Genomic DNA, 128,100 nt, shown 5'->3' with positions numbered 1-128,100 from the left:
GGACACACCTCACATGGTGACTGGACACACCTCACATGGTGACTGGACACTTCTCACATGGTGACTGGACACTTCTCACATGGTGACTGGACACACCTCACATGGTGACTGGACACACCTCACATGGTGACTGGACACGTCTCCCATGGTTACTGGACACACCTCACATGGTGACTGGACACACCTCACATGGTGACTGGACACGTCTCCCATGGTTACTGGACACTTCTCACATGGTGACTGGACACACCTCACATGGTGACTGGACACTTCTCACATGGTGACTGGACACACCTCACATGGTGACTGGACACGTCTCCCATGGTTACTGGACAGTTCTCACATGGTGACTGGACACACCTCACATGGTGACTGGACACACCTCACATGGTGACTGGACACGTCTCCCATGGTGACTGGACACTTCTCACATGGTGACTGGACACGCCTCACATGGTGACTGGACATATCTCACATGGTGACTGGACACATCTCACATGGTGACTGGACACGTCTCCCATGGTGACTGGACACTTCTCACATGGTGACTGGACACACCTCACATGGTGACTGGACACTTCTCACATGGTGACTGGACACTTCTCACATGGTGACTGGACACTTCTCACATGGTGACTGGACACTTCTCACATGGTGACTGGACACACCTCACATGGTGACTGGACATATCTCACATGGTGACTGGACACATCTCACATGGTGACTGGACACGTCTCCCATGGTTACTGGACACTTCTCACATGGTGACTGGACACACCTCACATGGTGACTGGACATATCTCACATGGTGACTGGACACATCTCACATGGTGACTGGACACGTCTCCCATGGTGACTGGACACTTCTCACATGGTGACTGGACACACCTCACATGGTGACTGGACACGTCTCCCATGGTTACTGGACACTTCTCACATGGTGACTGGACACACCTCACATGGTGACTGGACATATCTCACATGGTGACTGGACACACCTCACATGGTGACTGGACACACCTCACATGGTGACTGAACACTTCTCACATGGTGACTGGACACACCTCACATGGTGACTGGACACACCTCACATGGTGACTGAACACTTCTCACATGGATGAGTATAGCGATAAGGATAGGATAGGATAGGATAGGATAGGCGATAGGCGGATAGGCGAGGATAAGCGATAAGGATAGGATAGGATAGGATAGGATAAAGTAATCCTTCTAACCCCCCCCCCTCTTAAAAGAGTTAGATGCACTATTGTAAAGTGGTTGTTCCACTGGATATCATAAGGTGAATGCACCAACTTGTAAGTCGCTCTGGATAAGAGCGTCTGCTAAATGACTTAAATGTAAATGTAAGGACTGCATTGTGGAATGGGCACACGGTCGTGTCCAGGTATTGTTGTACAATTAATATTTCATGGTGTTTTTTTAGAGTCCTTAGAATGCAAACAATGTCTTTGGAATACCTCAAATCAGATTGACAATTTAGCAACCAATACATTATCTCTACCCATATCCTAGTTATTATTGATTTAATCTGAATAAAGTAGACAATGGTATCCCAAAATGTTGGTCTGTCTAATGTAAATACACTCATGGGTGGAGCTGTCCGTGGTGCTGAAACCTGGCTTTGAGATACGATCAGGCAGTTTTTAGAGAACTATTTAAAGCCATAAACCAGCTACACATAAATCAGATGTATAAAAAATGATGCACATGACATTTTAATTAGCTCAGATTTTGATTTGACTCTCTCTCTCACCCTCTCTCTCTCTCTCTCTCTCTCTCGTATCCATGCTGTCATCCTCAAAAGGCTAATGCTGGTTATATGAATCACACTGAAACTAGCATATTAGGTTACTACAAAAAAATGCTTCAACAGTTTGAAATGAACATCTTTTTTTCTTTCTGTCTGGTTTTTGTTTGTGTCTGGGGAAACATGTATTTTTGTTTTGTCTGGCATATGCAGATGTAGAAGATTGCTGGTGTTCATCAGTCATTGCTATGCTCTACTCTCCCGTATTTACTTTCATGTGAGAAAGACACGTCAAAACTCAACCCACGAGATTCAAAAGAAGCTTTGAACAAATGCATGAGCCCCGACGAAATGCTTCATCTTCAAATAAAAACAAATTAAAGAAATTCCTTTAAATCAACAGCAGGAAGTCCAACACAATAAGTTAAACTAAACACTGCTTGCGTGAGGACCTCTTCTACCCTCCTCCCTCTCCTCTGGAATGATCTGCCTTTCTCATAATAAGGCTAGTGCTACGAGTCCTTGTATTCAGAGAGATACACAGGGATGCATCTCAGCTGCAGCTGCATCAGACAACAACAGCCCAACTGTGGATTCAGAGATGACGTTTGTGTGTGTGGTGTGCGTGCGTACATTCGTGCATGCTGCATGTGAAAGCGCGCGTGTGCGTGTGTGTGTACTTGCATGTGTCCGGGTAAGTGTGTACATGTCTGCGTACATGTGTGATGTAGAGTATACCTGTACATGTTTAATGAAGTTTGGAATGTCACGTATGTGTTCATGCGTGTGCATGTGAATGTGTACCTCCTACGCACCTGAGTACACAGCATATATATGTTTAACGAGGGATTTAGGAGGGAGTTCGGTCTTTGCAATTCCGTGTATGTGCTCTGTACATTTCAAGACCAAATGTTGCCTTTGAAGTACATCCACACATCTCAGACTCTATTTCTAGTCTTAGAAATGGGTCAGACTAGAGACCATAGAGAAATAGTGGGTGTTTGTGGGCCAAATGTCTGTTCTATGATCATCAATCTTCCTTTAGTCATAAAAGGATGGGAACTGCAGGCCTCCACATCTTTTACATTGACGCTCTATTTGTTTTGCTTCTCAATACCGACATTATGAGAGGGTGTCCAGGTCAAAGAAATACGGATTGTTTGCAAGTTCCAGGTCTGTATGTTGGTCTGTTTGTGTGCCTGTCTGATCTATGTCTGTGTCTGTCTGGGTCTGTCTGGGTTTGTCTGTCTGGGTTGGTCTGTCTGGGTTGGTCTGTCTGTGTCTGTCTGGGTCTGTCTGTCTGGGTCTGTCTGGGTCTGTCGGGTCTGTCTGTCTAGGTCTGTCTGTCTAGGTCTGTATATGTGCCTGTCTGATCTTTGTCTGTGTCTGTCTGGGTCTGTCTGGCTGTGTCTGTATATGTCTGGCTGTGTCTGTATGTGTGCCTGTCTGATCTTTGTCTGTGTCTGTATGTGTCTGTCTGGGTCTGTCTGGCTGTGTCTGTATATGTCTGGCTGTGTCTGTATGTGTGCCTGTCTGATCTATGTCTGTGTCTGTATGTGTCTGGTTGTGTCTGGCTGTCTGTCTGTATGTTTCTGGCTGTGTCTGTCTGTCTGTCTGTCTGTCTGTCTGTCTGTCTGTCTGTCTGTCTGTCTGTCTGTCTGTCTGTCTGTCTGTCTGTCTGTCTGTCTGTCTGTCTGTCTGGCTGGCTGTGTCTGTCTGTCTGTCTGTGTCTGTCTGTGTCTGTGTACTGTGTCTAGTTCTGTAGTCAGTGTGTGTGCCAGTCTGTCTGTGTGTGTGCGGGGGTGTATACAGTGTGTGCATCTATGTAGGATCATTGGTGTTGATTGTTATGATGCGGTATATGTGTGTAGAACTGAATTTTCGTAGCGGTTCAGTTCACAGCCCCTCTCTCCACTGACCATACCATCTGTCTGTGTGATTTACCGGACGCAGAGAAGCCTAGCGGCTCCAATGTAGGCCAGCCATTTACATGTCTGCAGTGCGTGGATTAAATCTGTATCTGGAGACTAATATATCTCCTGCAGCACCAGCTTTGGGAGCAACTAGCCTTTCCCCTGCAGCTAACATGCACTCTGACTGCCAAGTTCCTTTGGCGTCCACATCACTAAGGGCTTATCGTTATCCAGAAAAACTTGCACAGTCAAGATCAAATCAAATCAAAGTTAATTTGTCACGTGCGCCGAATACAACAAGGTGCTGTATTCACCTTACAGTGAAAGGCTTACTAACAATCCCTTCATTTAGGCTGTCTCATTGTTGTCGGTGATCAGGCCTACCACTGTTGTGTCGTCTGCAAACTTAATGTTGTGGTGTTGTAGTCGTGCCTGGCCACGCAGTCGTGGGTGAACAGGGAGTACAGGAGGGGAATGAGCATGCACCCCTGAGGGGCTCCAGTGTTGAGGATCAGCGTGGCAGATGTGTTGCTACCTACCCTCACCACCTGGGGGCGGCCCGTCAGGAAGTCCAAGATCCAGTTGCAGAGGGAGGTGTTGAGTCCCAGGATCCTTAGCTTAGTGATGAGCTTTGAGGGTACTATGGTGTTGAACGCTGAGTTGTAGTCAATGAATAGCATTCTCACGTAGGTGTTCCTTTTGTCCAGGTGGGAAAGGGCAGTGTGGAGTGCAATAGAGATTGCGTCATCTGTGGATCTGTTTGGGCGGTATGCAAATTGGAGTGGGTCTGGGGTTTCTAGGATAATGGTGTTGATGTGAGCCATTACAAGCCTTTCAAAGCACTTCATGGCTACGGACGTGAGTGCTAAGTGTCTGTAGTCATTTAGGCAGGTTGCCTTCGTGTTCTTGGGCAATGGGACTATGGTGGTCTGCTTGAAACATGTTGGTATTACAGACTCAATCAGGGACATGTTGAAAATGTCAGTGAAGACACCTGCCAGTTGGTCAGCACATGCCCGGAGCACACGTCCTGGTAATCCATCTGACGCTTTGCCTGTTGACGCTTTGCCTGTTTGATGGTTCGTTGGAGGGCATAGCAGGATTTCTTATAAGCTTCCGGGTTAGAGTCCCGCACCTTGAAAGCGGCAGCTCTACCCTTTAGCTCAGTGTGAATGTTGCCTGTAATCCATGGCTTCTGGTTCGGGTATGTACGTACAGTCACTGTGGGGACGACGTCCTCAATGCACTTATTGATAAAGCCAGTGACTGATGTGGTGTACTCCTCAATGCCATCGGAAGAATCCCGGAACACTTTCCAGTCTGTGATAGCAAAACAGTCCTGTAGTTTAGCATCTGCTTCATCTGACCACTTTTTATTAGACCGAGTCACTGGTGCTTCCTGCTTTAATTTTAGCTTGAATGCAGGAATCAGGAGGATAGAATTGTGGTCGGATTTACCAAATGGAGGGCGAGGGAAAACTTTGTACGCGTCTCTGTGTGTGGAGTACAGGTAATCTAGATTTTTTTTCCCTCTGGTTGCACATTTAACATGTTGATAGAAATTAGGTAGATCTGATTTACGTTTCCCTGCATTAAAGTCTCCGGCCACTAGGAGCGGTGAGCGGTTTCCTGTTTGCTTATTTCCTTATACAGCTGACAGTGCGGTCTCAGTGCCAGAATCTGTCTGTGGTGGTAAATAAACAGCCACGAAAAGTTTTGCTAAAAACTCTCTTGGCAAATAGTGTGGTCTGCATTTTATCACAAGATACTCTACTTCAGGCGAGCAAAATCTAGAGACTTCCTTAGATTTCGTGCACTAGCTGTTGCTTACAAATATGCTGCTGCCATTTCTTCCGGCGCAATTTTGATAAGGGCACAACAGCGCCTCTTCCCCCTCAGAAAGCTGAAAAGATTTGGCATGGGCACTCACATCCTCAAAAGGTTACACAGCTGCACCATCGAGAGCATCTTGACTGGCTGCATCACTGCTTGGTATGGCAAATGCACCACCCTTGACTGCAAAGCACTACAGAGGGTGTTCCCTACCATCCAGGACCTCAATATCAAGCGGTGCCAGAGGAAGGCCCAAAAAATGGCCAAAGTCTCGAGCCACCCAAGCCATAGACTTTTCACTCTGCAACCGTCTGGCAAATGGTACTGGAGCATCGGCTCTCGGACAAACAAGTTCCGAGACAGAATCTAACCCAAAGACATAAGTCTGCTAAATAGTTCATTAATGGTTACCCAGACTATCTGCACTGACTCTATCTTGCACTGACACTACGCACAATCACAAGAATAGTCTTGTATATACACATTATATACACACTCACACACACACACTACACTGACAGATATGGTCAGATTTGCCAAATGGAGGGCGAGGGAGAGCTTTGTACGCGTCTCTGTGTGTGCAGTAAAGGTGGTCTAGAGTTTGTTTTAATCTGCTTGCACATGTGACAAGCTGGTAGAAATTAGGTCAAACAGATTGAAGTTTTCCTGCATTAAAGTCCCCGGCCACTAGGAGTGCCGCCTCTGGATGAGCATTTTCTTGTTTGCTTACGGCGGTATACAGCTCGTTGAGTGCGGTTTTAGTGCCAGCATTGGTTTGTGGTGGTAAATAGACGGCTACGAATAATATAGATGAGAACTCTCTTGGTAGATAGTGTGGTCTACAGCTTATCATGAGGTATTCTACCTCAGGCGAGCAATACTGCGAGACTTCTTTAATATTAGACATCGAGCACCAGTAGTTATTGACAAATAGACACACACCCCCGCCCCTCGTCTTACCAGACGTAGATGCTCTGTCATGCCGATACACGGAGAAACCAGCCAGCTCTATATTATCCCTGTCGTCGTTCAGCCAAGTCTCAGTGAAACATAAGATATATCCGGTTGTTCCAAACTTCTTCCATTTAAGAATGATGTGTTCTTGGGGACCTTCAATGCTGCAGAAATGTTTAAGTACCCTTCCCCAGATCTGTGCCTCGACACAATCCTGTCTCGGAGCTCTATGGACAATTCCTTCGACCTCATGGCTTGGTTTTTGCTCTGACATGCACTGTCAACTGTGGGACCTTATATAGACAGTTGTGTGCCTTTCCAAATCATGTCAAATCAATTGAATTTACCACAGGTGGACTCCAATCAAGTTGTAGAAACAAGGATGATCAATAGAAACAGGATGCACCTGAGCTCAATGTAGAGTCTCATAGTAAAGGGTCCGAATACTTATGTTAATAAGATATTTCTGTTTTCGCTTTGTCATTTAGGGGGTATTGTGTGTAGATTGATGAGGAAAAACAATAATTTAATCAATTTTAGAATAAGGCTGCATTGTAACAAAATGTGGAAAAAGTCAAGGGGTCTGAATACTTTCCGAATGCACTGTATATACAGGGAGTGTAGCATATCAATGTGTAGAGATACGAGGTATTTGAGGTAGAGATGTACATCAAGGCAGTGTAAAGTGCCTAGGCTATAGCTCAAGGGTATAATGCAGTCTCGAATCATGCAGCTGACCGAGGTTTGATATGTAATTGATCACACAGACATTTTTATAAGGTACCTAACTAACTCTGTTTGCAGGTGTACTGTATAACTGCTATTTGAGAACATAGGGAGAAACAGGCGCCAGTATTGTTCAGTAAAACTCTTTCATTTCACTTCAGGGTGGCAGGCCCATACCCTACCTCAAACCAAAGCCCTCAAAAAAGGAGCTTTAGCGTCTGACTCGTGATCAGTACAGTTGATACTCTACCCATCTATTCTGCAGTTTCCATAGGCTCAGTGAGAAGCATATTAGGCTGATGATTGGCCAAATGGGTGAGTCGGGGGACCTTCTCCTCTCGTGTCTTGACATCTGTGCTAAACTAAGCTCTGATCCAGTGAAAATCAGCCACAGACCAACTCTGTCCTGCTGTAAAACGCCAGCTCCCTGACCCAGAAGAGGTCGATTGAGGGGAGGATAATGTTAGAGATGCCAATACTTTAATACAGTATCTAGCCACCAGCAGTAATTCAAACCGTCAAAGACATGATAAATCCATGGGGAGATAGATATATTTGAACCTTCTGTCTTGATTTAGCTCTAAAGTTTGATGATGAGGAAACCAAATCAATACGTTGCATTCAGCTTTTTGGCCCTGACTTTTAAAGTACAACCCTCTATTGATGCCTTAAGTATCTGATCTCAAATATGATCTTCTGAACATCTCTCAATTGTTTACCCATTACCCCAATCTAAGACCACTAAAGGGAGCTACTGCTAACCAACTGAAGGGGGCTACTGCTAGCCAACTGAAGGAAGCTACTGCTAGCTAACTGAAGGTGGGTACTGCTAGCCACCTGAAGGGAGCTACTGCTAGCCACCTGAAGGGGGCTACTGCTAGCCACCTGAAGGGGGCTACTGCTAACCAACTGAAGGGAGCTACTGCTAGCCACCTGAAGGGAGCTACTGCTAGCCAACTGAAGGGGGCTACTGCTAGCCACCTGAAGGGGGCTACTGCTAGCCAACTGAAGGGAGCTACTGCTAGCCACCTGAAGGGGGCTACTGCTAGCCACCTGAAGGGGGCTACTGCTAACCAACTGAAGGGAGCTACTGCTAGCCACCTGAAGGGAGCTACTGCTAGCCACCTGAAGGGAGCTACTGCTAGCCAACTGAAGGGGGCTACTGCTAGCCACCTGAAGGGGGCTACTGCTAGCCAACTGAAGGGAGCTACTGCTAGCCACCTGAAGGGGGCTACTGCTAACCAACTGAAGGGAGCTACTGCTAGCCAACTGAAGGGAGCTACTGCTTGCCAACTGAAGGGAGCTACTGCTAGCCACCTGAAGGGAGCTACTGCTAGCCACCTGAAGGGAGCTACTGCTTGCCAACTGAAGGGAGCTACTGCTAGCCACCTGAAGGGGGCTACTGCTAGCCAACTGAAGGGGGCTACTGCTAGCCAACTGAAGGGAGCTACTGCTAGCCAACTGAAGGGAGCTACTGCTAGCCAACTGAAGGGAGCTACTGCTAGCCATCTGAAGGGAGCTACTGCTAACCAACTGAAGGGTGTACAGTATTCTAACAAGTATTGTAAGTTATAATGCTTTACATTTATTCGCTTTGTGTGCCAGTATAGGAAAGCAGGCAGACTCCTGGGATTTAAATGCTGTCTCTCTGGTCAAGCTCATTGCGCTACCCATCACAGGCATCCTATCAGTGGGGAGGGATTTAGCCAGCAGTGCATCGCTCCATCCCTGGAGGCCATATGTTTTGGTCTTGCTTCTACACTTAAATTATTTAAGTTAAACAGGATCAATTCTCCAGTTTTCCCAGGCCTTAATCGGGTGATGATTGAAAGCTAACAATGAGAAGCAGCAGACGCATCAACCCCTGAGGACTGGAGGTGTGCTGCATGGGTTATTATGGAGGAGGCTGTCTAGATACTTAGAGCCCAGACTGTCAGTGAAGCATGGGTTATTATGGAGGAGGCTGTCTAGTTACTTAGAGCCCAGGCTGTCAGTGAAGCATGGGTTATTATGGAGGAGGCTGTCTAGTTACTTAGAGCCCAGGCTGTCAGTGAAGCATGGGTTATTATGGAGGAGGCTGTCTAGTTACTTAGAGCCGAGACTGTCAGTGAAGCATGGGTTATTATGGAGGAGGCTGTCTAGTTACTTAGAGCGCAGGCTGTCAGTGAAGCATGGGTTATTATGGAGGAGGCTGTCTAGTTACTTAGAGCCCAGACTGTCAGTGAAGCATGGGTTATTATGGAGGAGGCTGTCTAGTTACTTAGAGCCCAGGCTGTCAGTGAAGCATGGGTTATTATGGAGGAGGCTGTCTAGTTACTTAGAGCTGAGACTGTCAGTGAAGCATGGGTTATTATGGAGGAGGCTGTCTAGTTACTTAGAGCGCAGGCTGTCAGTGAAGCATGAATGGATCTACAGGAGCCCGACCTTTCCTGGCGTGTGATTCTTCACCGGGCTCATAACCAAACAGAGCGTGAGATGAGCAAACGCGGCTTCAAGATCAGGCCAGGAGACGGGGTTTGGAGGCTGGGTTTTCACTGATCCACACAATGGGATCATCCCTAATCTACACGTAAAGTGTTGGAAAGTCAAAATATCTGAAAGATTAGAAAGAAATTCATTACATTTAAGTAAAAGGAAATTAAGTTCTTTACAATCACATTTACAAACAACCATTCTATCATCTTTCTAAGATTATACATAAATAAATGTAATGTCTGCATCTCAGGTGACTGTTGGTAGAGATTTCTATAGACCTACTGTATGTCTAGGTCTGGACAACCTTGAACATGTATAAGTGGCAGGAATGAAAGGAATTTGAATTTCCATTCCATGTTATGGGACAATGAGATGTGGAGGTGTTGATGTTGAACTGCTGTACAACTAAGGACTGAGGTGATATTCTCCCAGAGGACAAAAACACCATCGCTCAGTCAGATTGAATGGCTTGCAAAGTCAAAAATACTTTTGCAGTATCTGCTCTCATGAAAACAAATTTTTCTACAAAAATATGATTTTAAATAATGCTTTATTGATTATATATTTTGGGGTTTTGTTTGTTTAACCTTTATTTAACCTTTATTTAACTAGGCAAGTCAGTTAAGAACAAATTCTTATTTACAATGACGGCCTACCAAAAGGTAAAAGGCCTCCTGCGTGGACGGGGGCTGGGATTAAAAATACAAATAAAGTAAATAAAAATATAGGACAAAACACACAAGAGAGACAACACAACACTACATAAAGAGAGACCTAAGACAACAACATAGCATAGGATATGCCCTGCATGTCCAAATGTAACTCAGTGGCATGTATTGACATCTTTGGATATAGTCCAACTCTCGCCTTTTGAGGAACAAGAAATTACTTATTTTCTCAATTTGTTCAACTATGTTTTTTTTAATTAAGTTTTCATTACAACAATGACTGCTTATCAGCTACTAAAATACAAATAATAATGCTTAATTTGGTTGGTTTGATCTTAAATTAGAATTTTGGTTCAAAGCTATTCCTTTTAGTGACGAGACTGGCAAAAAAAATCAACATCAAACTGAAGTGAACAAATTAATACCATGCCTGAGTTTCGATAACTCTCTGAATGCCTTGCTCGGCATACATAAATCGGTGTGATCTGTCAATTACTTTGATTGTGTCTCCTGGAACACAAAAACAGTTTGGAGAGAACAGGTAAAAACATAACATCAAAACCTCATATTTAACGTGTTGTCAATCGAATATAGTAATTGACTCATCTGCTACAGATACAAGCAGCTCTTTGGATTTCAAATATGATTCAATGTCCCCCCTCTTGACGGCAGAGAGAAAATAATAAAAATATAATTAAAGTCAATTTCCTGCAATTCTACATATTGTGCCAAAAACAACTAAAACTTTACAGTTTTAAAGCAAGTTTTCTGCAGTTGTACACATTTTGCCATTGGGCAGAGAGAAAATTTTACCGTTTTAAAGCAAGTTTTCTACAGTTTTACACATTTTACCATTGGGCAAAGAAAAGTCTGTAAAGTACAGATACCCCAAAAAACTACTTATGAAGTACTTTAAAGTATTTTTACTTAAGTACTTTACGCCACTGCTTATGCCATGTTAATGATATCTGAGTGAGAGTGGCTAACAAAATCAATGGGGCCTCCCTGGAGGTCAGTGCCCCTGGGCTGACATGGCTAATTGAGTGACTGTCAGAGAGTGACATAACAAGATGTCAGTCACTGATGCACAACACAAATGTCGAACTTGCACCTTGTGTACTTTACTATTCTAATTCAACAGGAAGTTGACTGAGTTCCTATTTTTTTTGTTGCCTGGATTTAAATATGCCTGGATTTAAATATGTGTCTTAAAAAATACAGTGCATTTGGAAAGCATTCAGACCCCTTGACTTTTTCCATATTTTGTTACGTTACAGTCTTATTCTAAAATTGATTAAAAAATATATATATACAGTGGGGAGAACAAGTATTTGATACACTGCCGATTTTGCAGGTTTTCCTACTTACAAAGCATGTAGAGGTCTGTAATTTTTTATCATAGGTACACTTCAACTGTGAGAGACGGAATCTAAAACAAAAATCCAGAAAATCACATTGTATGATTTTTAAGGAAATTATTTGCATTTTATTGCATGACATAAGTATTTGATCACCTACCAACCAGTAAGAATTCCGGCTCTCACAGACCTGTTAGTTTTTCTTTAAGAAGCCCTCCTGTTCTCCACTCATTACCTGTATTAACTGCACCTGTTTGAACTCGTTACCTGTATAAAAGACACCTGTCCACACACTCAATCAAACAGACTCCAACCTCTCCACAATGGCCAAGACCAGAGAGCTGTGTAAGGACATCAGGGATAAAATTGTAGACCTGCACAAGGCTGGGATGGGCTACAGGACAATAGGCAAGCAGCTTGGTGAGAAGGCAACAACTGTTGGCGCAATTATTAGAAAATGGAAGAAGTTGAAGTTGACGGTCAATCACCCTCGGTCTGGGGCTCCATGCAAGATCTCACCTCGTGGGGCATCAATGATCATGAGGAAGGTGAGGGATCAGCCCAGAACTACACGGCAGGACCTGGTCAATGACCTGAAGAGAGCTGGGACCACAGTCTCAAAGAAAACCATTAGTAACACACTACGCCGTCATGGATTAAAATCCTGCAGCGCACGCAAGGTCCCCCTGCTCAAGCCAGCGCATGTCCAGGCCCGTCTGAAGTTTGCCAATGACCATCTGGATGATCCAGAGGAGGAATGGGAGAAGGTCATGTGGTCTGATGAGACAAAAATAGAGCTTTTTGGTCTAAACTCCACTCGCCGTGTTTGGAGGAAGAAGAAGGATGAGTACAACTCTAAGAACACCATCCCAACCGTGAAGCATGGAGGTGGAAACATCATTCTTTGGGGATGCTTTTCTGCAAAGGGGACAGGACGACTGCACCGTATTGAGGGGAGGATGGATGGGGCCATGTATCGCGAGATCTTGGCCAACAACCTCCTTCCCTCAGTAAGAGCATTGAAGATGGGTCGTGGCTGGGTCTTCCAGCAAGACAACGACCCGAAACACACAGCCAGGGCAACTAAGGAGTGGCTCTGTAAGAAGCATCTCAAGGTCTTGGAGTGGCCTAGCCAGTCTCCAGACCTGAACCCAATAGAATATCTTTGGAGGGAGCTGAAAGTCCGTATTGCCCAGCGACAGCCCCGAAACCTGAAGGATCTGGAGAAGGTCTGTATGGAGGAGTGGGCCAAAATCCCTGCTGCAGTGTGTGCAAACCTGGTCAAGAACTACAGGAAACGTATGATCTCTGTAATTGCAAACAAAGGTTTCTGTACCAAATATTAAGTTCTGCTTTTCTGATGTATCAAATACTTATGTCATGCAATAAAATGCAAATTAATTACTTAAAAATCATACAATGTGATTTTCTGGATTTTTGTTTTAGATTCCGTCTCTCACAGTTGAAGTGTACCTATGATAAAAAATTACAGACCTCTACATGCTTTGTAAGTAGGACAACCTGAAAAATCGGCAGTGTATCAAATACTTGTTCTCCCCACTGTATATCATCAATCTACACACAATACCCAATGATGACAAAGCAAAAACAGGTTTCTAGAATTGTTTGCAATTGTATTAAAAACAAACAACTGAAATATCACATTTACATAAGCATTCAGACACTTTACTCAGTACTTTGTTGAAGCACCTTTGGCAGCGATTACAGCCTCGAGTCTTCTTGGGTGTGATGCTAGAAGCTTGGCACACCTTGGATGGGGAGTGTTGCCGCACAGCTATTTTCAGGTCTCTCCAGAGATGTTTGATCAGGTTCAAGTCCGGGCTCTGGCTGGGCCACTCAGAGACTTGTTGCAAAGCCACCCCTGTGTTGTCTTGGCTGTGTGCTTAGGCTCGCTTAGGGTCGTATTCCTGTTGGAAGGTGAACCTTCAACCCAGTCTACGGTCCTGAGCATCTGGCGCAGGTTTTCATCAAGGATCCTTCTGTACTTTGCTCCGTTCATCTTTCCTTTGATCCTGACTAGTCTCCCAGTCCCTACCGCTGAAAAACAGCCCCACAGCATGATGCTGCCACCACCATGCTTCACCGTAGGGATGGTGCGTGGTTTCCTCCAGACGTGACGCTTGGCATTCAGGCCAAAGTATTCCGTCTTGGTTTCATCAGACCAAAGAATCTTGTTTCTTATGGTCTGAGTGTCTTTAGGTGCCAAACTCCAAGCGGGTTGTCATGTGCCTTTTACTGAGGATTGGCTTCCATCTGGCCACTCTACCATAAAGCCCTGATTGGTGGAGTCCTGCAGAGATGGTTGTCCTTCTGGAAGGTTCTCCCATCTCTAAAGAGGAACTCTGGAGCTCTGTCAGAGTGACCATCGGGTTATTGGTCACCTCCCTGACCAAGGCCCTTCTCCCTGATTGCTCAGTTTGGCCGAGTGGCCAGCTCTAGGAATAGTCATGGTGTTTCCAAATTTATTCCATTTAAGAATATTGGAGGCCACTGTGTTCTTGGGGACCTTCTATGCTGCATAAATGTTTTAGTACCCTTCCCCAGATCTGTGCCTCGACACAATCCTGTCTTAGAGCTCTATGGTCAATTCCTTTGACGTCATGGCTTAGTTTTTGCTCTGACATGCACTGTCAACTGTGGGACCTTATATAGAAAGATGTGTGCCTTTCCAAATCATGTTCAATCAATTGAATTTACCAGAGGGGGACTTCAATCGTGCCAGAAACATCTCAAGCATGATCAATGGACAACAGGATGCACCTGAGCTCAAACCTGTTTTCACTTTGTCATTATGGGGTATTGTGTGTAGATTGATGAGGAAAAACAATAATTGAATCGATTTTAAAATAAGGCTGTAACATAACAATATGTGGAAAAAGTCAAGGGGTCTGAATACTTTCCAAATGCACTGTATGTCCAGCTGACCTACAATAAACCAGTTGGACCTGAGAGTGGGAGATAAAGGTGAGCAGAACATCAAAACAAGTCTTTGAAGTGACTTCCACCTTGGGGGGAAATGAGCTCCCCCTACCCGGAGCCTGTAACCCTCATACGTCTCTGTCCCTCCTGTTAATCTGTCCTGCCTCTTATCTGCATTACGGCGCCTCAGGTCATCGGACATGCATTGAGATGATCAATCCTCATGATGACGATTGTCCATGGAGACATTTGCAGCCCCGATGTGCTTAAACCACAACTGCTAATCTCTGACAGTGCGACAGCAATTTTAATAACGTCCTGCACAGACGCTGATTTGCTTCTAACACGCTTGTTAAAAACGCCACATGGCGGCCATCATCCCTCTTGGCCCTATGTGATCTGAGCTTAATTGAAAAGAAAAGTAAAATACAGACTTGATCTTTTCGTTGTCACCATTTTAATTAGAGGGTAGAATGACTGTGCATTCGTCTGTGTGGCCAATTGGCCGTAAGGCATGGATTGCTAATAAGATAGCAGTAATTTGTTGTCTGCACCACAAACAATCAGTCAAATAATACGCCATAAAAGTCAAACTAAGAGCTTCCAATGCAACCCTGATTACTGACGTGACCAGTAAAAAAACAATTATTTTTGGTTTAAATTTTGGGGCCTATTAAAATCTCATTAATGATTTGATTTTTTTGTTACTCCAATGAGATTTTAAATATATCTATGCCTATCCATTAATCCCACAGTTTATCCACTCTTCAAGGACATCTATCGCTGGCATATTACTTTAAATAAGTTAGTATTTGTTTTCATCTTTCAGTAATTATAAGTGATACAAGTTTATCTATGTCATCTAATATCCCTCTGTAAACACTAATGCAATCCCGGATAGAAAATAGAAAAGAAGGGGGTAGTTAAATTGCAATACTTCATGGACACACTGACAGGAATCCTTATGGTGGACATATTAATTGTGCATTTTGGTTCAAAATTGAAGAGAATATTGATCAGTGGGAGTTGAGAGCGTCCATTATTTATGATCCTGCAGTAAAGCCAAAGGACCTCCCTCCCCTCGCTTTATAAATCATTTAAATCAATATCTCTGTAATGCCTTTGTTAAATTTAATGCATTTATTAAACCTGTGATATATTCGTTTTCACGTGTATCTCCACTGTGTGCAAAATGAACACAATCTGTCACTATCAAGGTCGAGACAGGGAGTTATAGCAATAAAGTCTTCCAGAAAAAATTGAGGCTGTTGTTTTTCTGTTTTGTTTTTTTACATTGGCGCTAATTTGACAGATTAAGGTGATGTTTTTGTAATGGTCCCCCATGGGAATCGAACCCACAACCCTGGCGTTGCAAGCGCCATGCGCTACCAATTGAGCCTGATCTGGTCTCTTAAGCGAAGCCCTGTCGTTTGACTTGTTTGATCAAGTCCAGTGCAGTAGCGCTAGCACATCTGCTTCTACTGAGCGTGGGTTTAGTGATTAGTTGACTAGTTGAATCAGGCGTGCTATTATTGGAATAAATCAAATAAAGGGAACGGATGGGCGTAACGGGAGATGTTTGGGAAATTCTGATCTAGATGATAATGTCCTGAATTATAGGAAGTACAGTATATCGAAAAAAAATGCTTATGTTTCCAATAGTCAGGACTCAGGACTGCAAAAGTATATTTTACTTTGATCGAAAACCAATTATAGGCCTATGCTTCTTCAGTAAGTAAGAGAGACATTACAATTATTAGATATATGTCAATGCATCTCTGGGCTATATAGCCTATACAGTAGATCGACCCTCTCCGCTGAGGATGGTAGATTCCAACCGTCTTTTAGCTCTATGCGGCTCATGCGGGCTCGCGGTGTAGAATAGGTTGATGCTTAACCTCGCGTGCGTTTGTTTACAAGGGAAGCCCGAATACTGACTGTTCTTCAACCTTAACCGTCCATGTCTAGAAGCCCATTCATCTGAGTGAGTCGTTGGTAGTCATTAATACTTTAAAGATTATTATATGCTTCTCTATCCTTTACTCTCATAAAAAACAAAAGCTGCATTTTACTGAAAGCAACGAAGCGAAATAAACACTCACGACAGGACCGCGTGTTTCCGAGGGGACTAAAGTTCTTCATACTGATGCTGTGACAGAACGACGCAGTGAAACAAAGCACGTATTTGTAAAAAAATTAATAAAAAGAAGGTAAGAAAGACTCTTGCTTATACTTTTAAATATAGCTTGCTGGGACCAAGATGACTTGTAATGTTATTATATATTTTTTTAAATCGTGACTGACAGCGTTCTTAGTGTCTCAAATGTATAGGAATGCGCTTATCAGCCTAGCAGACTTGGACAGTGTGGTGCTGATGGGGCAGGTTATTGTGATGCGGAGAAACCCAATAGCAGTTCAATGTCGCACACCCTGTCAACTTTGTGTACACGTGCCCAAGAAAACCCGAATAAGTGGGTGAAGCCTTTCAGTCGTATATATTTCACCGTACTGTATTGGTTTAATGGGACTAAATCGTGAGTAGCCACACAGGGCCATTGACCAAGCGAACGACTCCCTGTCATGTCTCTGAGCGTTTGTGATTCATGCTGCGTTCTTGCACCATAATCATGAAGACCCAGGTCTATTTACCAAGGTCGCTGTTTTTACTCCCTCTCAACTTCCAATGGAATCTATTCTCACTTTATTTTTATTTTTTTTGCTCCGATATTGATTGCAAACAACCTACAGTCATTTTACGAGTTCAATCGCCATCTATATCCAGAAACATAATCCTCTCTCTCCACAGCCATTCGTGTGTTTACTGTCCAGAGCAGATGGTTCCGTTCCATTGAACGTCAATAGCCCCATCACGTGATGTCTGAATAAGTTTAGTTCTGTGGGAAGGTGCTCTGTCTAGATCATTTGTGTCCAGTCCACTCGTTCTTTTTTTTTTTACATTTCAGGCACATGATATTGTATTTACACAAACTATCCCCAGTGAATCAAGGACACACAAGTCAGCAGAACCTTTCCACTATAAAGGAGTCCAGTATTTAGGAATACATTGGACATTTAATGCATTCGGGTTTTAGATCCAGTCTCCTAAATTTCAGAGATCAATGAAGAGTAGAGTTCAGTTAACCTTTCCAGTTTGTGTTTACTACACGCCGTCTATGGCAATCTGAAATGCCTCTATTACTGTTCATCAGCCTAGTGTCAGCTTTGGGCCAGCGTCATCAAGTAATAGGTTATTTGAGGTTGAATGATACCAGGCAGTTATCACCAGCATAGGGAACATTAATCATAACAGCTGTCCAACTTGCAGTGCTGAAGTCCAGTCAGAGCTCTTAAAGGAGTAATCCAAGCCTAACAACATCTCTATGCTAGGGTAGTGCTTTATCGCCAAGAAAACAAGAGGATTACATAAAGGGAGCTTCCACATTAATCCTACACCCCCCCCCCCCCCACCCACCCCACCTCTTCTTGGCACTTGCTCAGATGAGATTTCACGTCCCCCCTATGGTGATTGAGAGCTGGTGGTCTGTGCTCCTGGGCTGAGCTCCATCATACAGTGTCAGCCCTCTGCCATGGCTCACTGGGCATCCCACCTTGGAAAAGAGCAGCAGCACTCCACACACTCCACTCTAGCCACTGCAAAGCAGATATGTTTATGCACTTCATGGGTTCCCAAGGAGACGGTTGATAACTCAGATTAATGTCACCCTTTAAGCTGTTAGAACACACAATCATAATATGCTGGTCCTGGTCACAAACTAAGCTTGCATAGGAGTGACAACTCCTTTTAAATGTAAACAATATGATTACCACAAATGGTGTTATCTTTCTCTTGACCAAGCGACAAGTCTTTACATCCATAAATTCATATTCAAATTAGTTCTGCATATTTTAATTTTATAAGCTACATAGACCTCTGGAATGAAGTAGTGTAGTGACTCTAGTCCACACTCATATGATACACACAGCAGTTCATTGGTTGATTATTCACTCATGTGATACACACAGCAGTTCATTGGTTGATTAGTCACTCAGGCGATACACACAGCAGTGCATTGGTTGATTAGTCACTCATATGATACACACAGCAGTTCATTGGTTGATTATTCACTCATGTGATACACACAGCAGTTCAGTGGTTGATTAGTCACTCAGGTGATACACACAGCAGTGCATTGGTTGATTAGTCACTCATATGATACACACAGCAGTTCATTGGTTGATTATTCACTCATGTGATACACACAGCAGTTCAGTGGTTGATTAGTCACTCAGGTGATACACACAGCAGTGCATTGGTTGATTAGTCACTCATATGATACACACAGCAGTTCATTGGTTGATTAGTCACTCAGGTGATACATACAGAAGTTCATTGGTTGATTAGTCACTCATATGATACACACAGCAGTGCATTGGTTGATTAGTCACTCAGGTGATACATACAGCAGTTCATTGGTTGATTAGTCACTCATATGATACACACAGCAGTGCATTGGTTGATTAGTCACTCAGGTGATACACACAGCAGTTCATTGGTTGATTAGTTATCCTGCTCTGTCTTCTGCTCACACTGATAACGATGGATACAGTATGTCAGATACTATCGTCCATGCTACACCTGTGCCTCCTCACTCAACCAGCATTTTCCATTGCAGTCACATCAGCATGACAGCTTTCCATAAATCACAGCTGATGATATTGGCATTGTGTGCATGTGGAGATCTCTTTGGGGGGGGGTATGTTGTACATGTGATGTACATGTGTTATCAGTGTGGCCTTTGAATCCCCAGCCTGACAAATGCAGGCATCAAATTCCCTGGTTTGTACAGATTAGAGGATTAAGAGATATAGGGTTTGTTCAATATCCTTAATGCATTAGTACAGACGGTAGTGCCAGAATGAGTTCACAGTGCAGTAGTGTTCCGCTCGCTCCCATTTGTTGATAGACATGGTGACCTGGTGTTTTCCTGTGTGTGAGATCTAAAGGCCCGCCTTGTCTCCGTCTGACCTCTCTCCATTTACATGTCTACACGGCTGACCCATTTATCTACTGTACATACAGTGCATTACTGAATCTTTCTCCCTTATGCTGCTGTTTAATTCATGTGTTAATTTGTTTGGATCGAGTCGACCAGCTCTGCCCTTGGCTTCAGTAGAATATATTGCCTTATTAGTACTTGGGAGGAGGTGGATCAGCTTCTCCTGCTCTTATGAATATTTAGATATTTTGAGTAGTGTTCAACGCCCGTGTTCCCTTCAACGCCCTATCTGTGTCGCTTTGGTAAAGCACGAAGGAGAGGTCTTGACGCAACAGAGCACATATAAAATACAGCCTGAATCGATTTCACTGCTGATAACAGTCCTTGCAAAGAAAGAAATCAAATCTTCAATGCTCAACAAACTATTTTTTTTCTCCAGATAGTATCTCATTAAGTAATTGCAGTATTCATGCTATTAAAATATATGTTTTTAGCCACACACCTTGTTAGACAGTACATTTTAGGCCTGTCAATTTAGCCTGTTTTGGCAATGGAATATTGTCTCAGACATTTTGAACTCAGACATTACCTAAAGAGGCCTTTTAGCTAAGTTATTATATAAACCAGGGGTCTCCAACATGTAGATCGCAAGTTACCAGTAGCTCGCAGCCCACTTATGAGTATCTTGCCAATCAATTCTGAAAGGCTACATTAATTGTTTCATGTGTTCCATTGCAACTGTCAAACATAAAGCTCCCGGGTACTATCCAATCAAAGCCACATTGACATTATCCCACCGCTGGTTAGCCACTATTGGCTTAAAAAGCCAAGCGTAACACAATATGTGCCGGTTAATTTCCAGCAATATTGCCCGTATGTCTGTTTGGTGCGCGCGTTTGTCTATCACCCTGTATGTAGCCAGTTAGTGAGTACGGTCACATGCAAACAATAATGCGATTAAAGTGTACAGTATAGTCGGATTAATATAAATGACTTTCTTCCACAACCTTATCAATTAAATATTAACTGCAAAGTAGGCTTTCTCTGACTAAACTATTCCATGATTATTTTGATCAATTGGGTAGCGATTGTTTAGCAAGCTCTGCCGTGACATGTGCTGCAGCAGTAGGCCTAACAGCAGAAACACCGCCAGACCGGCACATTCCACGTTGCGCAATTAAAGGGGAATTACACTCAAAAATCTAAATGAATCATCTTCTGATGTGATTTAAGCATGGACATGGACTCAGAACATCCATGTTGGTTGTTTACTCTATGTATAATTGTAATATTGAGAGTAGAAAACAGAAGGGAGAAAAAAAACGAGAATGAACACAGATTTCAGGTAAATACCTAGAGTTGTTTATTGAACATAATTTTACACCAAGGACCCAGTGAAGAGTTGCAGGGTAGAAGAGAAGAGAAGAATGGAAGCATTAAAAAAAACACATTTCATTTTTTAAAAGTAGCTCTCATGCTAGAAAAGGTTGGAGACGCCTGATATAAACTGTTGTATTTCTGCACAGTCAAGTGTTTCCTTGAAGGGAATTGAAACATACTGTAGTCTCAATTAACACGAGTGCAATCAATTATCCAGTTCTAGAACACTCCACGTTCTAAATAACTCCTCAACGAACATTGATTTCTGGTTCTCCCGGTCTCGCTCCCTAGCTGCTGCCGCTCCGCTGGAATTATTGAACTTTTCGGGCTGAACCTTTTCTTATGATATTTCCTTTTCATAGACAAGTCAAGTGACAGAGGATATGCTTTTTAAACCAGCTAAATATTTAACTATATGCTTTTAGGCTGACGGATCGTATTTTGAAAGATATTTTAGGACTTAAAATTCCTCAAGATGGATAAAGTTGGTCACTTTTTGGACGGATGGTGAATCAACCTGACGTGTTGTAAATGAACATACTCTCTATTCAGAATGGCCTTGTCCAGATTGTATTACACTGTACAGATCACTGGAGGCTGATGGGAGGAGCTATAGGAGGACAGGCTTATTGTAATGGCTGGAATGGAATTAATTTAACGGTATCAAACACGTCAAACGTATGGAAACCACATGTTCGACCCCGTTCCATGAATTCCATTCCAGCTATTACAATGAGCCTGTCCTCCTATAGCTCCTCCCACCAGCCTCCATTGGTACAGCTGGTGTTTAATGAACATACTGTACTGAGCTTATTTAGTCTAGTCAGAATTGAACATGTTCAATTCACTGGACAGCCTTTGTGCCCCTGAAGCCAATGGAAATCCACATGTGTTCAGAATGAGAGAATCAAGTAGCTCTATTTTAGTCCACTCTCCATCTTAACCCCTCCAAGGTACTGTGCATGCCTTATCAGTCAAGGAAATTACCCACAAATTGTAATTATAGTCTGAAGAAACGTTGTATTAATGAATTTGAACATTATGTTTTTACTCTAACGAGACAATCAAAGACGTTTGTGTTAATGTGTGGTGTTGGAAATTATGCACTGTCATGCTGGGTCTTTTTCTCCTAGTTCTTCCCTACCCAGAGGGAGCAGTGAGCACTGATCAGAATTCATTAAAATTTTACTGTCACATACACCGGAAAGGTGCAGTGATATGTGTTGTTTTTACAACGGTCAGCCATAGAAGTACGGCGCCCCTGGAGCAAATGAAGGTTAAGTGCCTTGCTCAAGGGTACATCGACAGATTTCGGGTATTCAAACCAGCAAGCATTCATTTACTGGCCCAATGCTACAGTATACAGACAGGATCTAGCCTCCAACTACCCGCTTCCCACTACACCCTGTGTGACTGCACAGCGCTGTACAGAATTAGATATGGTAGAAATAATTGCTTTCATATTAATCAAAAAGAGAAAATGTCAAGTTTAAAGGGATAGTTCATGCAAAATCTATATTTGGGTCAAATGACCCTTACCTTCAGTTGTCTGAAGGCCCATGGTGACCGGTATCCACAGTAATCTATTATTTACTTCTGGCTACAGCCTGGAGTTAGCGTATTAGCATCGTCAGATTTCAAGAATGGAAATAGCCGAACCGATGTTAGCAAAGCTGCACTGCAAACCGACACTTTCTCCAATTATTATGATTTTGTTTTTACATGCATAATGCTGAAATAAACGCTGCAATTTGGAAATGGAACTATTTCCCTGCGTAACCACAGCCTCTGTATGCGTCTTCCAGTGATGATATTGTCCCTCTGGGGCAGATGAGGCTTGACTTCCAGTGATGATATTGTCCCTCTGGGGCAGATGAGGCTTGACTTCCAGTGATGATATTGTCCCTCTGGGGCAGATGAGGCTTGACTTCCAGTGATGATATTGTCCCTCTGGGGCAGATGAGGCTTGACTTCCAGTGATGATATTGTCCCTCTGGGGCAGATGAGGCTTGACTTCCAGTGATGATATTGTCCCTCTGGGGCAGATGAGGCTTGACTTCCAGTGATGATATTGTCCCTCTGGGGCAGATGAGGCTTGACTTCCAGTGATGATATTGTCCCTCTGGGGCAGATGAGGCTTGACTTCCAGTGATGATATTGTCCCTCTGGGGCAGATGAGGCTTGACTTCCAGTGATGATATTGTCCCTCTGGGGCAGATGAGGCTTGACTTCCAGTGATGATATTGTCCCTCTGGGGCAGATGAGGCTTGACTTCCAGTGATGATATTGTCCCTCTGGGGCAGATGAGGCTTGACTTCCAGTGATGATATTGTCCCTCTGGGGCAGATGAGGCTTGACTTCCAGTGATGATATTGTCCCTCTGGGGCAGATGAGGCTTGACTTCCAGTGATGATATTGTCCCTCTGGGGCAGATGAGGCTTGACTTCCAGTGATGATATTGTCCCTCTGGGGCAGATGAGGCTTGACTTCCAGTGATGATATTGTCCCTCTGGGGCAGATGAGGCTTGACTTCCAGTGATGATATTGTCCCTCTGGGGCAGATGAGGCTTGACTTCCAGTGATGATATTGTCCCTCTGGGGCAGATGAGGCTTGACTTCCAGTGATGATATTGTCCCTCTGGGGCAGATGAGGCTTGACTTCCAGTGATGATATTGTCCCTCTGGGGCAGATGAGGCTTGACTTCCAGTGATGATATTGTCCCTCTGGGGCAGATGAGGCTTGACTTCCAGTGATGATATTGTCCCTCTGGGGCAGATGAGGCTTGACTTCCAGTGATGATATTGTCCCTCTGGGGCAGATGAGGCTTGACTTCCAGTGATGATATTGTCCCTCTGGGGCAGATGAGGCTTGACTTCCAGTGATGATATTGTCCCTCTGGGGCAGATGAGGCTTGACTTCCAGTGATGATATTGTCCCTCTGGGGCAGATGAGGCTTGACTTCCAGTGATGATATTGTCCCTCTGGGGCAGATGAGGCTTGACTTCCAGTGATGATATTGTCCCTCTGGGGCAGATGAGGCTTGACTTCCAGTGATGATATTGTCCCTCTGGGGCAGATGAGGCTTGACTTCCAGTGATGATATTGTCCCTCTGGGGCAGATGAGGCTTGACTTCCAGTGATGATATTGTCCCTCTGGGGCAGATGAGGCTTGACTTCCAGTGATGATATTGTCCCTCTGGGGCAGATGAGGCTTGACTTCCAGTGATGATATTGTCCCTCTGGGGCAGATGAGGCTTGACTTCCAGTGATGATATTGTCCCTCTGGGGCAGATGAGGCTTGACTTCCAGTGATGATATTGTCCCTCTGAGGCAGATGAGGCTTGACTTCCAGATGTGTGCTAAACTGACCGGTAAAACATGATTTTAGAGTGTTTGAAAATTCTAATCTATTTAAAAAATAAGAACATTCTCACTGGGAAGCAGTGGTAGAAAAAGTATCTAGTTGTCATACTTGAGTAAAAGTAAAGATACCTTTTAATTGAAAATTACTGAAGTAAAAGTGTCACCTAGTAAAATACTACTTAAGTAAATATAAAGATACCTTTTAATAGAAAATTACTCAAATAATAGTGAGTCACCTAGTAAAATACTACTTGAGTAAAAGTCAAAAAGTATTTGGGAAAAGTATTTGGTTTTAAGTATACTTAAGTATCAAAAGTAAATGTAATTGCTAAAATATACTTAAATATCAAAAGTAAAAGTATAAATCATTTCAAATTCCTTTAAGCAAATGTATGGATAGCCAGGGGCACACTCCAACACTCAGACATCATTACAGATGGCCAGGGGCACACTCCAACACTCAGACATCATTACAGATAGCCAGGGGCACACTCCAACACTCAGACATCATTACAGATAGTCAGGGGCACACTCCAACACTCAGACATCATTACAGATAGTCAGGGGCACACTCCAACACTCAGACATCATTACAGATAGTCAGGGGCACACTCCAACACTCAGACATCATTACAGATAGCCAGGGGCACACTCCAACACTCAGACATCATTACAGATAGCCAGGGGCACACTCCAACACTCAGACATCATTACGGATAGCCAGGGGCACACTCCAACACTCAGACATCATTACAGATAGTCAGGGGCACACTCCAACACTCAGACATCATTACAGATAGCCAGGGGCACACTCCAACACTCAGACATCATTACAGATAGCCAGGGGCACACTCCAACACTCAGACATCATTACAGATAGCCAGGGGCACACTCCAACACTCAGACATCATTACAGATAGCCAGGGGCACACTCCAACACTCAGACATCATTACAGATAGCCAGGGGCACACTCCAACACTCAGACATCATTACAGATGGCCAGGGGCATACTCCAACACTCAGACATCATTACGGATAGCCAGGGGCACACTCCAACACTCAGACATCATTACAGATAGCCAGGGGCACACTCCAACACTCAGACATCATTACAGATAGCCAGGGGCACACTCCAACACTCAGACATCATTACAGATAGTCAGGGGCACACTCCAACACTCAGACATCATTACGGATAGCCAGGGACACACTCCAACACTCAGACATCATTACGGATAGCCAGGGGCACACTCCAACACTCAGACATCATTACAGATAGTCAGGGGCACACTCCAACACTCAGACATCATTACGGATAGCCAGGGGCACACTCCAACACTCAGACATCATTACAGATGGCCAGGGGCACACTCCAACACTCAGACATCATTACGGATAGCCAGGGGCACACTCCAACACTCAGACATCATTACAGATGGCCAGGGGCACACTCCAACACTCAGACATCATTACGGATAGCCAGGGGCACACTCCAACACTCAGACATCATTACAGATAGTCAGGGGCACACTCCAACACTCAGACATCATTACGGATAGCCAGGGGCACACTCCAACACTCAGACATCATTACAGATGGCCAGGGGCACACTCCAACACTCAGACATCATTACGGATAGCCAGGGGCACACTCCAACACTCAGACATCATTACAGATGGCCAGGGGCACACTCCAACACTCAGACATCATTACAGATGGCCAGGGGCACACTCCAACACTCAGACATCATTACGGATAGCCAGGGGCACACTCCAACACTCAGACATCATTACAGATGGCCAGGGGCACACTCCAACACTCAGACATCATTACGGATAGCCAGGGGCACACTCCAACACTCAGACATCATTACAGATAGCCAGGGACACACTCCAACACTCAGACATCATTACAGATAGCCAGGGGAACACTCCAACACTCAGACATCATTACAGATAGCCAGGGGCACACTCCAACACTCAGACATCATTACAGATAGCCAGGGACACACTCCAACACTCAGACATCATTACAGATAGCCAGGGGAACACTCCAACACTCCAACACTCCAACACTCAGACATCATTTACAAAAGATGCATTTGTGTTTCGTAAGTCTACCAGATCAGAGGCAGTAGGGATGTTCTCTTGATAAGTGTGTGAATTGGACCATTTTCCTCTCCTGCTAAGCATTCAACATGTAATGAGTACTTTTGGGTGTCAGGGAAAATGTATGGAGTAAAAACTACATTATTTTCTTCAGGAATGTAGTGGAGTAAAAGTCAAAGTTGTAAAAAATATAAATAGTAAAGTACAGATAGCCAAAATAAATACTTAAGTATTTTTACTTAAGTACTTTACGCCACAGCTGTGAAGAAACCACGAACAGATTCATCGAGTATCAACACTACCAAACCTAGTTTGAAGTGTTTTTGATGAAGTTTCGGTTTGCATTGCAGCTTTACTCACATCGGTTTCTCTGTTTCCATTCATGACATCTAATAATGCTAATATGCTAATCCACGGGCCTTCAGACAACTGGAGGTAAGGGTAATTTGACCCAAATATAGATTTTGCATGAACTATCCCTTTAAGATTGACATTTTCCACTGGTTAATATGAATGTAATTATTCCTATCATATCTAATTCTATGGCAGCGCTGTGCAGTCACACAGTGTGTAGTGGGAAGAGGGTAGTTGGAGGCAAGGCCCCTGTCTGTATACTTTAGTTAGTAAGTACACTATCTAAATGAATTCAGATCAGTGCTGAGTGCTCACTGCTCACTTGGCCTCTGGGTAGAAGAGAACCAGGAGTAAAAACAAGCAGCATGACGGTGCATAATTTTCATTTCCACATTAACACTAGAGTGGTTGTTAAGAAGGTGTTTCAATTAGGATGATCATGTTCTTCTATGGAAAATATGCAATGTCACGGGTTAATACATTGACTTATCTTTTCTCATTTAGTGTTTTCAGTAGGCGTAGGTTGTTGAGCAGCGGTCAGATAAATGAAGGGGCAGAAGGGGTCACGTCAGAGAGTCACACACGTTGTCTGATGTTTGTCCATTTCTTCGAAGGTACGTATTTTTTTTTGTCTGAAGGCGGTGGGGGGGGGGGGGGGGGCAAGGGAGCTATTAGGTAGGCAGCACTGTGTACAGATATGAGGAGAGATTGTAGTGTGTGTGTGTGTGTGTGTGCATTTTTTGTCTGTGTGTGTGTGTGGGAGGGGTTAATGGGGACAGTGGACTTTGTTCTTGTTGAAAATACAGTGTCTGTGAAGCAGGCAGGTGCTGAGGAGGCTGAGAGGTAGCGTGATATGGATATATGTGCATGTTTAGCAGTGAGACGGAAAACAAAGGTAGAACAGGAGTAAATAAATAGTTCTGATGCTGTCGGTTCACATCTTAAGCTACTCAATGCCATATCTAAAGACTTAATAATAATAGCCTAGCGGTTAAGAGAGTTGTGCCAGTAACCATAAAGGTCACTGGTTCAAATCTGTGAGCCGACTAGTTGAAACATCTGTCGACGTGCCCTTGAGCAAGGCACTTAACCCGAATCGCTCTGGATAAGAGCGTCTGCTAAATGTGTAAAGTGTTATTCACGGAGCTCCAGTCAAAATAGTTATTTTTTTCCATGTTAAAGCATACCATTCAGCCACAAGAGCATTAGTGAGGTTGTGCACTGATGTTGGGTGATTAGGTCTGGCTCGCAGTTCCAATTAATCCCAAATATGTTTGATGGGGTTGAGGTCAGGGTTCTGTAAAGGCCAGTCAAGTTCTTCCACACCGATCTCAATAAACCATTTCTGTACAGACCTCGCATTGTCCTGCTGAAACAGGAAAGGGCCTTCCCCAAACTCTTGCCAGAAAGTTGGAAGCACAGAATCGTCTAGAATGTCATTGTATACTGTAGTGTTAAGATTTCCCTTTACTGGAACTAAGGGGCCTAGCCCAAACCATGACATACAGCCCCAGACCATTATTCCTCCTCCACCAAACCTTACAGTTGGCACTATGCATTGGGGCAGGTAGCGTCCTCCTGGCATCCGCCAAACCCAGATTCGTCTGTCGGACTGCCAGATGGTGAAGCGTGATTCATCACTCTAGAGAACATGTTTTCTACTGCTCCAGAGTCCAATGGCGGCGAGCTTTACACCACTCCCACGACACTTGGCACTGTGCATAGTGATCTTAGGCTTATGTGCGGCTGAAACCCATTTCATGAAGCTCCCGACGAACAGTTATTGTGCTGATGCTGCTTCCATAGGCAGTTTGAACCTCACTAGTGAGTGTTGCAACCGAGGACAAATTATTTTTACGCGCTTCAGCACTCAGCGGTCCCATTCTGTGAGCTTGTGTGGCCTACCACTTTGAGGCTGAGCCATTGTTGCTCCTAGACGTTTCCACTTCACAATAAAAGCACTTACAGTTGACCGGGGCAGCTCTAGCAGGGCAGAAATTTTACGAACTAACCTGTTGGAAAGGTACCTGTTGGAAAGGAATGTCTCTGAGCTCTTCTGCAAGGCCATTCTACTGCCAATGCTTGTCTATGGAGATTACATGGCTGTGTGCTCGATTTTCTACACCTGTCAGCAACGGGTGTGGCTGAAATAGCCAAATCCACTAATTTAAGGGTTGTCCACATACTTTTGTATATATAGTGTATTTTCAAATGTCTCTCCCTCATGAGGGAGGATAATGAAAGATCACAGAAGTAACAAGTAAAGATAGACATATCAATTTGTTATAGTGTTTTTACTGACCATCAATTTTGTTTGAATTATTAAGTGATTAAAACTTGAAAAATCCATTACCAAATCGGTAATGGAAATTTCTTAAAAATCTGTAACGGAATTTCTGCATTTGAATTGGCTAGTAGTCATTAACCACAGTTGGGTTCACAAGTTTGGACAGTACAGTAATGTAGAGTATAGTACAGCACTGTAGAGTACAGTAATATAGAGTATAGTACAACAGTGTAGAGTACAGTAATGTAGAGTATAGTACAGCACTGTGGAGTACAGTAATGTACAGTAATGTAGAGTATAGTACAACAGTGTAGAGTACAGTAATGTAGAGTATAGTACAACAGTGTAGAGTACAGTAATGTACAGTAATGTCGAGTATAGTACAGCACTGTAGAGTACAGTAATGTAGAGTATAGTACAACAGTGTAGAGTACAGCAATGTACAGTAATGTCGAGTATAGTACAGCACTGTAGAGTACAGTAATGTAGAGTATAGTACAGCACTGTACAGTAGAATTCAGTGCAGTACACAGTAGAGCACACTAGAGTTGAGCACTCTAATTAACTGTACTGAACTGTTCTGTACTTTACTGTACTCTACTGTACTCTACTGTACTGTACTGTACTGTACTGTATTCTACTGTACTCTACTGTACTCTACTGTACTGTACTGTATTCTACTGTACTCTACTGTACTGTACTGTATTCTACTGTACTCTACTGTACTGTACTGTATTCTACTGTACTCTACTGTATTCTACTGTACTCTACTGTACTGTACTGTATTCTACTGTACTGTACTGTATTCTACTGTACTGTACTGTACTGTACTGTATTCTACTGAGCTCTGCTATGCTGTACTTTGATGTACAAACTTGTGAAACATAGACGTTTATAATTGGTTCAGATTTGGTCCAGACCAACCAAATTTGGTCTTGTTTGGGGGCAGAGCTCATTAATATAATAGCCAGTGTGTAGAATAAACCCACATATGCAAATTATAATATTGCATATATCTACCTTTTTTGTGTACATATTTAAGATACATCACCATGATGAGAATGACATTCATATTCATAATTATGCATTTATGTGTGGTACAGATCAGGGACCCATGATGAAATCCATTACCACAATTCCGTTACCAGGTGTCAATCCACTTCACTTACTGTAGTTCAACAACCAAAATAAAAAAACATCTAAGTCAATGCCTCATGTCATAGCTGACACCCCGTTCTTTCTGCAGACATCGTTGAATCATAATTCAAAGCAGATTTTTACGTTTTACACACAATAAAACTGAGGGAGATTTTGCTAAAATTCTATTAGCAAACTTTGCATCTGCACAGTTTTCCCACTAAATGTGTTTTTGCAAAATGTTCAGTGTAAATTGTTAAAAGTAGTCCGAGTTTGTATGGTCTGTTAAACTTAGAAAATCAATGCTTTTGCTTTGGCATAGATTTTAATTTTAAAAAATCTGAGTCTCAGAGCAATTCAGGGGGCTCCCGTCTGGCGCAGCGGTCTAAGGCACTGCATCTCAGTGCTAGAGGCGTCACTTACAGACCCTGGTTCGATTCCAGGCTGTATCACAACCGGCCGTGATTGGGCATCGTCGATTGGGCGGCGTCGTCCGGTGTAGGGTTTGGCCGGTGTAGGAAATTGTAAATAAGATGTTGTTCTTAACTGACTTGCCTAGTTAAATAAAGGTAAAATAAAAAATAAATATACACTGCTCAAAAAAATAAAGGGAACACTTAAACAACACAATGTAACTCCAAGTCAATCACACTTCTGTGAAATCAAACTGTCCACTTAGGAAGCAACACTGATTGACAATAAATTTCACATGCTGTTGTGCAAATGGAATAGACAAAAGGTGGAAATTATAGGCAATTAGCAAGACACCCCCAATAAAGGAGTGATTCTGCAGGTGGTGACCACAGACCACTTCTCAGTTCCTATGCTTCCTGACTGATGTTTTGGTCACTTTTGAATGCTGGCGGTGCTCTCACTCTAGTGGTAGCATGAGACGGAGTCTACAACCCACACAAGTGGCTCAGGTAGTGCAGCTCATCCAGGATGGCACATCAATGCGAGCTGTGGCAAGAAGGTTTGCTGTGTCTGTCAGCGTAGTGTCCAGAGCATGGAGGCGCTACCAGGAGACAGGCCAGTACATCAGGAGACGTGGAGAAGGCCGTAGGAGGGCAACAACCCAGCAGCAGGACCGCTACCTCCGCCTTTGTGCAAGGAGGAGCACTGCCACAAATGTGCATGTGGCCTGCTGGAGGTCATTTTGCAGGGCTCTGAACTGAGAAGTGGTCTGTGGTCACCACCTGCAGAATCACTCCTTTATTGGGGGTGTCTTGCTAATTGTCTATAATTTCCACCTTTTGTCTATTCCATTTGCACAACAGCATGTGAAATTTATTGTCAATCAGTGTTGCTTCCTAAGTGGACAGTTTGATTTCACAGAAGTGTGATTGACTTGGAGTTACATTGTGTTGTTTAAGTGTTCCCTTTATTTTTTTGAGCAGTGTATATATATAGCCTACACTTGATACATTGATGCTATGCTATGTTTGACCCCCTCTGCCACTGTGAAATTGCTTCAGTCAAATATACATGTTCTTCACAAAAGCTTAATATGATAAAGTGCCAATACAAGATGTAAAAAGTACTTGTAGTTAACTGAAGTGTTTGTCAGTGGTTTGAATTAGAAAGACTAATTGGAGAAATGCCAAAAAGTCATTGGAGCTGTGACGGGGTCTGGCATTAACCCTACTCACCTAGAGGACCTGACATTCCCTGCCTGCTGGGGGAGACACTTGGTCTGGCATTAACCCTACTCACCCTAGAGGACATGACATTCCCTGCCTGCTGGGGGAGACACTGGGTTTGGCATTAACCCTACTCACCCTAGAGGACCTGACATTCCCTGCCTGCTGGGGGAGACACTGGGTCTGGTATTAACCCTACTCACCTAGAGGACCTGACATTCCCTGCCTGCTGGGGGAGACACTGGGTCTGGCATTAACCCTACTCACCCTAAAGGACATGACATTCCCTGCCTGCTGGGGGAGACACTGGGTCTGGCATTAACCCTACTCACCCTAGAGGACATGACATTCCCTGCCTGCTGGGGGAGACACTGGGTCTGGCATTAACCCTACTCACCCTAGAGGACATGACATTCCCTGCCTGCTGGGGGAGACACTGGGTCTGGCATTAACCCTACTCACCCTAGAGGACATGACATTCCCTGCCTGCTGGGGGAGACACTGGGTCTGGCATTAACCCTACTCACCCTAGAGGACCTGACATTCTCTGCCTGCTGGGGGAGACACTGGGTCTGGCATTAACCCTACTCACCCTAGAGGACCTGACATTCCCTGCCTGCTGGGGGAGACACTGGGTCTGGCATTAACCCTACTCACCCTAGAGGACATGACATTCCCTGCCTGCTGGGGGAGACACTGGGTCTGGCATTAACCCTACTCACCCTAGAGGACCTGACATTCCCTGCCTGCTGGGGGAGACACTGGGTCTGGCATTAACCCTACTCACCCTAGAGGACCTGACATTCCCTGCCTGCTGGGGGAGACACTGGGTCTGGCATTAACCCTACTCACCCTAGAGGACCTGACATTCCCTGCCTGCTGGGGGAGACACTGGGTCTGGCATTAACCCTACTCACCCTAGAGGACCTGACATTCCCTGCCTGCTGGGGGAGACACTGGGTCTGGCATTAACCCTACTCACCCTAGAGGACCTGACATTCCCTGCCTGCTGGGGGAGACACTGGGTCTGGCATTAACCCTACTCACCCTAGAGGACCTGACATTCCCTGCCTGCTGGGGGAGATACTGGGTCTAGTATTAACCCTACTCACCCTAGAGGACATAACATTCCCTGCCTGCTGGGGGAGACACTGGGTCTGGAGACACTTCTTCTGGCGTTACATTTAAGTCATTAGGAGACGCTCCCTGGCCTGAGAACCGGTTTAGGGCCACACAATGTGACTGTGCCCCAACTGATTGTGTCCTCAATGTATTGAAAAAAAATGCACAGCACATCACAGGAATAGATGCTTGATACAACTCAGTCATGTGACCTTAGTGCTCATATAACACTGCTCTTTTGACTCTCACTGTCTACTTTGCTGCATCATCATGTACATTCATCCCCTTTGGTCCAACACACAATGTAGTTCTACTCCAATTGCATTGTTTCCTGCCGCCATGACGGTGTATTTCTCAGTCTCTATGAAAAGAGCCACTAATCCTAGATGTTTTTTTGTGATGTTCCCATAGACTGCTTTGCAGAAAGCCATGTTGAGCTGGCCTCTCGTTACAAAAACAATGACAAATCAAGGAAAAGTAGTTGTAGTCCAAAGAGAGCGTCATACACTGAGTATACAAAACATTAAGAACACCTGCTCTTTCCATGACATAGACTCACCAGGTGAATCCAGCTGAAAACTATGATACCTTATTGATGTCACTTGATGTCATTCCTTATTAAATCCACTTCAATCAGTGTAGATGAAGGGGAGGAGACGGGTTAAAGAAGGATTTTAAAGCCTTGAGACAATTGAGACATGGATTGTGTATGTGTGCCATTCAAGAGGGTGAATGGGCAAGACAAAATATTTAAGTGCCGTTGAACAGGGTATGGTAGTAGGTGCCAGGTGTACCGGTTTGTGTCAAGAACTGCAACGCTGCTGGGTTTTTCACACTCAACAGTTTCCCGTGTGAATCAAGAATGGTCCACCATCCAAAGGCCAACTTGACACGACTGTGGGAACCATTTGGAGTCAACATGGGTCAGCATACCTGTGGAACGCTTTCGACACCTTGTAGAGTCCATGCGCCGACGAATTGAGGCTGTTCTGAGGGCAAAAGGGGAGGTGTGCAACTCAATATTAGGAAGGTGTTCTTAATGTTTTGTTCACTCGGTGTATGTCATTACATAACACTTTTTAAGTTGATCAATATTCAGTCATATGTTTAATGAGTTTTATGATCCATGCCAAATGAGGTAAATGCAGGTTTCAAGTTCTTTGGAAGATTCATTCCTGTTATCCACTCATAACATCTCACCTCTTTCCCTGTCTCTTCTCACTTTCAGTACACATAAGTCCTTTCCTCTCTGTCTGTGTCTTCTCTCTCTCTCTCTCTCTTGTCTTTGCAGTCTGACTCGTTTGCTGTGTGACAGGCTTTTAGGGGAGAGGATTTGTCAGATTAACCAGGGCCACCCCATCATCGGCGCCATCCCCAGTAAGCCGTCTGCCTGCCTGCCGTTTGCCATTGCTGTGCTGGCTGGTGTTCCCCTGCTGTGCTGTTCCTCAGTGTCACACATTCACCGGGCCGTTGAGCCATTGGAGGCATTGGTATACAGTCTTATCTCCCGCGGTGATAACAGCGCCCACTCAGGCGACTCCATCTCCAAGGCAATTTCCCAACTCACTACCCTGGTTTAGGTGGTCCGAGGAAAGGGTACTCATGTATGTGAATGTGTATTTAAATGTTTACTTGTTTATGTATTTATTCACTGTGTTCTTTGGCAAGTTTGTTCGTGCGGGAGCTCCGGCGTGTTAGAGGCAAGTGCTCTGTCAGCCGAGAAACTATCAAAGGTGGATGCCATTGGAAAACCTTACGATACACACACACTCATGTACACACAGGGGTGGCTAGGATACTTTCTAAATGTAATCCATTACAACTACTAGTTACCTGTCTAAAATTGTAATCAGTAATGTAACTTTTAGATTACCCAAATTCAGTAACGTAATCTGATTAGTTTCAGTACCTTTTTAGATTACTTTCCCATTAGAAGAAGACACACATTTATATTACCAATGGAACGACATCTATTGCACGATAAATCAATGTTAAAGTTTACATGGCTGGCAATAAATGGATGTTGCATTTTACTTTATGGGTTGGTTACGTAGGCTTCTTCTAACCCATTGCTTTCTCCTACAGATAATATGATTAGGCTATAACTTTACGTAAAAAAAAACAGTCTGTCAGATTTTCAGTCATTCCAGTTAATTTAATAGCCCTTGATCTTCAAGAATAGCACTTGGAAATATGAAAATAAAAATTTGCCAAATTGATTTACCTGAGCATAACCCAAAAACGAGGGATTTATTGGCCCTACTTTTGTCACTTTGGCATAAATGATTCGGGAGACAGGCGTAGGAATGCGTAATAGTTTTTTAAATTAAGCCCAAATTACAGCGTGCCGTGCAAAGGCACGGGGACGTAACAAAACACAGGGTTGAAACCCAAACAAAAGAGTGAGGAGTACCTCAAATAATTAACACAAGCGCACAATGATACCACACGAGACGAGACCCGTAATCATCTGCGCAATCCACAATGGCATGAAAGCCAAAACACACAGCACAGGTACTCACACGCACCAACGGACATTGTAACAATAATCGACAGCACCAATGGTGAACAAAGGACCCACTTATACAAGTACTAATCAGTGGGAATAGGGGACAGGTGTGCGTAATGAAAGTTCCGGCGGGAACCGTGACAACTGTTATTTAGGATTTTGTTGTCATGGAGAACTGATTAGGTTCACTGCTTAAAGTTGAAAAATAAATTCTACTCTCATGGTAGTGCAAATAGCACCACTGAAAGTGCTATTTGAGTGAGATAAATTTACACGATATGCTACATTTGCTACAGGCCTATTGTTTACGTTTTTGTTGGTGACACTTTGATATCTTGATAATTTGCAGCTTTTTAAGTCTATGAAGTTTTGAGGCATGTGTCCTTTAGGCCTATGAAAATAATAATAATAATAATCGGCAACAAATTAGATTGAGGAATAAAAGCCCCACTCGTTGTCTTCTTAAATTATGTTTGTTTTTGACAGTATGTGGAGCACAATACCAGGCAGGAGTTTAGAAGGGAGGAAGTCCTCAACCTTTTATTCTATAGGCTGGGATCCACACTATGCAGCTGTTGCAAGAGCGCATTTTTCACTGTCTTGTCCACTGTCTTGTCCCCTGGTCACTAAAACAATGAATGAAAGGCAGCTTAAACGTATTCAATTCAACCATTATTGGGTTAAAATACACATATACATATACAGAGACAAATAGCTACATGAGAGAACAGCAGGGTGATTAACATGAATGCGCTATGTAGATATCAATAATAAGTGATATCCGTATTGCCGTAGACTACACCACTGCTGTCCTCCTTACCTCCAAGTGTTTATTCAAGTTAGATAATCTTTGGATGCTGACAGCAGTCGCACCATTGGAAGACATAGCTTGGACTGTAGCCTACAAAAGCCTATTCCTGCTCCTTTCCAGCGATCCATCAAACGCATCATAGTGTGTCATCATAGTGGTCTCTGACTTGTGAACAGACTCGCTCAGACAGAACAAACTTAAACTTGCGCCTTTTGTTCTATGCTGATTTGAATGTCAGTGAGAAAACCAAAATGTCTCAAATAATTTTTGCGCAAACATCCTTTCTGAATTTAAAAGTAATCCTAGAAGTAATCATCTGTAATCTGATTACAATATTTATGCTGGTAACGTAACATATTCGTTTTAATTTTTTGCAATACGTTACATGTAATCCTTTACAGACAGACAGACAGACAGACAGACAGACAGACAGACAGACAGACAGACAAGACAGACAAGACAGACAAGACAGACAGACAGACAGACAGACAGACAGACAGACAGACACAGACACACAGACACTAGAAGGACGCAGCAGGAACTCTGTGGAGCTGGTTAACATTATTACATCGTTTCTGTTCCTCCTCTCTGAATGGTAAGCCTGGGCCTTGATTTGTTTCCCAAACAGCAGTAACCAAATAAGATTGGACGCAGTGCTTACAGATGCTCTGCATTAAGGAGAGATTGTTGTGATGAGTCATTATGGGTGCGGTGTGCTTTTGCTGGCTGTTGTACTTAGGGCAGTAATTCAGTTGTACTCGTGTGATTAGAAAGTAAAGGATCAGACACTAAGCTCTTGGGTTTAGATTTGGTATGGCAACTCACCGTGGCTGCTCTAGAGCATAAGACCTAAATCAGGAAAATGAGAGTTAGTTTGTGAAAGCTTTTTTTTATCAACACCACTCAAATGTATGAGTAGAGATAGATGCGATAGTAGCTAACAGCCTACAGGCAGAGAGGAGAGTCTTTGATCACAGGTGGAGATATTTAGTGGTTATATGGCTCTTGTTTGCTTTGCATATTGGCCTTTGGATATTACTCTATTCTTCAGCATAACAGCTCAGTCAAAAGCTTAATGTTTGGAACGGGAGGATTTTACTGGGATTGCTCCATTTGGTTTGTAAACTGACTGTCGACATGAAACTAGTTCATCTGTAACAGAGAATTTATGAAATGTTTTGAATTTCAATGGGGTGTATCGTTACTGTCAGACTGTGTGTGTGTGTGTGTGTGTGTGTGTGTGTGTGTGTGTGTGTGTGTGTGTGTGTGTGTGTGTGTGTGTGTGTGTGTGTGTGTGTGTGTGTGTGTGTGTGTGTGTGTGTGTGTGTGTGTGTGTGTGAGCCTCCCTGTGTCAGTCAATGTAGGAATTGTGATAATCTGACTCTACTATCTATAGAACACAACCTAAATGACTGCTAGATTAAGGACACTTCTATATTTGGTCGCCACATCCGACATTTCAATCCGCTGTATTGGACTACAGAACAAGGGTGACAAGGTAAACGAAAACTGAATTAGTAAACTGAAATAAAAATGTAATTGAAAACATTTGAAAATGTTTAACTATACAGTAACTATCTTTGACTGCAAAATTAACTAAAATAAAATGAAAATCATCATAAATTATGTTTAGTTTTTGTTTTTTTCTTCAATACTTCTGGCAAAAAATCTAATGGGGTTTTCGAGCTTCTGAATTTTGCGGGTAAGTGCTGCCAGGAGATGCCTATGTTTCAAAATAGGCCTAGCTTGTGCATCACTATCACTAGCTATCATTAGCTAACAGGGAAGAATTCTGCGGGCGAGCACAGAGTGTGACTGGGCCAAGCTAAAGCATCTTGTAAAGTTGCTGGAGCTGTTCGCAATCCACACCGACTAACTTCCAGTCGCTGTCTGATGTGGTGCCGTGCCTTCTCAACCTCGAGGCACGACTTCCAACTACATTGGCTGATCCCTCTTGATGACCAGTTGGCATAGTGACATCAGGAGGGATCAGCCAATGAATTTTACTTGTGATGACGAAAATGTTCTATTTCAAGATGGAGATGACCTCAATGGCGCTGCCCATACTTTTTACAGACGCCATCATAACACAGTTACAGAGATGTTATGTCTATCCAAGTCTATAGTCCTGGCCCATCACCTTACGTATTACTGCCCCCCCCCAGTGGCAAGAAGTGACATCTCAAAAAACAAACTATAAGCCGACAACACATACATGGCTCCTAGCCTTCCACCCAAAGGCTACTTTCTGTCCTTTAAACTAAAACTAAATCTGAAACTAAGTAATATAAATGTTTTTATCAAATAAATGAAAATATTTTTTTTTTTAAATCATGTCTGAAAGCTAACGGAAACAAAACTGAAGATTTAAAAAAAGAAATATATATATATAAATAAAAACTAAAATTAAATCATAAAACTACAATAACCTTGCTGCAGAGATTAATCTTCTGAGAGGAAAAGCAATTTGTCTCTCTCAATTTGTTCAGTTTCCAAAAACTACTATAGTATTGTAATACTCTGCTTCTGTGTACGTACGAATCTAATATCTGATTCCCATTTATTTATTTTTTTACTGGTGAAACACAGTTCCCGAGAAGTGCCATGAACAGGATATATAGTCTAAGGTATTTGTTAGTGATAGCGTCATGGCAGATGGGTTGTGGTGAGGGGAGTATTGGGACTCATTTATACAACAGTCAAGTGCTGCATTTAATTGGCTATTTTCCCTCAGTAATGTCAAAAGCCCTAAAATGTCTCGACTGCTCCATAACTGAAGTGGAATCTGATCACACCAGAAGGACATCTTGTTAGATCTGCAGGGCAATCTTCTGCACAATGGAACGCGGGCCAGGCAATGATGCAATTCTTATCAGTCTACTTGACTACGGCTTACATTATGCCTCCTCCTTAATTTCATATCTGTCATATAGGAGTAATAAATTGATTTAAAATTATTATAGTAATTCCTGCATGGTGACAGAATGAGATGATGGAACATTCTCTATTAGCAATGTTTAGGTTCACGTGTAGGCTGTCCCCCATTCGGTGTGTGATACATGTGATTACGTTGAACATGAACTAGTACTGTATACAAGCAACCTTTAGGAGAAAGATAAATGTGATTACGTTGTTTTAATTGTATTTTTATCCCAATTTTAACTGTAGTTTGAAAGGTTGTAGAAAATCTGCTGATCTTTCTCCTACCGGTTGCTTATATACAGTACTAGTTCATGTACAACTCAAAATAGTTTTTACTTGTCCTCTGGCACATCATCTTACACATAGTAATTTCTTCAGGTATGATGTTTGATGTCTGTACAAGTCTAGCCTATATGTTTCACATAGGGCACCAGAGCTAGAGATTTCCACATCTATGACATTTTTCCCCCGCTGTCACAGACTCTTGGCTTGACCCTGCAGGGTTAAATATCCAATTACCAGACTGGCAGATTTCCTAAAGTGCTTTAGATGGAGTCACATTCTCCCAGGTTGGACACAGAGCTCCTCATTGCAACCCATTTGCATGCTGGGAGGGTTTCAGGGCTGATAAAAATTGCGATTTACAGGATGGCTCTGACGTTAATCCCTGATTGCTCGGTAAATTGAGTCTTATAAATGAGTTATTTCCTGGCCGTACATTGACTAGTTATTAAACAGTCCTTCACTAAATCCCTGTTTAATGTTTCTTTCTCTACTCGCACGTGTTCTCCTCACATTTGCCTGTGTTAAAATACTAAGGAGTGTACTAGGAAACGATATGTCTGCTGGGAAATGAGATGACAACTTTGGCAAAGGAAGTTGAGGAAAAAATGTCAATTTTAGAGCCAGACTATAACTCTGTGTGTCAGTGCTTTATTGGCAAGCAGAGAAGTTGGTGTCACCCTTTTTCATCTCCTGAAGTTGACCTATCACCTCTCTCTCTCTCAATCTGGCAGAATATTTCAGGTCAGTCATCTAGGTTTTGTTCCTGTTTTCAAGTCCGACCTAGATGATTTTGAAGTGCTCGGTGGCTCTGCAATCTGTTTCTGTCTCTCTCATCCCTTTTTTTTTTTTTGACGTAGAGTTTGAAGCATTTGCCGACAGCTTAAAATAAGTGGTTTACTCAGGGGCACGTTTTAATGAGCAGAGAGAAGAGAAGCACAATTGCATGGTGAGAGGAAGGCAATCATGTTGTACACTGCACATTGAGCAAATTAATCAATAAACTCATTAGGCTAACGAAAGAAACACCTGTTGTAAACACGGGCACAGATAAACAGCTGTTGTCTTTATCACAGACCACGAGAATAGGTCTAGTGTTGCAGCTGTCCTCTTATACTTCCATGTACTTCCATGTATAAAACACTCTGCTCTTTAAAAAATACAGCATGTGTGCTTTTCTAACTTCTTTGATGTTTTACAATTAGGGGACTATTGTTTGACATTTCTTAACTATTAGTACACTGCGGCAATATACCCTATTTATACAAAAGTATGTGGACACCCCTTCAAATCAGTGGATTCGGCTATTTCAGCCACACCTGTTGCTGACAGGTGTGTAAAATCAAGAACACAGCCATGCAATCTCCATAGACAAACATTGGCAGTAGAATGGACTTTCCGAAGAGCTCAGTTAACGTTGAATGTAGCACTGTCATAGGATGCCACCATTCCAACATGTCAGTTCGTCAAATTTCTGCCCAGCTAGAGCTGCCCCGGTCAACTGTAAGTGCTGTTATTGTGGAGTGGAAACTTCTAGAAGCAAAAACGGCTCAGCCGCGAAGTGGTAGGCCACACAAGCTAACAGAATGGGACTGCCGAGTGCTGAAGTTCGTAGTGTGTAATAATCGCCTGTCCTCTGTCCTCGGTTGCAACACACGCTACTGAGCTCCAAACTACGTCTGGAAGCAACGTCAGCACAAGAACTGTTCGTCGGCAGCTTCATGAAATGCGCTTCCATGGCCGAGCAGCCGCGCACAAGCATAAGATCACCATGCGCAATGCCAAGCGCCGGCTAGAGTGGTGTAAAGCTTGCCGCCATTGGACTTGTTTTCTGGAGTGATGAATCACGCTTCACCATCTGGCAGTCTGACGGACAAATCTGGATTTGGCAGATGCCAGGAGAACGCTACCTGCCCCAATGCATAGTGCCAACTGTAAAGCTTGGTGGAGGAGGAATAATGGTCTGGGGCTGTTTTTCATGGTTCGGGCTCCTTAGTTCCAGTGAAGGGAAATGTTTAACGCTACAGCATACAATTACATTCTAGACAATTCTTTGCTTCCAACTTTGTGGCAACAGTTTGAGGAAGGCCCTTTCCTGTTTCAGCATGACAATGCCCCCATGCACAAAACGAGGTTCATACAGAAATGGTTTGTCGAGATCGTGTGGAAGAACTTGACTGGCCTGCACAGAGCCCTGACTACCTTTGGGATGAATTGGAACGCCGACTGCAAGCCAGGCCTAATCACCCGACCTCACTAATGCTCTTGTGTGTGAATGGAAGCAAGTCCCCGCAGCAATGTTCCAACATCTAGTGGAAAGTCTTCCCAGAAGAGTGGAGGCTGTTATAGCAACAAAGGGAAGACCAACTCCATATTAATGCCTATGATTTTGTAATGAGATGTTTGACGAGCAGGTGTCCACATACTTTTGATCATGTAGGGGCGGCAGGTAGCCTAGTGGTTAGAGCATTGGGCCAGTAACCGAAAGGTTGCTTGATCGAATTCCTGAGCTGACAAGGTAAAAATCTGTTATTCTGCCCCTGAACAAGGCAGTTAACACACTGTTCCTAGGCCATCATTATAAACAAGAATTGCACTTGCCTATTTAAATACAGGTTAAATATATATATTTGTTAAATGGTTGTGTACCTGAATACATACCTGACTGTATGTCAGGTATGACGGCACCGCTCATAGCCCACTTACAAAATCATTAACATGAACATTTACACCCAAGGTAGAAGTGAAAAGACACATGGTTTGGTGTATCTGGGCGTTGCGATACGATCGGAGGCTGGAAGCCTTCCAGTCAATCATTAGAAGCCAAGCCTGGGGCTAGCAAGGAGAGCTGGAGACCATCCAACTGCTTTTCCTCTCCTCTCATTACTGTGGGGCTCCATCAATATCACATTGGCAGAGACGATGGTTTTCTGTAGCTTTAATTCACTTTCTGTTCCTCTCATGTCTGTTCATTCACAGACACAGTACATCGGGCCAGGTCTGAAAATGAGCCTTGCCGCATCTGTTCATGGGACTCACGCCGGAGGTATAGGCGGAGAGGATTGGCCTGTCAATATTTTAGGCTAGGAGTTTTCCATCTAGTGTGTGTGTGTGTGTGTGTGTGGATATCCCAGGCATACCTCAGCAGTCTGTCTGTACCTGTATGTGGGACTGGTTTTGGTTGAAGCCCTGGGAGTGTTTGTCAGCTGCTTTTCTGCTCAGGTGGCACTTGTGTGGAATCGACAGGCTCCTAAGGGGCGTATTCAGTCAAAGCTTGGAGTTGATGCAATTCCCTGTGGAAACCTGTCAGTCACCAGTGGAAAGATGTGCAGGAGGGAGGGAGGAAGAGGGAAGTGTATAGAGAAGTACTATAGCTATGCTCAGGATATAAGAGACTACCAGGTAGAACCAAAGGAGATGGACCTCCTTAAAGACATTTCTCATTACCCACCTACAGTACCAGTGGATGCTCTTCAGAAGAGGAAGTAGTGAAACATTTAAGTTATCCTTTTTTACATAAAACTATACTAAATCTATTCACATATCACCAAATAATTGATTAAAACACACTGTTTTGCAATGAAGGTCTACAGTAGCCTCTGTAGCTACCATGGTGTAGCCGGAGGACAGCAAGTTTCCGTGTTGTCCACCCAATCAAAGGATCCGATAATTAATCGAGTACTGAAAGCATAAGCTACATCTAGCTAGCACTGCAGTGCATATGGTGAGTAGTAAAAAAATAAATACAATAGTAGAACAGTTTTGAACAAATTAATATCTAGCGAGAGAGAGAGGGATTTTTTTTCTCCACTTAGATAGCGAATGCAGCTAGCTAGTTTAGCCTACTCAAACAGAGGGATGCTATGTTAGCAAGCTGGCTATAGCTATCCAGTACTGGAACTCTACCAAGTCAAGATAAGCTTTTGGTGGAATTAATTTATTGCTCGCCGGTGTAACTTCTAAACTGCTCGCTGACTGTACTGCATGATTTTAGCGGGTTTACTAACGAGTTCGTTTTAGTAGCTATTAGGGCTGGGCGGTATACTGTATTTTACTAGGTTGGATGGGGAACGTCATTGTACAGCTATTTTCAGGTCTCTCCAGAGATGTTCGATCGGGTTCAAGGACATTCAGAGACTTGTCCCGAAGCCACTCCTGCGTTGTCTTGGCTGTGTGCTTAGGGTCGTTGTCCTTTTGGAATGTGATCCTTCGCACCCAGTCTGAGGTCCTGAGCACTCTGGAGCAGGTTTTCATCAAGGATCTCTCTGTACTTTGCTCCGTTCATCTTTCCCTTGATCCTGACTAGTCTCCCAGTCCCTGCCGCTGAAAAACATCCCCACAGCATAATGCCTCCACCATCATGCTACACCGTAGGGATGGTGCCAGGTTTACTCCAGATGTGACGCTTGGCTTTGAGATGTTTGTCCTTCTGGAAGGTTCTCCCATCTCCACAGAGTAACTCTGGAGCTCTGTCAGAGTGACCATCGGGTTCTTGGTCACCTCCCTGACCAAGGCCCTTCTCCCCTGATTGCTCAGTTTGGCCGGGCGGCCAGCTCTAGGAAGAGTCTTGGTGGTTCCAAACATCTTCCATTTTTAAGAATGATGGAGGCCTCTGTTCTTGGGGACCTTCAATGCTGCAGAATTTTTTTGGTACCCTTCCCCAGATCTGTGCATTGACACCATCCTGTCTTGGAGCTCTATGGATAGTTCCTTTGACCTCATGGCTTGGTTTTTGCTCTGACATGCACTGTCAACTGTGGGACCTTATATGGACAGGTGTGTGCCTTTCCAAATCATGTCCGATCAATTGAATTTACTACAAGTGGACTCCAATCAAGTTGTAGAAACATCTCAAGGATGTTCAATGGAAACAGGATGCACCCGAGCTCAATTTCGAGTCTCATAGCAAAGGGTTTGAATACTTATGTAGATAAGGTACTTCTGTTTTTTATTTTTAATACATTTGCCCCAATTTCTAAAAACCTGTTTTCACTTTGTCATTATAAGGTATTGTGTGTAGATTGATGAGGATTTTATTTTTTAATCCATTTTAGAATATTTTTTAATCCATTTTAGAATAAGGCTGTAACCTAAGAAAATGTGGGAAAAGGGAAGGGGTCTGAACACTTTCCGAATGCATAAGTCAAATCGCAATTGCAACATTTGGTTATAAATAAGGCCTAGATTTTATTGCCCATGTCGTGCAGCCGAAATTTATGAAAAAAATCGGAATTTATTTTTGGTTGAAGTTGAATTGAACAGTATAAAACAATCAGAATGGAGAAAGACAGTCATTTGCTTTGCTAGTTATAGCCTAATGTTAGCTAGCTAACATTGAACCTGGTTGGTTAGCTACCTGCAGCTTCATACAAGGTAGTAACATCAGGAGTTACGATTATGGTTCATTGTTTAGCTAGCTAGCTACATGTCTTAACAAAAGACTCCACTATGCAAGTAACCATTTCAATAGAATGTTCATGATGTCAATGCGACAAATGTTGATAGACGTAGCTGATAAATTCGCGCTGGCTATCTACTTCGATTTCAGAGCACTCTCGTCTTTGTGTACCAGAGTGAGAATAACGAATTTACGAACGCCCAACACCCATTGAATATGGCCGGTTTCAGTAATAAGTGGATAACATATATACAGCTTAACCAGCTCTGCTAGGACGAGTAAAATGGTCAGAGTGAGCTGTTCTCTCATTTGTGTCTGGGAGTAGCTAGCAACCTAGCCAACGTTAGCCAGTTAGCTTGGGTGCTTGACTGCTGAGCGCTCGGATCAACCTTACTCCTCAGGACGGGGCTATAGGTTAAGAGGGTGGGAACGATGCTGAATGGGAGTAGACAAAGAAGAGCTCTCCAGTGGGTGTACCAAACATGCAAAGACCATTTTGTGAGGTTACAAGTTTATCAACTTTCAAAGCAGAATTACTTTCCCATTGTTCCTCAACTGTAGTGTATGATATACCATTTTCTAGCTCTCTCTACTTTTATCCAATGTAAAAAAAACAAAAAATACATTTCAAAGTTTGCTACATAAGACCGAATCCAGCCGCTCGGTGACATATCAAGAAGCACATTCAGGCCAAGCACAGCTCCACAAGACTGGTCGATTCTGAGGACTGTGCTTATGCTCCAAAACAGCAAAATCTTGATTTCTGTTTGGCTAAACCTGTCACCTCGAGAGAACTAAATAAACATGTATGCGTCTGATGATTGTAATTAATTCCTTTTGATTGCATGCCATTTTATTTCAATACATTATGTTTAGGATTTCTTTTATTTGCATTCGTGGTCAGCAGTTTAATGCGCAGGTTATTTAAATTTTCATGCCGATATTTGTAATTGGGCTTGTTGTGACTAAATAACTTGTATGTAGTGGCTTTAATATGTATATTTAGTTTCATAAAGCTGCCTAAATGTTGGTTTTGATATATGGATAAAGTTCCTTTTGATGCGTTGGATGCCACCGTTGGATAGAATTTAGTTGAGATACAGCACTTTTCTTTGCATTCATCAGACATTTCGATAGTTTAATATGGAATTTCCTTAGAACACTTGGACATAGGCTATTATTTATACATCTTTCTTTACTATCATAATCTGTATTAATTTGTCCTCCATGCATTTTTTGGGGGGGGAACAGTTAAATTATAATGCGACAAAAAATGTATTGTTTATTGCAAAATACACGGTTCAATTTACAAAAAACCACTGAAACAACTATTAGGAAATCTGCCAGAGATCTCGGGATTGAGCTCTCCCATGATGTCAGATGACATCAGTGCTGCTGACAGTTGGGCTCGTTGACAAGATCTTTAGGTGCTTAGCGGAATGTTCCGGCGAGTACTAAGTGTGTGCCCTCTACTGGGCATAACAATAACAATGTATTTTCAGAGGGTTTTCTGTTTTAGGTGACGCAAAAGTAATGTAATGACCAGCCTTAATAGCTACAGTGTTGACTCTGACGTTAGCTAATATGGTGACAACGATGTAGGTTGTGTGGAGCGGTTATGCTATGAAGGTTTGGCTTGGAAAGGTTTTTTTCGCCTGGTCACAGACATGAGAGCGCGCAGATGCGAGAAGGAATTATACAACAAGCAAAATAATCATGCTGTTTGTATGAAAAACGCTTCTTAAACGGAATCAAACGAAACAGGGATAAACATACCTGAATTTGTCCAATAGAAAATTCTCGTTTGCAACTATTAATGACTAATGCTTACACCCTAGATCAGCTAGATGCAGGCAAGAGTATTCAAGGCGGTATTGAATTTGTCACTGTCTGTCACCTTGATTACTCAAATGTTTCTCTCTGCCTTTTCACCTACGTTGTAAACTTTCATTCATAGGCTAGGTTGTAGCAACCTCGTGATGGGTATAGGGAACATTTGAGTATCATGTAGTAGCCTAAACCTACCAATGTTACATTGAACTGGGTGAATGGAATATAAATGACAGTCATCCAATATGCTGTAATAGAAATAAGGCCATGCTCATAAAAAAATAGATTGTCCTCCCTCATCTTAAACGTCACCAACCGCCACTGTACAGCACCTACCTATCTACAGTACCTACCTACCTACAGTACATACCTAGCTACCTACAGTACCTAGCTACCTACCTACCTACAGTACCTACCTACCTACCTACCTACCTACCTACCTACCTACCTACCTACCTACAGTACCTACCTACAGTACATACCTAGCTACCTACCTACCTAGCTACCTACCTACCTACAGTACCTAGCTACCTACCTACCTACAGTACCTACCTACCTACCTACCTACCTACCTACCTACCTACCTACAGTACCTACCTACCTACCTACCTACCTACCTATCTACCTACCTACCTACAGTACCTACCTACCTACCTACCTACTTCCCTAGCTACCTACAGTACCTACCTACCTACCTACCTACCTACCTACGTACCTACCTACCTACAGTACCTACCTACCTACCTACCTAGCTACCTACCTACCTACCTGCAGTACCTATCTACAGTACCTACCTACAGTACCTACCTACCTACCTACCTACCTACAGTATCTACCTACCTACCTACCTACCTGCAGTACCTACCTACCGTACCTACCTACCTACCTACCTACCTACCTACCTACCTACCTACCTACCTACAGTACCTACCTACACTACCTACCTACCTACCTACCTACATACCCACCTACCTACCTACCTACCTACCTACCTACAGTACCTACCTACAGTACCTACCTACCTACCTACCTACCTACCTAGCTACCTACCTACCTGCGGTACCTACCTATCTACTTACCTAGCTACCTACCTACCTACAGTACCTACCTACCTACCTACCTACCTACCTACCTACCTACCTACAGTACCTACCTACCTACCTACCTATCTACCTACCTGCAGTACCTACCTACAGTACCTACCTACCTACATACCCACCTACATATCTACCTACCTACCTACCTGCAGTACCTACCTACCTACCTACCTACCTACCTACAGTACCTACCTACCTACAGTACCTACCTACCTACCTACCTACCTACAGTACCTACCTACCTACCAGCAGTACCTACCTACCTACCTACCTACCTACCAGCAGTACCTACCTATCTACCTACAGTACCTACCTACTACCTACCAGCAGTACCTACTTACCTAGCTACCTACAGTACCTACCTACCTACCTACCTACCTACCTACAGTACCTACCTACCTACCAGCAGTACCTACCTACCTACCTACCTACAGTACCTACCTACCTACCAGCAGTACCTACCTACCTACCTACCTACCTACCTACCTACCTACCTACCTACCTACCTACCTACAGTACCTACCTACCTACCTACCTACCTACCTACCTACCTACCTACCTACCTACCTACAGTACCTACCTACCTATCTACCTACCTACCTATCTACCTACCTGCAGTACCTACCTACAGTACCTACCTACCTACATACCCACCTACATATCTACCTACCTACCTACCTGCAGTACCTACCTACTTACCTACCTACCTACCTACAGTACCTACCTACCTACAGTACCTACCTACCTACCTACCTACCTACCTACCTACCTACCTACCTACCTACCTACCTACCTACCAGCAGTACCTACCTACCTACCTACCTACCAGCAGTACCTACCTATCTACCTACAGTACCTACCTACCTACCTACCAGCAGTACCTACTTACCTAGCTACCTACAGTACCTACCTACAGTACCTACCTACCAGCAGTACCTACCTACCTACCTACAGTACCTACCTACTTACCAGCAGTACCTACCTACCTACCTACCTACCTACCTACCTACCTACCTACCTACCTACCTACCTACAGTACCTACCTATCTACCTACCTACCTACCTACCTACCTACCTACCTACCTACCTACCTACAGTACCTACCTACCTACCTACCTACCTACCTACCTACCTACCTACCTACCTACCTACCTACAGTACCTACCTACCTACCTACCTACCTACCTACCTACCTACCTACCTACCTACCTACCTACCAGCAGTACCTACCTACAGTACCTACCTACCTACCTACCTACCTACAGTACCTACCTACCTACAGTACCTACCTACCTACAGTACCTACCTACCTACATACCTACCTACCTACAGTACCTACCTACCTACAGTACCTACCTACCTACAGTACCTACCTACCTACAGTACCTACCTACCTACCTGCAGTACCTACCTACCTACAGTACCTACCTACCTACCTGCAGTACCTACCTACCTACAGTACCTATCTACCTACAGTACCTACCTACCTACCTACCTACAGTACCTACCTGCAGTACCTACCTACCTATCTACCTGCAGTACCTACCTACCTACCTACCTACCTACCTACCTACCTACCTACCTACCTACCTACCTACCTACCTACCTACCTACAGTACCTACCTACCTACCTGCAGTACCTACCTACCTACCTACCTACAGTACCTACCTACCTACCTACCTACCTACCTACCTACCTACCTACCTACCTACCTACCTGCAGTACCTACCTACCTACCTACCTGCAGTACCTACCTACCTGCAGTACCTACCTACCTATCTACAGTACCTACCTACCTGCAGTACCTACCTACCTACCTACCTACCTACCTACCTACCTACCTACCTACCTACCTGCAGTACCTACCTACCTACCTGCAGTACCTACCTACCTGCAGTACCTACCTACCTACCTACTTACCTGCAGTACCTACCTAGCTACCTCAGTTGTCTTGCCTTGTTTGTACAACTACGTTTTTGAGACGTAGTATCGTTAGTGTAGATTTTATTTACGGTTTTGATATGTTGCAGTTCTGTGTGAATCCAGTAAAAATGTGCCTCACAGTAACTTGTGTTGAAATTCAGGTCAGGCTCCAAACACCTGCATCCTTGTTTTATGTTGTGTTTCTGTGACACCACAAAAATTGCTATTGGACTTGGCTCACAAAACATGTATCCTGCTGGCTAGGCATTGTCATTGTGGAGCTATAGCACATAATTGGACCCTTTGTTGCTAGGTGTAAGCTACAAAGAGAATACTGTCAAAGCCTCACTGTTTTATTCACATAGGGTTAGCACCTATATATCTCTACTGAATACACACACACACACACACACACACACACACACACACACACACACACACACACACACACACACACCCACACCCACACCCACACCCACACCCACACCCACACCCACACACACACCCACACACACACACACACACAGACACACACACACACACTCACACACACACCGAGACGTGGTTTCATATTGATGAAGTTCTAGTGCATATTTTATACTACATTTACATTTTCGTTTTGTTTGAATCATTTTGAGAAAGGTTTGAATATTATGATCTTTTTTTATTAAATATTAAGACCATTTTAAACTGAATTTTGAATCGTAATATAATGGCCATGCATATTTTCCATTAATTAAATGTTGGAACAAGATGGTGGGCATACAGAGAATGTTAATGTCAATTTCTCTAAATCCTGTTACCAGTCCTGCACACAGAGGATAGCAGAGGAAAATGGCTGCCGTCTGAGGCTGACATGTAATAATGACCCTTGGAAACAAAGCTACTGTTTGATTTGGTTCTGTAACTTACTCTTTTTTTTTCACCTAGGCAGCGTTCTCTGTGTGATTGACATGACATGCAAACTGTTGTCTCCACACTAGTGCTTAGCATTTGCATGCCTACTTTATTACCATCCAATCAAATGTGCGTTCTCTGTGTAATACAACACAAAACCAGTCGCCCAGACAAAAACAAACTTCCACTGTTTTCACCATGGTTACTAATACTAATGTTATACAGCAGAGGTCGAAGGAGCACAGGATGGGATTCTATCATCATTCCGTTTCTTACCAGGGTTGAGCGAACCTCATGTTTTATCTCTTGTGGTTGAGACAAGCTGTTATTTTAACCCTCAGAGCATCGATTAGAGCACAGGAAAAGACCCACATACTAATGGCATACAGTATGTAATTGTGTTCAGACTATCATTGAAAGGGATATTCCTTGACTTTTCAACCTCATATTCATAATCTCCAGCACCAAACCAATGTCTACATATGTGAAAACAGTGCGTTTCTATGATCTGTGGTTAAAAATATGTGAAGAAGGTCATAAAACAGTGCTTCTCTGAGACATCACAGGGTATGATTAAGTTTAAAAAACAGTGATTTTCAAAACCTGCAACGAGTTTCTAGCCCAAGGGAGGCAATTTTCTTGCTCCCCACTTCACCGCTAATCTCATAGTGGTTGAAAATATATATATTTTTTAATGTTTTTACTTTTGATGTCATCGGGTAGAACTTTTTTACTTTATATTTCTTTCTACAAAATGTAGAAATGTGTCATTTTCACATATGTTGACACTTGTATTGTGCTGGAGATAATGACAATTAGGTTGAAAAGTGGTGGAGTTGCCCTTTAAGAGTAGAGGAAGGAGCCCCCTATTCATTTGTCTGAGGAAACCATGTCTTGAATTATTTAGCATGACCTATTTGATGGATTCCAGAGAGCAGTGTTCCTCTGGTACGATATGGGCGTCCGCACCCTTTATTATTTATTTATATACACTGAATACAAATATAAACGCAACATGTAAAGTGATGGTCCAATGAGCTGAAATAAAAGATCCCAGAAATGTTCCATATGCACAAAAAAACGTACATTTCGGTCATTTTGTGCACAATTTTGTTTACATCCCTGTTAGTGAGCATTTCTCCTTTGCCAAGATGATCCATCCACCAGACAGGTGTGGCATATCAAGTACCAGATTAAAGCATGATCATTACACAGGTGCATTTTATCGATGGCAAGTTGAATGCAAAGAGATACCGTCACGAGATCCTGAGGCCCATTGTTTTACCATTCATCTGCCACCGTCACCTCATGTTTTAGTATGATAATGCACAGCACCATGTTGCAAGGATCTGTACACAATTCCTGGAAGCTGAAACTGTCCCAGTTCTTCCATGGCCTGCATACTCACTAGACATTACGCCCATTGAGCATGTTTGGGATGCTCTGGATCTACGTGTACGACAGCGTATTCCAGTTCCTGCAAATATCCAGCAACTTCGCACAGCCATTGAGGAGGAGTGGGACAACGTTCCACAGGCCACAATCAACAGCCTGATCAACTCTATGCGAAGGAGATGTGTCGCGTTGCATGAGGGAAATGGTGGTCACACCAGATACTGACTGGTTTTCTGATCCACGCCCTTAACTTTTTTTTTAAGGTATCTGTGACCAACATGTGCACTTCTGCATTCCCAGTCATGTGAAATCCATAGATTAGAGCCTAATGAATGACTGATTTCCTTATTTGAACTGTAACTCAGTAAACTCTTTGAAGTTGCAGCAAGAGAGAGAGAGAGAGAGAGAGAGAGAGAGAGAGAGAGAGAGAGAGAGAGAGATTTTTTCCTCTTCAGTCACCATTGCCAGACATGGCCAATGTGTTGTGCAATTGGTTGCTGTCTGACTCTGAACTGATGTCCTTGAAATGGAATAGAGATCAATCAGAAGGCCTGATGTATTTGGGTAAAATGAGGCACTACTGAATACCGAGTCTTTCCCCCGGAAACATGTACCTTGATTACCAGCATTGAGATTTCAAATCAGATAAGAGCTTGTTGATTCTTGGGGATGAGAATCTTCTCTCACACCTTAGAATGCTGATAGCAGCAGGTATGTTTTCCATCCAGCTTCAGATGAATGACAACGTCTCACAAAGAATCCAGCTCATCACACACTTTAATTGGCAGTAGCTCATAAGTGGAGATATCTGAGGACATGCAATGGCTTTGATTATCCTGGAGATAGCACTTGAATTTAGAAAATCAGTGTAGTAATGAGCAATTCAAAGTCAATTGGCTTGATTAATTTGTATGCCTTAGTGACTCAGATCTTTTTTTGGCTTTTCTAAGATAAAAGCTCTCTCTCTCACACACACACACACACACGCACACACACGCACACAGAAAACACACACACACACACAAGTGCTGTAGGTTTTTTCTGTGCGCTTAATGCTCTGTTTGAGATTTCTACCTGGGACATGTTTTCCAACTCCTTATAGTTAAGCGCAGGAAACAAGCGCAGGACATGTGGTAATTAACTACAATGACCAGAATCCATTGAGCCCACAGCTGCCTGTTCTCATTGGTTCTTGCCGGGCAAGCCTGTGGGGCAGACAGACAGACACGGAGGGGGGGAAAGAGAGAGAGACACCAGAGGGATAGAGAGCGGTTGCTTGGGTTACTCTACCCAACAATACATCTAATTGATTGATAGTTGTTATTGAGGAGTCAAAGTATGCCTTAGCTACTTTGAAGAACTACTGAAATAGTGATTTCATCAGACAGCAGGCAGCTAGCCAGCTAGGCTAGCCTACTAGCCTGAAGGATGACTCTTTGGGGAGTACAGAGATAGATGGCTGGCTGGCTGCTACTGCCTGACCAGATGAGATGATGACTTGGAATAAAAGTAATCGACAACAAAATATTTTATATACACAACTGAAATATTTTAATAAAGTAATGTGAATAAAGGATGAGTTATTAATATGTGATCTGCAGTAATGGGCAGTCCACTAGCTTCATTGGGGTTTTAATAATTTAATAATAAAATCATTATACTAAAAAACAAATACGTAGTATACAGTACATGACCAAAATATTTTATTGAAGTACTGATGGTTAGAGCCTAATAAGTGATAGTAATGGGCCGTCACTACCATCAATTGTTTTATTATCTGTTGTTACAGTATTGAACCCACAATGTATTTTAAAAAATATATCTAATAATAATAATACTTAAAACATTTAAAAAAGAAAATTTAAAAAAGAAACCGAACCGGCCTCAAAAAGCACTGATCGCTCAGCATTAACACACTCACTCACTCACTCACACACACACACACACACACACACACACACACACACACACACACACACACACACACACACACACACACACACACACACACACACACACACACACACACACACACACACACACACACACACACACATTGCGTATGCACTGCATGAGCCACTGTTTATGGAGGAAGACAGATCATCTGACGATTGATAGGACAGCACCAGCTCCATGTATCCTTAGACAGCCCTGTGCTCACAGTTCAAATACATGCAATTTGTACTCATGTACCAAACTAGCAGTGTGCAAAGTCTCTTGTGCAAATACTGTGCAAGAGCAACATAAGCCATGGACTTGCTACAGTGTAACCCTCAAGGGTTTAGGCCAGAAACATGATCTCTCTCCCTTAGATTGATCACCTACTCAACTCTCTGTCATCCTGGCCCCTGACTGGCCCCTGACTGGCCAATGACTGGCCCATGACTGGCCCAAAACTGGCCCCTGACTGGCGCATGACTGGCCAATGACTGGCCCCTGACTGGCCCATGACTCTACAGTATAATATATTGTCTGTATTTCTTTCATACTTCATGTAACACCCTCATACTGCAGCTAGTCTAACACTGCTAATTGTGTCCCGAGGCTTTTGCCTGCAGTACTTTAGCCTAAAGTTAAGTCAATGCAATAATTTCCTTGTTTCAGATATTAGAATGAAAATCATTGTGTCTATTGACTTTTTGGGCCCAATTATGTTTGACATTTTTTCCCTGTTATTGCTGTGGGTATATGTGTTTCTTTTTGGCTCCCTTTGGACGGATGTCAACACATTACCCATAGCTAAATCCAGACTATAGGAGCTATAATTGCCATTTTTAGTGTGGCCAAATAAAGGTACTTGAAACCCAGGGCTAAAATGAGGTGATTTTTTATTGACCATCTTTTCACAAAGACGTTTTTAGTTGCTGACAGTAGAGGCTTTCATAATGTCAACAGTTTCCAGAGCTGTTGAACTTTTCTCTCTAGTTATTATCAGACATACTCAGAATTCAGCCTTTTGAAAATGTTACAGCAAAAAGTGGCCAATTGTCATATTTGAGTAAAAGTAGTAGATAATGACTGAAGTAAAAGTTAGTCACCCAGTAAAATACTACTTGTGTAAAAGTATTTTGTTTTAAACATCCTTCAGTATCAAATGTAAATGTAATTGCTAAAGTATACATCAAATGTAAAAGTATAAATCATTTTGAAGTCCTTATAAACTCAACAAAAAAAGAAACGGCCCTTTTTCAGGACCCTGTCTTTCAAAGATAATTCGTAAAAATCCAAATAACTTTACAGATCTTCATTGTAAAGGGTTTAAACACTGTTTCCCAATTAATGAACATGCACCTATAGAACGGTCGTTAAGACACTAACAGCTTACAGACGGTAGGCAATTAAGGTCACAGTTATGAAAATTAGGACATTAAAGAGGCCTTTCTACTGACTCTGAAAAACACCAAAGAAAGATGCCCAGGGTCCCTACTCATCTTCGTGAATGTGCCTTAGGCATACTGCAAGATCTGCAGATGTGGCCAGGGCAATAAATTGCAATGTCTGTACTGTGAGACGCCTAAGACGGCGCTACAGGGAGATAGGACGGACAGCTGATCGTCCTCGCAGTGGCAGACCACGTGTAACAACACCTGCACAGGATCGGTATATCCGAACATCACACCTGCAGGTACAGGATGGCAACAACAACTGCCCGAGTTACAACAGGAATGCACAATCCCTCCATCAGTGCTCAGACTGTCCGCAATAGGCTGAGAGAGGCTAGACTGAGGGCTTGTAGGCCTGTTGTAAGGCAGGTCCTCACCAGACATCACCGGCAACAACGTCGCCTATGGGCACAAACCCACCGTCGCTGGACCAGACAGGTCAGGCAAAAAGTGCTCTTCACTGACTAGTCACGGTTTTGTCTCACCAGGGGTGATGGTCGGAATAAGCGTTACACCAAGGCCTGTACTCTGGAGCGGGATCGATTTGGAGGAGGAGGGTCCGTCATGGTCTGGGGCGGTGTGTCACAGCATCATCGGACTGAGCTTGTTGTCATTGCAGGCAATCTCAATGCTGTGCGTTACAGGGAAGACATCCTCCTCCCTCATGTGGTACCCTTCCTGCAGGCTCATCCTGACATGACCCTCCAACATGACAATGCCACCAGCCATACTGCTCGTTCTGTGCGTGATTTCCTGCAAGACAGGAATGTCAGTGTTCTGCCATGGCCAGCGAAGAGCCTGGATCTCAATCCCGTTGAGCACGTCTGGGACCTGTTGGATCGGAGGGTGAGGGCTAGGGCCATTCCCCCCAGAAATGTCCGGGAACGTGCAGGTGCCTTGGTGGAAGAGTAGGGTAACATCTCACAGCAAGAACTGGCAAACCTGGTGCAGTCTATGAGGAGGAGATGTACTGCAGTACTTAATGCAGCTGGTGGCCACACCAGATACTGACTGTTACTTTTGATTTTGACCTCCCCTTTGTTCAGGGACACATTATTCAATTTCTGTTAGTCACATGTCTGTGGAACTTGTTCAGTTTATGTCTCAGTTGTTGAATCTTGTTATGTTCATACAAATATTTACACATGTTAAGTTTGCTGAAAATAAACACAGTTGACAGTGAGAGGACGTTTATTTTTTTACTGAGTTTATTAAGTAAACCAGACTGCACAATTTTTGTGTTTTTTATTTATTTACGGATAGCCAGGGGCACTCTTCAACACTCAGACATAATTTACAAAATAATAATTTGTGTTTCGTGAGTCAGTAGGCAGTAGGGATGACCAGAGATGTTCTCTTGATAAGTGTGTGAATTGGACCATTTTCCTGTCCTGCTAAGCATTCAACATGTAATGAGTACTTTTAGGTGTCAGGCAACATGTATGGAGTAAAAACTACATTATTTTCTTTAGGAATGTAGTGAAGTAAAAGTAAAAGTAGTCAAAAATATAAATGGTAAAGTACAGATACCCCCAGAAATGACTTAAGTACTACTTTAAAGTATGTTTACTTAAGTACTTTACACCACTGCTACTCATTCCAGTGAATTTAAACTTTAAAACATATATATATATTCTCAACTCAAGTATAATTGCACCACGCATGCTTGGCTCTGAATGCTTTTCTGGCTCGTTTTTTTGGAATGCATATGAAACATTACATTGCAAGAATGTCGATTTCAACAGACTTTTGCCCTTTGTGCTATTTGTTTTGATGTTATTTTCCTCATGGCACGTATCCATTTCATGTTAGTGTGTTCTGAGAATTGGCTTTTGTCTGCATTTCACAGGACGTACACAATGGATAGACCTGACGATGCGATATCAGTAAGCCTGGTGCTGGTGTCGTTCATCCCTAAGTGTTTTTCAAGAGTTCTGAAAGAGTTCTGAAACAGAGAGACTCAATTAGAACTCTGGAGAACATGCAAAGAAAACAAAGAAAGAGATGCCTGGAGAGAACAAGGCAAAGGAAAAGGCTTGAAGATCTGCTTGTTTGAAATGCTTGAAGATCCGTAAAAGAAATGTAACATGTTTCATTCGGTTTGGTTATGATTTAATAACTTTCCTACTAAATAAATGTAGGAAATCTCATTTTCCAGTCTTTCTTTGGCACTCAATGAAAGATGGAATGTTATGAACTGTTTTGGTTTTGTGACTGATGTTCGTGACTGTTTGTTCCTAGAATTAAGAAACTGGATTTTGCTGGTTGTTTGTCTCATATTAATCTGAACCAAGCTGTCGCATGCATGATTATGAGGCAGGAGTACCAGACATCCAAAACATTTTCATCACTTTGTTGTTAATCTGTTTCTAACCCAATGACAACGGTTAATCACCTGGTCTGAAACATTTGAAGATTATGAATGGTAAGATCCAAGTCACCTTAACCTAGGAATAGTATACAGTAATTGAGTTGGTTGAGTGTGTACAGTACAATAGATCTAATTTCATTGCGGCTGAACTGAGACTGTGTGATGGACCAAGACAACCTACTCCTGTTTTAGAGCATTCAATTCAATCCGGAGGGATAGAAGGGAACATAATTATGAAGGTCTGGTTTATCTATTTCATGGTAACGCGCTGTTCCACTGACTGCATATCAACGCGATGCTTACTAGAACATCAAGCAGCACAGCTGTAATGGACTGCCGGATGGCTCTGATAAACGTGCTTATTCGAATGCTATCATTCACTGTGAAAAAAAACGATATAGACACTACGAGTCAAATATCTATATATACACTATATCATCCCAAAATAATATTGCAATGTAACTATACACCCCCCCCCCCCCCCACCATCTCTATTAAACACCAGACTCTTGTGCCTAGGACAGACTGTGGCAGCATAGGGCTTTGAGAGTACATGGCACACAGTGGCTGCCCGCTTTTCTCTCTCATCAGTGTTTCCTCTGCTGTTTGAAGCTCCACTAGGCTGAGACGCGTTTGGTCATTAACGGCAGGTTGTGAAGTCAGACAGGCGGGGAGGAAGTCATGCGTTCCAATTTTCACGGGTGCTTTTCTGGGAGTGAAAGTAGGCTTTTGTTTTTACCCAGTACTGGAACTTCCGTTAGTGAGTCCAGGACAGACTGGACCCAACTTGACCCAGTTTGGGCTTGTGTGTGATGTTGTCACTTGGCTCTCCTGTGAAGGTGGCTGCAGGTGGCAGCATCACTGCAACACACAGGGATATCAAACCCCTCCACTCAGGGAGGGGAGTTTGTCATGTCAGCAGTGTTCCATGGTCTCCCTGACAGTCCCCCTGTTTTAGTGCTCCTCTCTCCCACCTCGTCTCATCGTCAAAGAACATTGAGCAATAGACTTAGAATATGCTCATGTACGTGATTTTTCTAGATTGTTATCATTGCTGTGCTGTTGCTGAATACATTTTGTACTGTGATTTTTCTAGATTGTTATCATTGCTGTGCTGTTGCTGAATACATTTTGTACTGTGATTTTTCTAGATTGTTATCATTGCTGTGCTGTTGCTGAATACATTTTGTACTGTATGCCAAGTCTGGGCCAATAACAATTTTCCCTCTGACAGAAAAAACCAAACGTATCTGATTTTACAGTAGCTCCAGAGTGCCGCATGCAGACTGAATAGTGTCGGGAAAAATGAATTGAATGGAAAAACTGTAACAGAGGGATGTTTTAATTAGCCCTTTTGTCTTTTTCTCTGACCTCTCCATGTTCTCTGAACAATGCTGAGACAGAAACCAGAACACACCAACGTAACTTCACACCCGTTTTTTTTGTGTGTGTGTCTCCGAGGCGTGCTTTGACAAATTCCCACTAATGGTTTCCTGATAATGAGGCCTCCTGGAGAATTGAGGTCTGAACTCAACTCAGCCCTGTGGAAAGGTCACAGCAGCTGCAGTGATGGCAGGTTGCGTACAGGCCGTGGGGCCACTGCCAGAGGACTGATCGGTGAGAGAGGGATGACGGAGAGAAGAAGAAACAAAGTCAGTGTTGTCAGATAAAAGAAGTAAAAAGTATTTTTTAGGTACATAGTATATACAGTTGAAGTAGGAAGTTTACATACACTCAGGTTGGAGTCATTAAAACTAGTTTTTCAACCACTCCACAAATTTCTTGTTAACAAACTATAGTTTTGGCAAGTCGGTTAGGACATCTACTTTGAGCATGACACAAGTCATTTTTCCAACAATTGTTTACAGACAGATTATTTCACTTATAATTCACTGTATCACAATTCCAGTGGGTCAGAAGTTTACATACACTAAGTTGACTGTGCCTTTAAACAGCTTGGAAAATTCCAAAAAAGGATGTCATGGCTTTAGAAGCTTCTGATAGGCTAATTGACATCATTTGAGTCGATTGGAAGTGTACCTGTGGATGTATTTCAAGGCCTACCTTCAAACTCAGTGCCTCTTTGCTTGATATCATTGGGAAATCAAAAGAAATCAACCAAGACCTCAGAAAAAAAATTGTAGACCTCCACAAGTCTGGTTCATCCTTGGGAGCAATTTCCAAATGCCTGAAGGTACCACGTTCACCTGTACAAACAATAGTACACAAGTTTAACCACCATGGGAACACGCAGCCGTCATACCGCTTAGGAAGGAGACGCGTTCTGTCACCTAGAGATGAACATACTTTGGTGCGAAAAGTGGAAATCAATCCCAGAACAACAGCAAAGGACCCTGTGAAGATGCTGGAGGAAACGGGTACAAAGTATCTATATCCACAGTAAAATGAGACCTATATCGACATAACCTGGATGGCCGCTCAGCAAGGAAGAAGGCACTGCTCCAAAACCGCCATAAAAAAGCCAGACTACGGTTTGCAACTGCACATGGGGACAAAGATCGTACTTTTTGGAGAAATGTCCTCTGGTCTGATGAAACAAAAATAGAACTGTTTGGCCATAATGACCATTATGTTTGGGGGAAAAAGGGGGAGGCTTGCAAGCTGAAGAACACCATCCCAACCGTGAAGCACAGGGGTGGCAGCATCATCTTTTTGGGGTGCTTTGGTTCACTTCACAAAATAGATGGCATCATGAGGACGGAAAATGATGTGGATATATTGTCTCAAGACATCAGTCAGGAAGTTAAAGCTTGGTCGCAAATGGGTCTTCCAAATGGACAATGACCCCAAGCATACTTCCAAAGTTGTGGAAAAATGGCTTAAGGACAACAAAGTCAAGGTATTGGAGTGGCCATCACAAAGCCCTGACCTCAATCCTGTAGAACATTTGTGGACAGAACTGATAAAGCGTGTGCGAGCAAGGAGGCCTACAAACCTGACTCAGTTACACCAGCTCTGTCAGGAGGAATGGGCCAAAATTCACCCAACTTAATGTGGGAAGCTTGTGGAAGGCTTCCCGAAACGTTTAACCCAAGTTAAACCATTTAAAGGCAATGCTACCAAATACTAATTGAGTGTATGTAAACTTCTGACCCACTGGGAATGTGATGAAAGAAATAAAAGCTGAAATAAATCATTCTCTCTACTATTATTCTGACATTTCACATTCTTAAAATAAAGTGTTGATCCTAACTGACCTAAGACAGGGAATTTTAAAAATCAAATCAAATTAAATGTTTTATTTTTACTAGGATTAAATGTCAGGAATTGTGAAAAACTGAGTTTAAATGTATTTGGCTAAGGTGTATGTAAACTTCCAACTTCAACTGTACATCTGTTGTCATTGAGGTGATGGAATATGCAGGATTCTGTAATAGACGTTGGTATGACCTGTATTGGCCTACATTTTCATCCTTCATTTTGTCAATTTTTCCTGTGCTGTAAATAGATGACAGACGCTGAATAAGGACAGTATTGTTTGTGAATAGCTACACAGTAATGATGTGAACCTGTCTTTCATAATGTTGACTCATACCTTGTATAATTTCCTCCTCTTTGAGTCTGGTGGGGATATTTTTAGTTATTTATTTTATTTAACCTTTATTTTAGCAGGGAAATCCCATTGAGACCATGTCTTCTTTTTCAAGGGAGCCCTGCCTGTACACAAATCATACACATTTACAACATTTACAAATACAAAGCAAAAAAATACACTATTTATATACTGTGTCCAAACCCTTGCCAAGGCTGATCTGATTAATTACTACGCAACCAACCAGCAGTCCCAGTCACAATGTGCCCATAGGTTTGTTAGTAGCACCAAACGGTTTTATGGTGAAAATGTTCAGTTGCAGAGACAAAAGAGAAGTGATTCTATTCCCATGCTCATGAACTGAAAAATACCCAATTTTTCACATTTTGGAAAATCCTCAACAAAAATAGGGCAAATAATGAGATTGTGAAGGACACAGGCGCGGTGTAAATTGTATAGCCAGTGCCTCGACTAGTGTCTGCATTATAATTCTATGGCACTTGGGAGAGGAGCGTGCAGGCCACTCCAGCCACTTGTGAGGGCTGTCTCATGGGAAATCTAATGTGTTTGGAGAGGATCTCTATTATCTCCAGGGGGGTGGGAGGCCGAGGTGGCCTGTGGAGCAGTCCTCTGGATGGGGCTACCATCCTCTCAGTTCCCCCTCCACTCAGCACTACCTCATACATCATTACAGGTGCTCCTCACAAAAGCCTCTCATCCAGCCCTGAGTGGGAGCCAACCTGCACACTAAATGAAGATGGCTGTTTTAAACACATCAAAGCAATTTGGCCCGAAATAGTTCCTCATCATTCAGATCAAATACAATGGTATTTGTCACATGCTTCGTAAACAACAGGTGTAGACTAACAGTGAACTGCTTACTTAGGGGCCCTTCCCAACAATACAGAGAGAAAAATATAGGAACAATTATAACACAAGGAAAAAATACACAATGAGTAATGATAACTTGGCTATATACACTGGGTACCAGTACCGAGTCGATGTAAAGGTGTATGAGGTAATTGAGGTAGATACAGTATGTACATATAGTGTCTAGGCAACAGGATAGATAATAAACAGTTGCCGATAAAAACAATTGCTTTTTATCGGCAACAAACGATTGGTTAACTATTTAACTATTTATCAGTCTTATGGCTTGGGGGGGTAGAAGCTGTTCCGGGTCCTGTTGATTCCAGGCATGGTGCATCGGCACTGCTTGCGGTGCGGTAGCAAAGAGAACAGTCCATGACTTGGGTGGCTGGAGTCTTTGAGAATTTTTTGGGGACACCGCCTGATTTAGAGGTCCTGGATGGCAGGGAGCTTGGCCCCAGTGACGTACTGGGCCGTACACATTACCTCCTGTAGCGCCTTGCGGTCAGATGCCAAGCAGTTGCCATACCCATCGGTGATGCAGCCAGTCAAGATGCTTTCAATGGTGCAGCTGTAGAACTTTTTGGGATATGAAGGCCCATGGCAAATATTTTCAGCCTCCTGAGGGGGAAGAAGAGTTGTTGTGCCTTTTTCACAACTGTGTTGGTGTGTGCAGACCATTCCTTAGTGATGTGGACACTGAGGATCTTGAAGCTTTCGACCTGCTCCACTAAAGCCCCGTCGATGAGGATGGGGGAGTGCTAAGCCCTCCATTTCCTGTAGTCTGCGATCAGCTCCTTTGTCTTGCTGACATTGAGGGATAGGTTGTTGTCCTGGCACCACACTGCCAGATCACTTACCTCCTCCCTATACGCTGTCTCATCATTGTCGGTGATCAGGCCTGTCACCATCGTGTCATCGGCAAACTTAATGATGGTGTTGGTCGTGAGCGGTCACACAGTCGTGGGTGAACGGGGACTACAGGAGGGGACTAAGCACACACCCCTGATGGGCCACCATGTTGAGGGTCAGAGTGGTGGATGTGTTGTTACCTACCCTCACCACCTAGGAGTGGCCGTCAGGAGGTCCAGGATCAAGTTGCAGACGGAGGTGTTCAGTACCAGGGTCCTGAGCTTAGTGATGAGCTTGAAGGGCACTATGGTGTTGAGAGGGCAGTGTGCAATGCAATAGAGCTTGTGTCATTTGACGATCTGTTGAGGCGGTATGTGAATTGGAGTGGGTTCAGGGTGTCTGGGATGATGGTTTTGATGTGAGCCTTTCAAAGCATTTCATGGCTATAGATGTGAGTGCTACGGGGCGATAGTCATTTAGACAGGTTCCCTTTGTGTTCTTTGGCACAGGGACTATGGTGGTCTGCTTGAAACATGTAGATATTACAGGCTGGGTCAGGGAGAGGTTGAAAATGTCAGTGTAGACACTTGCCAGCTGGTCTGCGCATGCTCTGTGTATGCATCCTGGTAATCTAGCTGGCCCTGCAGCCTTGTGAATGTTAACCTGTTTAAAGGTTTTACTCCCATCGGTTAGATCACACATTCGTCCGGAACAGCTGGTGCTCTCATGCATGGGTCAGTGTTGCTTGACTCGAAGTGAGCATAGAGGACATTTGGCTCGTCTGGTAGGCTTGCGTGACTGGGAGGTTTGCGGCAGGGTTACCCTTTTTAATCCTTGATAGTTTGCATGCACTGCCACATCCGACTAGCATCAGAGCCCGCGTAGTAGGATTTGACCGTAGTCCTGTTTTTTTTTTCACCTTTATTTAACCAGGTAGGTCAGTTGAGAACAAGTTCTCATTTACAACTGCGACCTGGCCAAGATAAAGCAAGCAGTGCGACAAAAACAACAACACAGAGTTACACATAAACAAACGTACAGTCAATAACACAAAATAAAAATAATAATATAATCTTAGTCCTGTATTGACACATTGCCTGTTTGATGGCTCAGTATATATAACTGGAATTGTCCTACACAGTAGTAGGAGCTAGCGAAAACTACTGGAAACATACGATTTCCTTCACTCAAATCAGGTCAGTTTTGTTTTGCATTTGATGAAGTAGACAGGGAAAACTAAAAGAGAGGGCTTAGTAATCACGCTGGTCTACCCAAGTTACCCCTGAGGCTGTGCTCAGGTCTGCCACAGCTGGGCTGCTTCCATCCTTCCAAACTGACGGCTCTCTGAAAGGTAAAAATACTCTATCCTATCTCCAAGAACCTTTGCAAAAGGTCAAATAGATAGAATTGCTTAAGGCACACCTGAGCATCTGTGGAGGGATTAGAGATATCTTAGCCTGAAGTTTAGGACAGAGAAAAACTGTCTTGAATCATGAAAAGGAATTATTGAAACACTGAAATGAAAATAACACGTAGTGAGAAGGGAGAGAAACTTTCACTGCCACTCGGTAATCAATCAGTGAAATGCCATACATGTTTATTGAGTTCCCACCTTGAAGTAGCAGCTTTAGCTCAATTAAAAGCACTTTACCAGTCTGTCAGTTACATGACTCACTAGGCTCCAACAAAGACGCTCTCTGTTATTCTGGTTCCCTAGCCAGCCAGCTATGTGTCTCTCTGTCTGTCTAGCCAGGCTACCTCTGTTCTTCCAGAGACTACCGCCAGTTTGAGTGCCTGAGGGCACATCACAGCTCAGTTGATCCACAGCAAATCCTCAGGTACCCTCTACCTTTACCCACTGGTCTCTTTCTATTTTCAGCTCTCTGCACCATAACCTGTCTTCCTCTCCTCCCCCTCTTTCTTTCTCCTTCCTCACATCCACTTTCCTGTACTATCCCTTGTTTCCTGGCAGGCTGCCCACATCCTCATCCATATCCTCTTCTGTCTTTCACATCATGTTCCTCTTCCACACCCTCTTCCATATCCTCTTCCCTCTTCCACATCATGTTCCTCTTCCACACCCTCTTCCATATCCTCTTCCCTCTTCCACATCATGTTCCTCTTCCACACCCTCTTCCATATCCTCTTCCCTCTTCCACATCATGTTCCTCTTCCACACCCTCTTCCATATCCTCTTCCACATACTTGTCATCTTCCACACCCTCATCCTCTTCCACATATTCTTCCTCTTCTACATCCTCTTCCACTTCCACATAATTTTCCTATTCCACACCATCTTCTTCTTCCACACCCTCTTACTCTTCCATATCCTCTTCCACATCCTCTTCCTCATCCTCTTCCTAATCCTCTTCCTCCCTGGTGCATGTTCTCCTTTTTTTCCACCTCCCCTTTTCTCCAGTCATTTCCCTGTTGGACTAGCTCTTAACTCTCCCCACCCCTGTTTGCTAGCTCCTAACTCTCCCCAACATGGCTCCAGTCTCCAGTCATTTCCCTGTTGGACTAGCTCTTAACTCTCCCCACCCCTGTTTGCTAGCTCCTAACTCTCCCCAACATGGCTCCAGTCTCCAGTCATTTCCCTGTTGGACTAGCTCTTAAGTCTCCCCACCCCTGTTTGCTAGCTCCTAACTCTCCCCAACATGGCTCCAGTCTCCAGTCATTTCCCTGTTGGACTAGCTCTTAACTCTTCCCACCCCTGTTTGCTAGCTCCTAACTCTCCCCAACATGGCTCCAGTCTCCAGTCATTTCCCTGTTGGACTAGCTCTTAACTCTCCCCACCCCTGTTTGCTAGCTCCTAACTCTCCCCAACATGGCTCCCCACCCTCCAAGCAGCTACAATTAAACCATCAGGACCCACAGGTGTCCGTCCTCGGCCAGGCATGGTGTGTCTGAATCACCGCTGGTATCACAGCTCTGGTCACAGTCACAACACCCTTTCAAATCCCTTTGTTTACAGGCAGATTAAGGCAGTGAGAGGTTTGCCCAATGTGGATTTAGGGATTAGTTTAAATGGAGTATGTGGATTGCTGCTGCCATGGTGAGCTCACAATATTGTTTTTTCTCTTCATCTGGCACTGACTGGGGCCCGTACCCATTTATGATGTTCCCTTTCCCTTATTGAACTGTATCTTAAATCCCTCTGTTGTTTACGTGCCACTTTCCATGGAGGTGTGAGCATGTTCTCTCTCTCTCTCTCTCTCTCTCTCTCTCTCTCTCTCTCTCTCTCTCTCTCTCTCTCTCTCTCTCTCTCTCTCTCTCTCTCTCTCTCTCTCTCTCTCTCAAGCAAAACAGACACATAGTCACACAGTTTTAAAAGGATTAATGAGTCAATTAAGTCTCTGTTCCTTATCCAGATGCATGAACTGTTTTCAAGTCCCCATGTTTACATTCATAATTATGTGCTGGTATGATGTGTGTTCTTGTAATTGAGAGTAGACTGGCTTGAGGATCAATTTGTCCTAGAATCGTTGTGGTTAACAGGACTCAAGTAATTATTGTGGGTTATTCCATTCAGTCCTTGTCTCTTGCTTAAGTTATGCAGGGCCGGTTCCCCGATAGCAATGGAACTTAGGTTTACGAGTATTTTTAGCGCTGCGTCTTTCCTACAACAGCCGACAATGTAACGCACGTTTCCCAAAACGCCACTCGGAGAGAACAGTCGCTAAAAGTGTGACGTTGGAACATGTGTCGAGGCAGCGCTGCTCTCAGATCAGCTTTCTCAATTCAAATCACCTTTCAAATTCTAATTATTTCACAATACTGATGACGGACCAGCTCCTAGAGAGATATTACCACCTACGGCTGCATATATCGAGGAGGCTTATTCTAATGCTTACAGTAGCGGTGCTGTGGGTAAAATCACTGGGGGAAAAATGGAACAAAATAGCCGTATTACAACCAATGTGTTGTGATAATTGCGTTGTTTGCTCTCTAACCTGTTAGTTCATTTCCCTTAGTTCGCTTCCCTTGACACCTTTTTCTTATTATTCTTTTTAAAAATTGGTGCGCCAGGACCATTCACGATTGAGCTCGTTCAGTTTAGCGCAACGCTGATTGGCTATTATTTTATATATGTTTTATGAAGAAAGGACAAATCCTCGCTGGCTTCCTTTGCATTCAACGCTACGGGCGGCAACAACGTCATACTGTTTTTGACCAGACAGCATCAGATAGATAGGCTACACATACAGAGACAGAGGGGAGCTGTTTCGTTCGCTAGGGTGCTTTCTCCGGTGAAATACGTTCAGCATCTTGCGAATTTAAGGAAAATTATAAAATTCAAAGAGACAAAAGATATATATTTTAATTATTGTTTTCTTCGTACGTTTTTAGGGGAAGGCTGGCTTTCCTTGGCCCCTATGAATACACGCCACTGAATGCTTACCCAATAAAAATGAACATGATTTGGCACGTCATTACGCACGTTAGGCTACACATCATGACATATATTGAGACAAATTACAGACGGTAGCCTACAGGTAGCGAAATATAACTCAATTTATTGAACATTAAATATTTTCAATAAGAATGAAATAGGCATATATATATATATACTGTAGTCTATTTACACTGAGTGTAAAAAAACATAAAGAACACCTGCTCTTTCCATGACATAGACTGACCAGGTGAATCCAGGTGAAAGCTATCTATGCTCCCTTATTTATGTCAATTATTAAATACACTTCAATCAGTGTAGATGAAGGGGAGGAGACAGGTTAAAGAAGGATGTTTATGTCTCAAGACTTGTGTATGTGTGCCAATCAGAGGGTGAATGGGAAAGACATTGTATGGTAGTAGGTGTCAGGCACAACGCTTTGTGTCAAAAACTGCAACACCGCTGGGTTTTTACATGCTCAACAGTTTCCCGTGTGTATCAAGAATGGTACGCCACCCCAAGGACATCCAGCCAGCTTCGCACAATTGTGGGAAGCATTGGAGTCAACATGGTCCAGCATCCCAGTGGAACTCTTTCGACACCTTGTAGAGTCCATGCCCCGACGAATCGAGGCTGTTCTGAGGTCAAAAGGGGGTGCAACTCAATATTAGAAAGATGTTCCTTATGCCTTGTACACTCAATGTATATTTTAATGCAGTCATCTCAGGTTTCATTTGAAGCACTTGTTAGTTTCAATTGTAAAGACATTGACAACTTTGTATTTGTGGTAGTCAACTTTGTTCTGAAATTATGGGCCACCCTAACCCATAATAAAAAAGCATCTAATGACACACTTACCTGTTAGCCGTTGGATTACGAGTGTTTTGAAATGCAACGTTAATAATGATGGTTTTTGGGGGAAAAAACTCTGAGATTTAACGATGCTCCTACGAAGGTTCTTACGATGAACTTAGCTTTAACATGCTTTTGGGAAACCGGGTCCAGGTTGAAAGCTCTTTAATGAGAACCCTTAGTACACTTCATCTTGATAATTGCTACAATACCTCATATAGCTTCACGTATCCCTGCCTTTGATGTGTTCATTCGGCTCTAACCTCTCCTCCTTAATGCTGTTTCATCACTCGATCCACGTCTCTCTCTCTGCCCCAAGGCTCCACCATGAGTCTCTCCTGGCTCTCAAACTGATCTTTGACAATCCAGCATGGATCCTTTCGTCCTACTGAACACAATCCCATTCATCCTTAATCTGTGACCACAAGCAAGGTTGGCTGGAGTCATAGTACATGAGAGACCTATATAAAAGAAACTGGCTTTTATTTGTCATCATGACTCTCTCCTTGTCTATTGTTGAGTGGGTTATTATTGTCAGTCCAGATGAGCGCCAGTGTTTACCACTTCACATGATGAGGCCTTTGTGAGTATAAGTACTGCTGGTAATCAATGCCCAGAGCGGAGATTCCTCTTGATTATGTAAACACTTCAAATAAAACCTTATTAAAAGTATGGATCTGCACACAGAAACAAGCTCAGTCAGTGGAATTAAAGACATGCTGCGGAACTTTGGTGACTTCTAAATATTTTTAAACCACCCCGTTTTAGGCTGGATGTGTCAATGCATAGTTCATACACGCATAATCTATTAACAGAATTACTGTTTTACCTCAATTAACCACAAAATCCCATGTTTTTCTGGAAGCTGTGCTGCGCCATTTTCCCTGAATTTTCCCCCCACGTGGACCAGCCCCGTAGCAATTTAAGTTCTAGCCAATGAGCTTCAGCCCCTCTCCATTTGAGTGACAGCTAGCAAGATGCACACACAGCAGAGCGAGAGAGTGAGCAATGACGTGGTGCACATATCTGCACAGGTAGTGAAATGTTCGGGGACCACTTTTTGGCTCACGAGCGCTTCATTCAGAGCTACTGGCTAAAATATATACAAAAGTACCGGAGAATCTCTTTAAGACGAAAAGTTCAAAAGCTTCCTATGCAAGCTGTTATCAATAGATTTTTCCTTGCTTCCTGGAAACATTTGTAACTACAAAAGGTTAAGAGAAAATAAGTGTTTTTTCACACACTGCTTATCGGTTGTTAAAGTGTAACACGGACAACATAATAACAATCTTTCCAACGTATGTCTGTGAGCTTCAAATAATAGTCCTTTTGTATTATTATTTTGTGCAATTCACTTGAACATGTTGCAGTGTGAACATTAAGATGGATCAAAAAAGGAATCTTACTCTTTTGTTCTAACAGAAGTCTACTATTTAAAAAGAGATACATTACACTACCTGCTCTTTGAGGCCATAGTTTCCTGCTCCTCAGTAGCTGGTGGTGGTGGAGGCCCTGGCTGGTTTCTGGCTGTGGTAGCACAGCCTCAGCCTAACAGACAGATGCAGAGTGGGCTGGTGTCAATGTGGAGCGTCTGGAAGGATGCCTCCTCCCTCCAGCAGAGCCTTCTAGCTATGATTCTCTCTCTCTCTCTTCACTGTGTTAGTCAGAAAATAACTTACTCACCAAGTGATAATGAGCCTGAGACATGGTGAGGATCCCCAGTCCTCGTCCCTCCTGTTGAGACTGCCTGCTCGCTGTGTGTGTGGGGGGGAGAGTGTGTTCTGACTGTGTTTTGACAGTGTAGTCAGTCAGGTGTTGATAAGTGTCTGTATATATCTTTAACCTCAGCAGGAGATGTGGAATGGGACAACTAAATCAATCCCCGTGGGGCTCTCATTCTGTCCACATGACGTCTCCAAAATAGACGTGCACTGTTAAATGCTTGTATGGTATATTTCTTTCCATTTCTTCAGAAACAGTTTGACTCTCACAGGCAGCATAAGGGATTATATCTCATTGTGTAGGAGGATAGGTACTGAAGTTAAGAACCGTACCTAAGACAACACAGTTCAGTGCAGCATGATCTTAGTATTTTAGAAAGTGAACGCGTTACTTCGGTGTGTCTGTTTTCATGCTCTCTCTGTCTCTCTCTCTCTCTCTCTCTCTCTCTCTCTCTCTCTCTCTCTCTCTCTCTCTCTCTCTCTCTCTCTCTCTCTCTCTCTCTCTCCCCTCTGCTCTCTCTCTCTCTCTCTCTCTCTCTCTCTCTCTCTCTCTCTCTCTCTCTCTCTCTCTCTCTCTCTCTCTCTCTCTCTCTCTCTCTCTCTCTCTCTCTCTCTCTCTCTCTCTCTCTCTCTCTCACTGTCACCACTAACAGGTGAGAGCCTTGACCTGAGCCAATCCCCTAAGAGCAGCAGCGCCGGTCGCCGTGGAGATGGACATGAAGGAGCGTCCGCACCGCTCCCTGACCCGGGGCCGCTGCAGGAAGGACTTCCACCACGCCACTGCGTCCCTGCAGCCGGAGGAGTGCCGCGTGGCCACCCAGAAGTCCTACAGCTCCAGTGAGACGCTCAAGGCCTATGATCGCGACACGCACCTGCACTACGGGGGCTGCGTGGCTGAGCTGGTGCACCACGAACACCAGGAGTACGTCCGACAAGGTGAGCTCCACGTCTCTGTTTCTGTGTCTGTCTCCACTGACCTGGGATTGTTTTTCATACATTCCTCCCGTTTCACAGGGTCTTCCTATTAGCCGCTTGTCGGGACTGCTTTCCCTTCCGCATCGTGTGTTTTTGATGATGGTTTACTAAAGGGAACCTCCCACGGTCTGAGTCATGATGCTGGTCTCTCTTTTAAATCACCTGCACTTCCACAACCTCCAAACCCCAGACTTACCTGGTCATCTGTAGCACTGTAGGATTTCACTCTACACAAGACTTACCTGGTCATCTGTAGTACTGTAGGATTTCACTCTAGACAAGACTTACCTGGTCATCTGTAGCACTGTAGGATTTCACTCTACACAAGACTTACCTGGTCATCTGTAGTACTGTAGGATTTCACTCTACACAATACTTACCTGGTCATCTGTAGTACTGTAGGATTTCACTCTACACTAGGATGAGGTGTTTTTGGGGGGAAAGGGAAGTGATAGAGGGGAGGTTTAGGTTTTTCCAGTTAATAGCGCCAGTCCAACCTTGCTTTGGGTGTCCACAGGGTATGGATTATTCATTCTTCCTTCACGGGGTTGGACAAGCAATGACCCTTAACTCCGAATATTCAGTAGCTAACTGCACCATTTCTTATTCAATTCCACAGGATACTAAACCCATGTGAAAATAATTGCGAAAAAGGCTTTTAACATTCCCGTCAGCTTGTCAATTAAAAACTGGGTGACAGATGCTGCTTAGATCGGATCCATACTAAAGCCCATCAATATTAATTTGAGCATGAAACCGAAATGACAGGTTGGGCCTGCTGCTACGTTGTAAAACGTTTTTGTATGCCAGTGGTCACCAAGGCTTTCCTAGTCAATCACCAAACATGTCTTTAAAAAGCCCAACGTTAAAGCCTTTCATTACTATTTTTATTATTATTTTAACACAGTTTGCGGTAGGTTGATTTGAAACCATTTCATGTGTCTAGAGGTACAAACTCAGCCTACCCGGTGGGCCCAGAGAGGAAGTCAAGTGCACCTATAGCCCTACCGCTGGCCAATCAGATAGCTCAGATCACATGGTCTGCAGCTTCCACAAGCCCACAGCGAAGTTGACAGTTGATAGTTGATAGTCGACTCTACTGTGTGAGATTTCAAAACTTTAAAAACCATGACTGGAGAGAGTATGTCAACGAATACAGCAAAGAGCTGCTGTTTTTATGAGTGAGTTCATGTTTAAGATTTTTATTCAGCACTGTCAACACTTTATTCAATACTTTTATAAGCCATAAAACGCGCTCCCCCTATCCACTCGCACGACAAAGTGTATCGATGGACTTGCGTTGTTATTAGCGGTGTGTCGTTCTAATATTTCATGTTCTCTGGTCATATGTGGTTATAGAATATACAGGAAAGATAGAAATGGAAATGTAGGAGGCGTTGCCATGTATGTCTTATGCTGAGAGAGAATCTCATGTCAGATGATGTAGAAGTAATATGGCGACAGGTTCATCTGCCTCACCTAAAGCGTATTCTCGTAGGAAGTTGCTATCGACCACCAAGGGCTAAAAGTCAGTACTTGGACTATATGTGTAAAATGTTGGATAATGTATGTGATGTCAATAGAGAGGTATATTTTCTGGGTGACCAAAATATTGACTGGTTGTCATCAAGCTGCCCATTCAAAAATAAGCTCCAAGCTGTAACCATCGCCTGCAATCTGCAAAAACAACAGGAACTAAATCATACACTTGTATTGATCACATCTTTACTAATGTTGCAGAAATCTGCTCGAAAGTAGTATTCACACCCATCGGATGTAGTGGTCATTATATAATAGCTATATCTAAAAAATAATAATAATAATAATTCCAAAGATCATACAAGAGGTTTTGCAATGATTCCTATGTTGAAGATGTGAAAATATTTGTTGGTCTGATGTGTGTAATGAGGAACATCCGGACGCTGCACTTAAAGCATTTATGAAACTGCTTCTTCCAGTTACTGATATGCATGTTCCCATCAAATCAAATCAAATTGTATTTGTCACATACACATGGTTAGCAGATGTTAATGCGAGTGTAGCGAAATGTTTGTGCTTCTAGTTCCGACGGTGCAGTAATAACTAACAAGGAATCTAACAATTAACCAACAACTACCTAATACACACAAATCTAAAGAGGTGAATGAGAATATGTACATGTAAGTATATGGATGAGCGATGGCCAAGCGGCATAGGCAAGGTGCAATAGATGGTATAAAATACAGTATGTACATGTGATATGAGTAATGTAAGATATGTAAACATTAGTAAAGTGGCACTATTTTTAGTGGCATTGTTTAAAGTGACTTGTGATCCATTTATTAAAGTCTCCAGTGATTGTGTCTCAATGTAGGCAGCAGCCTCTCTGAGTTAGTGATTGCTGTTTAGCAGTCTGATGGCCTTGAGATAGAAGCTGTTTTTCAGTCTCTCGGTCCCAGCTTTGATGCACCTGTACTGACCTCGCCTTCTGGGTGGTAGCGGTGTGAACAGGCAGTGGCTCGGGTGGTTGATGTCCTTGATGATCTTTTTGGCCTTCCTGTGACATTGGGTGCTGTAGGTGTCATGGAGGGCAGGTAGTTTGCCCCCGGTGATGCGTTGTGCAGACCGCACCACCCTCTGGAGAGCCTTGCCCGTTGAGGGCGGTTGCTGTTGCCGTACCAGGCTGTGATACAGCCCGACAGGATGCTCTCGATTGTTCATCTGTAAAAGTTTGTCAGGGTTTTGTGTGACAAGCCAAATTTATTCAGCCTCCCGAAGCGGAAGAGGCGCTGTTGCGTCATCTTCACCACACTGTCTGTGTGGGTGGACCAGTTTGTCATTGATGTGTACTCAGAGGAACTTAAAACTTTCCAATTTCTACGCTACTGCTGTCCCTTCGATGTGGATAGGGGGGTGCTCCCTCTGCTGTTTCCTGAAGTCCATGATCATCTCCTTTGTTTTGTTGTCGTTGAGTGAGAGGTTGTTTTCCTGACACCGCACTCCCCTCCTCCCTGCTGTCTCGTTGATGTTGGTAATGAGGCCTACTACTGTTGTGTCGTCTGCAAACTTGATGATTGAGTTGGAGGCGTGCATGGTCACGCAGTCGTGCGTCATGTATGCATCGCGTAAGTTAGAGTAGCAGTGGTTGAGGTTATTGCACATACGCGTAGCGCAATCAATATGCTCGTAGAATTTAGGTTGCCTTGTTCTCAAATTTGCTTTGTTAAAATCCCCAGCAACAATAAATGTAGCCTCAGGATATATGGTTTCCAGTTTGCATATAGTCCAGTGAAGTTCCTTGGTGGCCATCTTGGTGTCTGCTTGAGGGGGAATGTACACAGCTGTGACTATAACTGACGAGAATTCTCTTGGTAGGTAAAATTGCCGGCATTTGATTGTAAGGAATTGTAGGTCGGGTGAGCAGAAGGACTTGAGTTCCAGTATGTTGTTAAGATTACACCATGAGTCGTTAATCATGAAGCATACACCCACACCCTTCCTCTTCCCAGAGAGGTGTTTATCTCTGTCGGCGCGATGCATGGAGAAGCCCGGTAGCTGAACCGATTCCGACAACATATCCCGAGAGAGCCATGTTTCCGTGAAACAAATACTGTTACAATCTCTGATGTCTCTCTGGAAGGCAACCCTTGCTCGAATTTCATCTACCTTGTTGTCAAGAGACTAGACATTGGCTAGTAGTATACTCGGGAGCGGTGGACGATGTGCACGTCTACGGAGCCTGACCAGGTGGCTGCTTCGTCTGCCCCTTCTGCGGCACCGTTGTTTTGGGTCGACTACTGAAATTCGATCAATTGTCCTGGGTGGTGGTCCAAACAGAGGATCCGCTTTGGGAAAGTCGTATTCCTGGTCGTAATGTTGGTAAGTTGACGTTGTTCTTATATCCAATAGTTCTTCCCGGCTGTATGTAATAAGACTTAAGATTTCCTCCGGTAACAATGTAAGAAATAATACATTAAAAAGCACAATACTGCATAGTTTCCTAAGAACTCCAAGCGAGGCGACCACTCCAAGCGAGGCGACCATCTCTGTCGGCGCCATAGTACTAAGGCACCGAAACTGACTGTTAGAACTGACAAATCCCCATGGATAGATGATGAGTCAAAAAACTGTATAGCTGAGAGGGATGAGGCAAAGGGAATAGCAAATAAGTCTGCCAACACAGCAGACTGGTAAACATACAGTAAATTGAGAAATCCCGTAACTAAACAAATAGAAGAAGAAAATATGCCATGGAACAAAGATGAATGAGAGTAAAAAGCTCTGTAATACTTGAAATTAAATTCTAGGCAACAAAAAAACTTGGCTCCATCCTTCATTTACGCAGATGGCTTGTTCATAACAAAACCCTTTGATATTGTCAAACATTTTAATAACTTTTTTGTTGACAAGATTAGCAAACGTAGGTATGACATGCAAACAACAAATGCTGAGCCTTTATATTCATGCATAATGGACCAAATAATGAAATACGAGCACTGTAGTTTTGAGTTCCACAAAGTGGGTGTGGAAGAGGTGAAATAATTGTTGCTATTTACCTGGATGGTAAATTGCTGAGGTTGGTAGCGGAATACAAATCCATTTAGCCAAATCTTCAATTTAACCCTAGAAGATGGTGTGTGCCCTCAGACATGGAGGGAGGAAAAGGTCATTCAGCTACACAATAATAGTGGCAGCAGGTTGCGTAGTGGTTAGAGCAGTGGGCCAATAGCCAAAAGGTTGCTGGTTCGAATCCCAGAGCTGACAAGGTAGAAATCTGTTGTTCTGCACCTGAACAAGGCAGCTAACCCACTGTTCCCTGGTAGGCCGTCAATATTAATTTACATTGAATAATTTGTTCTTAACTGGCTTGCCTAGTTAAATAAAGGTTACATTTAAACATAAAAAAAAAACATATAATTGTGATGCATGCTGCACAGTTTGGCCGGGCGGCCAGCTCTAGGAACAGCACTTCCGGCGCCGAAACGAGATGGCCGCCTCGCTTCGCGTTCCTTGGAAAATATGCAGTATTTTGTTTTTTTATGTGTTATTTCTAACATCGGTACCCCAGGTAATCTTAGGTTTCATTACATACAGTCGGGAGGAACTACTGAATATACGATTAACGTCAACTCATCATCGTTCCTACCAGGAATATGACTTTCCCGAAACGGATCCAGTGTTTTGCCTTCCACCCAATACAATGGATCTGATCCCAGCCGGCGACCCTGTGCGACGCCGTAAAAGGGGCAAACGAGGCGGTCTCCTGGTCAGGCTTCGGAGACGGGCACATCGCGCTCCACTCCCTAGCATACTACTCGCCAATTTCCAGTCTCTTGACAATAAGGTTGATGAAATCCGAGCACGGGTAGCATTCCAGAGAGACATCAGGGATTGCAACGTGCTCTGCTTCACGGAAACATGGCTAACTCAAGAGACGCTAACGGAGTCGGTGCAGCCAGCTGGTTTCTTCATGCATCGCGCCGACAGAAACAAACATCTTTCTGGTAAGAAGAGGGGCGGGGGGGTATGCCTTATGATTAACGAGACGTGGTGTGATCATCATAACAACACACAGGAACTCAAGTCATTCTGTTCACCTGATCTAGAACTCCTCACAATCAAATGTCGACCGCATTATCTACCAAGGGAATTCTCTTCGATCATAATCACAGCCGTATATATTCCCCCCCAAGCAGACACATCGATGGCCCTGAACGAACTTTATCTGACTCTTTGTAAACTGGAAACCACACACCCTGAGGCTGCATTCATCGTAGCTGGGGATTTTAACAAGGCTAATCTAAAAACAAAACTCCCTAAATTCTATCAGCATATCGATTGTGCTACCAGGGCTGGAAAAACCCTAGATCATTGTTATACTAATTTCCGCGACGCATATAAGGCCCTCCCCCGCCCCCCTTTCGGAAAAGCTGACCACGACTCCATTTTGTTGATTCCAGCCTACAAACAGAAACTAAAACAACAAGCTCCCGCGCTCAGGTTTGTTCAACGCTGGTCCGACCAATCTGATTCCACGCTTCAAGACTGCTTCGATCACGCGGATTGGAATATGTTCCGCATTGCGTCCAACAACAATATTGACGAATATGCTGATTCGGTGAGCGAGTTCATTAGGAAGTGCATTGACGATGTCGTACCCACAGCAACGATTAAAACATTCCCAAACCAGAAACCGTGGATTGACGGCAGCATTCGCGTGAAACTGAAAGCGCGAACCACTGCTTTTAACCAGGGCAAGGTGACCGGAAGCATGACCGAATACAAACAGTGTAGCTATTCTCTCCGCAAGGCAATCAAACAGGCTATGTCCCAGTACAGAGACAAAATCGAGTCGCAATTCAACAGCTCAGACACAAGAGGTATGTGGCAGGGTCTACAGTCAATCACGGATTACAAAAAGAAAACCAGCCCCGTCGCGGACCAGGATGTCTTGCTCCCAGACAGGCTAAACAACTTTTTTGCCCGCTTTGAGGACAATACAGTGCCACTGACACGGCCCCCTACCAAAACCTGCGGGCTCTCCTTCACTGCAGCCGAGGTGAGTAAAACATTTAAACGTGTTAACCCTCGCAAGGCTGCAGGCCCAGACGGCATTCCCAGCCGCGTCCTCAGAGCATGCGCAGACCAGCTGGCTGGTGTGTTTACGGACATATTCAATCAATCCTTATCCCAGTCTGCTGTTCCCACATGCTTCAAGAGGGCCACCATTGTTCCTGTTCCCAAGAAAGCTAAGGTAACTGAGCTAAACGACTACCGCCCCGTAGCACTCACTTCCGTCATCATGAAGTGCTTTGAGAGACTAGTCAAGGACCATATCACCTCCACCCTACCGGACACCCTAGACCCACTCCAATTTGCTTACCGACCCAATAGGTCCACAGACGACGCAATCGCAACCACACTGCACACTGCCCTAACCCATCTGGACAAGAGGAATACCCATGTGAGAATGCTGTTCATCGATTACAGCTCAGCATTTAACACCATAGTACCCTCCAAACTCGTCATCAAGCTCGAGACCCTGGGTCTCGACCCCGCCCTGTGCAACTGGGTCCTGGACTTCCTGACGGGCCGCCCCCAGGTGGTGAGGGTAGGTAACAACATCTCCACCCCGCTGATCCTCAACACTGGGGCCCCACAAGGGTGCGTTCTGAGCCCTCTCCTGTACTCCCTGTTCACCCACGACTGCGTGGCCATGCACGCCTCCAACTCAATCATCAAGTTTGCGGATGACACTACAGTGGTAGGCTTGATTACCAACAACGACGAGACGGCCTACAGGGAGGAGGTGAGGGCCCTCGGAGTGTGGTGTCAGGAAAATAACCTCACACTCAACGTCAACAAAACAAAGGGAATGATTGTGGACTTCAGGAAACAGCAGAGGGAGCACCCCCCTATCCACATCGACGGGTCAGTAGTGGAGAAGGTGGAAAGTTTTAAGTTCCTCGGTGTACACATCACGGACAAACTGAATTGGTCCACCCACACAGACAGCGTCGTGAAGAAGGCGCAGCAGCGCCTCTTCAACCTCAGGAGGCTGAAGAAATTCGGCTTGTCACCAAAAGCACTCACAAACTTCTACAGATGCACAATCGAGAGCATCCTGTCGGGCTGTATCACCGCCTGGTACGGCAACTGCTCCGCCCACAACCGTAAGGCTCTCCAGAGGGTAGTGAGGTCTGCAGAACGCATCACCGGGGGCAAACTACCTGCCCTCCAGGACACCTACACCACCCGATGTCACAGGAAGGCCATAAAGATCATCAAGGACAACAACCACCCAAGCCACTGCCTGTTCACCCCGCTATCATCCAGAAGGCGAGGTCAGTACAGGTGCATCAAAGCAGGGACCGAGAGACTGAAAAACAGCTTCTATCTCAAGGCCATCAGACTGTTAAACAGCCACCACTAACATTTAGCGGCCGCTGTCAACATACTGACTCAACTCCAGCCACTTAAAAATGGGAATTGATGGAAATTATGTAAAAATGTACCACTAGCCACTTTAAACAATGCCACTTAATATAATGTTTACATACCCTACATTACCCATCTCATATGTATATACTGTACTCTATATCATCTACTGCATCTTGCCATCTTTATGTAATACATGTACCACTAGCCACTTTAAACTATGCCACTTTATGTTTACATACCCTACAGTACTCATCTCATATGTATATACCGTACTCTATACCATCTACTGCATCTTGCCTATGCCGTTCTGTACCACCACTCATTCATATATCTTTATGTACATATTCTCTATCCCTTTACACTTGTGTGTGTATAAGGTAGTAGTTGTGGAATTGTTAGGTTAGATTACTTGTTGGTTATTACTGCATTGTCGGAACTAGAAGCACAAGCATTTCGCTACACTCGCATTAACATCTGCTAACCATGTGTATGTGACTAATAAAATTTGATTTGATTTGATTTGATTTAGGAAGAGTCTTAGTGGTTCCAAACTTCTTCTATTTAAAATCCGTTGAGCCGTCAGCGTACACACAGGCTTTATTCAAGGTGAGTGGGAGGTCATTTGTAAAAACAGAAAACCATAACGGCCCTAGCTGGATGCCCTGCGGTACACCACACTCAACTGAATTTGCATGAGAGAGGCTTCCATTAACGAAAACCCTCTGTTTTCTATTAGATAGGTAACTCTCAATCATAATAAGGCAGAGGATACAAATCCAAAACACCTATGGTTTTTTTCAGCAATAGGTTATGATCAATGACATCGAAAGCTGCACTGAAGTCTAACAAAACAGCTCCCACAATCTTCTTACTATCAATTTCTTTCAGCCTATCGTCTTCATTTGTGTCAGTGCCAGGCATGTGGAGAGCCCTTCCCTATACGCATGCTGAAAGTATGTTGTTAATTTGTTCTCTGTAAAAAAAAAAACATTGTATTTGATCAAACACATTTTTTTCTAAAAGTTTGCTAAGCACTTGTAACAAGCTGATTGGTTGGCTGTTTGAACCATTAACAGTTTGCTCTGCATTTAAAAAACTTTTAAAAACTTTATTTAACTAGGCAACGGAGGGAAAGTGTCAGTAACATGCATGTACATCTCTTCTGGCTCAAAGTTAAGAAGAAATTGACTGCATCACTCTTGGTCTTTGTGTTGATGTGATGAAGGTTTCAAACTGTCTGTTCAAGTAGTTGGCACACAGTTCGGACACTCATCGGTACAACACAAGACATGCAACCAGAGTGTCTCTTCACAGTCCCCAGGTTCAGAACAGAGGCTGGGAAACGCACAGTGTTCAATAGAGCCATGACTACATGGAACTCTCTGCCACCCTAGGTAAGTCAAGGTAGCAATAAAACCAGTTTCAAAAAACAGATAAAAGCACACATTACTGCACGAAGGGGACTATGAAGAGACACAGCCATTTTATTGCAGTGCGTTTGGAAAGTATTCCGACCCCTTCACTTTTTTCACATTTTGTTATGTTACAGCCTTATTCTAAAATTGATTAAATTACATGTTTTCCTCGTCAATCTACACACAGTACCCCATAATGATAATGACAAAGCAAAAACAGTTTTTTAGAAATGTTTGCAAATATATTATAAATAAAAGACAGAAATACCTTATTTACATAAGTATTCAGACCCTTTGCTATGAGACTTGATAATTGAGCTCCGTGAGATGTTTCTACAACTTGTTTGGAGTCCACCTGTGGTAAATTCAATTGATTGTACATGATTTGGAAAGGCACACACCTGTCTATATATGGTCCCACAGTTGACAGTGTATGTCAGAGCAAAAACCAACTCAAGAGGTCGAAGTATTTTTCTGTAGAGCTCCGAAGTCAAGATTGTGTCGAGGCACAGATCTGGGAAAGGGTACCACAAAAATTCTGCAGCATTGAAGGTCCCCAAGAACACAATGGCCTCCATCATTCTTAAATGGAAGAAGTTTGGAACCACCAAGACTCTTCCTAGAGTTGGCCGCCCGGCCAAACTGAGCAATCTGGGGAGAAAGGCCTTGGTCAGGAAGGTGACCAAGAACCCGATGCTAACTCTGACAGAGCTCCAGAGTTATGAACTCTTTGGCCTGAATGCCAAGTGTCACGTCTGGAGGTAACCTGGCACCATCCCTACGGTGAAGCATGGTGGGTGCAGCATCATGCTGTGGGGATGTTTTTCAGCGACAGGGACTGGGAGACTAGACAGGATTGAGAAAAATATGAACAGAGCAAAGGACAGAGAGATCTATGATGAAAACCTGCTCCAGAGTGCTAAGGACCTCAGACTGGGGCGAAGGTTCACCTTCCAACAGGACAACGACCCTAAGCACACAGCCAAGACAACGCGTGAGTGGCTTCGGGACAAGTCTCTGAATGTCCTTGAGGGGCTCAGCCGGAGCCCGGACTTGAACACGATCGAACATCTCTGGAGAGACCGGAATATAGCTGTGCAGCGACGCTCCCCATCTAGCCTGACAGCGCTTGAGAGGATCTGCAGAGAAGAATGGGAGAAACTCCCCAAATACAGGTGTGCCAAGCTTGTATCATCATACCTAAGAAGGCTCGAGGCTGTAATCCCTGCCAAATGTGCTTCAACTCAGTACTGAGTAAAGGGTCTGAATACTGATGTTAATGTCATATTTCCATTCTTTTGTTTTTTATAAATTTGCAAAAATGTTCTAAAACCTGTTTTGCTTTGTCATTATTGGGTATTGTGTGTAGATTGATGAGAAAAACAATTGAATCCATTTTAGAACAAGACTGTAACGTAACAAAATGTGGAAAAAGTCAAGGGGTCTGAATGCTTTCCGAATGCACCGTATTATGTTTTGTTTCATGTGGATTGCAGGAAGAGTAGCTGATGCTTTTGCAGCGGCTAATGGGGATCCAAACAAATACCAATACGAGTAACAAGATGAATTGGTGCACAAGTCAGAAATAGTGAATTGTGATTTGAGTTTCGGCCATCAGCTGGAAGATCGTCCTTCAGCGAAGAGAGGAAGAGCTGAGGGACGGTGAGAGTCAGCCTCTCCGCTGCTCTCTCTCTCTCTCTCTCTCCCTCTCTCTCCAAATGCAAATGGTTTAAATGTATGCCTCCAAAGTAATACAACAAATGTGTGGTCATATACCTCATGTTTTGAAATATAATTTTTAAATAGTCAGATTTGAACAACGTTGGCAGTGCAATTCAAGAATGTAGACAATATGCACAGATAATGTATTGAGCCTATAGACTGCTGCACAAACCGCTTTGCTACATAACTGTTTTTAATTGGTTGATGTTGCATAGGCTTACGTTTTTTAAGTCATGTCTCATTTTTTTTTTTTTTTTTTTTGCAGTAGATCTCAGCCTGCATTTTGACTTAGAAAGTGATCTCGGCTCAGAAAAGTTTGATGACCACTGTTGAACGCAACATTTTGTAACTCACGTTGATTCCTTTGATCAAACACATCTCTGTTGGGCTCATGGACACACACAAGTCAGATGGTGGCCAGGCGTATTAGTGTCTGGGAGGAGAGATAAGCTAAATCATACACGGGCTTGGCTGCTTCTAGCCCGGACACTCAGAGGAGAGGAAGGCAGTCCTAATAGAATGGAATGCTGCTGGCTACCTGCACCAACAAAGTTTACATCTAGAAAGTCATTGAAACACAGCAAAGACAAACTTCAGTTGGTCATAGTCTATCACCCTTTCTCCTTTCGTCACCCTAACAAATCATCAATTCATATATAAACCTTATTTTAAATGAAGGACACTTTCAAATATCTTTCTACTGGAGTCAAATGGATAACAAAAGTAATTCCCCAATCAAAGATGTACAGTCGCAATGCGGTTTCCTAACACTTGTTTGTAATCATTCATTATTGTTAGTGGAAATAATCAATAGTGATTTCTGCCTTATCTCAACTGTAAAATCGAAACGGTTAGATTCACTGTCGTGTCTTATTTTTAAAGGTGAAAGGTATTTCTTAGCTCTACAAAACACAAAACATCCTGAAGGGTTTCAGCCCTCTCATGACAACAGATACCGTGGCGTACATACTGCTTCCTTTAGAGTTCAATACACACTGCTTCCTTTAGAGTTCAATACACACTGCTTCCTTCAGAGTTCAATACACACTGCTTCCTTCAGAGTTCAATACATACTGCTTCCTTCAGAGTTCAATACACACTGCTTCCTTTAGAGTTCAATACATACTGCTTCCTTTAGAGTTCAGTACACACTGCTTCCTTCAGAGTTCAATACACACTGCTTCCTTCAGAGTTCAATACACACTGCTTCCTTCAGAGTTCAATACACACTGCTTCCTTTAGAGTTCAATACACACTGCTTCCTTCAGAGTTCAATACACACTGCTTCCTTTAGAGTTCAATACACACTGCTTCCTTCAGAGTTCAATACACACTGCTTCCTTCAGAGTTCAATACACACTGCTTCCTTCAGAGTTCAATACACACTGCTTCCTTTAGAGTTCAATACACACTGCTTCCTTCAGAGTTCAATACACACTGCTTCCTTTAGAGTTCAATACACACTGCTTCCTTTAGAGTTCAATACACACTGCTTCCTTCAGAGTTCAATACACACTGCTTCCTTCAGAGTTCAATACACACTGCTTCCTTTAGAGTTCAATACACACTGCTTCCTTTAGAGTTCAATACACACTGCTTCCTTCAGAGTTCAATACACACTGCTTCCTTTAGAGTTCAATACACACTGCTTCCTTCAGAGTTCAATACACACTGCTTCCTTCAGAGTTCAATACACACTGCTTCCTTCAGAGTTCAATACACACTGTTTCCTTCAGAGTTCAATACACACCGCTTCCTTCAGAGTTCAATACACACCGCTTCCTTCAGAGTTCAATACACACTGCTTCCTTCAGAGTTCAATACACACTGCTTCCTTCAGAGTTCAATACACACTGCTTCCTTCAGAGTTCAATACACACTGCTTCCTTCAGAGTTCAATACACACTGCTTCCTTCAGAGTTCAATACACACTGCTTCCTTCAGAGTTCAATACACACTGCTTCCTTCAGAGTTCAATACACACTGCTTCCTTCAGAGTTCAATACACACTGCTTCCTTCAGAGTTCAATACACACTGCTTCCTTCAGAGTTCAATACACACTGCTTCCTTCAGAGTTCAATACACACTGCTTCCTTCAGAGTTCAATACACACTGCTTCCTTCAGAGTTCAATACACACTGCTTCCTTCAGAGTTCAATACACACTGCTTCCTTCAGAGTTCAATACACACTGCTTCCTTTAGAGTTCAATAGACACTGCTTCCTTTAGATTTCAATACACACGGCTTACATTACACACCTCTTACTGCCCAGAATTCCTCTGCAAAACCCTCAGCTGTTGTATACAGTAATCATGTGTCTATGAACCAGAGTTATACTATTAGCACCAAGGCGTTGTGCCGTAGTAGGAAATCCACTGTGTGCAACTCTTCCTGCACTAACATAAATAACATGAGCATGTCTACCTCCGCTAAGCTTCCCAGTAAAGCAATGAAAACAATCAAGCATCCCAGAAAATTGCTAAAAATAGCCCACTTTAAGAAACAAGGTTCATGAAATCAATAATTGTGAATCATCACCTGGATTCGGTCTTATGTAGCAACATTTACATTTCTGTTTTTTACATTGGATAGAAGTAGCGACTCAGAGCTACAAAATGGCATATCATACACTGAATTTGAGGAAACAATGGGAAAGTAATTCTGCATTAAAAGTTGATCAACTTGTAAACTCACTTTTGAGAAAAAACGTCTTTCAATGTTTTGGTTCTACTATTGGAGAGCCCTTCTTTGTCTTATTTGCCGTTCAGCATTGTTCACACTAGAGGTCGACCGATTAATCGGAATGGCCGATTAATTAGGGGAGATTTCAAGTTTTCATAACAATCGGTAATCGTCATTTTTGGACACCGATCATGGCCGATTACATTGCACTCCACGAGGAGACTGCGTGGCAGGCTGACTACCTGTTACGCGAGTGCAGCAAGGAGCCAAGGTAAGGTGCTAGCTAGCATTAAACGTATCTTATAAAAAACAATAAATCTTAACATAATCACTAGTTAACTACACATGGTTAATGATATTACTAGTTTATCTAGCTTGTCCTGCGTTGCATATAATCGATGCGGTGCCTGTTAATTTATCATTGAATCATAGCCTACTTTGCCAAACCGGTGATTTAACAAGCGCATTCGCGAAAAAAGCACTGTCGTTGCACCAATGTGTACCTAACCATAAACATCAACACCTTTCTTAAAATCAATACACAAGTATATATTTTTTAACCTGCATATTTAGTTAATATTGCCTGCTAACATGAATTTCTTTTAACTAGGGAAATTGTGTCACTTCTCTTGCGTTCTGTGCAACAGAGTCAGGGTATATGCAGCAGTTTGGGCCGCCTGGCTCGTTGCGAACTGTGAAGACTATTTCTTCCTAACAAAGACAGCCTACTTCGCCAAACGGGGGATGATTTAACAAAAGCGCATTTGCGGAAAAAAGCATAATCGTTGCACGAATGTACCTAACCAGAAACATCAATGCTTTTCTTAAAATCAAAAGAAGTATATATTTTTAAACCTGCATATTTAGTTAAATTCATAAATAAATAAATTCATGTTAGCAGGCAATATTAAACTAGGGAAATTGTGTCACTTCTCTTGCGTTCATTGCATGCAGAGTCAGGGTATATGCAACAGTTTGGGCCGCCTGGCTCGTTGCGAACTAATTTGCCAGAATTTTACGTAATTATGACATAACATTGAAGGGTGTGCAATGTAACAGGAATATTTAGACTTATGGATGCCACCCGTTAGATAAAATACGTAACGGTTCCGTATTTCAATGAAAGAATAAACGTTTTCTTTTCGAAATGATAGTTTCCGGATTTGACCATATTAATGACCTAAGGCTCGTATTTCTGTGTGTTATTATGTTATAATTAAGTCTATGATTTAATGTTTGATAGACTGCTGTCTGACTGAGCGGTGGTAGGCAGCAGCAGGCTCGTAAGCATTCATTCAAACAGCACTTTCGTGCATTTGCCAGCAGCTCTTCGCAATGCTTCAAGCATTGAGCTGTTTATGACTTCAAGCCTATCAACTCCCGAGATTAGGCTGGTGTAACCGATGTGAAATGGCTAGCTAGCTAGCAGGGTGTGCGCTAATAGCGTTTCAAACGTCACTCGCTCTGAGACTTGAAGTAGTTGTTCCCCTTGCTCTGCAAGGGCCCCGGCTTTTGTGGAGCGATGGGTAACGATGCTTCGAGGGTGGCTGTTGTCGATGTGTTCCTGGTTCGAGCCCAGGTAGGGGCGAGGAGAGGGACGCAATCTATACTGTTACACTGGCAATACTAAAGTGCCTATAAGAACATCCAATAGTCAAAGGTATATGAAATACAAATGGTATAGAGAGAAATAGTCCTATAATTCCTATAATAACCTCAACCTAAAACGTCTTTCATATGTTCTCATGTTCTGAGCAAGGAACTTAAACGTTAGCTTTTTTACATGGCACATATTGCACTTTTACTTTCTTCTCCAACATTTTGTTTTTGCATTATGTAATCCAAATTGAACATGTTTCATTATTTATTTTAGGCTTAATTGATTTGCTTGATGTATTATATTAAGTTAAAATAAAAGTGTTCATTCAGTATTGTTGTAATTGTCATTATTAAAAATAAATAAATAAATACATTTTAAAAATCGGCCGATTAATTGGTATCGGCTTTTTTTGGCCCTCCAATAATCGGTATCGGTATCGGCGTTGTAAAATCATAATCGGTCGACCTCTAGTTCACACCCTTTTAAGCCTTAGCCCCACCCATCTCTTTAAGGGTTGATCTGTGCGTTCTGTACTAACTTGCCAGCTACTTCCAGACATCTAAGCAAGAGAGAGAACAGCTTTACTCGCCCTAGCAGAGCTGGTTAGGCTGTTACAGTATGTTATCCAGAGCGTTGGTGACTGCAATTGTGCTGTCAGATTGTCCGTTCGTAAATTCAGAGCGTTTCGCATTCATAGCGCTCACTAGACGCTCTGGCCAGTAAGTAGGGTTGTTCCGAAAGCTCTGACCTCACAACGACAGTCAAGTACCCAAGCTAACTGGCTAACATTGGCTAGCTACTTGCAGACACATAATGAGAGAACACCCCACTCTGACCATTTTACTCCCCCTAGCAGAGCTGGTTAGGCAGTTTTCATGTTATCCAGAGCGTCGATGACTGTAACAGTGCTGCTGGCAACAATTTAATTACACTTTGTTGCCAACGTTTACTGACACCAGACATATTCAACGGGTCTTGAGCATTCAAAAATTCATCAGTTATTCTGCGCTCTGGCACACTAAGATGAGAGTCTTTTGTTAAGAAATGTAGCTAGATAGCTAGCTAGGTCAACAATGATGTAACGCCCATCGGAAGAAGTGGACCAAGGTGCAGCGTGGTAAGCGTTCATGATATTTAATCAAACTGAACACTGAAACAAAATTACAAAGTAGAACAAAACGAAACAGTTCTGTCAGGTTCAGACACAAAACAGAAAACAACTACCCACAAAACACAGGTGGGAAAAAGACTGCCTAAGTATGATTCTCAATCAGAGACAACGATAGACAGCTGCCTCTGATTGGGAACCACACTCGGCCAAAAACAAAGAAATAGAAACATAGAATGCCCACCCTAATCACACCCTGGCCTAACCAAAATAGAGAATTCCAGGGCGTGACAAATGAATCCCAACGCATGACGTAACGTTAGTTAGCGAGCCAGCCAGCTAATGTTAGCTAGCTAGCTAACAGTACACTAACTTGAAATTAAAATACTTTGTAAAAATTAGAGTGGAGTCTTTTGTTAAGACATGTAGCTAGCTAGCTAGCTAAACAATAGACCATAATCACAACTCATGATGTTACTACCTTCCACGAATCTGCAGGTAGCTAACCAACCAGGTTCTATGGCTATAACTAAAGCAAATGTGTCTGAGATACAACTAATCGGGATCCATAATAAACCCCAGGAAGAGAAGCTGCTGTCTTGGCAGGAACTAATGGGGATCCATAACAAACCCCAGGAAGAGAAGCTGCTGTCTTGGCAGGAACTAATCGGGATCCATAACAAACCCCAGGAAGAGAAGCTGCTGTCTTGGCAGGAACTAATCGGGATCCATAACAAACCCCAGGAAGAGAAGCTGCTGTCTTGGCAGGAACTAATCGGGATCCATAACAAACCCCAGGAAAAGAAGCTGCTGTCTTGGCAGGAACTAATCGGGATCCATAACAAACCCCAGGAAGAGAAGCTGCTGTCTTGGCAGGAACTAATCGGGATCCATAATAAGTACAAAAACAAATGTTTTATTGTGAAGTTATAGTTTGACCTTTTCACTTTGTAGGTATGGTGACACAACCTAAGCTTTTGCCTGTGGTTCTGAGATGGGTTTGATGTGGAATTAACTTCTAAGGCTGCACACAGAACTGCATCTCTCGCTCTCAGCATTATTCAGTGTGCCCTGTGAGAGGAACTCTGTTAGAGATCAAAGGAAGACAGGCGTCATGCAGGATGGACTCTCTGGGTTGAATATGCAGCTCTGTAGAAACCCACTGAGGATACTAAACAGTCTGCCTTCCACACCTGAAGCCATGGCTCACCTTGTCCTCACCTCACTCAAACACCACACAGCACTTTACCATGGATAGACTTTACCATGGATAGACTTTACAATGGATAGACTTTTACCATGGATAGACTTTACAATGGATAGACTTTTACAATAGATTGACTTTACAATGGATAGACTTTACAATGGATAGACTTTATAATGGATAGACTTTACAATGGGTAGACTTTAATGGATAGACTTTACAATGGATAGACTTTTACAATGGATAGACTTTACAATGGATAGACTTTACCATGGATAGACTTTTACCATGGATAGACTTTACAATGGGTAGACTTTAATGGATAGACTTTACAATGGATAGACTTTACAATGGATAGCTAGTTGAGGTGTCGCGTTATGAATATGATCTTATGAGACAGAATTGAGGGCAAAAGGGAGTAGTGCTGAGCGATTAATTGACATCTTGGTTATTTTTCTGTTTTTATACAACTAATTGATCAACATCGTTTTTTGGGGGTGAACTCAGTGTGCAGTTTCTCTAGCGATTAATTGGATCAAGCCTGAACTGTGCAACGTAGTAAGGAGTTGTAGTTTCCAACAGGCCAATATTCCACATAGTTTAGCGCAGGAAACGTGGTAATTAAGTACAATGACAATAATTCATTGTTCGCCTACTTGTCCCATTTTGTTTATTTTATGACTGCTCCATAAGAAACAGAAGAATGCGCGATCGAGAGGGATAGAGCAGTTGCTTTGGGAGGTATCTCTATTCCCTCCACCCTCTATTCTCTCCACCCTCTATTCCCTTTATTCCCTCCACCCTCTATTGCCTCTATTCCCTCCACCCTCTATTCCTTCCACCCTTTATTCCCTCCACCCTCTATTCCCTTTATTCCCTCCACCCTCTATTGCCTCTATTCCTTCCACCCTCTATTCACTCCACCCTCTATTCCCTTTATTCCCTCCACCCTCTATTCCCTCCACCCTCTATTCCCTCCACCCTCTATTCCCTCTATTCCCTCCACCCTCTATTCCCTCCACCCTCTATTCACTCCACCCTCTATTCCCTCTATTGCCTCCACCCTCTATTCCCTCTATTGCCTCCACCCTCTATTCCCTCCACCCTCTATTCCCTTTATTCCCTCCACCCTCTATTCCCTCCACCCTCTATTCCCTCCACCCTCTATTCCCTTTATTCCTTCCACCCTCTATTCCCTCCACCCTCTATTCCCTTTATTCCCTCCACCCTCTATTCCCTCCACCCTCTATTCCCTTTATTCCTTCCACCCTCTGTTCCCTCCACCCTCTATTCTCCTCCACCCTCTATTCCCTCTATTCCCTCCACCCTCTATTCCCTCCACCCTCTATTCCCTTTATTCCCTCCACCCTCTATTCCCTCCACCCTTTATTCCCTCCACCCTCTATTCCCTTTATTCCTTCCACCCTCTATTCCCTCCACCCTCTATTCCCTCTATTCCCTCCACCCTCTATTCCCTCCACCCTCTATTCTCCTTCACCTTCTATTCCCTCCACCCTATATTCCCTCCACCCTCTATTCCCTTTATTCCCTCCACCCTCTATTCCCTCCACCCTCTATTCCCTTTATTCCTTCCACCCTCTATTCCCTCCACCCTCTATTCCCTTTATTCCCTCCACCCTCTATTCCCTCCACCCTCTATTCCCTTTATTCCCTCCACCCTCTATTCCCTCCACCCTCTATTCCCTTTATTCCCTCCACCCTCTATTCCCTCCACCCTTTATTCCCTCCACCCTCTATTCCCTTTATTCCTTCCACCCTCTATTCCCTCCACCCTCTATTCCCTCTATTCCCTCCACCCTCTATTCCCTCCACCCTCTATTCTCCTCCACCTTCTATTCCCTCCACCCTATATTCCCTCCACCCTCTATTCCCTCCACCCTATATTCCCTCCACCCTCTATTCCCTCCACCCTCTATTCCCTTTATTCCCTCCACCCTCTATTCCCTCCACCCTCTATTCCCTCCACCCTCCACCCTCTATTCCCTCCACCCTCTATTCCCTCCACCCTCTATTCCCTCTATTCCCTCCACCCTCTATTCCCTCCACCCTCTATTCCCTCCACCCTATATTCCCTCCACCCTCTATTCCCTCCACCCTCTATTCCCTTTATTCCTTCCACCCTCTATTCCCTCCACCCTCTATTCCCTCTATTGCCTCCACCCTCTATTCCCTCCACCCTCTATTCCCTCCACCCTCTATTCCCTCTATTGCCTCCACCCTCTATTCCTTCCACCCTCTATTCCCTCCACCCTCTATTCCCTCCACCCTCTATTCCCTCCACCCTCTATTCCCTCTATTCCTTCCACCCTCTATTCCCTCCACCCTCTATTCCCTCCACCCTCTATTCCCTCCACCCTCTATCCCTTCCACCCTCTATTCCTTCCACCCTCTATTCCCTCCACCCTCTATTCCCTCCACCCTCTATTCCCTCCACCCTCTATTCCCTCTATTCCTTCCACCCTCTATTCCCTCCACCCTCTATTCCCTCCACCCTCTATTCCCTCCACCCTCTATCCCTTCCACCCTCTATTCCCTCCACCCTCTATTCCCTCCACCCTCTATTCCCTCCACCCTCTATTCCCTCCACCCTCTATTCCCTCCTCCCTTTATTCCCTCCACCCTCTATTCCCTCCACCCTCTATTCCCTCCACCCTCTATTCCCTCCACCCTCTATTCCCTCCACCCTCTATTCCTTCCACCCTCTATTCCCTCCACCCTCTATTCCCTCCACCCTCTATTCCCTCCACTCTCTATTCCCTCCACCCTCTATTCCCTCCACCCTCTATTCCCTCCACCCTCTATTCCCTCCACCCTCTATTCCCTCCACCCTCTATTATCCTCCACCCTCGTTTTCCTCCACCTTCTATTCACCTATTTCCTGGCAGGTGATGTGGGTCATCAATCACCGTGGAGAAATGAGGACATATAAGTGTCTGCGTGTACAGCTTGCACTCTGCAGTCAGTGTTCAGGGGTGTGTGTGGGCCCTGTGTCAACCACAGCCATATGGCGGAGGATTTCAGGTAGAGCAGGAGAGCCTCGTAATGAACCAGGGCTGATGCACGCCTTCACAGCCGCGGAAAGCCGAGTCAACCACTCCCTTAAGAGCAGTTTGGCTCCATGCAACATCTGCTGTCATGTACTTCTGCTCCCCGGTTCAACCATTACCAAACACAGCGCCTATTCTCATTTGGTCGCATTGTTTGTTCTTGGCCTGTGTGTGTGTGTGTGTGTGTGTGTGTGTGTGTGTGTGTGTGTGTGCGTGCGTGCGTGCGTGCGTGCGTGCGTGCGTGCGTGCGTGCGTGCGTGCGTGCGTGCGTGCGTGCGTGCGTGCGTGCGTGCGTGCGTGCGTGCGTGCGTGCGTGCGTGCGTGCGTGCGTGCGTGCGTGCGTGCGTGCGTGCGTCTGTGTCTGTGTGTGCCCTAAACATGTTCCAATCAAAATCCAGAACATCACGAAAACATGTCTAGAATACAATATTGAGGGATATTCAGACAACAAGATATAATCTTGATAGCGAAATAGAGCTGGGACAGAATGAGAGAGGAGTGGCGGAAGATACAGACAATAAACATTGTGAGAATCCAGAGTGAATTCATTAGATGATTTGTCACCGAGATGATCATTTTCATAGTCAAGAAGAGCATTTGTCCTCTTTGGCTTAAGGAGCTGTGTGCGGGCTGTGCAGGATAAGATGGGATGCAGTATTGATGGTGTTGTGGCTGCTGGTGTGCTCTGTGTCTGGAAGAGACTGCTGGAATATAAATGAGCCTTTAGGGGGAGGAGAGAGCTGGGGGGGGGTGGGGACTGGGGCTAAACAGCATGAGTGTGAGGAAATGGTGAGCGGAGCAGTACACTAGGACAGGTTTCCCACAAATCCCAGGTCATGGCCGTGCCACTGTGATCTGAAGACATGGCAGAGGGCAGGAGACATGCAGTTCAGTGTATTTGTTCCTGCCGTATCCACCTCAAAGCCTGTTCTGTACATTATGCACTGTGTAGGTTCAGTAGGCCATTGATTCATTTCAATGCTCACGGTAATAGTAGCATACAGCAATAACAGGGGATTGGATGGTGAGATGACATTTTGTAGGTCAGCGCGAGGGCTTTAGTGTGAGAGGGCTTCAGTGGGGTTTTAATACTGTAGCCCTCAGAGGCTGTGCACTGCTACCTTGGTAATTCCATTAGTGACGTCACAATGCATTCTCAGCTCTAGTGGACAGATCGTGATCCTTCATCCTTCTCTCTCCCCATGTACAGTCAGTATATCACCTTAACCATTTAGTAACACCATTTATTCTCACTTGTCATTTCTAGCTCCCTTATTCTGTTTTTCCCGTTTCCCTGAGAGGGCAGAGTATGAGACAGACAGAGGAAGGGTTTCTTTCACTTTGAGGATGGGTGTGATGTGAATGTTGGGTTAAAGGTGTAAAGGCCAGTCGCTCGTTAGGTTATAGGGGATGTGGCTGCACCGTTTTCTGTTTCCTTGGTAGACTGTAGGTCTGATTGACCGGAGACTTTATCTTGGTTTTCACACGGACATTTTACATGGAGACATACACTACCGTTCAAAAGTTTGGGGTCACTTAGAAATGTCCTTGTTTTTAAAAGAAAAGCAAATTTTTTGTCTGATAAAATAACATAAAAATGTATCCGAAATACAGTGTCGACATTATTAATATTGTAAATGACTATTGTAGCTGGAATTTTTTTTATGGAATATCTACATAGGCGTACAGAGGCCCATTATCAGCAACCATCCCTCCTCTGTTCCATTGGCACATTGTGTTAGCTAATCCAAGTTTATAATTTTAAAAGGCTAATTGATCATTAGAAAAACCTTTTGCAATTATGTTAACACAGCTGAAAACTTTTGTTCTGACTAAAGAAGCAATAAAACTGGCCTTCTTTAGACTAGTTGAGTATCTGGAGCATCAGCATTTGTGGGTTCGATTACAGCCTCAAAAGGGACAGAAACAAAGAACTCTTCTGAAACTCATCTGTCTATTCTTGTTCTGAGAAATGAAGGCTATTCCATGCGAGAAATTGCCAAGAAACTGAAGATCTCGTACAACGCTGTGTAATACTCCATTCACAGAACAGCGCAAACTGGCTCTAACCAGAATAGAAAGACAAGTGGGAGGCCCCGGTGCACAACTGCGCAAGACGCCAAGTACATTAGAGTGTCTAGTTTGAGAAACAGATGCCTCACAAGTATTCAACTGGCAGCTTCATTAAATAGTACCCGCAAAAAAACAGTCTCAACATTAACAGTGAAGAGGCAACTCCGGGATGCTGGCCTTCTAGGCAGAGTTGCAAAGAAAAAGCCATAACTCAGACTGGCCAAAAGAAAGAAAAGATTAAGCTGGGCAAAAGAACACAGACACTGGACAGAGGAACTCTGTCTGGAAGGCCAGCATCTACAATAGTCATTTACAACATTAACAATGTCTACACTGTATTTCTGATCAATTTTATTGGACAAAAAAATGTGCTTTTCTTTAAAAAACAAGGACTTTTCTAAGTGACCCCAAACTTTTGAACGGTAGTATACAAATCTACAGGTAACTGCCAAAATAAATGAAACACCAACATAAAGTGTCTTAATAGGGCATCGGACCAGAACAAGCCAGAACTAGTGTCTGGACCAGGGTTGCAAAATTCCTTTAACTTTCGATAAATTCACTGGTTTTCCCAAAATCCTGGTTGGAGGATCCCGGAATCATGAGGGAATAAGCAGGATATCCGGGAGCCTCCAACCAGGATTTCTGTAAATTTCCCTGAATTTTGCAATATCTGGAACTCTATTTGAGGGATGCGACACCATTCTTCCACAAGAAATTCCATCATTTGGTGTTTGGTTGATGGTGGTGGAAAAATCTGTCTCAGGCACCATTCCAGAATCTCCCATAAATTTTCACTTGGATTGAGATCTGGTGACTGAGACGGCCATGGCATATGGCTAACATAGTTTTCATGCTCATCAAACCATTTTAATGATCACTTGTTCCCTGTGGATTAGGGCATTGTCTTCCTATGGGGCATAGCCATGGTAGCCAAAATAATCAAAATTTTATTTTGCCTGCCCAGCATTTTTATAGATGACGGGATGTTAATATTAATTGACTCATTCATCCCACCTCCTCTCCTCTGTAACTATTCCCCAGGTCGTTGCTGTAAATGAGAATGTGTTCTCAGTTAACTTACCTTGTAAAATATGGGTTAAATAAAACTTATTTTTATTTTTTATTGCTTAATTAACTCAGGAACCACACCTGTGTGGAAGCAATTGCTTTCAGTATACTTTGTATCCCTAATTTACTCAAGTGTTTACATTATTTTGTAAGTTACCTGTGAATTCGTAATTACGAAGAACCACGAATAGCATAATTTGTTTATGTATAAATGTACTTTGCCACAATTGCGCTAATGAGCAGTTGACACAGGGCATTCAAGACATGTCTTCACAGATGGGTTAAGCACACGTCATCACATTAGATTAGCTCAATACTTTAAACTTGGTATCTTTTTAAACCATACGACGTGTGGAATAATTCACTATGCGAATCATGTAAGGCAGTGCTGGGAACTTCATTGGTGGTATAGTGACCTCAACTTTTAGAAGATTTGAAATAAGTACATTCAAGTTTAACCTTGACTAGCTTCCTCATGTTGAGTGAGTACAAAACTTGGACGTGTGGCATTGTGAGATTCAGTAAGGGAGACTCACAATAATTGCTATGGAGAATGCCGCTCAAAGCTGATGTTACCCTTAAAAGCCATTAGCACACCATTCAAATCAAATCAAATGGTATTTGTCACTTCGTAAAAGAACAGAAATAGTGACATTAGGAATAAATACAGAGTGAGTAGCAATGACAAGTAAAAAAAATAACATGGCTATATACAGGGAGTACCTGGACTGATGTGCAGGGGAACGAGGTAATAACATGGCTATATACAGGGAGTACCTGGACCGAGTCGATGTGCAAAGAAACGAGGTAATTGAGGTGGATGTACATTTAGGTATGGGTAAAGTGACTAGGCAACTGTGTGTGTGTGTGTGTGTGTGTGTGTGTGTGTGTGTGTGTGTGTGTGTGTGTGTGTGTGTGTGTGTGTGTGTGTGTGTGTGTGTGTGTGTGTGTGTGTGTGTGCATAGTCAGTGCAAGAGAATTAATGCAAAAAATTGTCAATGCAGGTAGTCTAAGTAGCCATTTGATTAGCTATTTAGCAGTCTTGTTTAGCAGTCTTATCGCTTGGCGGTAGAAGCTGTTCAGGGTCCTGTTGGTTTCTGCCGTGCGGTAACAGAGAAAACAGTCTGTGGCTTGGGTGGCTCTTTCAAATAAAATTGAGACTTCCTCTGACACCCTCTGGTATAGAGGTCCTGGATGTCAGGGAGCTCGGCCCCAGTGACGTACTGGGCCATACTCACCACCATCTGTAGCGCCTTGCGGTTGGTGCCTTGCAGGTCCCATACCAAGCGGTGATGCAACCGGTCAAGATGTGCTCATTGGTGCAGCTGTAGAACTTTTTTGAGAATCTTAGAGCACATACCAAATCTTTTCAGCCTCCCAAGGGGGAAGAGGCGCTCTCATGCCCTCTTCAAAACTGTGTGGGTGTGTGTGTACCATGTTAATTCCTTAGTGATGTGGACACAGAGGAATTGAAGCTCTCGACCCGTCATCTGTGGCTCTGTTGGGGTATGAGAATTGGAGTGGCTCCAGGGTGTCTGGGATGATGGTGTTGATATGAGCCATGAACAGTCTTTCAAAACATTTCATCGCTATAAATGTGAGTGCTATGGAGCGATAGTCATTTAGGCACTATGCGTCATTTTCTGGAGCACTATGGTGGTCTGCTTGAAACAATTTGGTATTACAGACCGGGTCAGGAATAGATTGAAAATGTCAGTGAAGACACTTGCCAGCTGGTCAGCACAAGCTCTGAGTACGCATCCTGGTATTCAGTCTGGCCCCGCGGCCTTGTGAATGTTAACCTGTTTATAGGTCTTACTCACATCGGCAACGGAGAGCGAGATCACACAGTCGTCCGGAACAGCAGGTGCTTTCATACATGGTTCAGTGTTGCTTACCTCGAAGTGAGCATAGAAGGCATTTAGCTCGGATGGTAGACTCGCGTAGCTAGGCAGATCGCGGCTGGGTTTCTCCATGAAAGTTTGCAAGCCCTGCCACATCCGTTGAGCGTCAGAACCAGCGAGTAGGATTTGATCTTAGTCCTGTATTGACACTTTGCCTGTTTGATGGCTCGTCGGAGGGCATAGCGGGACTTGTTATAAGCGTCTGGATTAGTGTTAAATCAAATCAAATGTTTGTCACATGCTTCGTAAACAACAGGTGTAGACTAACAGTGAAATGCTTACTTACGGGCCCTTCCCAACAATGCAGAGAGAAATGGAAAAATAATATAATTTCAATTTTGAGAATAACATGAATAATAAATACACAATGCATAACGATAACTTGGCCATTTACATGGGGTACCAGTACCGAGTCGATGTGCAGGGGTACAAGGGAATTGACCTAGATATGTACATAGAGGTAGGGGAAAAGGGACTAGGCAACAGGATAAGAAAACAAGAAAATACTCATCCAGAAGTGGCGCTCCTAGTGGCCGGAGACGTTAATGCTGACAAACTTAAATCTGTTTTACCTCGTTTCTACCAGCATGTCACATATGCAACCACAGGAATAAAAACTCTAGACCACCTTTACTCCACACACAGAGATGCATACAAAGCTCTCCCTCGCGCTCCATTTGGAAAATCTGACCATAATTCTATCCTCCTGATTCCTGCTTACAAGCAACAACTAAAGCAGGAGGTACTAGTGACTCGCTCAATACGGAAGTGGTCAGATGATGTGGATGCTACACTACGGGACTGTTTTGCTAGCACAGACTGGAATATGCTCTGTGATTCATCCAATGGCATTGAGGAGTATACCACCTCAGTCATCGGATTCATCAATAAGTACATCGACGACATCGACATATCCCAACCAGCATGCATGAGAGCACCAGCTGTTCAGGACGCCTGTGTGATAACGCTGTCGGTAGCCGATGTGAGCAAGACCTTTAAACAGGTCAATATTCACAAAGCCGCGGGGCCAGACGGATTCTCAGGATGTGTACTTAAAAAATGCGCGGACCAACTGGCAAGTGTCTTCACTGACACTTTCAACCTCTCCCTGACCGAGTTTGTAATACCTATGTGTTTCAAGCAAACCACCATAGTCCCTGTGCCCTGGACTTCCTGATGGGCCGCCCCCAGGTGGTAAGGGTAGACAACAACACGTCTGCCACGCTGATCCTCAACACTGGGGCCCCTCAGGGGTGCGTGCTTAGTCCCCTCCTGTACTCCCTGTTCACCCACGACTGTGTGGCCAAACACGACTCCAACACCATCATTAAGTTTGCTGATGACATAACAGTGTAGGCCTGATTACCGATAACGATGAGACAGCTTATAGGGAGGAAGTCAGAGACCTCCAGCCTATAGGCAGGAGGTCAGAGACCTGCACTGAAGTCTTGTTAGATATTATCGATCATAGTCTGCTGCTGGAAAAACGTATGTGTTATGGCTTCAATCAATATGTGGATAAAGAGTTACTTGTCTAACAGAACACAGAGGGTGTTCTTTAATGGAAGCCTCTCAAATATAATCCAGATAGAATCAGGAATTCCACAGGGTAGCTGTTTAGGCCCCTTTGATTTTAAAATGTTTACTAACGACATGCCACTGACTTTGAGTAAAGGCAGAGTGTCCATGTATGCGGATGACTCAACACCATACACGTCAGCTACTACAGCGGCTGAAATGACTGCAACACTCAACAAAGAGCTGCAGTTAGTTTCTGAATGGGTGGCAAGGAATAAGTTAGCCCTAAATATTTCTAAAACTAAAAGCATAGTATTTGGAACAAAACACTCACTAAACCCTAAACCTCAACTAAATCTTGTAATAAATCATGTGGAAATTGAGCAAGTTGAGATGACTAAACTGCTTGGAGTAACCCTAGATCGTAAACTGTCATGGTCAAAACATATTGATGCAGTAGTAGCTAAGATGAGGAGAAGTCTGTCTATAATAAAGTGATGCTCTGCCTTCTTAACAACACTATCAACAAGGCAAGTCCTACAGGCCATAGTTTTGTCGCACCTTGACTACTGCTTAGTCGTGTGGTCAGATGCCACAAAAAAGGACTTAGGAAAATTGGCTCAGAACAGGGCAGCACGGCTGGCCCTTGGATGTACACAGAGAGCTAATATTAATAATATGCATGTCAATCTCTCCTGGCTACTTTTTATTTATGTCTGTCTAAACTACTGGCACACAGCTCGGACACCTATGCATACCCCACAAGACATGCCACAAGAGTTCTCATCACAGTCCCCAAGTCCAGAACAGACTATGGGAGGCGCACAGTACTACATAGAGCCATGACTACATGGAACTCTATTCCACATCAAGTAACTGACGCAAGCAGTAAAATTAGATTTAAAAAACAAATGAAAAACACCTTATGGAACAGCAGGGACTGTGAAGCAACATAAACATTGGCACAGACACATGTATACACACACACACACCCACAATAACATATGCACTATACATACACATGGATTTAGTACTGTAAATATGTGGTAGTGGTGGAGTACTTGAGACTTCCTTAACATTATAGGTTGCGCACCAGCTGTTGTTAACAAAGAGACCCCCCCCCCCCCCCCCCCCTCACTTTGTCTCACCCGAGTCTGCCGTCTGGTCTTGACAATGCATAGAAAACCAGCGAGATGTACAGTGCCTGTACAGTGCCCGAAAATATTCATACCCCTTGACTTTTTCCACATTCATGGTGTTACAGCCTGAATTTAAAATGTATTAAATATTTTTTTTTATTATCACTGGCATACACACAATACCCGATAATGTCAAAGTGGAGTTATGTTTCGATTTTTTTTTACAAACTAATTAGAAATGAGAAGCTGTGTCACGCCCTGACCTTAGAGAGCCTTTTTATTCTCTATTTGGTTAGGTCAGGGTGTGACTAGGGTGGGCAATCTATGTTGTATTTTCTATGTTGGCCTAGTATGGTTCCCAATCAGAGGCAGCTGTCTATCGTTGTCTCTGATTGGGGATCATACTTAGGCAGCCTTTTTTCCACCTTAGTTTGTGGGATCTTGATTTTGTAAAGTTGCTGTGTAGCATGCAGAACTTTACGTTCGTTTTGTATTTTATTGTTTTTCTGTGTTTATTTTAATAAAAGTAAGATGTTCGCCTACCACGCTGCACCTTAGTCTCCTCATTCAAACGATGAGCGTAACAAGCTGAAATGTCTTGAGTCAATAAGTATTCTACCCCTTTGTTATGGCAAGCCTAAATAAGTTCAGGAGTAAAAATCTGCTTAACAAGTCACAAAACTTGCATGTGCTCACTCTATGTGCAATAATAGAGTTTGAATGACTAACTCATCTCTGTACCGCACATATACAATTAAATGTAAGTCGATCAGTGAATTTCAAACACAGATTAAACCACAAAGACCAAAGAGGGGCACCTATTGGTAGATGGTTAAAAGTTAAAAAGCACATATTGAATATCCTTTTGAGCTTGGTGAAGTTATCAATTACACTTTGGATGGTGTATCAATACACCTAGTCACTACAAAGATACAAGTGTCCTTCCTAACTCAGTTGCCGGAGAGGAAGGAAACCGCTCAGGGATTTCACCATGAAGCCAATTGTGACTTTAAAACAGTTACAGAGTTTAATGTCTGTGAAAGGAGAAAAGTGAGGATGGATTGACAACATTGTAGTTAATCCACAATTGTAAGGATCGACGCAGGAGATGAGAAGCAGGTACAGGGAGTGAAGGTTTAATAGCTGACGGACATGAAACGGAACAGGAACAGCGTCTGGACAGGAACACATAACAACAATTAATGCGGACACAGGGAACACCACCGAGGAACAAACAGATATACAGGGGTTAATCAACAAAGTGAAGGAGTCCAGGTGAGTCCAATGAGCACTGCTGCGCGTAATGATGGTGACAGGTGCATATAAAGAAGGGTAGCCTGTTGCCCTCGAGTGCAAGGGAGGGGAAGCGGGAGCAGGTGTGACAACAATACTACTCTAATTGACAGAGTGAAAAGAAGGAGGCCTCTACAGAATGAAAATATTCCAAAACATGCATCCTATTTGGAGCAAGGCACTAAAGTGATACTTCAAAACATTTGGCAAAGCATTTCACTTTTTGTCCTGAATACAAAACGTTATGTTTGGGGCAAATCCAATACAACACATTACTGAGTACCACTCTCCATATTTTCAAGCATAGTGGTGGCTGCATCATGTTATGGGTATGCTTGTAATCGTTAAGGACTGGGGAGTTTAAGAACACAACAACGGAATGAAGCTAAGCACAGGCAAAATCCTAGAGGAAAACTTGGTTCAGTCTGCTTTCCACCAGACACTGGGAGATTAATTTTCCTTTAAGCAGGACAATAACCTAAAACACAAGGCCAAGTCAATGCTGGAGTTGTTTACCAAGAAGAGAGTGAATGTTCCTGAGTGGCCGAGTTACAGTTTTGACTTAAATCTACTTGAAAATCTATGGCAAGACCTGAAAATTGTTATTTAGCAATGATCAACAACCAATTTGACAGAACTTGAATAATAAATAAAAAAAATAAAATAATGGGCAAATGTTGCACAATCCAGGTGTGGAAAGCTCTTAGAGACTTACCCAGAAAGACTTGCAGCTGTAATCACTGCCAAATGTGCTTCTACAAATGATTGACTCAGGGGTGTGAATACTTATGTAAGTATTGCCTTGCCTGCCTCTCTTTCTCTGCTTCCTCTTTCGAGTTCTGGGGATTAGGGGCATTTTCATCCAATTCGAGTTATCGCTGTTCTGATGTCCAGAAGCTGTTTTCGGTCATTTTCGGACTCGAAAACATCTATGGACAAACAAAGTTAAAACTTCTTATGGCTAGGGGTTCCGCTAGTGGAACCGCTCGACAACATTCCGCTGAAAAGGCAGCGTGCGAAATTCAAAAATATTTTTGGGAAATATGTAACTTTCATACATTCACAAGTGCAATAAACCAAATTAAAGCTTAACTTCTTGTTAATCTACCCATCGTGTCCGATTTCAAAAATACTTTACAGCAAAAGCACACCATATGATTATGTTAGGTCAGAGCCTAGTCACAAAAACACACAGAGCCATTTTCCAGCCAAAGAAAGGAGTCACAAAAAGCAGAAATAGAGATAAAATGAATCACTAACCTTTGATGATCTTCATCAGATGACACTCATAAGACTTCATGTTACACAATACATGTATGTTTTGTTCGATAAGGTTCATATTTATATCCAAAAATCTCAGTTTACATTGGCGCTTTATGGTCAGTAATGTTGTGCCTCGAAAACATCCGGCGAATTTTCAGAGAGCCACATCAATTTACAGAAATACTCAAAATAAACTTTGATAAAAGATACAAGTATTATGCACAGAATTATAGATAAACTTCTCCTTAATGCAACCGCTGTGTCAGATTTCAAAAAAGCTTTACGGAAAAAGCAAACCATGCAATAATCTGAGTACGGTGCTCAGACAAAAACAAGCAATGCAGATACCTGCCATATTGTGGAGTCAACAGAAGTCAGAAATAGCGTTATAAATATTCACTTACCTTTGATGATCGTCATCAGAATGCACTCCCAGGAATCCCAGTTCCACAATAAATGTTTGATTTGTTCGATAAAGTCCATCATTTATGACCAAATACCTCCTTTTGTTAGCGCGTTCAGTTCACAATCCAAACTCACGAGGTGCGGGCAAGTCCAGGCGAAAGTTCCGAATTTCTTTGTCTTTAGAATTGCAATGGAACGCAGGTCGCTCTCACGTGAGCGCGCGTGACCAGCTCATGCCATTCTGCCAGACCCCTGACTCATTCAGCTCCCATTCCCCCCTCCTTCACAGTAGAAGAATCAAACAAGGTTCTAAAGACTGTTGACATCTAGTGGAAGCCTTAGGAAGTGCAATATGACCCCATAGACACTGTATATTCAATAGGCAATGAGTTGAAAAACTACAAACCTCAGATTTCCCACTTCCTGGTTGGATTTGTCTCAGGTTTTCACCTGCCATGTGAGTTCTGTTATACTCACAGACATCATTCAAACAGTTTTAGAAACTTCAGAGTGTTTTCTATCCAATACTACTAATAATATGCATATAGCAGAAAGTTTACTCTGGGCACGCTTTTCATCCGAACGTGAAAATGCTGCCCCCTATCCCAAACAGGTTGATCAGCGTTACAATTTTTTTTAAATAAGAGCCTCTCGAGTGGTGCAGAGGTCTAAGGCACTGCATCACAGTGCTATCTGTGCCACTAGAGATCCTGGTTCGTGAGACCCATGGGGCGGTGCACAATTGGCCAAGCGTCGTCCGGGTTATGGGAGGGTTTGGCCGGCAGGGATGTTCTTGTCCCATTGCTCTCTAGCGACTCCTGTGACGGGCCGGGCGCAATGCACGCTGACACGATCGCCAGGTGTACAGGGCGTTTCTTCCGACACATTGGTGCGGCTGGCTTCCTGGTTAAGCGAGCATTGAGTCAAGAAGCAGTGCGGCTTGGCTGGGTTGTGTTTTGGAGGACGCACGGCTCTTGACCTTCGCCTCTCCCGAGTCCGTACGGGAGTTGCAGCAATGAGACAAGACTGTAACTACCAATTGGATACCATGAAATTAGGGTGAAAAAGGGGTAAAAGTTCAAAAATATATATCAGAATTCCTGCTGGGGAACACTTGTTGGCACCATGAGTCTCCTTCAGTGCCTTTCTGAGGAGAGGGCAAGCAGTGCGTCTATGCTTCCATGTAGTTCTGTGAGCAGGCCAGTCCTGTATCTCCTCAGGACTACAGAGACCTCTTCCTCTGAGAAATGCTCTCTGGCTGCTTCTGCCTCATGTATGGCCATGCGGCATTGATATGGTTATCTGTTGAAGTACAGCATCGACAAAGGACTTGGCCTCAGAACACTGCAGCCATGGGTCGTAATCTCATCTTGGCCCAATGGCCTTCCTGCCTCTACTGGCCCTGTAGTGTAGTATTGTCTCCAGCACAGTCCAGGATAGAGAACAAGAATAAGAGTTGTTCTGTCCTCCTCCAGATCTCTGCTATGAGCCTTAGTGGTACTCCAGTGGTATAGCGGTTTACAGTGTGTCATTAAGACTGGCTGCATTTCATAAATCTGGACAATGGTTTACTAATGGAGGCTCAGATTTTAGTCAGTGGTGCTTTTAGGGGAGATCTGCATTGATTTAGAAATGAGCTATTGTTCATGCCAAGTGGAGGGAGCCAGTGTAATTCCAGCTTCACAGTGCGTTTCCTTGCATTTCTAGAGGCGCTATTAGCTTCCTGGGTCCCAGTCAGACCCCACACCAGCGGTACCCTCATTATTTGTATAAGATGAACGGTAATGCACTGGAATGGGTGCAAATGAGCTTGGATTGGAAAATGAGCATGGTAGGGTACAGTAGCCCTTAATGTCTTCGCCACAACTAAGCCCCTGTTGCTAAGATAATTAGCTTCAAGCCAGAAAAAGGTATTACTGGCTTTGTTCTTCCTCAACCTTTTTCATTTCTTTTCAGCCATTTCATTCTGTCTGAACTCGGCTTTTTCTGAACAGTGTAGCAACTTCAACTCCAACAAAAGTTGTTTAAATGAATGTTTTTTAGACCTTGTCGATGTTCAACTCCTCTCCTTCTGCCAGTCCTCCGACAGCCTACGCTCTACTAACTACATCTTCCTTTCCCGCTCCAACTCTGGCTTCAAAACATTTAAACACTCTGCTGCTACTGACTGGAATAAACTCTAACAGGATTTAAAACTCAACCAATTCATCTCCATCCCTAGTTTCATTATCAGTTTACATGACCTGGTTATCCACCCTGTGACTGCTTTTAGAGTCAGTAGCTATTATTTGTGTCCCGTTTTTTTTTAATGGTATGTGTTGCAAATATGTCTTTTTGCTATTTCTGTTATTATGCATGGAGTTTTTTTGCTGCACAGTTATTACCCTATTTTAGTAAGTCGTTATTCTAAAAGAGAATGTATTGTCAATGACTTACCTGGTTAAATAAAGTTCAAATAAAACAAATAAAGCCAGAGAGCAATGCATCTTGTTAACCTCCAAGCTATTGTAGTCCAAATCAGGTGTACATGAAACACTGAGTATACTCATCCACTTGTTCTCTGAGCAAAAGTGCTGCTGGGAGCTCCTCATCTGAGAAGTTAAAAAGGGAACAACAATATGTGACCCAATTTGAAATTGTGTTATTTTTTTTAACATTAGATAAAAGTGGAGACTAAAAGCTACAAAATGGTATATCATACACTGCAGTTGAGGAACAATGGGGAAAGTATTTCTCAAAAGTGTAACCCCAACTTTTGATACAATGGTCCTTGAATGTTTTGGTGCACCTGCTGGAGAGCTCTTGTTTGTCTTGACTTATTCAGCATTGTTCCAACCTCTTAGCAACCACATATTTCAAGACTAAAAATGGTGAAAGTAGTAGCCTACAATAAGGAAAACTCAAGGTAAAAATACACTATCTATTCCTTGGCCTATATCCTAATCTGACTTTGAAAGTGGCCAGATTAAAATATTGTATAAATAGTTGTATAATTATGAGATGATGTTTACCCAGACACTTATCTAAATTGATGGGTCATGGGAAAGAAATGCTATAATCATCCCCAGACACACCTGGCTAACTTTATGGGACATGTACTCATTTTCTTTTGAAGTGAAGTCTTTTGTTTAGACATGTAACTAGCTAGCTAATTAATTAACCATAATCCCAACCCATAGCTACAGTACAAACGGATTGGCATAGCTAGCCACCATCCATGAAATGCTGGAGTATGAATCTGCAGGTAGCTTAAGCTAACCAACTAGGTTCAATGTTAGCTAGCTAGCTAACATTAGGTAATAACTAGGATTGCAAATGGCTTCCTGAGACATTAATAATATTACTACACAGATCATACACATAACGTTTGCTAGCTAGCTAGCTAACAGTACACTTAAACTTGTAATGAAAACTATTCCTGACAAAATTATAAACTTATATCTGAAAATGTAGCTTGATTCTTACCTGTTGCTACAGCTTGTTTAGTCTGTTGTTGTGGTAAGTTACTCTAGTCAACTGTGTGCATAAAGTAACGTTAGTCCATGACAACTTTTTCCCACTTTGTCGATAGAGCCTGCTAAATTCTGGGAAGCAATGTTGTTGAGAGCAGTAGCAACACTTTTGCAGTTCTCTATGGCTAACGTTATATATTTTAAAACAGCCGCAGTAGCAAGGATTATTTACTACACATACTGAGCAGCTCATGTGATAGACAGAAGCTTGCTACATGGCAGACCAATCCAAACTCCTCTCTCGGCATGTTCAGCCCACTCATTATCTCAGCCAATCATGGCTAGTGGGAAGGTTCCTGACTTTTTCTGTGGCTAAACCAACTAGGCTCGTAGTTTAACAAGTGTATTTGTATTTACAGATGACATACACATTTGTTATTAAAAGACACATGAAAGTTCACATGTTGCAGAAGACATTTCTGCCCAAAAATGTAATATGTTCAAATGCCTCTCCTGTGAAGTAGTGACGTGCGACATACGCAGAGTTTCCTGAAACGAGTCACATGTGACAGTGATGGTGGGAGCTGTTTCCTCATCTGAGAAGATAAGGGAACACAGCAGTATGACGGTGGGAGTGGAACCCCGATACAGTGATGGAGGACTCTGAGTTCTCCATGGGCTGGAGAATAAATACACTTAAGGAAACATACTCGAAGAGCAATCTCATGAATAAAAGAGACAGCTGCTCAACAAATCAGGCGATGAGCAGAAGACACTCTGGCATGACCTTAATGGGCATCCATAAGGTTGAAATTCCATTCCACAGACTCTGATCTGACTGAAAAGCAATGCGCCAACACGCTCTATGCGAAGTGACTGAGGATCAGAGAGCATGTTAAATCCAGCAACAAGGACATGATGAGGATGATCATTGTCACTGTGTGGACATGAATGAGAGAGATTAAACACTGTACAGCTGATAGATATCAAAGATGTGCCATGATCATAGTTTAATAAGAACGTTTTTGCTCTTTTCGCCTAGGAAATGCAGATAAATGACATTGATTAGAACCAGGCATGCCAAGTCTGAATCTCGCTTGATGTTCAGACTTAAGTGAAACCCCTACATCATTTATGCCTCCAAACTTCTCTCCCCTTCTGCACCTTGTTTTTCTCTCAACTCAAATCAGGGAAAATGCAGTGAAGCAAGAAAGGAGTTCTGGGACAGAAAATGAAAGAAACATATTCAATTTCATTACAGTTATGAGCTTTCATTAAGGTCTGTTCTCCTGTGTACCTGAGAACGGAAGTAGTTTCAGAGAAAGCGACTGGGAGTTTCAGCTCAGCAGGGACTTTTCTTTGGAACAAAATCTCTGGCATTATTACTTATATTAACAACCCAGACTTGCCTAGGGCTCTCCAGAATTTAGATTTGTGCTATGAGGCTCAGGTTGTTCTTTGTATCATTCTGAGAATAAATTGATTTTGTCACAGGAAATATTGGGTGTCTTTTTCAATCAGCGCTACTCAGCTCAGCCAGCATTACTGGCTCCAAGCTCCAACACAAATGTTTTTCATCATGTTTGTCACTGGACACGGCCCGTATCGCTGTAGTTTCAGTCGTGCAGTTAGATCTGACAGAACTGGTCACCTCAGCTAACCTACTCATGTTATCTCTCTTTCAGACCACAAACACTCTGTCTGTCCTGGTCTCCTCAGCTAACCCACATATTGTATCTCTCTTTCAGACCACAAACACTCTGTCTGTCCTGGTCACCTCAGCTAACCCACTCATGTTATCTCTCTTTCAGACCACAAACACTCTGTTGGTCCTGGTCACCTCAGCTAACCCACTCATGTTATCTCTCTTTCAGACCACAAACACTCTGTCTGTCCTGGTCACCTCAGCTAACCCACTCATGTTATCTCTCTTTCAGACCACAAACACTCTGTCTGTCCTGGTCACCTCAGCTAACCCACTCATGTTATCTCTCTTTCAGACCACAAACACTCTGCCTGTCCTGGTCACCTCAGCTAACCCACTCATGTTATCTCTCTTTCAGACCACAAACACTCTGCCTGTCCTGGACATGCAGCTCATTTGCATATGCATAAGGCCATCAATCAGGACGTTTGAGAGCCCTGAAAGGAGACGAGTGAAGTAATGTCGTACCTGCTGGCATGCGAACAATGCTGTGTTGCCATAGAAACAGTTCTCTCTACAAATGACCTTGCCTCCTCCTCTCTCCTATTTCAGCACCTCGTTGAAAGGAGCTGTTGGCTCGCAGGGCCTGAGTGTTTGTGGATATGTAAAGTGTGTGCACCAACACTGGGACTGAGGGAGATTCTGGGCCGTGACTAAAATGTGTTTGTCAGAGAAATGACCTTGTCTTTCTCCCTCATTAATCAATGGAAGCTTGGTGTCAAACATCTGGTCTGTATCATCAGTTTTGCACGCCTGTGTTTGCTATTCTGGTTAAACAAAGGTCCAGATAGGTGCTCTGGGTTTGGGGGCTTTGTAAAAGAGCTCAGTTGTTTTCAGTTGAGAAATAGAGTGAAAGGGCTTCTGTGACATCACCATTATCATTCTAATTTTATAGTTTCCCCCCCCCCCCCCCACATCTTAGCGTGTGTGAATAAGAATGCCGTAGTTTAACAAATTACAACCATACTAGACGAAACATCCAGTTCGGTACAGTACAGAGAATAATTTGTGACTGATGGCAGAGTTGTGCTGTCTTCTTGCTTACCCACCCAGCCTACGTGGAGCTGGGCCCCACACCCACATCAGCTATTTCCTGTCAGGTATGCTCTACACAGGTCTGTGCCACAGTCACGCTGGACCAGTATCCCCATGCATCTGCCCTTCCTACTCTGCCCCTCTTTCTTACTGTACCTGTTGAGTACCAGTAAAGAGCACTCCAGTGTCCCGTCCCAAGTAACCAAACCAACTCCCCTTACCCCTTCTATGGGTGGATACAGATACTCTTCCCGGATTTTATTGTTTTAGTATCGATAGTGTTTACATTAATTGTGTTAAAATTTGTACCATGCTCGTGTTAAATGTTGTAATATTTCCTACACGTCTTACACCATACTAATATTTAATATTCACAATTGTACAAGGTGTCTTGTCTGGAAATCCCAGAGCTTTCGATCTGAGATTATGAGCTGTGTACAATCAGCTCATGTTTTGCTTGTCTGTACAGTACACACATACAGTGGTATTGAGATAAACTTTTGTTATTGACCAAATACTTATTTTCCACCATAATTTGCAAATAAATTCATTACAAATCCTACAATGTGATTTTCTGGATTTTTTTTTCTCATTTTGTCTGTCATAGTTGAAGTGTACCTATGATGAAAATTACAGGCCTCTCTCATCTTTTTAAGTGGGAGAACTTGCACAATTGGTGGCTGACTAAATACTTTTTTGCCCCACTGTACGTCCACATTGATCCCGATTACTTTTCCTTTATGATTGATATATCCATGTACTGTGATACTATTCCTGATATCTTAAAGGTACAGTGCACAACCCTTTGTCCTTTCTAAGACTGTCCCTTTAATGTTGTTTATCATTTATTTACTGCAGTTATCTATAATGAGCTCATTTTATTAATTGTATTCCTACTTTTCATTCACAGCATTGTTTTTTTAGTTTTTTTTAAGGGGTGGATCAGCTTAATATTGCGGAAAGAATGTTGCTTCTATCAATGTAATTGTCTGCATCATTTCCAATCCCCCATATATTTGGGGTAAATATATACTGTATATCCATACACGCATGCATACATATACAAATACTGTATATACATACACATACATATATAGACATACATACTTTTTAAAGATCATACCTTTATTATTATTCCCCGCAAACCCTACCGCTGATCCCCCGATTGGAGTAAAGTAATAAACACTTTGGCTTTTACCTTCAATTTATACATCTTATACACATTTCACAGACACAGTCTACTTTACAATAGTTCTCTCTTGTTTGTTCTTAGTCCTTCCTCTATTTCTGATGTCCATCCAGTTTGATTTCTATTTGTAACTGTGCTATTTCACAAAAGTTCCGAACCTATATACATTTTACAGATCCCGTATGCTTTACATTGTTTATCTTGTTATTAGTCCCACCCTTCAGCTCCATTCAACCCCTCCCATCTATCTCTCAACATCATCCATTTCGGATTTCTATTTGCCATATATTTTTCAACTGTGCTGTTATGCTTCACAAAATAATTTAACCTTCCTATTCTCATAGCTTCTACAGATTGTAAATTAAAAATAAACATTTTTGCTAAAATAATTATTATATTATTGACTGATTGACTATGGCCTTTCAAATCACCCAGTATTGCTATCTGCAGCGTTAGTTCTAAGCAAATGTTGCAATTCTTCAGCCATTCCTGGACCTGTGACCAAAAACGAGGTACATATGGACAATACCAAAATAAATGATCTAATGACTCTGCCTCCTCACAGCAGAATCTGCAGAGCTGGGAAGATTGTATCCCCCATATATATAATATTCTATTAGTTGCAAGAATTTTGTATAGTAATTTAAATAGAAAAATTTGAAGTTTTGAATCCGGCGTTGTTTTGCGTATCAAATCATAAACCATGTGCCATGGAATGGGTACATCGAAAATCTCTTCCCAACTATTTTGCAATTTATATGGCACAGCTGTCAGTTTTTTGGTCCTTAAATGAAATTGGTATATGTTTTTATTCATCACACTTTTCTTTAACCATTTATGTTCTTTAATACAGGGCAGACATACAAGTTCCTTACTTTTTTCCCCTTCTACTTGCCTCTTCCATTTTTGTGGTAATGCTGCAATTAATTGGTTGTAATTTTGGGTAGAGCAGACATTTCCATATGTCTGTGTTAGCTGCATGTGTGACATAACTCCACCAGTCCTATTTATGATATCATTCACTAAAATTATACTTTTTTTTTAATTTAACCACAATATTTGTTGTACTATTTGTTCCGTTCATTCAGGTGGATTAAACTGAAATTGCAACCAACTTTCTAAGGCTTGTTTAAAAAATAAAGATATTTTGGAGATAATTTCCTTTTCAAACAACCGAAAGTGAGCAGGTGTAATCTGAATAAAGGGAAAAAGGCCCTTCTTGAACATAGGATGAGACATTCATACCAATTTACTAGAGAACCAGTTTGGATTTAAGTATAACTTTTGTATGACTGATGCCTTTAGTGAGAGGTCTAATGCTTTAATATTTAATAATTTCTGCCCTCCGAATTCATATTCATTATATAAATAGGCCCTTTTAATTTTATCTGGCTTGCCGTTCCAAATAAAATTTTATATTTTTTGTTCATATAATTTAAAAAGCAGGTCACTAGGTGTAGGCAAAACCATAAGCAAATATGTAAACTGTGATATGACTAAAGAGTTAATCAGGGTGATTTTTCCACAAATAGACAGGTATTTTCCTTTCCATGGTAGCAAGATCTTATCTATTTTTGCTAACTTAAAATTTATTGGAGTGAGATCATTTCTTTCTTTTGAGATTTGTATACCGAGTATGTCCACATCTCTGTCAGAACATTTAATTGGTAAACTACATGGTAATGTAAAATGTGCATTTTTTAGTGATCCAATACGTAATATGGTACATTTATCATAATTTGGTTTTAATCCAGAGAGGATAGCAAAAGTATCCAGATCCTCTAAGAGGCCGTGGAGAGACTCTAATTGTGGTTTTAAAAGAAAACATGAATCATCAGTGTACGATGACACCTTGGTTTTTAAGCCACGGATTTCTAATCCCTTAATATTATTGTTTGATCTAATCTTAACAGCTAACATTTCGATGGCAATAATAAATAGATATGCCGATAGTGGACAACCTTGTTTTACTCCTCTAGACAGTTTAAAACTTTCTGAGGTGTAGCCATTATTTACTATTTTACACCTAGGGTTACTATACATAACTTTAACCCATTTTATAAGAGATTCCCCAAAATTTTAATATCCTAGGCATTTATATATAAACTCCAGTCGTAATTTATCAAAAGCCTTTTCAAAATCAGCTATGAAAACCAAGCCTGGTGTCCCCGATATTTCATCGTGTTCTATTGTTTCCAGTACTTGTCTTATATTATCTCCAATGTATCGTCCATGTAAAAAACCTGTCTGATTAGGATGAATAATATCTGACAATACTTTTTTAATTCTATGCGCCAAGCATTTTGCTAGGATTTTTGCATCACAACACTGAAAAGAGGTCTCCAATTCTTTTAAATGGACTGGATCTTTATATATACCACTTGGGTCCTGTTTCAGTAATAATGATATCAGACCTTCTTGTTGCGTGTCTGATAATCTACCATTTATATAGGAGTGGTTAAAACAAGCTAATAATGGTCCTTTGAGTATATCAAAAAAGTTCTGTATACTTCCACTGGTATGCCATCCATCCCTGGAGTTTTCCCATCCTTAAAGGCCCCAATTGCATCAAGCAGTTACTCCTCTGTAATTTGGCCTTCACATGAGTCTTTCTGTACAGATGTTAATTTTACATTATTATTAGGAGAAAAAAAAAATCCATACAATTAGTTTCAGTTAGTGGAGATGGAGGAGCCTGAAACGAAAACATATTCTTAAAGTACTTTACTTCCTCTTTCAAGATATAATTTGGTGAATCATGCGTGACTCCATTATTTGTAACAAGTTTTAATACATTTTTTTTGGTAGCATTTCTATATTGAAGATTGAAGAAGAATTTGGTGCATTTTTCCCCATATTCCATCCAGTTCGCTTTATTTTTTATAATATATTACACTGGATCTTTCTTGAATAACTTCCTCCATTTCTTTTTGTTTTTCCTGTAACTTATTCTGTGCCTCTATGGTACTGTTTTTATTGCTATCTAACTATACTGTTAGTCCTTCAATTTCCTTTGTTAATATGGACTCTTTTGATCTAAATTGCTTTTGTTTTATAGATGAGAACTGAATTGCATGGCCTCTAAAGGCACACTTAAAAGTGTCCCATACAATAGCATTGTTTTAATTAGTGCAGCGAAAAACGTATTGGTTGATCCTTTTTGCTTCTTATCCTGAAGCTGAAACCATTGCTGTTGTTCTTCTAGTTTCAGGTCATTTGTTTTGCACCCATATCCACTCTACACATGACATTTTATTCACTTAGCAGACACTCTTATCCAGAGCGACTTACAGGAGGAATTAGGGTTAAGTACCTTGCTCAAGGGCATATTGACAAACTTTTCACCTTCGTTACTGGCCCAACTCTCTTGACCGCAAGGCTACCAGCCACCTTGCGCAACTAGTGTAGATTACCCATAGGTCTTCCTCGGACTGGCTGTCTCAACACATAGTTTAATTACCTTATTAAGGGATTGTTTATGAGATGCGGGAGGTTGTAGTTTTCACATTGACATGCAGCAGTGCTGCAACTATTAATTCTCTATCCATTACACCTTTTCCCTTCTGCCACCAACACATACACCTGGTGGTTGATCCTGTGTGTTTGTGATTGCTGTTACGAGCAGAGTCATGTTCCATGTTATTGCTGATGCATTCCTCTTTCCAGAAAGCAGGGCTGTTACGTTGACCGTATTTCTGCCACACCAGCAGTCAGGAGTCGTCACGGTAACTAGGCTTCTCCTAAACTGTGTTCTGATTCTGACGATGGTCATTAGTAGCCTGCCAAACTTGCTAATGGCCAGTCGCTAATGGCCGGTACTCAGCGCTCTATTGTCTCTCTAATCACTCTGACAGCAAACGCAATTAAAAATCAAATCAAACACTTCATGAGAGCCCTAGCATTCAGAGTTTGAGCGGAATAGGATCACCTGTTGCGAAGCGAGAGCCAGCTCCTCATAGCTGGTTGATGCATGGAGTTAAATACATGTTCCTGTTGCGCAACATTTTTACAGGCTATGCTATGCAAATGTGTGAGAAAATAGTTTTGATGGCCTCTATTAAAAAGAGGAGGATTCCATCAACTTTCTATAGCACTATATTTATTTCTCACTTTACCTAATATTAAGTACATTGCTTTTCTTTACAGCCTACTTGGCTGGCATGAAAATGAACCGCTGGAAAAGCGTCCTCCATTGGCTATTCAAGTGCATAGGGTCTTTTTATCCCGCTGCCCCGTGTTCTGACAGGTGCATGATAATGGCCCATTCTAAATCAAAACTAATTTCACACATATTATTTAGTATATGTAAAGACCAGTGCTTAATTCGTAAATCGGGAGGTGCCAGAACAAAATGTGAGCTCAAGAGGGGGGGGTGACCTGGAGAGCTCTGAGGTACCGGAACGCATGAAAAAAAAGTTACCTTTTATAATAAGACATTGCATGCATATCATCACATTAGTGGCATAGAGCTGTAGAATAGAGGCACTTACAGAAGTTGCACACATGGGGAACATTTTTAGCAGCCTGGGATCCTGTAAAAAAAAGTGTCCTTTTTATAAACGCCTTTCATGCAATTCTAAGTCATTTTACATCAAATCAAATCACATTTTATTGGTCACATACACATGGTTAGCACATGTTAATGCGAGTGTAGCGAAATGTTTGTGCTCTAGTTCTGACAGTGCAGTAATATCTAACAAGTAATCTAACAATTCCCCAACAACTACCTAATACACACAAATCTAAAGGGGTGAATGAGAATATGTACATATAAGTATATGGATGAGCGATGGCCGAGTGTCATAGGCAAGGTGCAGTAGATGGTATAAAATACAGTCTATACATATATACATGTGATATGAATAATGTAAGATATATAACATGATTAAAGTGGCATTGTTTAAATCAAATCAAATCAAATCAAGTTTATTTTATATAGCCCTTCGTACATCAGCTAATATCTCGAAGTGCTGTACAGAAACCCAGCCTAAAACCCCAAACAGCAAGCAATGCAGGTGTAGAAGCACGGTGGCTAGGAAAATCTCCCTAGAAAGGCCAAAACCTAGGAAGAAACCTAGAGAGGAACCAGGCTATGAGGGGTGGCCAGTCCTCTTCTGGCTGTGCCGGGTGGAGATTATAACAGAACTATGCCAAGATGTTCAAAATATTCATAAGTGACAAGCATGGTCAAATAATAATCATGAATAATTTTCAGTTGGCTTTTCATAGCCGATCATTAAGAGTTGAAAATAGCAGGTCTGGGACAGGTGGCGGTTCCATAACCGCAGGCAGAACAGTTGAAACTGGAATAGCAACAAGGCCAGGTGGACTGGGGACAGCAAGGAGTCATCATGCCCGGTAGTCCTGACGTATGGTCCTAGGGCTCAGGTCCTCCGAGAGAGAGAAAGAAAGAGAGAATTAGAGAGAGCCAAGATTTTCAAAATGTTCATAAATGACAAGCATGGTCAAATAATAATCAGGAATAAATATCAGTTGGCTTTTCATAGCCGATCATTAAGAGTTGAAAACAGCAGGTCTGGGACAGGTAGGGGTTCCATAACCGCAGGCAGAACAGCTGAAACTGGAATAGCAGCAAGGACAGGCGGACTGGGGACAGCAAGGAGTCATCATGCCCGGTTTGCCGTGACGTATGGTCCTAGGGCTCAGGTTCTCCGAGAGAGAGAAAGAAAGAGAGAACGAGAGAATTAGAGAGAGCATACTTAAATTCACACAGGACACTGGATAAGATAGGAGAAGTACTCCAGGTATAACCAACTGACCCTAGCCCCCCGACACATAAACTACTGCAGCATAAATACTGGAGGCTGAGACAGGAGGGGTCAGGAGACACTGTGGCCCCATCAGAAGAAACCCCCGGACAGGGCCAAACAGGAAGGATATAACCCCACCCACTTTGCCAAAGCACAGCCCCCACACCACTAGAGGGATATCTTCAACCACCAACTTACAATCCTGAGACAAGGCCGAGTATAGCCCACAAAGATCTCCACCACAGCACAAACCAAGGGGGGGGCGCCAACCCAGAGCGCTTCCCTTAAAGTGACTACTGATCCATTTATTGAAGTGTCCAGTGATTGGGTCTCAATATAGGCAGCAGGCTCTCTGAGTTAGTGATTGCTGTTTAGCAGTCTGATGGCCTTGAGATAGAAGCTGTTTTTCAATCTCTCGGTCCTAGCTTTGATGCGCCTGTACTGACCTCACCTTCTGGGTGATAGCAGTGTGAACAGGCAGTGGCGAAGTGAAGTAGAGATGTTGTTTCCTACCATCACCACCTGGGGGCGGCCCGTCAAAGTCCAGGACCCAGTTGCACAGGGCGGGGTTGACTCCCAGGGCCTCCAGTTTGATGATGAGCTTGGAGGGTACTATGGTGTTGAATGCTGAGCTGTAGTCAATGAACATCATTCTTACATAGGTATTATTTTTGTCCTGATGGGATAGGGCAGTGTGCAGTGAATGGCGATTGCGTCATCTGTGGACCTGTTGGAACGGTATGCGAACTGAAGTGGGTCTAGGGTGGCCGGTAAGGTGGCGGTGATATGATCCTTGACTAGCCTCTCTAAGCACTTCATGATGACAGAAGTGCTCATTTAGCTCAGTTGTCTTTGCCTTCTTGGGTACAGCAACAATGGTGGCCATCTTAAAGCATGTGGGGACAACAGACTGGGATATGGAGCGATTTAAATATGTCCATAAACACACCAGCCAGCTGGTCTGCGCATGCTCTGAGGACGTGGCCAGGGATGCCGCCTGGGCCAGCAGCCTTGCGAGGGTTAACATGTTTAAAAATTTCACTCACGTCAGCCACGGAGAAGGAGAGGGGCCCCCATGACAGGAGACTGGCAGAATCTCTTTTAATATCGCACACATTATCGAAATACAAACTAAGAATCTGAGATCAATAAAAACAACCTTGTCTTGAATCCGCCAATAGCCAATAATCAATAGCCCAGGTGTGTGGAGACACATTTCGTAGGCTACAATATGAGGAGGAAATGATCGTCCTAAAAAATGCTTTCCATTTTCACTGACTCTGATGCGCAGCTCGCACACCGGTGACGGTCGATACGTTCGTGTCAAAAGCTGATCGCTCCCTCTCTTTCTCACTCTCTCTCTCTCTCTCTCTTTCTCACTCTCTCTCTCTCTCTCATTTTACTTTGTCAAACACTAGTTTAAAGTCAGTGGAGGCTGCTGAGGGGAGGACGGCTCATAATAACGACCGGAATGGTGTCAATGGAATGGTATCAAACACATGGTTTTCATGTTTGAGACCATTCCATTTATTCCATTCCAGACATTATTATGAGCCGTCCTTCCCTCAGCAGCCTCCACTTTTGAAAGTTGATCAAATATTTTGGTAGCCTTCAGACAGATTAGTCTTCTCTTTTCAGCAAGAGCCATTTGCTTTCCAACCTGTGTTTTCACACGATTGTATTTGAAATATTGCTAAAGGCCTGTTTTGTCTGCATGCTGTTCACTGACAGATTTGCCACGCATTCCCAACTTTAGGCATGCCTTGTTATTTGGCTACATACCATTCACAGCTAGGCTATTTTTAAAGAAGTTGGCTATATGTACAGACCAGATTAAATTGAGAATACTGGGTGAGAATATTATCAAGTGCTCATCAAATTGTGAATGAGAGACTGATGAAGTGTGTACAGCCTGCGAGAGAAACAGAGCAGAGCGCTTCCGTTTCAAGCGACTTTATTCAAATCATAATTTGTTGCATCATTTAGCCTTAGAATGTATTAGAAAACAAAACATATAGCCAAACATTTGTATCACATCTAAAGTTGCATAAATAACTCAGAATTAAGCATATAGGAGAACCTGTTTATTTGTTGAACACTCAACACAGAATAGCCGCATGTGCACACTCCCTCAAATCGTTTTGGGGAAAAATATTAGTCTTTTTCAAATGTAGATGTTCCGAAGGTCCGTATCAGTGGCTTGTAGGCTATGCATAGCAGCCGGAGATGCTAAACACATTTACAGACTTGCTCAAATGTGTTGGTACCCTGACAGCTCATTGATGCTTCATTCCTCCTGAAAAGTGATGAAATTAAAAGCTATTTTCTCATGTATACTTGCATGTCTTTGGTTTGTCATAGAATAAAGCAAAGAACCTGTGAAAAAATATGAATTATTTCTTATTCTACAAAGATATTCTAAAATGGCCTGGACACAATTGTTAGTACCCCTTAGAAAAGATAATAAATAATTGAATTATAGTGATATTTCAAACTAATTAGTTTCTTTAATTAGTATCACACGTCTCCAATCTTGTAATCAGTCATTCAGCCTATTTAAATAGAGTAAAGTAGTCACTGTGCTGTTTGGTATCACTGTGTGCACCACACTGAACATGGACCAGAGAAAGCAAAGGAGAGATTTGTCTGAGGAGAAAATAATAGACATTGCATTGTAAAGGCTACAAGACCATCTCCAAGCAGCTTGATGTTCCCGTGACAAGAGTTGCAAATATTATCAAGAAGTTTAAGGTTCATGGAACTGTAGCTAACCTCCCTGGGCGCGGCCGCATGAGGAAAACCGATCACAGACTGAACAGAAGGACAGTGTGAATGGTAGAAAGAACCAAGGATAACTGTCAAAGAGATACAAGCTGAACTCCAAGGTGAAGGTACGTCAGTTTCTGATCGCACCATCCGTTGCTTTTTGAGCAGAAGAAGACCCAGGAGGACTACACTTTTGAAAGAAAAACATAAAATAGCCAGACTGGAATTTGCTAAAATGCATATTGACAAGCCACAATCCTTCTGGGAGAATGTCCTTTGGACAGATGAGTCTAAACTGGAGCTCTATGTTCACAGACAAAAATAAATGAAGCTTTCAAAGTAAAGAACACCATACCTACAGTGAAACATGGAGGAGGCTCTGTTATGTTTTGGGGCTGCTTCGCTGCTCCTGGCACAGGGTGCCTTGAATCTGTGCAGGGCACAATGAAATCTCAAGACTATCAAGGCATTCTGGAGTGAAACGTACTGTCCAGTGTCAGAAAGCTCTGTCTCAGTCTCAGGTCACGGGTCCTCCAACAGGATAATGACTCAATATACACACAGCTAAAAGCACCCAAGAATGGATGAGAACAAAACGTAGGACTATTCTGAAGTGGCCTTCTATGAGTCCTGATCTGAATCCTATCGAACATCTATGGAAAGAGCTGTAACTTGCAGTCTGGAGAAGCAACCCATCAAACCTGAGACAGCTGGAGTAGTTTGCTCAGGAAGAGTGGGCCAAATGACCTGTTAACAGGTGCAGAAGTCTCATTGAGAGCTACAGAAAACATTTGATTGCAGTGATTACCTCTAAAGGTTGTGCAACAAAATATGAGGTTAAGGTTCCCATCATTTTTGTCCATGCCATTTTCATTTGTTTTATTATTTACAATAATATGATGAATAAAATATCTGAAGCAAGGTCTGACTCCTATTAAATATGGAATAAACAATGGTGGATGCAAATTAGTTTTGTCAGTTTCAAATTATTTAAAATAAAATTGTGCCTTCTTCGTTTTTTGTTGACGGGTACCAGCAAATTTGAGCACGTCTGTATGTTAATTAATGGTCAATTACCGTGAGACCGGCAGTTATTTAAATGACAATCACCAGCTGACAAAATATCATGACCGCCACAGCCCTACTCCCCCACCCCCCTCAAACTTCACATAATACTATCACTTTAAATGGTATTTATTTAAAATCCTGCTCCCCGACCCCCTCAAACTTCACATAATACTATCCCTTTAAATGGTATTTATTTAAAATCCTGCTCCCCGACCCTGCTTCATGCACCCCGGTTTTCAATTCATCCTATACAAGCCATGGGGTATTTTGACGTATAACCTGGACTATTGGTATATCTTATCTCTTTATTTCTGTTATGTGTCATTTCTCACTCTTTCACATCTCTCTGACAATGGAACACATCGACCGGTCAGACAAATGTGTCATAATGAAAATTACATCTCTGGTCCATTTCCCACCATTGATTTCATTGCTTATCTTCAGATCTGCATAGTTGCTTTTCTCTTAGTTTTAATTCCTGGAGTTTGTAATATAGCTCTTTGTATATAGTGTGGGTTCTGAGCTTGCATATGGTGCCCTTTATCTCACATCCTGTTTTTAAGGAATTGCAAACATTAACACACCTAAATGTCTGCTTTAGCTTGCCAACCCCAAGACATCTCCTAGAATAATATGTCTGGGTTAACTGGGTTGTTGCTGTCCTCAGGGAGCTTCACGCTGGCGGAGCTGGGAGTGAGTGACCAACAGGCCCAGACCCAGGCCCAGACCCAGGCCCAGACCCAGACCCAGACCCAGCACCAGGCTGCCTACCACTCCTCTCACTCGGAGCTGGGCTTGCTGCAGCGGGGCTACTCCCTCAGCGCCGGCTCCGATGCAGACTCCGACCCGGAGGGGGTCATGTCCCCGGAGCGCGCCGTACAGCTGTGGGGGGGTCACGCGATCAAGTCCCGCCGCAGCTCCGGCGTCTCCAGCAGGGAGAACTCAGCACTCACACTCACCGACTCCGACAACGAACACAAGTCTGACGACGAGTCAGGTAGGACAGAGATTGGGGGAGGGACATAATAATGAAGCCGAGAGGGAAATGTGATGGGGGTGGAAGTCTTCCTCCCTCTATCCCCTTACCTAAAACTATCTAACCACTACCTAATACTACCTAATACTACCTAACCCCTACCTAATACTACATAATACTATCTAACCCCCTACCTAATACTATCTAACCCCTACCTAATACTACCTAATACTACCTAACCCCTACTTAATACTACATAATAATATCTAGCCCCTACTTAATACTACCTAGTACTATCGAACCCCTACCTAATACTGCCTAACCCCTACCTAATACTACCTAACCCCTACCTAATACTATCTAACCACTACCTAATACTACCTAACCCCTACCAAATACTATATAACCCCTACCTAATACTACCTAATACTATCTAACCCCTACCTAATACTACCTAACCCCTACCTAACCACTACCAAATACTATCTAACCCCTATCTAATACTATCTAACCCCTACCTAATAATACCTAATACTATCTAACCCCTACCTATGGAATTAAGAATGTGCAATGGTTATAAGTGTGTAGTAAGGAGGATCCTGAAATGTCACTACGTTTGTTTATGAAATTATTCATGAGTATAGCTGATAAGCATGCCCATTTAAGAAAATGCACTGTGAGGTCAAATGGTGCCCAATGGATTGATGATGAGCTGAGAAATGTAATGATTCAACGTTATAATGCCAAAAAAGTAGCAGATAAATCTGGTACTTTGTTTGATAAGCAAAGATATTGTAAACTAAGAAATGTTGTAACCAAGCTAAACAAAGGACAGAAGAAGGGATTCTATCAGAACAAAATTGATGAAGTAAAGGGTGATGGGAAAAAACTGTGGAGAACGTTGAACGCTATTGTGGGTAGGAATTCGACCATGTCCGTCTCTTTTGTTAAATCAGAGGGTATATTTATTACAAATTCACACGACATCGCAAACTACTTTAATTAATATTTTACAGGCAAAGTGGACAAGTTGAGGAATGCTATGATTCCAACTGATGACTCCATGTCATATACCCTTATAACAGATTGTATCATGAAGGAGAGGCAATGCAGGTTCAAATGTCACCAAGTAGAAGAAGAAGAGGTAGAAAGGATGCTGTTGTCTCCTTCGAATGACATGTCGCCTGGTACAGATCATCTAGACGCCAAATTGCTATCTAGTCTTCTGATTTTCTTTAGGAATGTTATATATATTTTTGTTTTAACTGTATTTTTCAGTCCAGTTAGTACATACTAGCAACACGCATAACCACCACACCAGACAGGCAAATTCAGGGCAGCTAAGACAACTCAAGCCAAGGACAAATCGCCTTAAATCTACAGTTTTATATAGAGCAATAGCTGAATGGAACTCTTTACCAATCCATATTTCTCAGGCAAAAAGTAAATCCACCTTCAAGAAAAAAATAAAAGAACATCTAATGTGATAGACCATATGACTGGACAGGAAATAGAAAGAACATCTAATGCTATAGACCATATGACTGGACAGGAAATAGAAAGAACATCTAATGTGACAGACCATATGACTGGACAGGAAATAGAAAGAACATCTAATGTGACAGACCATATGACTGGACAGGAAATAGAAAGAACATCTAGTGTGACAGACCATATGACTGGACAGGAAATAGAAAGAACATCTAATGTGACAGACCATATGACTGGACAGGAAATAGAAAGAACATCTAGTGTGACAGACCATATGACTGGACAGGAAATAGAAAGAACATCTAATGTGATAGACCATATGACTGGACAGCAAATAGAAAGAACATCTAATGTGATAGACCATATGACTGGACAGGAAATAGAAAGAACATCTAATGCTATAGACCATATGACTGGACAGGAAATAGAAAGAACATCTAATGTGATAGACCATATGACTGGACAGGAAGTAGAAAGAACATCTAATGTGATAGACCATATGACTGGACAGGAAATAGAAAGAACATCTAATGTGATAGACCATATGACTGGCCATGAAACAGAAATAACATCCAATGTGATAGACCATATGACTGGACAGGAAATAGAAATAACATCTAATGTGACAGACCATATGACTGGACAGGAAATAGAAAGAACATCTAATGTGATAGACCATATGACTGGACAGGAAATAGAAAGAACATCTAATGTGACAGACCATATGACTGGACAGGAAATAGAAAGAACATCTAGTGTGATAGACCATCTGACTGGACAGGAAATAGAAAGAACATCTAATGTGACAGACCATATGACTGGACAGGAAATAGAAAGAACATCTAGTGTGACAGACCATATGACTGGACAGGAAATAGAAAGAACATCTAATGTGATAGACCATATGACTGGACAGGAAGTAGAAAGAACATCTAATGTGATAGACCATATGACTGGACAGGAAATAGAAAGAACATCTAATGTGATAGACCATATGACTGGACAGGAAATAGAAAGAACATCTAATGTGATAGACCATATGACTGGACAGGAAACAGAAATAACATCCAATGTGATAGACCATATGACTGGACAGGAAATAGAAATAACATCTAATGTGACAGACCATATGACTGGACAGGAAATAGAAATAACATCTAATGTGACAGACCATATGACTGGACAGGAAATAGAAAGAACATCTAATGTGACAGACCATATGACTGGACAGGAAATAGAAAGAACATCTAGTGTGACAGACCATATGACTGGACAGGAAATAGAAAGAACATCTAATGTGATAGACCATATGACTGGACAGGAAATAGAAAGAACATCTAATGTGATAGACCATATGACTGGACAGGAAATAGAAAGAACATCTAGTGTGACAGACCATATGACTGGACAGGAAATAGAAAGAACATCTAATGAGATAGACCATATGACTGGACAGGAAATAGAAAGAACATCTAGTGTGACAGACCATATGACTGGACAGGAAATAGAAAGAACATCTAATGTGATGGACCATATGACTGGACAGCAAATAGAAAGAACATCTAATGTGATAGACCATATGACTGGACAGGAAATAGAAAGAACATCTAATGTGACAGACCATATGACTGGACAGGAAATAGAAAGAACATCTAATGTGACAGACCATATGACTGGACAGGAAACAGAAAGTACCAACTGAATGATAAATGTGTTTCCTGTCAGGTATTTTAATTATCTGTACTGTCTAGTTGTTGAATGTTTGTGAAGTCTTGATTGTGGTTGTTTGTAATGTCTTGTTAATTGGTGTTGGACCCCAGGAAGATTAGCTAGCGTTACGGCGTTAGCTAATGGGGATCCGAACAAAAATTACAAAACTACAAAAATTACCTAAAACTAATACTGCCTAATACTACCTAACCCCTCCCTAATACTACATAATACTACCTAACCCCTACCTAATACTATCTAACCCCTAACTAATACTATTTAAACCCTAACTAATACTATCTAAACCCTACCTAAGACTACCTAATAATATCTAACCCATACCCAATACTTTCTAATCCCTGCCTAATACTACCTAATACTACCTGATACTATCTAACCCTGACCTAATACTACCTAATATTATCTAACCCATACCTAATGCTACCTAATACCACCTAACCCCTACCTAATACTACCTAATACTACCTGATACTACCTAACCGCTGCCTAATACTATCTAACCCCTGCCTAATACTACCTAATACTGCCTAACCCCTACATAATACTACCTAATACTATCTAACCCATACCTAATACTACCTAACCCCTACCTAATACTATCTAACCCTTACCTAATACTACCTAATACAATATAACCCCTACCAAATACTACCTAATGATACCTAACCCCTACCTAATACATCCTAATGCTACCTAACTCTTACCTAATACTACCTAAAACCTACACAATACTACCTAATACTATATAACCCCTACCTAATACTATCTAACCCCTACCTAATACTATCTAACCCCTACCTAATACTATCTAACCCCTACCTAATACTACCTAACCCCTACCTAATACTCACTACTACTACCTAACCCCTGCCTAATACTACCTAATACTATCTAACCCCTACCTAATACTACCTAACCCCTCCCTAATATTACCGAATACGACCTGGTACTGCCTATGTATACCTAATACTACCTAATATTATCTAATCTCTACCTAATACTATCTATCCCCTGCCAAATACTACCTTACCCATCCCTAACACATCCTAATACTACCTAACCCCTCACTAATACGACCTAATTATACCTAATACTACCTAATACTACCTAACCCCTACCTAATACTACCTAATAGTATCTAACCCCTACCTAATACTATCTAACCCCTACCTAATACTATCTAACCCCTACCTAATACTACCTAATACTATCGAACCCCTACCTAAAACTACCCTAATACTATGTAACCCCTATCTAATACGTCCTAATACTATCTAACCCCTACCTTATGCTACCTAACCCCTACCTAATACTACATAATACTATCTAACCCCTACCTAATACTACCTAACCCCTACCTAATACTACTTAACCACCCCCCCCTAATACTACCTAACCCCTACCTAATACTACATAATACTATCTAACCCAAACTAATACTATCTATCCCCTACCAAATACTACCATACCCATCCCTAACACTTCCTAATACTACCTAACCCCTCACTAATACTACCTAATACTAACTGATACTACCTAGCCCCTAGCTAATACTACCTAACCCCTACCTAATACTACTTAACCCATACCTAATACAACCTAACCCCTACCTAATAATATCTAACCCCTACCTAACACCTACCTAATACTACCTAACCCCTACCTAATACTATCTAAACCATACCTAATACTACCTAACCCCTAGATAATACTACCTAACCCCCACCTAATACTACATAATACTACCTAATACTACCTAGCCCCTACCTAATACTATCTAACCCCTACCTAATACTACCTAGCCCCTAGATAATACTACCTAACCCCTCCCTAATACTACATAATACTATCTAACCCAAACTAATACTATCTATCACCTACCAAATACTACCATACCCATCCCTAACACTTCCTAATACTACCTAACCCCTCACTAATACTACCTAATACTAACTGATACTACCTAGCCCCTAGCTAATACTACCTAACCCCTACCTAATACTACTTAACCCATACCTAATACAACCTAACCCCTAGATAATACTACCTAACCCCCACCTAATACTACATAATACTACCTAATACTACCTAACCCCTACCTAATACTACCTAACCCCTACCTAATACTATCTAACCCCTACCTAATACTACCTAACCCCTAGATAATACTACCTAACCCCTCCCTAATACTACATAATACTACCTAATACTACCTATCCCCTACCTAATACTATCTAACACATACCTAATACTATCGAACCCCTACCCAATTCTACCTAATACTATCTAATCCCTCACAAATACTACCTAATACTACCTAATACTACCGAACCCCTACCTAATACTACCTAGCCCCTACCTAATACTATCTAACCCCTACCTAATACTATCTAATACTATCTAACCCCTACCTAATACTACCTAATACTATCTAACCCCTACCTAATACTATCTAATACTACATAACCCCTACCTAATACTATCTAACCCCTCCCTAATACTATCAAACCCTGCCTAATACTACCTAATACTACCTAACCCCTACCCAATACTATCTAACCCCTGCCAAATCCTACCTAACCCCTACCTAATACTACCTAATACTATCTAACCCCTACCTAATACTATATAACCCCTACCTAATACTATATAACCCCTACCTAATACTACCTAACCCCTACCTAATACTATCTAACCCCTACCTAATACTACCTAACCCCTATCTAATACTATCTAGCCCCTACCTAATACTACCTAACCCCTATCTAACCCCTGCCAAATCCTACCTAACCCCTACCTAATACTATCTAACCCCTCCCTAATACTATCAAACCCCTGCCTAATACTACCTAATACTACCTAACCCCTACCTAATACTACGTATCCCCTATCTAAGGCTGCCTAACCCCTACCTAATACTACCTAACCCCTACCCAATACTATCTAACCCCTACCTAATACTATCTAACCCCTACCTAATACTACCTAATACTATCTAACCCCTACCTAATACTATATAACCCCTACCTAATACTACTTAACCCCTACCTAATACTATCTAACCCCTACCAAATACTATCTAACCCCTACCTAATACTACCTAATACTATCTAACCCCTACCTAATACTATCTAACCCCTACCTAATACTATATAACCCCTACCTAATACTACTTAACCCCTATCTAATACTATCTAACCCCTACCTAATACTATCTAACCCCTACCTAATACTATCTAACCCCTACCAAATACTATCTAACCCCTACCTAATACTACCTAACCCCTACCTAATACTATCTAACCCCTACCTAATACTATCTAACCCCTACCTAATACTACCTAACCCTTATCTAATACTATCTAACCCCTACCTAATACTATCTAACCCCTACCTAATACTATCTAACCCCTACCTAATACTATCTAACCCCTACCAAATACTATCTAACCCCTACCTAATACTACCTAACCCCTACCTAATACTACCTAGCCCCTAGCTAATACTACCTAACCCCTACCTAATACTACTTAACCCATACCTAATACAACCTAACCCCTAGATAATACTACCTAACCCCCACCTAATACTACATAATACTAACTGATACTACCTAACCCCTACCTAATACTATCTAAACCATACCTAATACTACCTAACCCCTAGATAATACTACCTAACCCCCACCTAATACTACATAATACTACCTAATACTACCTAACCCCTACCTAATACTACCTAACCCCTACCTAATACTATCTAACCCCTACCTAATACTACCTAACCCCTAGATAATACTACCTAACCCCTCCCTAATACTACATAATACTACCTAATACTACCTAACCCCTACCTAATACTATCTAACCCCTACCAAATACTATCTAACCCCTACCTAATACTACCTAACCCCTATCTAATACTATCTAACCCCTACCAAATACTATCGAACCCCTACCTAATACTACCTAACCCCTATCTAATACTACCTAATACTACCTAATACTATCTAACCCCTACCTAATACTATTTAACCCCTACCTAATACTACCTAACCCCTATCTAATACTATCTAACCCCTACCTAATACTATCTAACCCCTACCTAATACTATCTAACCCCTACCAAATACTATCTAACCCCTACCTAATACTACCTAACCCCTACCTAATACTATCTAACCCCTACCGAATACTATCTAACCCCTACCTAATACTACCTAACCCCTATCTAATACTATCTAACCCCTACCTAATACTATCTAACCCCTACTTAATACTGTCTAACCCCTACCTAATACTATCTAACCCCTACCTAATACTATCTAACCCCTACCTAATACTATCTAACCCCTACCTAATACTACCTAACCCCTATCTAATACTATCTAACCCCTACCAAATACTATCTAACCCCTACCTAATACTACCTAACCCCTATCTAATACTACCTAATACTACCTAATACTATCT

General features: G+C 42.7%; 1 protein-coding gene across 1 annotated transcript; it reads left to right on the top strand.

Annotated features, from left to right (window-relative positions):
• The first annotated feature begins 16,160 nt into the window (after positions 1–16,160).
• On the top strand, positions 16,161–71,110 carry LOC139536743 (teneurin-2-like). Its single transcript, XM_071337337.1, has 2 exons — positions 16,161–16,842; positions 70,736–71,110. Exon 2 carries the CDS (start codon positions 70,793–70,795, stop codon positions 71,108–71,110), a length of 318 nt encoding a protein of 105 aa, XP_071193438.1. The 5' UTR covers positions 16,161–16,842; positions 70,736–70,792.
• The last annotated feature ends 56,990 nt before the right edge of the window (positions 71,111–128,100 follow it).

The sequence above is a fragment of the Salvelinus alpinus genome, chromosome 13 (assembly GCF_045679555.1).
Source record: "Salvelinus alpinus chromosome 13, SLU_Salpinus.1, whole genome shotgun sequence".
NCBI classification, from domain to species: Eukaryota; Metazoa; Chordata; class Actinopteri; order Salmoniformes; family Salmonidae; genus Salvelinus; species Salvelinus alpinus.
The sequence above is the reverse complement of the archived record's forward strand: the minus strand, read 5'-3'. Positions and strand labels throughout refer to the sequence as shown.

What these genes read in the sequence shown, in the direction of transcription:
- LOC139536743 (XM_071337337.1), top strand. Translation starts at nt 70,793, where the DNA reads ATGGACATGAAGGAGCGTCCGCACCGCTCCCTGACCCGGGGCCGCTGC.